This window comes from Sander lucioperca, chromosome 16 (assembly GCF_008315115.2).
Source record: "Sander lucioperca isolate FBNREF2018 chromosome 16, SLUC_FBN_1.2, whole genome shotgun sequence".
Lineage (NCBI taxonomy): Eukaryota > Metazoa > Chordata > Actinopteri > Perciformes > Percidae > Sander > Sander lucioperca.
The window spans coordinates 27,654,737-27,792,264 of NC_050188.1; the positions used below are offsets into that span (position 1 = coordinate 27,654,737).

The window sequence follows — 137,528 nt, forward strand, 5'->3', positions numbered from 1 at the left end:
CAGTGCCAAGGTTATGGTTAAAGCCATGGGATAAGTGTGTAGAGTTTTGAAAACTGTGTTCAAGCAATGAAAACAACCAACTAGAGTTTGGTCTGCATTAACTGTTGCTGTGCAGACTGTAGTTAGAGTTTTGCACATGTGACTCCAGGTGTGCCCACTGTCGTCTAGCAACGGAAAAAAAACTAGAGGACACACCTGTACTCTCAGTGCCGGCCAAACCTCCTGAGACCCCTAGCAGAATTGAATTAGTCATTAAAACATACAAATCAGCGTAACAGGCCTTTTATGGACTTTTATAATTATCCTTGCCATATTTGGAAATGTGTAGAACAACAAGGAACAAGATTAAAACCTCAAGTACAAAGGAAATGATATGAGTGTTCAATATGACATACATAAATAAAAACAACAAAATATGTAATATTATGACATATATATTATATATTGTTTGGTCAGTTCCTTGTTATAACAAGAAACCCATTTTAACGAGATCCTTTTCATGTTATAACAACATAATTTCTAATTATTTTTAATGTGTCTGGTTTTAACATTAACATTTTTATTCTTATTTCACAAACTTGTATCGTATCTTATTAATACTAGAAACTATTCTCTGAAATCTATCATATTTTGACTTATGAACATAACCATACCATGTCATGGGGCGCAACATGCTACCACAGTAATATAACCACAAAATCTAATCTCAATCGTCATGCTCATTTTGATTGACGGACAAAGACTGAAATAATTGGCACTTTGTTTTTTTATCACAAGTGGGAAAAAAATATATTTGGTTGTGAAATGATCTTCATAAACTCTTTCATTTTAAAAAGAAGGATGAAATTAAAATTCCATAATACTGAGCTAGGTTTAAAAATGTAATAAAATGTTTTCACAATTTCATTATTACACATTTTGTCTATGTTCACACGACCATGTATTTCATAGTCTTATTTATTTGTTCACGATTGAACACTTGGGTCTCCATGAAATAAAAAAAGAAGTTTATTGGGCAGTTGACTCGTACAGGGATTGTGTCTCATGTTAATAGACATCAGCTAACACGATAAAGATAAGGAATACACGATCAAGACAAACAAGCATGACATATTGCTACTATTTACAGGCGAGTAGGTATGAAAAGAGAGACGATCCACAACAGCTGGACAAACAAAGACACAGGTTGAATTGTTCAATATATTGGATGCTGATCTTTTGGAACATCCTGTATGTTGTATGGATAATACAATAAGTTAGTCTGTATGCAATCAGGTACATGTGCTGGGTGTTCGCACTTTTGAAGTTACGGCAAAGACAACACACAATTGACTCAAGATATTTGTCCACATGATAAAGCAGGTCTTTAATGTTCCAAAAATGACAATAATTCATTTTCGACCAAAAATTAAGTTACAGTCTTTTCGCTTTGCGCAGCACTATGGTTAAAGGAGAACTCAACAATTTTTACGTTAATCTTGATCGCTATACTTTTTTGAGTACTGTCTATAGCAAAAACCACAAGCCGAATTGGTGCTAGCAACATGGAGCTTCTGTAGCTAATGCCCAGAGCTCCCGTTAGCTAAAACGGCAGTTATGGGGGCATAAGCTAAAGAGTGCCTTTGTGCCTCTTAACAGACTCAAAATGCTATTAAAATGTCTGTGCAACATGAACAGGGCGCTTACATGACAACAAGATGCGTTTAGCAACTTAGCCATTGTTGAAATTCACCTACCCTGTTAGCTGCTAGCTGCCGTCTGGGATGAGTGAGTGTGTTCAGCCAGGCTCCGGTAATAATCATCATGCTGCAGTCCCGTGTGTATTTGTAACATAAATATCCATTTAGTGTGCAATCCATCTGGCGTTGGTGAGTAGGACTCTTGTCCGTGTCGATCGTTGTGGTTTCCTTAGCCGGGCTAGCATGCCCGGCCGGCCTCCCTGCCTCTGCTTTCTCCCCGCTCTCCTGGCTTCTTGCGGCCGACAACAGTATAACAAGTGCCCACTGGTCTGGTGGATGTCTTCCAATAGACCGTTCAAGCCTTCGCCGCGAAAAATTGTATTTTATTTTCTCCTCAAAAATAGGTAATTGAGCACTGTAGTGGTTATGACCATATTAGTGACTGTGCTACATGGAAACGAACCAAATTATGTTTGGGTCCTGTACAGTAAAATTGTGTTTTAGATGGCTAGCTGTAGTCTCGCTAAGTCCCGTCGGGAATTCAGTCGTAGCAGGAAAAAGGTAAATAGCAAATTCCTCTGTACAGGTGTGATGAGATCCCACTCTTTACTGCACAGGCTTTCTTCCTCAGTAGGCATTGGGTCACAACACCCACACAAACACCACCAGTTGCCCGAAATCCGTGTCCTTGAAGCAGATGCTTCATCTGCCAGTTGCCCCTCTGTCTGTCTCCTTCTTTCCAACTCTTGTGAGGCTAGTTCTTCGTCTGTATACTCGGGTTCGACTAAGTAAGGACTCAAACGCCTCTTCCATGTGTTCAGTATCTTCTATATTCTCCAGTTACGTTGCTCCAAACTTCTTCCCTTGTGAACAACTCCGATCTTCACTCTTCACATACTACGCTCCTCCAACCTGCACACTACTATTTACCTTTTTCCTGCTACAACTGAATTCCCACGGGACTTAGTGATACTACAGCTAGCCGTCTAAAACACTATTTTACTGTACAGGACCCAAACATAATTTGGTCCGTTTCCATGTAGCACAGTCACTAATATGGTCATAACCACTACAGTGCTCAATTACCTATTTTTGAGGGGGAAATAAAATACAATTTTTCGGTTTAACGGTCTTCTGGATGACATCCACCAGACCAGCGGGCGCTCGCTGGATTGTTGTCAGCCGCGAGAAGCCAGGAGGGCGGGGAGGAAGCAGAGGCATGCTAGCCCGGCTAAGGAAACCACAACGATCGACACGGACAAGAGTCCTACTCACCAACGCCAGATGGATTGCACACTAAATGAATATTTATGTTACAAATACACACGGGACTGCAGCGTGATGATTATTACCGGAGCCTGGCTGAACACACTCACTCATCCCAGACGGCAGCTAGCAGCTAACAGGGTAGGTGAATTTCAACAATGGCTAAGTTGCTAAACGCATCTTGTTGTCATGTAAGGGCCCTGTTCATGTTGCACAGACATTTTAATAGCATTTTGAGTCTGTTAAGAGGCACAAAGGCACTCTTTAGCTTATGCCCCCATAACTGCCGTTTTAGCTAACGGGAGCTCTGGGCATTAGCTACAGAAGCTCCATGTTGCTAGCACCAATTCGGCTTGTGGTTTTTGCTATAGACAGTACTCAAAAAAGTATAGCGATCAAGATAAACGTAAAAATTGCCCGGAGTTCTCCTTTAACTGCTCCTCAGATCTCTGCAGGGTAAATCCAGACAGCTAGCTAGACTATCTATCCAATCTGAGTTTTCTGTTGCAAAACTAAAACCATTTTGACCAGACCTTCCTCCGCAGCGCTGTGGAGGAAGGTCTGGCAATGCGAGACTACACTTTATTAGACCTGTGCTGCTACCTTCTGCTTCCAGTCATCATCCAACCAGGAAATGAACGTTTTACAATATGTCAACATACACATGAGGAAATGCCCCCAGGAGCCCACAGCAGAGCAGACTCTATGTCTGGGTATACTGTAGCAGTGCCACTTCAGTGGCCACTCACCCATGACAATCAATTTACCTACTGAAAACCCATTTCCTATTGATACTGTCCAATGGATTATTATAAATCATGTGAGTGCTCTCCAGAAACTAGTTGCCAGTGAAACACATACAGTTTATCCATTTAATCCTGTAAATAAAATAATGTAAGATTTACAAGTTAATTCATATACTTGAATTAATTTACTAGAAATGTAGTTACAATGTTTATACAGTTACAGTTTGGATTTGGTGTGTGTGTGTGTGTGTGTGTGTGCCTGTGTGTGTGTGACGGAAAGGTGTGTCAGATGTTTGTTGGGTGACCATACAGATGTTTTTTATGTTTGTGTTTTTTAGCTTATCTTAACAATTTCCATATTTGTTTAAACAATCAGTATTTGCATGTTTAATTATTTACATCAGCAGTTAAGAATCCTCAGAATTCCTCACATTTACCTGAGTTCTGCTAGCGCCTGATTGGTTAGTTCAATTACATGTGATTAAGTCAAACGGGGAAGTGTTGTTGTTGTTGTTGTGGAGCTGATCAAGGGGGTAAGCGAGCATCTGAAAGCGTACCTCCTATGGGGAGGTTCATAGGCTAACAAGCCATCACCTCACGTTAGCATCCCATTGACTGCCATTCATTTTGATGCTACCAAGCCATCACCTCCCGTTAGCATCCCATTGACTGCCATTCATTTTGACGTCACTTTGACAGAGAATAACTTTACATCTGAAGAGTTTAAAGACTCTATTTGTCCATTATTTATTTCTAAAGAAACACGACAATGTATAAAAGGCTCCATTACCTTGTACCTCACGTTATGGCTCCGTAGCAGACGTTTTTGTAAAAATAGGCTAACGATTGTGTCATGACCACACGACTTAGTAGAGAAATTACCGTATAGTATAGGAGAAGCTCGTAGGCAATCGGGGAGGCGTGGAGGCATACAGTCAAGGGAGAAGACCATAGAGAGTCCATGAAAGCATCAGAACAAAATATTTCAGCAACGTTTTGCTCCTGCTCCTACGCTCATGAACAGTTCCTACTCACGCTCTCTGTCTCTGCTAGATTGGGAATGATTGAGATTTCTCTTGGCACAGCTACCAGAAGACTTCCAACTTTCAGACAGGTTGCTCACGTCACATCTACATCTTCAAGCTCAGTTTGAGGCTGCGCAGTAACGCTCAGCCATCACCGGAAAAGTGCTTCTAATATCCTTCACTGGTCTCCGTGGAAGTCTATGGCGTGTCGCGTATCGCTGTGTCCATTATTTTACTGTCTATGGAGCTGATGAAGTGTGTCTCATCCAGCTGTTTCTTCTTATTTAGAGTGCTACAACCACCACATATCCAACATTACAAATTCCATTACAAATGAAATGAATATAATGATGCAGCTAGTTCATTTTACCTTCAGCTATGTAAGATTCAGATTCAGAACACTTTGTCATGACAGAAAATCATCTTAGACAATAGCTTATAAAAATAATTTACACAGGATCCAAATTACAATATTCTGTATGTGCACAAAGTGGCATAGTGTTTGTGTGGGGTCATTACTTTTTATTTAAGATGTTTATGGCAGTGGTAATGAAGGAGTGTTTGTAAGTGTTTTGGCACAGAGTATCAGTCATCAAAATTTTAATAAATGGTAAAACAATGTTTCATGTGAGTTTATTTTCACAAGGTCAGGCGTTTTTTCACATCCCATCTCCATTACAGAGCATAAAAGCCACATTTGGCATGGCTTTAGCAGGCGGAGGCGTGCACACATAGGCCTACAGAAGCATAATGCATTCACTTGAGAAATATATTTTTGCCCTGTTTTTCTGAAATTACTGTAATTAGATAATTATCTCTGAAATAAATTTTCATACCTCAGAATCCAGCGAAAGGCACTTATCTGCGTGGAGTTGCTGCTGCAAAAGTGCAATTTAAAGTTTTAGTGCGTAATGTTTTGACATTAATAAACGTTACATTCAAGCCGTTGCCAAATGAGTTGCTACAAAGCTAATTAAGACTATCAGCTCCACACAACTCTCTCTGGATTTCTCAGTATGACTATGTTCAGAAGATCGTGTCATCCGGTGACTTTCGCGCTCAGAAACTGGAGTAAAGATAATATCCTAGAGGGGATCGATCATTCCAAGCAGTGGCTCCTAGGCTGTGGAACGTCTTGCCTCCCTCTACAGCAAGGGTCATCAACTACATTTTTCCAAGGGCCAGAATGTTTCTAAGCAGACACTCCGGGGGCCTGACTTACAAATAAAGAAAATAAAATGAATTTATACCTAATATACCTATTCTTGTTTGAAATTTTCACTTTCTTACTGAATTAATGCTATATTTAATTTTTTTTACATGTATTAGTGTGAGCAAACTCCTAAAAAACATGGAAACATCATAATGATAACTGGCTCTTTAACTACAAAAAGATCTCAGACTAGGAGGCAGTTCACTGAGGAGTGATGGTTAAAGTCTGTGATTAGGAAACATGGTTGTAGTATGCGGCGTCCTGATTGGTGGAAAATGCTTGCAGAAAGAAATGGCTGTTGTCAGGTAATGGTGAATAATGAACGGACTGATAAGCAGGCTATGCATTCCTCATGTATGCCCCATTTGCAATGAAACCATGCTGTTGCAAAATAATACAACCAGCATCATCATCAACAATGAAGAACGCGAACATGACGATCGCGTCATTCACATGCATATTAAGTAGCCACATGCATCTGTTTTGGTCTTATAATACATCCATAGGTTTACCGCTCCAGCGGAGAGGATGGTTCGCTCAGCCAGCAGTTAAATTTATAAGAATTTGTCCAAATTTCAAGATTCCCAGCAAACTAAGATAAACAGTTAGATTACAAACTGACAGCTTTTGTTTTAGCTTGTTTGTAAAAATTCTCTATTTGCAGAGTAGAGCTGTGTTCGTGTAAAACAGCGCGGTGGACAAGAGTGGACTGAGCAGACAGAACAGATTGAAATATGGCTTTCTACATGTTTATGCCTGTCTATAGAGGTGAGTGCATTGATAAGTATTGACTTTTTACTCACAAAGGTTTTATTGTAGCCTACTTACAGTAACCAGACTAGCGTGAGTTGATCTGCCCCAGCGGCCGTTGGTAATCCTCTTTGTATCGTTCCCAGTCAGGTACTGCATGTTTTAACGCACACACATCTCGGCTCAGCTGTGTGTGTGGAGCGCAGGCATCGCTGTACAGAATCCCGGCATGTGAATAGAGATGCACATACAGGGGCCGGGTTTGTGCTCTACCTGTGTAATGTTACCTGCTGTAAATGCTTGAAATGCTAAATAACAGAACGCATTTTTTCCTCTTCACATTTTCTGAATTCATGATTATTCTGCGGGCCAGACTAAATGCTTTAGCGGGCCGGATTGACATTGGCTGCTCTACAGTGTATGAATTCTGTCGAATCATTTAAAAAGCAATTGAAGACTGCTATTCAAGCAGGCTTTTAGTTAGTCGAGGGGTTTTTATGGTTGTTTGTTATGTTTTCTATTTGTATTTCAATTTTCTTGTATTTTAATTTGTTGTATTACATTTTATTGTAAAGCACTTTCTGAGTTTTATCTGTGAAAGGTGCTATACACATAAACTTTACTTACTTACCTCTTTTGAAGAGTCCATCATGTTTTTTTAATTCTCCGTTTCCTCCTTGGCTACTAGCAAATGTGTGGAGGAAGGTGGGGGTGGTGCGTGGTCACGGAGGGCTTGTATCATGTGGACAGTGTTGTTGTCATTACTTAGAATTCCTCATGGGGGAGACAGAAACTACGCACTATAGCTTTAAAGGCCCAGTGTGTAATGTGTTTAGTTGTTCATTATCAAAATCTGTGTTGCCCGTTCACAAACTTGTCCTTTTTCATGAATATTTACCACCACCATCAATTCCAAGTATTCCTTTTGGCTTGAAACTTTACATTTGCATTTGCATGAACTGGGGTAGACGCGCCATATTCATGCTCCATCTTGAAATACGTTAGCCGGTAAGGGACATACAGGACATACTGCTCCACCTTTCGTGTTTTCGCTGTCACATGATAAACTCACAGGTGCTGCTAATGCTGCTAATGGGTATCGTAGCTTCCCGGCCCCGGCAAGTTTGAAGAAGGAAACATGGAGGACCACACGTATTCAAAATCCAAATTTCAGGAACAGGAGTCTTCTTCTTCACCCAGAAAAAGAAAAAGAATATTGAAAAGAGCAAGAAATCGGCTTTTTGAAGCGTGAAGGCTACCGTAGCTGTAATACGTACTTTGAACTGCGTGGTGCGAGAGAGTTGATTGCGATATATGATCCCAACGCTAGATGGGAGAAATTCCCACACACTGGACCTTTAAGCATGCAAAGCTTCAGAAATACCAACAACGTAAAGCCACTGTTTTAAAAAACCAAAGAATACAGTTATTCATCAGAGCACTCACATAAGAATATAGCACTAGCAGAGTGCAAAATATATTTTAATTATTCAATTCTCTATCAAATCAGCAGAATACATACAGAAGTATGTATTAGGCCCTAGATGATCAAAACTTCTCAAAATCTAATCAAATATCTAATCTAGTCTAAAATCATATTTTAGTTATATACTGGTAGACGCCTTTGGCCTAAATTGATTAAGACGTTCATAGATAGGCTACTTTATATGTGGTTTGATTATAATCGTTACAGTTTCAAATCAGAAATAATAGTGTGATAGACTTAAAAAGATTAAAAAAAGACATAATCAGTACTTACATACTTGTATTTGTGGAATGACCACAGTTCATTACTCAATAAAGCTGCTGTTTGTCCAGGCCTGAGTGCAGGGAACACTGACTTGCAATAAGCTATTTACACCAATAAAATAATAAAATGTGGAGACCAGTTAAACCTAGATCAATATGTTGCTAAGCCTAATACTTACCAAGCATTGTTTTTACAAATCTCATATAATCCTAGGAAATGGAAAGACGGACATTAAGTTTTATTAAGGCATAGGCTGCAGCTGGAGCATCTCGCTTGTGTCAGCACATTAAAAAAGAAGGACAGAAGCAGGAGTAGGGAGGTGAGAAATGGCTCATGTGAGTAATGAGTGGCAATGAGAGAGCGAACTGCACAGGCGCCAATTAGAGCTGACGTGTCCCATCTGGACCATCTTGATTAAAATTCCTCTAAAGTGAGCCTCCAATGCTACTGGAAGGCAGTCACCCCTAAGCAACTTTCAAAAGGTGATTCATTCTGGTATTCCCATTGGGGTTTTAAGGTGTGTGTGTGTGTGTGTGTGTGTGTGTGTGTGTGTGTGTGTGTGTGTGTGTGTGTGTGTGTGTGTGTGTGTGTGTTGTGTGTGGAAGGCCAGGTGCATGAGGCAACTATTGTGGCAAACTGGATTCCTGCAGATGGCACATTGCGTGACTCATTCTTGTACCATCTTAGAAATAGAAAAGCACCCAGACAACCTTCAAACATGAAGTTGTATACTGGGTGATTTATGTCCGTCCACTTGTGAGAGAGTTCTACAAAACTGTTTTTATTTTTCCACCCGAGCAAGACCCACATAATTAAAGTTCCCTCCCCACTGCTGCTTTCATCCTACTGTCCTGTAGATGTGCTTGACATTTCACAGGTAACAATAGCTTACTGAAGTTGGCGGTGTGAAGTACAGATGACAATTGCACAATGATTTGTTCAAACGCCTCTCACACTGGAAGCAAACCCCACTCCTGGTGCTCCTGAGTGCTTGATGGCCAAGCACAGCCACTTCACTTTGCATTGCTTCACTCGAACAAAAGTCATGGCTGGTGGGCGTTTTTGGGGTGTTTGAGGGCAGTGGCAGCTGGTGGAATTTATACCAGAGAGGGCTACGCCAAAAATCAAGCAGACTCTCTGCTGATACAAAAATATGACCTTTAATTATATAAAACATTTATTGTCATTATTGTGCATAATAAAACTTTGTCTCATATTGTCCCTATTTGGTTCCTATCAATAATAATGATAATAATTGACACATTTTTGTTACTGAACTGAACTTAAGATACTTTTTTTTACTTTTCCGATATTTAATTTCCCAAACATGGCCAATTTCATTGCATTTTCGATGTGGTATTTTTTTTAAATTATTATTTCAGAAATGTGTGTTATTTACAGCTGTATTAATCCAGGATTGGTCTGTTCCTTTGATTTGGAAAAGGAGGAAAGGAAAACAGAATAGCGTCTTAGGCAGTTAGCCATGACATTTTTACAAACCACTTGTTACAAAACTCGCTATAAGAGCGAGAAATCTTTACACCAAGCTAAGAAGCCAGAAGTTCCCTGAATCAACCTTAAAGGCCCGGACACACAGAGCCGATAATCGGCCGTTGGACATTTCGGCGAGGTCAGTGACTCGAGTCTGTTCGGTGTGTTGCGTGCCGTCGTCTGTCTGAGGGGCCGTTGTCCTTCATTTTGGCCGATTTGACATGTATAATCGGCGGGGCGGGCACTGCCGGCAGTCGGACTCAAATGACCCATCTGATTGGTGGAGGGCTAACCAGGAAACGGGGAGCGGGATGAGCGTGACTAGAGTCTCTCAAAATCTGAGTAAAATCTTTTAAACTGACCTTTGTTGATCTGAAATGAAGACAGATTCAGCAACTGCACGGCCTATTTCTCTCTTAAAATGTTTTCAGAAACACGTTTCGGTGAACTATTTTAGTACAATATGTATAATATATAGTATTTAAACACAGTTTTGTGTTGGTGTTTTGGTAACATTCCAAAATCTTAATTTTCACTGTAAATGCATATCGGTTCCAAATATCGGTTTCATTAACTACTAATAATCGGTATCGATATCGGCCTTGAAAAACCAGTATTGGTCGATCCCTTGTTCAAAGCACTTGATCTGAAGCATTCCAAGGCCTGGCCCCTCACCTGAGACTAATTTGCCTTGAGATGCAGCTCCTACTGTAGGCAAAGCTCTCAATTTACCCAATGATTTACATTCCAACCCTCATCTACGTTCATGAGCTTTGGGTACTGACTGAAAGAATGAGAATGCTGATTCAAGTGGCAGAAATGAGCTTCCTTCACCCGTAGAGACAGGATAAGGAGTTCAGATATTCAGAAGGAGCTCCTCCTTCGCATTCCCTGATTAGTATGCCCCCTAGCCACCCCCATCTGGAGGTTTGTCGTGCACGTCCAAATGGGAGGAAACTCTGGGTCACGCTCAGAACACACTAGAGGGATTACGTAGCCCATCTAGTCTGGGAACGCCTCGGGATCCCCAGAAACTGGAGGACGTGGCTGGGGACAGGGATGTCTGGGCTACTAGCCTGAAGACACTGTGACGTAATGTTAATTTATGGCTTCAACAGAAAGCATCTCAACTCTCTCTGAACTGACTTTTGCTACACTCACACTATTGTCTGTTTTTTTCCTATAGTCTAAGGTTGATCGCCACAGCAGGGCCATGATCGCTGTCCTCATTTATCATAGACCAAATCTCAATGTTTGTTTACAATAACTTTCAGGTAGAAAACACTTTCACTGACATTAGGTTAGAGAGCTAATTGACCTCTTGGGCCACAGACTAAAGAAAATGACACCACTCAAACTAGCAGTCAGTCCGACTGACGGCGAGATGTTGCTGTTCCTAAACCTAGAATTGGTTTATCAAAGCAACACAGTACAGAAAATAAGCATAGCAGAAACGCTCGGAGCATCGTGTTTAACTATATATCTTTACATGTTACAGTTACGGCTGAAAATGGGGGGAATAAGGAATAAAACGAGTTTTCAGATTTCACATACAGTATCTCCACAATTCAAATCAACTGCAATTTGTCTACCCGGAAGTGATTTGTGTGTTAGTGGGATGTCACAGTGGTCTACATTCTTTTTTTTTAGGGCATTTTAGGCCTTTATTTCCACAGGACAGATAAGGACATGAAAGGGGAGAGAAAGGGGGAATGACATGCCACAAAGGGCCGTGGCCGCTGCGTCGAGGAGTAAACCTCTATATGCTTTTAACTGGTACTGTATGTGCGCCTTCTCTACCGACTGAGCTAACCCGGCCACCGGTCTCTATTCTTTCATCATTTATCTCATCATCTTCTTGTAACCTCCCATCCTATCATAACAGGAAATGGTCATTTGTTTGTAATAGACAGTTAATGGAGGGTAAGAAATTGACTCACACTCTGAAACCTGTCCTGTGCAGCACATGATAATCAGAATCTGTGGTGAGGCTTGTTTCCTCCTTATCTCAGACAGTTCTCAATATTCCTCTCACATCAGTCGTGTCCCCTCCCCCCCCACAAGGGAGTATCCATTATCTAGATGGATCCCAGGGGACCAACTCCATCAGAAGGTCACAGCAGTGTTCATGCAACCCAACTCTCAGCATAGAAAGCAATTCAGCCACAAAGAAAAAAAGAACAAGTTTTACTCCAAAGCGAAACTTGATATTAGGCTATTTTTCAAAATGTACAACCAGAATTGAGATAACTTTTGCTATGAATTGGCACTATATACAACTGACTTGAAACTTCCTTAAATGTTCCAGCATTTCTGAATAAGTGCCATAGCTGGTGAAACCACTGTAAGTAATGTAATCAATGTGACAAGAGTTAATTTAATTTTTTTATTAAAAAAAGTGACACATTTATAGAGTAATGGAAGAACTGTCAGACTGTGACAGCTTTATTTGAGTTTTAATTCATTTGAAGAAGATGCTGTGGATATCTGTGGCTCAAACACAAACTGAAAAATTGTACCATACTGAAATGTGTTTATGTGTGTAACTACTGTATACCTTTTTAATTAAGACAGGCTGATATTCCCAGAGCCATGTTTCAACATACACTGAAATTAGCATTTTAAATTGCCTAGCATAGGACCGATTCGTCGGTTTTGCCGATTAATCGACACCGATAGTTGATTGGTGGAACTATCGTTATCGGCAAAAATCCATACCGATAGTTTTTCCTGGTTGCGTCCGTTGCTGGAGCGGCTGAGAAGCGCGCGCTGTCATTCATTACACAGTACGCGAGAGCTGAGAAGGGTCTGCTGGCATCATGCATTACAATAGCGGCCTCTAGAGGCGAAATAAAAACTATCACTGATGCCTCGTGTTGTTTATTTTCGACACGTGTTACTGCGCGCTGCACAGAGAGCACATGCTGTGCGGAGAAGGCTGACACCAGATTTCTGAGACAAAATCCGGGGACATTTTCAGCTCAGAAGCGTAAATACCTCAAAAACAGGTAATGTTTTTATCTTTGTAAACTTAAAACGGGGACACTGCCCCAGGGACGTCATTAGACCTAGAGCTGCTTGTGCCCCAATAAGCCCCCCTAGGGGATCCATGGGCATGCTCCCCTGTAAGAAAATTGTGTCTATTTTAACGTTTAAATGCATCAATCTGGTGCACTTTGAAAAGAAATTCAGAGGTTAGACTTGATTATTCTTATCTATGGATGGGAATATTTGTGCTGTAGCCTGAACTATTTTGCACTTCAGAATTTTAACCATGCACACACACAGGTGGAATAGTTTTTTCTTCATATTTTTGCATTAACATCACTAGGAAGCATACCAGTAGAAATATATATTCATATTTGTAAGTGGGATATACAGTATATAAGTAAGTGGGATTGTCTGGAATCTGGCAATATAATAACCATTATGGTGGGATACACTGGTTAAGCAATTTACAAAAAATATCTGTGCTGACATAGTTTACATGAGATTAAATTATAAAGTTGGAGACCATGTAGAAATTTTGTTGCAATTTCAAAACCGTATTACTCAGGGACCGCTTGTTGTACTGATGCATGTGTTGAGTGAAGAGTTTGTGAGATATTTCACAGAGAGTAATGGGTGTGCAGAGATTTATGCAGAATGCAAATATGATAACATTTCATGTAAGTTCAATGTTAATTTGATTTCATTTGTCACAGCAAGGGGGTTAACACTTTTGCATCCACTATATCCATGTCACATTCTCATTAGGGGCTGAGCCCCCCTAAAGGTCTGATCCTAGAATCGCCCCTGCTGCTACTTCATACTCCACCTCAGAGGGAAATGTTGTCATGGTTACTGCACTACATTTATCTGACAGCTTTTGCTTTATTGCTTCACACCTGGACTTGTTTCTGCAACAGCTCATTGAGTATCGGATACAATTAAAACTATTAAGAAAATATTTTCCTTTGACATTGGTCCAGTATTAAATGAGATCGCTGCAGTCGGCAGCAGCGAAACAAGACAATTGTCCAGCTTGTTTTTACGTTCATAAAAGTGCTTGTTTTGCCGCTGACAGGCTCAGATTAATATTATAAGTGTCAGACAACATTAAGGAAAGGATTTCTAAGGAGGTGGACCTTTCTGTTAAAGAGTAAGATCTTTTTTTTAAACATAAAAAGTCAGCGAAATTGCGATCGTTAAACCCATCAGACGCCATGTAAATAAACAGCAATTTTAGCATCGTAAAATATGGGCATTCTAAAACATCTCTGAGCTCTGAGCAGTGCTCGCTCTGGCTGTCTTGAGCCTGTGCGCGTAGGGTGCACATTTGTTTGGTCAATGTTTTCTTTCTTTCATTCCAATTTCGGGTCTGTCAGTCACAGTGAAAACCGGGGACATTTCCGGGGACAGCTCCAGCCAGGGACAGGTGACCGAAACCGGGGACTGTCCCGGGAAACCGGGGACGTCTGGTCACCCTAGTTTAAAGCATCGACAGCAAAAAGGTATGTATACAGTACATTTTGTCATATCATTATAAAGTTACTAATTTGTTGAATAGATGCTGCATTAGTAGAGAAAGAACAGCACAACAGTTTGTTTGTTTGTTTGCTTTCGAGGCTGAGATGACGCTAAACATTAGCAGTAGGCTAACTTACCTCAAGCGGTTAAAACACTGACAAAAATAAACGCAAGTCTGACCCAAATGTCAGAATCAGAACCCTAAAGGATCGTCCACGATCCCAAACGGCACCTCTGATTCATATTTAGATAATTTAATAACAGTTAAACGTAGAGACTTACTGATTGCTGCAGCTAAAAGCTAACGAGTTAGCCGTCACGGGAGTGTCTTTGGTGTCTTTGGTGTCTTTCTAGCCTTTACAGGTGATTTTCTATCCAGCCTGGAACTTGTGCCTTTTTTCGGGGTTGTTGAGCATTAAATCCAAACTGTTACATCCAAGATTTATCCACTTGATGTCCATAATTCATCACGTTTTTGGTCATTTCTGTTGCTAACTCCGTGCTACCCATAGACAGTAGGTGCTACCGACAAGGGAATCTCCCATGATGCCTTTGTTTATGTTTTCAACCAATGGGAAGGCAGGTCCGTCACAGATTACGCCTTATATGGGCATCCAAGTGAGAACAAAGAGTATAGTGGGAGAGATAGATCCCTCCAGGGGCCTGTTTCACAAAACCAAGATAAGGGATTAAGCCGGGATTTATCAGTTATCCTGGATGATTTAAGCCTTGACTCGGTTTCACGAAAGTGGAGGCACATAAATCACCATGGAGATTTATTCTGTGCAGCTAGCCTGCTCCCGACCAGGCTAACAGCCAGGATTTATTTAATCCTGGAGCCTTTTCTGATCACCCAGCAGTGGTTTTACCCTATTGTTATCAGCCTGGATTAAAATACAACAGGTGCATATTGCTGTTCATTTAAGTACTGTTATTATTTAAAGTTGTGACCATAATTTTTTTTAATAATTATTCATGTGACAGTCATCGTTACTGTTATATTGCTGTATGCAGACTGCTGTTCATATTGTTGTTAGAAGTTTGATGAATATATTACGGCAGTTGTTGAGATAATTAGAAAAGGCTGATACAATTTCAAATGTGTTTTAAATGAAGTCTGTTACTAAGGGCAACACATACAATGCTGTACATTTCTATAGTTGACCAATGCACCTTGAATTATTTTAGTTGATTCATTTTTTTAAATAACTGATGAATATACTCTGTTCTATTCATGTTTACAGTGTGCATGGAATTTATCACTTAATTATCTTTATAGTTTCTAGATTTTAGAGTCACATTTCTTCAGTGTCTTTATTTTCTATGTCCACATATACAAGGGAGCAAGGAATATAATATGTAGAGAAGGAAACTCGTCCTCTATAAAAAATAAAAAAACACGAGAAAAAGCGTGGCAGATAATAGCGGACAGACTGAATGATACATTCTAAACTAAAAATATACATTTATGAACTACTGCTCTTAACTGAAACCATTCAATGAGTCACTGTCATTTGCAAAAACGAACAGTTGTACACTTTGCATTAAAAGCAAGCAGTGGAAGTTAATATGACTTAGGAAATTTATATTTTAGCCCATGAGAGAGTCGAGGGAGGAACAGAGTGAAAGAGATATTTACGCATCATATTCTAGCGTTGTAGAAAATTGATCTTCATGTTAAATTTATCTATCTATTTATTCATGAGTAACATTATCTTCTGCTTACTTTTAAGGAAAAGAGTACAACTGTTAATTTGTGCAAATGATTAGTAGCCTAATCCTTGAATGGAATGATTATGACGGTTTCAGTTCAGAGCAGTGGTCAGTTAATGTATATTTTTAGGCTGCTTACGCATTCAGTCGCTCCGTGATCGTCTGCTACGCTTTCTCTGTTTCATTACAGCGGCTGTGTTTCTTTTCTTTTATACAAATAATGTGTTTAACGTAATCATACTTCCACAAGAAGCTGCTGCTCACTCTGTATAAAGTATGTACAATGTGTATTCTCCATTTTGGCATCATTAAATCTGTGATCGACCTCGCGGTCTTTTGAGGAAAGCCCTGGACGCACATCTATCTGAATTACTTCAGCCTGGCTCAACCTAGTCTCTCCTCCTCAGCCTGGCTTGGCCTTCGTGAAACGCACCAAGCCAGGATGCACAGATTAGACTAGGTCAAGCCTCGCTTTATCAGTTATCCTGGATTTATATATTCTGCTTTTGTGAAACAGGCCCCAGGTCAGAGATCGTCTGTTACCGTTCTAAACCGTTCTACAGAGAAGAATGGCGTCACTGTTTTGAGATTTGGCATACATTTGGGCCTTTTTTGAAGAAATGTAAATAGTTTGTCCTTTATATGAATTATAATGCTCATTATGTTTATTTTTGCACTGGATGACTCCAAATATGTAGGAGAACTGTTTTAGACAACACACATGCTTGTGTAGCATTGCTGTACAGTTAAACAATTACATGTTGAGTTTAACTGTTTTTATTTGTTATTTATTACTTTTTGTTTCAGTTTGAATGAATGTCTTTTATTGACTTCAATATTTATTTATATTTATATATTTATTTCATTTAGCATGTTTTCATGGTTCAATACAGTTTTTTTTATTTTTATAATAAAGTTCAGCACTGTTTTACTTGGAGTGTCATGTTTGTTTTTATCCAGTATCAATTCTAAATACTATCGGTCGATTAATCGGTTATCAGCAAATACGGCCCAACCTAGCTATCGGTATCGATAGCTATGTGTGTGTACCATAGTCTTTCCAATGGAACCACTCTCAGGGTAAACTTTTATAAGAAGGTACATATATATATATATATATATATATATATATATATATATATATATATATACATACCTTCTTTTTGAGTGGAAGAAATTTGTAAAGTCAACTTTGCTTTTCTTAGATCAGTAGTAGTTTAGTGGGGCAAAATTAAAAGAGTGGTTCCATTGGAAAGACTACTCTGTATGGTGGCAATTTGAAGACATCATGGACTTGGGTTGTCAGGCTCACCTCTACACTGTTAACCTTGGCTCACCTGTCATCAGTACTTTACTGCCGCATTGTGACTGCAGGAACTCCCCCCAGGGAATAGGAACCTTTTAAGGGACTCATGTGTTTTGACCACAGGGACCAGGGGTTTGCAGGGATGACCGTAGCTGATTGGTCGAACACACACAGCTGCTTCAACTCACCGACAGCGTTATTCATAAAGCAAGGAAGTACTCTTGTATTGATTTTGGACCATTCCAATATCAATGCTACTAATAGACCACATATTACATATAGAGCGCAGTAACGTGAACAGTTTATAGTGCCATTGAATGATAAAATCTGAGCAGGAGTTGCTGGTTGTATTTAGCCACGGGTTGGGATTGAAACACTCACAAGGAAAAAACAAGTGTTTTCCTGGGTATTTTGTTTTTGCCGCGAAGTGAACTCTGCTCTCTGGTTGAAAGTGCTGTGTTTTATGATGACACCACATTGTTCTATTTCATTTTGAGATTATTTTTCCATTGAATATTGAAGTTCATAAATAAGTGTACTCTATATTCTATATCCGTGGTATTGAAAGGGGGATTTAATTCTTGCATGTTTTGTTTTGTTATACATGATCATAACCCCCCCCCCCCCCCCCTCTGATTTTATCACACATATGTTGGTACAGACTTTGTGGGGACTGTGAAATTAAATTTCATGGCAGAAAGAGGAAGGAAATAAATACATGCATCCGGCAGATATTCTTGCGGCACCGGAGCAATCCTGAAAACTGGGCAACACCAAAATAAGAGCATACATAGTTTTATGAATGTAAATTAAAGGAGATGAAGTTGGAACAGAGAATGTTTGCTCAGCAAATCCATAAAATATCTGACAATGATGTTTTGGGTTTTATGGAGCCAACTGGGGCTTTAATAGCTGCAGTTAGCTGTAAATCCAACTCAATTTTATCACAAATCGCACCCTGCCTGATGTAGTAGTCATATATAGTAGCTAGCATGTTACTGTATAAAAATACATTTACACATATGTTGGTACAGACTTTGTGGGGAATGTGAAATTAAATTTCATGGCACTTGATTTTTTCAAGTGAACATGTATAATGAATCATCCTTCGTGGACCATTACATTCTATGCCAGTATTTCTCAAGATACAGTATGTGAACAAAAGTGTTGGAAAGTAAGACCGGCAGATCACCAACATTTCCATTCTCAGGCCCTAACAGCAGCAGGGCACAAATTTGATCAGTACAGCAAAGTAAACCGCACACATTCTCACTTTGTGGTCCTGAAACAGGTCATATCTGGAATTGATCTGATATTTGTGTTCCTTGGGATGCAATTCAATCAAGCATCTGGGGAATTAAATAGTGGTGAGATTGAATTTTTTTTGCTGGGAGGCTTATTATTGGCCCCTGGTGATCCCCTGGATGCCAGTATGAGAACCACAGGAGTAAACCACATCACATTAGTAGTCCACATAGCAATCGGGGATGGGAGGAAAATGTGCTCTGGTTTATTGGCATTTCTTTAAACCAATCAGAATCGTAATGGGTGGTGCTAAACTCTTCACAGAGCCGCCGCAAAATAGTCGTGCGAGAAAACTCAGATTGGACAGATAGTCTAGCTAGCTGTCTGGATTTACCCTGCAGAGATCTGAGGAGCAGTTAACCATAGTCCTCACAAATCCAGTTTTGAAGAGTTTCGAATTCCAACACAAAGAAAGAGGAAGGAAATAAATACATGCATCCGGCAGATATTCTTGCGGCACCGGAGCAATCCTGAAAACTGGGCAACACCAAAATAAGAGCATACATAGTTTTATGAATGTAAATTAAATGAGATGAAGTTGGAACAGAGAATGTTTGCTCAGCAAATCCATAAAATATCTGACAATGATGTTTTGGGTTTTATGGAGCCAACTGGGGCTTTAATAGTTGCAGTTAGCTGTAAATCCAACTCAATTCATTAACACGTCCTTGGAAGGATTAACCTCAGCCTTACACATAGCCCTTCTTTCACAAGTGTTAAAGGGATACTTCACCGATTTAGCATTAAGCTTTGTATCAATAGAAACATGGTAGTATTTTCGAATGACCGTGCTTCCCTCCCTCATGTCCCCCTGAGACTAGAGATCTCTGTATTGTGGGTCTGGAAAAAATCTTCCGATGACGGAAAACAACGATTTTTGCGTCATCGGAAGATTTTTTTGCCCAGAGGCAAAGGACTACAGCCAGTAGTAGGAGCTACTTGCGCATGTTTTCAACCTCGCCTGATGCCGCTAGCCGGGGAAAGGGACCTTGACAGCGATGTGCAGGAGTGGAAAGCAGCTAGGTGGAAAGCTAACGCTAGCCGGCCACCTGTTCCATCAATCCTGCTTGCAAGTGTCCGCTCATTAAACAACAAACTGGACTACATCCAACTTCAACGAAACTCCCAACGCGAGTTCAGAGACTGCTGTGTTTTTGTTGTTGTGGAAACATGGCTGAACAACAGTGTACTGGACTATCCAGCTACCAGGCCGGCTGCTCTGTCGCCGTTAAGACTAGTGGAGGTGGGCTGTGTTAACACGGACTGCCTGTTGCAGAAATGGGATGCTTGTATCCAACTAACTGCTAACTGCTGGTGGAGTTTGTGACTGTTAAATGCCGACCATTCTACATTCCACGCAAATTTACAGCAGTTTACAGTTTACAGCCCAGCAAGCGCTAATGCTAGTATGCGTTAGCTGAACTTTACGGAGCATATAATGTGTGTGCACTAAATATAGCCTGTTTCCTATGTCGTTTTTATATAATGTCGTTTTTATATATTTTAAATGTGTAACACCACTTGAGCCACGGTGAAACGTTGTTTCGTGTATATGGTTGAAATGACAATAAAACACACTTAAGTTGAGTTGACTGCCTCACTGTCTGTCTGTAAACGGTAGGCGTGGCATGGGAGTGGACTCTAAAGCAGCGAAGCAAGTGCATTCTGGGATTTGGTGTCTTTCATCCACATTAGCCAAAAACACATTTTATGGCTTTTCTCGGCCTAGAAGCCACCAATTTCTAAAGAAAATTCACATTTCTACTACATAAGTGACCCAATGTAAAGATATATTCATCTTTCCAACGGTGAAATATCCCTTTAATGACATCCTTGTAGGATCTACTGTGAGGTGTTTTGCTGATATTTAAATGGATCTAATGCATTAACCCCATGGTAAGTGCAAACTGTCAGCACACAGGCCTGCATGAATACACATGATATTCTATATAAGAGTAAGGCTACTTTATTTACACATAATTATTATTTAAGGCCCTGTAATTTGAAGATTACAAGTCAAACTGCAAAAATGGTAGAATGTCTCGTTCAAAGAGGGTTGATGGGAACAAACAACATACGTATTTGGGCCTACCATGATCCTCCGATTTAGCAACAAATTTGACAGAGCAAGAAGCGTTGCACTTTTTACATACCCAATTATTTTACAGGCACTGTCCTGTCAAAAAATAAACATTATACAAAAACATATTGATCAGTTAACATTAAAGTGGCACCGATATTACTGTACACATCAGAGATCAGTGTTGTCATCACTAGGAGTAAAACTCAGTACTGAAAAAAGCAGTTGTGTAATGCCTCTTGTGGCTCTGAAGAGAGCTTTCTAAAATAGCCATGAAGGTGTCATCAGCTTGGGCTGGAGATTAATTTGTAGAGGGGTCCCTGACTAACAAATAGCATCGTCAAATCTGATTGGTCATGTTTTGCCTAGGGTCGGCTAATTTTCCTTCCCATTTGCAACATTGGCTTGCATTTTTTTCCACACAGCCAAAAGAGCTAAAACGTGCCCAGTGCCACAAGTTGTCCATTGTGTTTTTGCCCCCTCTGTTTAAGGATATGTAGAAAATAGCAAAAACAACATTATTGGCAGATATAATATGTGACTGCTGCTGTGTGTGTGTGTGTGTGTGTGTGTGTGTGTGTGGTGGTGTGTGGGGCTGTAGAGCTCATTAGACTGACAGAATATTCACTTAGTTAGCCTGCCTGCTTTTCATGGTTGTAAATCGAACTTCACACAGACATATCCTCCCCCTGCTGATTGTGACAGAAAAAAGTTTAGAAATGTAAAAATATTTACCGCTCTGCTCTTGCCAGGTTCTTATGCAAGTGCTCTGATTAATTATTATATAATATTCCAATATAGGTTAAATATATTGATTTATCGGGAGAAAACTATTCAATACCCACAATGTTCCACTTCAGGGATTGCTCTGGTGCCGCCGGAAATTCCGCAGGATGTCCTTCTTTTCTGCCGGATGTCCGTTACCTTCCTCTTTCTCTGTGTTGGCGTTCTAACCTCTGGTGGATTTGTGAGGACTATGGTTAACTGCTCCTCAGATCTCTGCAGGGTAAATCCAGACAGCTAGCTAGACTATCTGTCCAATCTGAGTTTTCTGTTGCACGACTAAAACTACTTTTGAACGTACACATGTTCCACCAAAACATCAACGTTCCTGAGACTATTTAGCAGAGGCACTGTGCTCCGCTTGGTGCTTAGCACCGCCCAGGACGATTGTGATTGGTTTAAAGAAATGCCAACAAACCAGAGCATGTTTTTCTCCCATCCTGGAATGCTGTGTGGACTACTAAACCCTGTTCAGCGCTTAGGAGGAAGGTCTGGCAATGTGAGACTGAGAAAGCAAGCAATTCAATGTAAAATCAGACAGTCAGCACCCGCATATAGCCGGAATGGAATGATCCTCTGTTTCATAACCACATTTTCCACCACTGCGGGAGAGCCACAAAGTCAAATCAGGCTCCTTAGATGGAATCATCAAATAGTCAACAATTTGGTAGCCTTCATACTAATTTGGAGACAAATTTATAACACAAAGCATTATGCTACAAATCGAGGGTGTGGAGCTGGAAAGAAGGAGTTAACCAGGAAAGGAGGGTCTGACAATAGATGCTATTGAGTTTTATTATGGGAAATGTAGGATTCATGTTGGGGACTGAAGCCAGGCTTCTGCTGCTTTAATATTGACCATCATTTTCAATCTGTCTGTTGTGAGTCACTCAACTTTATGGAGGTGCAATACTAAGGAAGTGCCTCTTTAATGGGTCCATCCTTCACTCAATGGCATGATCATCAACCTTTGCGACAGTCCTCCAAAAAACAACAAGCTTTTAGATTAGATTAGGCATTTTTAGGCCTTTATTTGATAGGACAGCTTAGCCATGAAAGGGAAGAGAGAAGGGGAATGATATGCAGCAAAGGGCCACAGGTGGGAAATGAACCCACGACCTCAGACTAAATACTGCAAGCACAATGTAAACAGCATTGAACATCTCTGTGTTGAAATGTTCCAAAAGAAGCATTTAATTTATCATCACTGATGGAAACCATTCCCAAACATTATGATCTTACCTTTACAATGCCAAACAATGGGGTTCTGGCGATAGTGGCACCAGATATAAAAAAGAAACGCTCCTACGGGTCATTTTGGGAGGCAGAGACAAACGTGTTTTGTTAATTGGATGGATGACCCGTTGCAACCTGTATAGAGTGTTGTTATTTTGTACAGCAGGCCTTTTTATATCTACATGAGAAGGAGCTCTGACTTTAGATCGTATCTGTCGCTGCCATCGGGTTCTCATGCTGAAAAAATTAACTGCACGAGCTCCTGCGGTATACCCACAGAGACAATAAATATATGTGGTGGTCCCATTTCAATTATCACCTCATCTTTAATTTGAAAAGAATGGAAACGTCATGGTGTATTTTGTGAGTGTGTTTGTATCAAGTCTCACAGAGTTGGTATTGGCCAAGGGTACCACCTGTATCATTTTAGCGTCAATAAATTATAACCACATGCGTTGCTAGACAGTGTAATTACAGTCAAATGATTTAACTCCCTCCCTCATTTGACAACTATTACAGTCACTGAAATCCATAATTTTCTCTGTACATTTTCATAAAAGATCTGACGATCCTTGTGCTACTTTTGCTCAATTCTGTTCACGACAGTAAATATTTCAACAACTCTATTTGATTTTGCATCCTTTCGGCTGTTTTAATTGAAATATAAATTGAATGTTTGTAGGGCTCTGTTAACTCCAGGGGTTTTCTGATTTACGCCGCTCATGCATTAACTATTGGCACTGTGTTGCTTTGACTCAGTCGTCTCCTCCAACAAATGATCTGCTCTGGATACATTCCATGTACAACTCATGCTCTAATATATTCACGCATCTCAGAGTCCCATTTTACTGCAGGATGGGATGCCTTATCAGAGTGAGAGGAGTGTCCACAGTGGCCGACTACGCAATTTAGCGATAACGACTGCCAACACCTCTGTGCTATTGGTCCACATCACATCATTACATTTCAGTCCAGTGTGGCTCTGTGACTACAGACCCCCCTGTTGGTAGAGATACGTAATGAATATTATTGTAAACCTCGCTTTGCCAGACCTTCCTCCACAGCATTGTGTAGGAGGGTCTGGCGAGTCCACACAGCATTCTGGGATGGGAGAAAAACATGCTCTGGTTTATTGGCATTTCTTTAAACCAATCACAATCGTCATGGGTGGTGCTACGTGCCGTCGGAACCACGGAGCAGCTGCAAAATAGCCTCGGGAAGGAACTTGTTTTGGTGGAGCACGTGTACGTTGAAAAGTAGTTTTGGTCGTGCAACAGAAAACTCAGATTGGACAGATAGTCTAGCTAGCTGTCTGGATTTACCCTGCAGAGATCTGAGGAGCAGTTAACCATAGTCCTCACAAATCCACCAGAGTTTAGAACGCCAACACAAAGAAAGAGGAAGGTGATGGACATCCGGCCGAAGAGTGAAATCTGACGGAATTTCCAGCGGCAACAGAGCAATCCCGGAAGTGGAGCGTCGTTGATATAGACTAGTGTAAACCTATCCACAATCACTTCATGTGCACCAGGAAGTCCAACAGGACATCTTAGCTTTACATGGCCCACAAACAGGCATGACAGCAATTCAGAAAAAGAAATATAATTGTGTACGCGGTTTGACGTAACTCATTCTCAGAAATAACAATCAGGGGTGCCTGGGTAGCTCAACTCCTCCTCGTTTTCTCCTCGACACGTGTTTGATGCGCAGATCTGCAGCTCTTTGCTGCATGTCATTCCCCCTCTCTCTCCCCTTTCACATTTTCAGCTGTCCTATAAAAATAAAGGCCTAAAAATGCCCAAAAAATAATCTAAAAAAGAAATAACAATCAGGAAATGTACAAAATATTAAGGTCAAATAGAGCCAGTCAATTCAAAGCATCCTTTTCAAAAGGCTCCTGTTCAAATCTTTATGTCAATCTCCCGTTAACATTTTAAGGTCATTCTCCTGTTAAAGAGCCCTTTATATTCCTTTTCAGCGTCATATTTGTACTCTTGGGGTTTACTAGAATAGCTTTACATGCTTTAATGTTAAAAAAAAAAAATATATATATATATATATAGGCATCACATGTGAATAACTGGGCTGGAGAGGGGTTGTGTTTTATCTACAGGGGTATTTAACAAAAAGACATAAAGTACCTGACACATAAAATCGGCTAACATTTTTAACTACAATCATTTTCTTGATATTTAAAGTGCTGTGGTCAAATTGACCCCGAGGATAAAGGATTTTCGTAAATAACCATTTGAGGATAACAGGACGGTGATATTTCATCTTGGATTGAACAAATAGATGAATAACACTTGCCACCGAAGACAGACTGAGGTCTATCCCCACGCCAGGGGAAAATATTTGCATTTTCCGCTAGCACATGAGTAAATAAAATGAACTTATTGTTAACGGAATAAAGGCACTTTGCTTTAAATCAAGCACTCGTTGAGGTGCGTGGACACTGAACTTGGTGTTGCAGTGTAGTCCCCTATTCATCCTGAACATACTCTTTAAAAAACAGCTTTTCTAATGGAAATCAGCGGCGCCCTCAGGTCACACGCCTTCTCCTTTCCATGCAGGCTTTGATATGAGAGCTTTGTACACAGTGCTCTTCTTTGAGCTGTAGCAACAGGCTATATCAATATATATGAGGCGATGCAGTGTCAATATAAAAACAATACAATTACAATGTATTATAAGAATAAAATATATTTACAAACCTTAATGCAGTTAAAGGGTAACCACCGTTTTTTTTTACTACCTGGACCCTATTTTCCTGTTTCTGTGTAGGGCTGGGCGATATGGAGAAAATCAAATATGACAATATTTTTGACCAAATACCTCAATATCGGTACCGCAACGATATTGTAGTGTTGACTATTGGTGCTTTCACAAAATATTTACACAATGAGATTTTTGATAAATAATCATCAGTAATGTGGATATAATGTCTAAGTGGGTAAAGGTAAATAATAGAGCAGTTACAACAGTCTGATAAGTTCAGAAAATGACATCACTTTACTGTAATGCAGCCTTTAAAACCAGGAAAAGACAACATCTATGCCATATTACGATATCCAAAATCTAAGACAATATCTAGTCTCATATCACGATATCGATATAATATTGATATATTGCCCAGCCCTATTTCTGTGTCTAAGTGACTGATGGGAACAACAATCTTTGACGTTGGTCCAGTATTAAGCGAGATCGCTGCAGTCGGCAGTCAGAGAAACAAGCTACAATGTAATAATTAATAGGGCAGTTGTCCAGCTTGTATTTACCTTCACAAAAAAATTTTTTTTTGCCACTGACAGGCTCAGATTAATATTCTAAGTGTCTGAGAATGTTATGGAAAGGATCCCTTCAGGGATAAATCTCTCTAAAAGGTCTTTAAGACCTTTTTGTTTAACCAGAAACAGCTCTGAAGTCACTAGCACTAAACCAACCAGACTCCATTTAAAAAAGCAATACTTTTATCCAAAACTGCTTTTCATAGTTTTATTTTGTTTCTGGCGACTTTGAATGAAGTGTATTTTACGATGCTAAAATCACTGTTTATTTACATGGAGTCTGGTGGGTTTAGCGAATGCAATTTTGCGGATGTTTTTATGTTTAAAAAAAGCATCTTACTCTTTAACAGAAAGGTTGACCTCCTTAGAAATCCTTTCCATAATATTGTCAGACACTTATTATATTAATCTGAGTCTGTCAGTGGCAAAACGAGCAGTTTTGTGAAGGTAAATACAAGCTGGACAATTGTCCTATTAACTTACATTGTAGCTTGTTTCGCTTCTGTGGCCGCGTGACTTTCTAGAGCTTCTCGCCTTTGACTAAACGCCAGCCCTTGCCACCAAAAAAACAGACCGGTCCACCGGGAATTGGCCTGCTATAAACTAACTAAAGTAAATCACCAATTCAGTGTTAAGAAAGAATACAAATGTGAAAACAACACTGAAATCCCTCCACTCTCGTGTTTAGGCGTATAAAATCTCTTTCAAGCAAATTCAATTCAATTCAATTCAATTTTATTCATAGTATCAAATCATAACAAGATTCATCTCAAGACACTTTACAGATAGAGTAGGTCTAGACCACACTCTATAATTTACAGAGACCCAACAGTTCCAGTAATTCCCCCAAGAGCAAGCAAAGACTACATTATTACATTATAACATGATAACGGCCATTTAATTTCTAGTTATACCCAGAATTAGATCCAGGTTAGGTGAGGGCGCCTTCAGTTACTATGGTCCTGCTCTCTGATGTATGTGTGTGTGTGTGTGTGTGTGTGTGTGTGTGTGTGTGTGTGTGTGTGTATATGTGTGTGTGTGTGTGTGTGTGTGTTTCTATGTTACTAGTTTCAGGTATATATTTACAATAGGTGACTGCACCAAGGAGACGGACATAGTTTCACTAAGAATTTGTTTATTTTGCAAATGGTAATAAATCATTTTAATTATTCTGGTGTTATTGGAATAAATAATATTTCAAAAAAATCTTTTTTATAAAAAATCTCAACAAACATCTTCACACTAAACTGAAAAAGGCTGTTGCTGCAATTGTGTTAATTTTACAGGAAAAAAAACACTGCACTAATAATGAAGAAAACGCTGTTATTATTAGACGAGGAGCCTACGATCATAATGATGACGTTACTGTTTAATGCAGGACACTTTTTACATGTTGTGGTCAATTTAGAGATTTTGGTCTATTTTGCTTCCATGTGTCCATATGTCTAACTGTTCAGATGCATCAATCAGGGCCAGGGGGGGTGTCTAACTGTTCAGATGCACCAATCAGGGCCGGTGGGGGGTGTCTAACTGCATGTCAATCACTGCTCATGCACACACATTCATTCTCCCTTGTGGGGGGAGGGGCTTAGGAGACTGATATGTTTTAGTTATTTTGTTTATCCTGTTCACCTACAGTGCCTTGTCAAATGAATGCAAATTAGCGCATTTTAACTAGTTAACGCCTAATTTGCATATCGATGATGCCTCAGCTAAACCTTAGCTAACTTATTACACAAGCTAGCTCATGCATGTTAGCAAGACACAAGTTAACTAGCTATTTGTTTTGTCTTTCGGCTAATTAGCTGTAAACTCGAGGCACTGGCTGCTTAGTCTTTTGTTCTGTGTGCAAACAGGAATGTATAGGCTATATTCATTCATAATAAAAAATAAAAAATAAAAAAAACATGCATCCAGAAAAAAGGGCACTTTCTCTCGAGGAGGAAAAAGGGCAGGTGCTCAAGCCCCTTTTGATGTCTATGTGTGCACGTGCATGTGTGTGTGTGTGTGTGTGTGTGTGTGTGTGTGTGGATAGATAGATTGATACTTTATTCATCCCGAAGGAAATTTTAGGATCCAGTAGCTTAGACAACCTTAACACAACAAACACATATACACACATATATCACACATGCATAAGAATAAAAATAAAAGTCACGCACAGAAATGCAATGACCATGATAAGGTGCTATGGTAGACTGTGTGCAATGGCGACAGTGCAACAGTGAACAGTGCAGGGATTGAACAGTGCAGTAGAGTATTATTAAATATTAACTCTGACTATGAAATATTAACATAACATATTAACTGACTGATTGAATAAGAATAATAAAGAACAATATATAACAGGGAATAAGTTATAAGATGTACAGTAGTTGTTATGACCACAGTCCAGATTGGTGTGTGTGTGTGTGTGTGTGTGTGTGTGTGTGTGTGTAAGTAATAAAAGGTGCTCTATATAAAATTGCCATTGCCATCATGTCATTTGTGAAGTTTTAAAATTAGCACCCCTAAATTTAGTCCAGGCACCCCTAGAATACTGATCCAAAGAGACTATAAAAGTACACCACCATTTCATTTGGAATAGCCTACCACCTCCTTGGTAGGTAGTACTGTGGCTCAGCATTAAAGTACGTTTCCTCACATTTGTTGGTGTCTTTCTAGTTACATAGTTCAGTGTTCCCCCTACCATAATGGTCCAAAATGATGTTAAAATGCAAAGTTAGCGCAGTAGTATAACGTTTTTGAAAAATGACGTTAAGAGGTCGGATCCTAGCATTGCACAGGCTGTCACAATGCATTTCTGAACATGAACGATAAAATCAGATCACCTGTAGACTCGGTTTCCGGAGGGGAATGTCCAGTGACGCACATCATCTGCAGGTCGGGATATCAGAGGGCTAAGTGTAACTGAAGTGAAGTATGAGTACAGGAGAGTAATCCCACTACCGGGCTGGCTGCTATAAAGGAGCGCGTGCCGGGCTCTCTGGACAGGAGAACGCACGAGACCGCAGAAGAAGTTGTTGCAGAGGCTGAGCGCGCGCAGAGCATTGAAGACAGTTGGCTGGATCCCGCCACAGCGTTTTGACGCACGCACGCACGCACTATGGACTACTGTTGAGCTCTGTGAAGAAGCAGTGCACGCACAGAACAGCTGCTGCTCCTGGCTCGAACCTTGAAGCTACTCGTTTTGTTTTTTTTTGTTTCGAAGTCGGTTATCAGCGGTTATTTTAACAGAGCAGTGAGTCGAACTTATTCAAACTGCGTCGAAGAACAGCGTCGCCATGATGAAGTTACTGCTGTTACCAGTTTTAATGGCTCTGCTCGTCGTCGCCCAAGTTTTTGGCGAAGAAAACGACATCAAAGAAGATGCTGACTACTGGACGAGCAGTAATCAAATTCAGGTATTTAGATCCTCGACATAATCATTCACCATCATGACACCTATCGCGTATTATTGTCTGGAGGCAAAAAAAGTAGGAATTAATAATTGTTTCTATAATTAAATCACAATCAGTTTTATTGTAAGTATACTCACATACACAAGGAATTTGACTTCGGTAGGTGTTAACTCTATACATTCAACAAATAGACATGTGGTAGTAAACATTCAGTAGACCAATAGTAATATAGACACATACTGTACAATAGAGACAACAACATAGACCTGCATAGAGGCACATATCAACGTAATATACAAAAATACAAATAAGACATAATATCGTGTTAGCCATAACAACTTTATAACGTGGAAATATGTCACTGGAAAAAAAAAAAAAGTTGCATAAACCTGTAACATTACTCGTGTAAGTTTGTACACAGATATGAAAAAGGTAAGACAGCTGATACAACTGGATGTGTAGTTTTTTTTTTACTTAATGATATCAATATAGCTCTGAGGTAATTAATCCCAGCATCAACGTATGCAGTATATATAGTCTACTGCTACACCTAATGACTGCTGTGTGTTTCTGTAGATAGAGTTAAGCAATAATGATGGAATATTATGGGGTCAAGTATTACACGTTATCAGCACCTGATAAAGAAGTTTTTTTAAATGTGGTCTGGTGTATTTTTGCCCTTTTTACTCATTCTGTGCTCTCTCCATTTGCCATCATTTTGAATAGAATATATGATATAATTAGACTTGAGACTAGACTACTAACACGCACAGTGTCACACTTCGCCAGCCCGATGAACTGAAGACAGTTCTGTGTGTGTGTGCTTCAAGGCTGCTTTTCCTAAAAGAAGAATCAACCCCCCCCAGTGTGTAATAGGGCTGCACAATATATTGTTTGTTATCGCCATCGTGATATCAACTGGCACAATAAACGTGTCATGAAAGGCTGCGACATATCGGAGAGACAGTCCAAAAAATTCTGTATTAGTTTAAAGAAAATACCAGTACAAAACTGCACTTTAAAATGTAACTGGTGGTGCCTTTTATATTGAATTCATTCTTCAATTGGATCGATAAAAGAATGTTGGAAATTATTTCCTTTTGTTTGTTTTAAATTCAACAAGCAGTTTGTTGTATTTGAGCAGAAGACTGAAAGCAGCAGAACTGAGTACACTGAAATATCTGTTTATTTATGGCAAGTAATAGTTATCCCGATATTCAACAATGTTATTGAATATTGCATATTTTCCTCATAACGTGCAGCCCTAGTGTGTAATCACTCCATCTGTTCTCCGTGCACATCCATGCATTTGCCCAAACAAGTGTTCATCTAGACCCGTAGTAAACACAGGAAAAACAGCAAATGCCAATTCATTAGTCAGCTATCAATGAAATATATTTTACATTTGATTCTAGAAAATTGTAGGAACAAGTTGTTTTTTTGTTGACATGGAGCCCCATTAGTTGCTACTGTAACACATGGAAGATGATTTGTATCAGGTGAGACAATCTTAATGAACAGAAGATTCTAGGACTGCGTAGCACCCGTCGTGCAGATGGAGACAGACTGTGGCCGTGCTCAAAGCAGCCGGCCAACAGGAAATTAAATCAACCCTTAAGTGCACAGCGTAGAAGGAGCTGAAGCCCAAACTGCCTCCGTTCATATGGAACACACGCCCTGTGTTTGACATTGCGAGTTGGAAACGAGCCAAGCTGCTCCATCAGTTGCAAAAACTGAAGGCGGGGCCGTTCTGCAGATGAATGAGCCTACAATAAATCATTACAACTTCATGTGCGAGACATTATTGGTCTCACTAATGCATACTGTGGAAATATGTATCCTGTGATGGAGACGGAAACACTGAATCAAAGTTCAAAATTCAAACCTTTTATGGATTATTAGTAGGGTTGGGTACCGAAACCCGGTTCCACTATGGAACCGGCAAATGTTATACCCTTATATAACAGACAGAAAATGTCACATTAAGATGCATTCAGGAACAGTTTGGGGACTTCCATTTCATGATTTCTAACTGACCAGTAGAGCTGGGCGATATGGAGAAAATCAGATATCACGATATTTTTTTGACCAAATACCTCAATATCGATATTGCGACAATATTGTAGGGTTGACAATTGGTGGATTTCTAAAAATATTTTTTTACAGTGAGATTTTAGATAAACAATCATCAATAATGTGGTAAACAGTTCCAAGTGAAATTATAGAGAAAAAAATAACTGGTTTGTTCCCAGCTATATACTGACTATGATTACATGCATGCACAAAAACAACAAATCTGCAATTCTTCAACAGACTTTCTGAGAAAATGTAGTTAGTATGTGCATGCTATTATCAATTCAGACAGCGTAATTGTATATATCTCCATATGTGATTTCATCACAATATGATTCCATAGAAAGACGATAAATTATCATATTGAAATTTCACCCAGATAAAAAAATACCTTTTCACTTAGCAGTTATTGCTTCAGCATACACACATTGCGGCTTGGTGTCTCTGTGAACATTCATTGAGATCCCCCCCCCTCCCCCTCAGGATGGCTGGCTTGCCAATGACCCTTTCAGAGAAGCCCTGCTGAGGATGACGAGAAAGCCGCGGCCGCGTCAGTTCATCGGTCTGATGGGGAAACGCTCCATGGGTAAGGGCTCCGTCTCCGCACCATCACACGCTTTTACTTTCTCATCTGCTGTTGACTTTATTCTCTCTCTCTCATCCCACAGCAAATCCACAGATCACCCGCAAAAGTAAGTCAAATATCCCATTCACTTGTTATTCCATTGTTCTTAAAAGTCAGTAAGTAGTGGATACTCCTTAGCCTCTTTCATCAGTGTCCAGTAAAAACCTCCTGTCTCCATATTTGGTCATTAGTAGGTCCCTGTGCTGGACCTTTGCCAGCGTTTTTACAAGAAGTGAGGTCACACCGACCCAACCCCCCAGACACCAAAAATATCATCTCTAAAGTCTTTTATTTAGACTTTTCATATTTTATAAAATGATGTTTTCTGTAAATTGTATTCCTCCAAATGAAATTCTTAGTTCCTATTGGCTTATTTTATTTACCTTTTTACAGGCAAGTCATTAAGAACAGGTTCTTATTTACAGTGGCAGAGCCACTTATACACCAGACGAGCCAGCAGGTGTTTTAAGTTCAGTATGTGAATTTGTCCCCCAGACTAGCGCTGCAAAGGTTATTTCATTAGTGGTCAACTATTAAATTAATCGCCAACTATTTTGATAATCAAATAATCGGTTTGAGTCATTTTTTTTAATAAAAAACAAGACAGGAAACTGAATCTCTTTGACTTGTGGACAAAAACGAGACATTTGAGGACACTGATCCACACTTTTCACACATTTTCTGACATTTTACAGACCAAACAACGAATGGATTCTTTTGAGAAAATCATGACCACATTAATCGACTATGAAAATATTTGTTAGTTTCAGCCCTATCCCAGACATGAAATCTCCCCTCCCCCCACCCAGTAAAAGTGGATTGGACCATTTGGTTTCAGACGCACAGTTCCAAAAAGCCTGAATAGTGGAAGCACGTTAGAAAAAAGCAAAGCCTTTCATATTTTTCCCCACAATATTACGAATTGGCTTGAATATGTACAGTATATTTATGTCAGCGGTTAAGAACAGGTGGGAAAACAAGATTTCACAGGGTTTAATTAGTCGACAACGAGCACAGATTCTTGTTTTTCCTTTTCTTTTTGAATGCTGGAGCGCATTCATTTGTCAGTAAGGAAGGGGTTCTGTGTGACAAAGAGGAAAAAAGATTAAAAAAACGGAGTGCCCAGGAACAAGGAATGAGGAGGAGGGGATTGTCTCTTTCTCTTAATGAGTCACCCACTCAGTGAAGTAACACAGCGCAACATAAGTAAATATACATGTAATTTATTGCTCTTATGCAGGCATGACTACAAGTCAGTCATCATTAGGGAGAGGGAGAGTGCTGCGATCAATGCCCCAAGGACATCTGGGAGTTAAATTGGATTGTTTACGCTTGTGATGGATAGAGGAGAGTACGCATTTTACCCCGATCCAGGCCTCTAACAATTATTGCATAATTCTCTAATTGTCAATTATTTTACATAATCGAGGTTTCTTTGTAGAACCGCAATTAACTGCCAACATTAGCTAAGGTCTTAAGGCGTATGGCTGGTAATTGTTGATTTTTTTTAGATATTTCAAATTGTAATTATATATCTTAAGTGATTATTGGTCGGACTATATCTTTTTATTGTTATTTCAATTGTTAGTTGTTGATCCTATACACATTGATAACAACAAAAATGACAAGGGGGGGGTACAGTTAGAAAAAAATGTTTTATGATAATAAAGAGGCGTTTTTTTTACTTCATAGGCTGTGTACTTGTGTTATTAAATTATCTGGGTCACATGACAGTGATATAGTCAAACAATGTATACTGGAATCCACTGGGTTAATGCTCATCAGTCTAATGCAGAAACTGATGTATGATGTTTGCTATTCCCTCAGGGCTCTTAATAGTTTTATAACACCCCAATCCAATACAACACCACACATACACCCCTTCCTCCTCCTGATCACATTACAGTCCATTACTGTGATTGACAGGGGCCGCAGTCAGCCTGCGATGCAACTGTCCGTCACATTTACACCACTGATAACCGACAGGACCCAGTGTCTACGAGTTCATCTGCAACAAATTCAAGTTCAAAGTCGATTTAAAATGCTCCGAGTGCCCGTGTGTTGCAAACAGCTACCACTGAACACAACCAGGTCGTATCCACGCTACACTAGTTTGAGATAAGACGAGATGAAACTTTATTATCTGTTCACACAGAAAATGTTCTTAAAAAACACAACCATAAAAAAAAAACATCTGTATGGTCACCCAACAAACATCTGACACACACTTCTGTCATGCATGCGCGCACACACACACACCACATCCAAACATGTAATATATGATTGCAGTCCCACAATGATTCACAGATCACATGTTTGTGTGGGGAGGTGGGTTTACATTCAATAATCACACACAAAATACACATGGTATTCCTTTATTAGACAGTGGATAGACAGGAAAGGGGGGAGAGAGATGGGGGATGACACTCAGCAAAGGGCAGCAGGTCAGATTCCAACCCGCGCCGCTGCAACGGACTCAGCTCAGATCGAGACCCCCCAAGGGGACGCAGGATTAGTCTCAAGATGGTTAACAGGGAAGCATAAAAAACACTTATGCAGCAGAAAAATAGGTTATTGTTTCACAGTTGAATCTCCATCTTTTCTCTCGCCAGGCCTCGAGTTAACAGTCTGACAAGGAATGATCTTTTGTTGGTTGGAATGGTCCCACCCTGCAGACATACACCATGCACCCTTTAATGACGGGACGCAACTAAACACATTTTTTTTAATGAGCCACAAGCCAAAGAGCTTCAGAATCTCTGGACTAAATGACTAAATGACTTTTTTATATATTACAATAAATGAAAATGTGTTGTATTTACACCCTGACAGTGTAGAGAGAGAGGTGAAACAACATTTGGACCAATATGTAGGGAGACAGAATTTACAGAAAACATAACTGTTAAATGAATCAATACAAGGAGAAATAATGAAAAGAAACTATAAAATATAATATAGATGATCAGATAAGAATCATTTTTTTTAACAGTAGATTTTTTTCCGAGGGGGCTTGGGTAAAACTGACCTTAATATTTCAAAGAATTCTGGTTACGGCCCTGATTACAGTTAGCTGAAAGAAAAACGTATGCTGTTCAGTTACAAGACAGAATGGTTTAAGAGGACTGTATTAAATCAAATCTCTTATTTTGAAGGGCATAAAGTCAACTCTTTTGTTGGGCTGATGGGAAAAAGAAGCCAAGAGGAGCCAGGTAAGTTCAAGTAAATTCTGCTCGTGTCTCGAGACACATCTCAAAGTTCTTACTTTATTTGTAAAAGTAATAAAAGGACTACAGATAGAGCAACATGTGTTCTAACGCTAACACGCTCTCTCCCTCTGCAGAGTCCTATGACTGGAGCACAATACAGATGTACGACAAGCGCCGCTAAACAGTCACCCCCCCCACCCACCTGCACCTCTTCTAGCCATTCCTGATCCATGGGAGGGGTTCCCGACGCTGGTTTTGTTTTCTCCAAACTGTGTATAGCTGTTAGTCGAATAAAAATGATTCTGTTTCCACATTGTAGTGATGTAGCAGTGCTGTAACTGTGCCAGTTTTTTTTTGTTTTTTTTAGCAGAAGGTAGATCGGGCGAGAGGAGGGGGAAGCGGCTTCATTGTCAATGTTAGTGGTTTCTGTGAGCCTTTTTAAACCATCTGCCATGCTACAAAGACTAAATGTTACTGTGGACCATCGAAGCAAGGCTGTACCTCCAGGGTATGCTGAAAATTGCACTGCCAAAGTCACTGCATAGTGCCTCATAACTGTTTAATTACAACTGATTGTTCTATAAATACTACACACTGGGACAGTTTCTCATTTTGGCTTTCGAATGACTTTAGAAGAGCTGTCATGTTCTCCACCTGGACATGTGGTGGATTTAACTAATGTAATAGTGATTTAACAAATATTAAAATTATTTTCTTTACTGGTTCAACTTCAGCTTGCAAGTTGTGAATTCATTGTGCTACAGTGATAAAATCAACTGGTGAGCATCTTTTTGTTTTAAACCTACATTGTGTAATGTTTTGAGTTGATTCTTAGCAAAAACCCCTTTGTTCTTTCACAAATATGTGCTCATTCATGTGCAATTACTTCCACAAACTAATCAAAAGTATTCTCGTAAGCGTAGAATCATCAATTCAGAATCATTCAGAATAAATACGAGCGAGTCGCTCGTATTTCACCCTCTTATACCTATTGGCACCGTGACGAATGCCAGGAGGAGATTACTCGCCAGGGAAGCAAAAAAGAGAATTAAAACGACAACGCGACAAAGCAACAAGACCAAAGTTAATATTGGAGATACTACGAGCTAATTTTGGGTTCGGCCACTGTAGGAGGAAGGGCTAGAAAGTAATATTCAGTTGGTTGTCATATACAATTTCACCGCTAGATGGGAGAAATTCTTACACAACGTAGCTTTAAGATTATTTTTGGGGCATTTTAGGCCTTTATTTGTAAAGGACAGCTAAAGACATGAAAGGGGAGAGAGAGGGGGGATGATATGCAGCAAAGGGCCGCAAGGCGGAATCAAACCTGCGGCCGCTGCGTTGAGGAGTCAAGGAGTGAATATATATTGGCGCGCGCTCTACCAGGTGACTACCCAGGCACCCACTGGTGAGCATCTTTAAAGGTGAGGGAAGGGTGCACTCTGGTGGTAGACAGAGGCACTACATGAAGCACACTTTTAAGACGACGTTTCTGTGCCCAGAGGTGCATTTATTTTAGCAGCAAATCATGTAAAACCAACAAGTATAGAAGAAAGCAAGTTAGACACAAAATGCCAACAGTAGGAAATGGACAAAATTAGAAATAAATAAAAATACAGTGAATGCAATCAGATACAACAGCAACGCAATAAAACCCCTTTGAGAAAAATGAAGCTTAAAATGTTCAATGTTTCCTCAGTGTCAGAGTTTTATACTAAAGGGTCATGCTTATTGAATTACAGTATATTATCAGGCATTACTTTGTCCATTTCCTGTAGTTCTCTCTCACATCTCAACACTGCCAACTAGGCAATATGGATACAATCTTCTGATAAAATATAACTTTGTCATAAAGTACAGTAAATTCTCTGGCAATTTAAATTGTTTTGATAAATCACTGTACTTCTTCACGTTGATGCTAAAGTCCAAAGATATACAGCCCTATTCACACAGGACTAGTGTTAGTCACTAATGTTAGCAAAGTCTGTATTTTATTTGATTATCTTGACTTTACTGACATTATCCCCCACATATGATGTTAAGGCTCTGTCAAAACTTATAATTGCCAACACAGCCGATTCACACGTGACCTCTGTGTTTGGCAAGATATGGTCGGTAATTTGGCCTGGAATTTTTACTTGAAAAATTACAGACATGGCAGATTCACACGGGATTAAGATCACAGACAACCTCCGCAATTATTACGTACTAAAGGTCCCCAGGTCATACCAGTCCCGTGGGAATAGGGCGACAGTGAGTATTTACTGGTCCTGTCAGACTTTAATGGAGTTGGTCAAATTTAGCTGTAAGAGAACGACTGACTTGCCAGAGTAGGGGGAATGAGAGGGGGAAACACCAGAGCAGGGGGAATGAGATAAATGGTAAAGGTATCCTATACACACACAGAATGTTCTAAGAAGGCAGACATGTTGCTGACTGACAGACACCGGCACACAGCTGTTTCAGTGGCTCACTGCTCCTTATCAGGATTGTAGATGGCCAGGGTGCGGGCCGATGGGTCGGTGGCGTTGGTCCAGCGGGGCATCCAGTAATGGGAGAGCCACTCCGCTCGGCCAGGGTAGTGCTTCTCAAACACCTGTCTGAAGTAGTAGGCCTCTTTGGTGGGTGGGGGGTTGTGAGGGAACGTCTTGTGAGCCTTCTCCATCTGGTCATCGTTCACCTGAGAGAAGACAGAGAAGGTCAGACACTATGGGAGTAGAGAGCTGGTTCTGCTGGACTCTGCTCTGCACGGGTTTTCCTGCATAGAGGAATTTTAGGCGCCCCCCAAAGAGGTTTTAGCCAGCCCCAAAGGAAAATCACCAGCACCAAAATGATAAGAACTGAGAAAAAAACAATTAAAATCCTCTCTAAATGTGAGTAATTTATCTAACAACTGTTGAACAAGCAGAACATGAACTTAAAGCGTAACTCTCACCAAAATGCAACATAGGGTCTTTTTGTGAATGTACCCGAGTCAACCTTTAGTTTAAAAGCATATTTAGGACGGAAGTGCCACTTTTAAGATGTACCGCATTTTTGTTTTTCGGTCAAATGGCTTTTTGAATGGGAGTGCTAGGGGCACTTTGATGCTAGCCTCAAAATAGCTATTTTTAAAACCCTAAGAAGGCTCGACACAACATGAGACTTTGCTCCAAGTATCACCAGGGCCCGGTTTTTCAAAAGTAATCCACTAGGATTTTGGATAACGGATTGGATCAAATCTTGAAAATGGGTTTTTCAAAAGAAAAAACGGATTACATAATCGGATTAGATCACGTAATCCAATCTTGGTTTTGATCTGGATCAAACCTTTAGTTTGGGTTTTTCAGAACTTTTTTGTAGGATTTGGATCACTTTGATCCAAAAAATCTGGATTAAACTGATCCCATCAGAAGGGTGGATTCAGCGTGGATTTCATGCCCAAAATGTAATGAAAACATTAAAAATGTATCAAATAATACTATATTTGGATCATGCAGTATCTTACAAGATATCCTATTTATTCATAAGGTTTTAATTTTATTTGTTCATCCGTCAGGTTACAGTGATTAGGTAGGCTTTAACGTATTCAGCCTTTCAGTATAGGCCTACAGCAAAGTAGAAAGAGTTTGGCCTCATAAAATAATCCCCCAAACAGCTGTCAAAATTGACCAAAAACAATACATTTTATTCTGTCACTAATTGATATATATATTCATCACAATCGAAAATATTTTCGTTTTTAGAATATTTATTAGTGATGCATGCAATGATTACAGAATAACCAAAAAAATGCAAAGAATGGCAATCACCGATTTTTGAAATCCAAAACAAATCCAAATCAGAAATAGTGTCTAACTATTGCGTCCCTTGTTGCACGTCCTGTTTGCTCGTTCTGGCAGAATGCAGGAGGTTGGTTAGGGTCTCCAAGGGGCTCAGGTGCATCATTGTCAGCACAGAGAGGGACATTGCGCTTAGTAGCGATGTTGTGCAGGACAATACAGGCAAGGGTTATGTTGCATGCTTTCTGTGGTTCCGCTCTCAGGTAGTTAAGGCCTCTTAAGAACTCCATTTAAACGCTCAATTGCACATCTTGCTCTGCAATGAGCAGTGTTGAAGCGTGCCTGCGCCGGCGTATTTGCTGTTAGAAAAGGAGTCATCAGCCATGGTAGGAGTGGGTAGGCACTGTCTCCTAATATTATGCCATCCGGTCGGTTGGTTTGGAGGTCTCTATATAGAGCGCTCTCCCTCAGGATGCGTGCATCATGGACAGACCCAGGCCACTTGACAACGCAGTTGGTGATGATGAGGTCAGCATCACACACAAGTTGGACATTGATGCTGTGCCTCCCCTTTCTGTTCATAAACTCCCATTCATTCTCACGAGGTGCTTGTATATGCACGTGTGCAGTCGATTGCTCCAATAGTATTGGGCATATTCCCCAAAAGAAAAAAGCTGCGCTTGGCCTTGGCAATCTGGTTGTCCTTCGGAAAAGAAACGAATTCATTGACCAGGCTGGCCAGTGCGATTGACACATCTCTCACCACATCACACACAGCTGATTTCACCACTCCCATATAGTCACCAACAACTTGATAGAAAGTCCCACATGCATAAAATCGGAGAGCAATGAGGATCTGGTCTTCCACAGACAGACCGTGACTCCTTTGGGTTCTGTGTTGAAGTTTTGGCCTGAGAAGGTTCACAAGGTACTCTATATCAGCCTTCCCAAAGCGAAACCGGACATACAGCTCCTCAGTGGTGTATTGCTCCAGTGGCTTGGTACGTTCAACATACACCCTTTGACGGTATCCTCTCCTGGCAAAATGGTGGTGGCGGTGGACGACACCTGCCATGTCACTGTCTCTCTGTGAATCCTCTGAGGAAGGCTGATTTATATGGCTGTGTAGTTGGTCGTTTCAAACACACCTATAGACCTTTTTCACGGCAGACATGTTGACATGTCATAGTAGGAAAAGCACAGGTGTATTCAAAACCATTAATGATGACTACATTCCACTTAGGAGAGGTCCTGGTATTGTGCATGCTGAGTCACTGAAATAGCTCAAGTATATCTCGCTGCAGTCTGCGGGAAGGCGGGGCTTGACATCAAGCCCCGCCCACATCCAAGTCAGCCATTTTTTTTGCTTACGTCATTCCCCATACGCTCGAACAGACCAAGATAACCTGGTAGAATTTTTTTACTATGAAGAAAATTATTTGGATTGTTTTTTATTTTGAATCTTTTAATTTTATTTGAAAATTTTATATCTATAAATGTAAATGATCTGAAAGAAAACCAAATAGGCTAGTCACCAATTTAAAAATGACATGAAATTATATTTTAAAACTTTAAAAAAGGACCGACAAATAAGAAAGCCATCCGGACTCTGAACATTTACAATGCCTTACAACCTCTTTAATGTAAATTTCATGCGCCCCTTTTTCGTGTATGTATGTATGCATTTAATGTTTTCAATGTGTTTATGGATCTGTACTTGAATAATAAATAATTTGAAGACAAAAAAAAAAAAAAAAAAGACAGCCTGGTAGCGAAGCTGATATAGCCTCTTGATTCACATTAGATAGAAACTGATGATGTAGGCTAAACACAAACGATATTTCATGCAACAGTGAAGTTACTACTGATTTCTGATTTTGAAATGATATCTAAATTTGAAAAATGGGTCATTTTAAACCTTGTTAATATTGATGACAATGTGTTCAAACGGAAAACGAGCCATATTTAATTTAATTTAGCCCTCAAAAGTAGAATGGTGTGTTGTTTCGTTATGGACTTTCATATTAACAGCAAGAATTCAGTCACAACCAAATGTACAAAGGGGCAATTTTGCTTTAACAATTAACAGGTGAACCAGAAGCATACAGGTGAAACTCCAAAAATTAGAATATTGTGTTGTAGGTCTCAGATGAGCGGACTGCTGGAAGAGGATGGGGTGGGGTTTTTCTTGTTTTTAGTTTTTTTTAAATGTGTGTTTTCATTCATGTTTTCATTTCAAATATAAATGAACTTATATTTACCCCACACTGGCTATTCTACTTGTTGCTCTTTACATATCTATAGTTCTACATTGTGATTTCCTATCCTGTTTGAGCACTGGTTATCCAGATTTGGTGATCCTGAAAAGTTCCTATCCGGATCAGATTGATCCAATCCGATGTTGCTTTGAAAAACTGCCTCAAAAGTAAGCTGGATTACATGATCACGGATCGCAAAAAAAAGGATTACTAAATCCGGATCAATTTTATTCGGATTAAACCTTTTGAAAAACTGGGCCCAGGGGCTCTACACCTTAACTCCACCGGTGACCACAGGATATACTAAATCTGTGGCTACTTGTTTTGATATCGACTCGTTGTGACTGCCGAGGTGGTAGCGGCCGGAAACAACAAGAGCTACAGTGAAAATGTTCTCAATGCTGGAGTTCATGTGTGTTCATGTTTTGGTGAGAGTTACGCTTTAAATAGGAGATTCAGGCTGTTTTATTAACTCAAGAATAATATACATTTATTAAATTGTCAGAAATAACAGGAAAATGCATAGATTTCTGTCAAATGAAGTAACCCAGACTCATTGCCTTAACTGTACGCGGACCAGTATTGCTTACTGCCATGAACGTTCCGGCAGAACGAGAGCAATCCCGGAAGTGGAACGTCGTGAATATAGACTACATCAACAGAATTACAAAATCACCTACTAGCACCTCTAAAACATAGCTAGACTTAAAGGACTCATGTCTCAACAGGACTTAGACAAACGTGTTCATGCCTTTGTTTTTAGAAGACTTGATCACTGTAACAGTGCCTTTACAGGTCTCTGTAAAAAAATATATATATAAACAAAAAATCAATCAGGCAACTGCAGCGTATTCAGAACGCTGCTGCCCAAGTCCTCACTAAAACCAGGACATCCCCCCTGTTCTCAGAGCTTTGCACTGGCTTCCTATGAACCAAAGAATTAATTCCAAATATTACAAAGCCCTGAATGGTTTGGGACCAAAATACATGTGTGACATGCTGCTCTGTTACGAGCCATCCAGAGCTCTAAGATCATCTGGAACAGGCCTGCTTAGCATCCCCAGGGTCAGAACCAAACATGTAGAAGCAGCTTTTAGTTTCTATGTACCGCAGATCTGGAATAAACTTCCACAACACTTGAGATCTGCCTCAACCCTGTGCTCTTTTAAAGTGCTCATATTATGCTTTTTGGATTTTTCCCTTTCCTTTATTGTGTTATATACTGTATCTTTTTAGTGCACATTATAGGTTTACAAAGGTAAAAAGCCCAAAGTCCACCCCAAAGGGACTTACCATCTCCAACAGAAAACACTGTTCACAAACTGCTCCAAACAGCTCTATTGTAGTCCAGCCTTTACTTCAGAGACAAACGTGGTCACTTTGGAACACATGTTATAATGCTCGCCTAGCTGCTAGCGCCCTCATACTCTGCTTCTGACTGGCTAGTAGTCCTTACCTAGGTACTGTCAGGACACGCCCTCATACTCTGCTTCTGACTGGCTAGTAGTCCTTACCTAGGTACTGTCAGGGCACGCCCTCATACTCTGCTTCTGACTGGCTAGTAGTCCTTACCTAGGTACTGTCAGGGCACGCCCTCATACTCTGCTTCTGACTGGCTAGTAGTCCTTACCTAGGTACTGAGCATGTGCGACTCCCAACAAAGATGGAACAGAAGTGAGATGTCTCACTCTGTAGCTAAAACAGAGAGCTCAACACACAGGGTGAAAAGAGGAGCTGCAGCAATGAGCAGTACAACAAAAAGATGGTGTTTTTTTAAATTTAAACCATGTAAACCTATTCTGATACAACATCTAAATACAATTATGAATCTGAAAATTAGCATAATATGAGGTCTTTAAATCAAGACTTTAAACGTTTCTGTTTGACTTTGCTTTCCCTGAGGTCATTTAGAGATGGTCATTTCTATACTTCTATGCCTCTACAGTCTTTTAACTCCACTCTACTGTTCTGTTGTTTTCTCGTTTTTGTTTTATGATTGTGGAAGTTTATGTTTTATTTTCCTTGTATGTTTACGCTTATGTAAAGCAGGGGGTCCCAACCTTTTTGGTCTGAGGTCTCCCCACAGCCGTCACATATGAACTCACGTTCCCAATGTAACTTCCAAATGTATAACACTATTCATTGTATAAAAGTGGATATTGTTTATCGTTTATACATTACTTTTAGCTAACTAGTCTTCAATTGTGCTCTATAAATAAATGATCTTACCTTACCAAGAGGAATAATGGATACTGACAATAATCCAAAATGTTCCTACAGTTTCCTACTATGAACAAATGCAATTTCAAAGAGGACGTATCATTGAAATGTGTGTTTCTGTATAAATGTTTAACCACTGGATCAGTGAGCTACAGTGACATACCATAGACTCGAGGTGCTCCTGCAGGCTGATGTACCAGGACTTCTTCACAGATGTCATACCGTCACTGAAGGCCTCTTTGCGCCTCCACAGGATCTCATCGGGGATCAGGTTGAGGTCTTTGAAGGAGTCCCGCAGAAGATGCTTCTCCACTCCGTGCTGCTTAGACAGGACAACGCCGTTATTACAAAGCAATGCTGGAACACTAAGCATGCATTCACACTAGGGATCGACAGAGAGTCAGATAGTGTTGTGGGGGAGGGGGGGGGGACATGAAGTCAGACTCAGTGGGGAGTGAAACTGAAGCAGAGGGACAGACACAGAGCTGTAGCCGAGCCAAAGTACAACACTTTTAATTAATTAACTTTATCAGTTATCAGGCAAATACAACGCCAACACAGATAATCTGCAAACTGCCAAAAAAACGTCCTGATAATCAGCCAGGGCTGATAATCGGTCTATCCCTATTTCACACTGCCAGCGGCAGCCATCAGATGATGCGGCAAAAACGCAGGTCTTTCCATTCATTTTAATTGTTGGTAGTGCGTTTAGGCCGCGGCAGTGGGGGAAGCATGTGGTGAGGCGAGAAAAACTTTTTCACATCTCTGGAAAAAAAACGACGTTCTGAACGTGCTCTTAACACCAAAGATGGCTTCATGTTTTGGGCGGTGAAATCAACACTGGTTTGTGTGCTCGGAGAGCACACCGGCTGGAAGATGAACTGACCTTAGGGGTCCTCATGTCCTCAGGCAGAGACAGGTAGTAAGCTGTGAACCTGTGGTCCAGGAAAGGCACTCTGAGTTCCAGACTGAAAAATAAAAAGGAACATCAGATGAGTTGAGACAAAAAACAAAATGACAGTCCAAGTTTAACAACTGTTGGGCATCCTGGGTTGAATCGATATCCACACTTAGATCAGACTTTACTTCATTTATGATGATCTAATGGATACGTCTCCTCCCCCTAGTTTTTTGTTTAAGCTACTCAAATGTTCACTGTTCATTCACATATATTCAGCTTGTCTTTCATTCATACTCATTTTATTAATATCTTTCACTCATTTATTTATTTTGTCTACTTTGTATAGCAAATTTCTTTATTCAGAATTTTGTTTTTCTTTCCAAATATGTTTACCTATTTCATTTTAATCTTTTCTACGTGGGATATATATTTTTTATTTTCTTTAAATCATAAAAAGATACATATTTCTGCTGTATTATGTACACCAACTGTGTTCCCAATAGAAATTAAAATGTTTGGGGTGGCAGTAGCTCAGTCTGTAGGGAGTTGGGTTGGGACCCAGAGGGTCGCTGGTTTAAGTCCCAATACGGACCAAAATACGGTGGTGGACTGGTAACTGGAGAGGTGCCAGTTCACCTCCTGGACACTGCCAAGGTGCTCTTGAGCAAGCCACCGAACCCCCAACTGCGCTGGGGCGCTCTGACATCTCTCCTTTAGTGCATGTAGAGGTACTGAGCATGTGTGTGTAATCCAGGCCAGTGTTTAATGTGTATAATAACATATAATGTGTGAAAACATTGTAATTTCTATCCTAGTGGGATAAACAAAGTATTAATTATTTATTATTATTACTTTCAAGTCAAGTTTATTTCATCCATAAAAACAAAAATACCTACCTTAATGCCCATAAAAAGATAGATAATAAATACAATACAATAAATACAAATACAATACATAAATACTGTACAGAAATTATAAAAATGTAGGTTTAAAGTGCTTGTTGTGCTGTCTGATAGCCTACCACTACATTCCATAACCCTACCAGTCATATTACCATGAAGAGGATGACCTGGTCCCTCGATATTTTCGGTGTCATTTTTGCCAGGCGGTCATCATATACTTTATCCACTGTATTTAACTCTCCCACCATTTTTCCAGCATTTTAGTCACTCTATCAATCCTGGCCTTCTCAGTTGCCCCCTAATACTGTATCTGAAGTCTCTTTTATATAGACCTTAGTGGTCCCCTAATACTGTATCTGAAGTCTCTTTTATATAGACCTTAGTGGTCCCCTAATACTGTATCTGAAGTCTCTTTTATATAGACCTTAGTGGTCCCCTAATACTGTATCTGAAGTCTCTTTTATATAGACCTTAGTGGTCCCCTAATACTGTATCTGAAGTATCTTTTATATAGACCTTAGTGGTCCCCTAATACTGTATCTGAAGTCTCTTTTATATAGGCCTTAGTGGTCCTCTAATACTGTATCTGAAGTCTCTTTTATATAGACCTTAGTGGTCCCCTAATACTGTATCTGAAGTCTCTTTATATAGACCTTAGTGGTCCTCTAATACTGTATCTGAAGTCTCTTTATATAGACCTTAGTGGTCCCCTAATACTGTATCTGAAGTCTCTTTTATATAGGCCTTAGTGGTCCTCTAATACTGTATCTGAAGTCTCTTTATATAGACCTTAGTGGTCCCCTAATACTGTATCTGAAGTCTCTTTTATATAGGCCTTAGTGGTCCTCTAATACTGTATCTGAAGTCTCTTTATATAGACCTTAGTGGTCCCCTAATACTGTATCTGAAGTCTCTTTTATATAGGCCTTAGTGGTCCCCTAATACTGTATCTGAAGTATCTTTTATATAGACCTTAGTGGTCCCCTAATACTGTATCTGAAGTCTCTTTTATATAGACCTTAGTGGTCCCCTAATACTGTATCTGAAGTCTCTTTTATATAGACCTTAGTGGTCCCCTAATACTGTATCTGAAGTCTCTTTCCCAAAATTCAGCCTTGGTGCAGAATTACTTAATAATTTAATATATTTTGATGTTCCTCTGTTCTGTTGAGACAATAAAACAAACTATTATTTTTAAACTGCATTATCAAATTATTTTAGTCAGGACTCATAAATAACTACAAATAAATAATGTTGGATAATGGATTTTTTTTTAAAATATATATCGGCCGATATATCGGAATATCGGATCGGTATCGGCCTTAAAAATCCTTCATTGTGATTTCCACTGCTTCAGCTGTCATCTTATTTCTCCTGTAATCAATGACTAATTCTTTAGTTTTCTTAACGTTGAGTTCTAGGAAACGAGTGTCGCAATAATCGACAAAAGTTTTTATCTCATTTTGATAGTGACTATAGTCATCATTTTCAATTAACCCAATGAGCACTGCGTCGTCAGCAAATGTAAAAACTTGACAGCTTGCCTGCTGTGGACGGTAGTCTGCAGTATAAATGGTAAGAAGAAAGGGTGATAAATCAGGTCCCTGAGGTGAACCTGTGTTTGTCATGATCTTGTCTGACTTAACTTTTGAGTTTAGCTTAACAAATTGAGACCTGTTCTCTAAGAAATGAGAATGATAAAAAAAAAAATAGAATGAAATAGATAAATACACCTGGCACCTTCATCATCAAAAGCGTATTTACAATGATGTGTGGTTGTATCGTGTTGAACGCTGAGCTAAAATCATAGTACAGAATTCTCACACACCGTCCCCCTGCATCCAGGTGAGCATAGACACGGTCCAGTTTACAGACAATAGCATCCTCTGCCCCTCTCCCTTTCTGATAAGCACATTGTAGGGTGACCACCCGTCCCGCGTAGCGCGTGCGCGCACAGCGTTTGAAGCCCAATTCATGCGTCCCGCAAATTGAGACCGTGTCACGCATAATCAATGCTTGCTCAAAAAAAAAGTTGGTCGCTCTATATCCTCGAGCCCCAGGCAGCCAAACGAACATTACTTGACAGTTCAGCACGCTACTGTTGCCACACCCACCTCTCAGTTGAACTGCTGACTAGGTTGTTGTCAACTTTTTCGTTGTTGTCATGACAGCGCACGCAGCGATGCACGTGCATACCAGACACACTGGGAAGGAACTTTTAGATCCGCGCTTTCCAATTCGAAAAATGGAGAAAAAGACTGAGTCTGACTCTGAGGCACCGCCATCATCAATTAAAAAGAGAAGGTGTGGGTACAAGAAAGACTGGGAAAATGAATATTTGTGGCTGACAGGTGTTGAGGGGGATACCGAGAGGGCTTTTTGTGACCTTTGCAAAACGTCCTTCTCAAGTTCACCATCCTTCCTCCCCCTTCTCGTTCCGTGAACCTCTGGATTTGAGACTTTTTTTTTTTTTTTTTTTTTAACTGTTCCTGTGGTGTTGAGCAACTACAATTCCTGTTAATCCTATAATTTTATATTATAATTTATTTAAAGTGAATAAATTGTAATGAAAAATAAATAAAATTAAATAGCTAAAGTAAATCGTAAGTGGAAGTGCATCTGTCAATTCATTGAATGTTCAAAATATTATGAATCTTTATTTATAAAAAAATACACATTGGTTGGCCTATTCATGAGCATACATCAGCAATTACACATGTTTAGGGGAATAGGGCATTATTAATATACCATGTAAGGTGCTATGTGCTAGAAATAGATAAACCACTATCAGTGAGTTTGCCCGTGTGGTGGGGGCACCGCCGCGCCAGGCAGTGTCCCACATTGTCCCTCAGAAACATACCCCTTGTCCCCCCTTGGGCTTATTAGCAGGTGGTCACCCTAGCACATTGGCAGGGGTCAAGACAATGCTCTACATGAGGCTTCAGACTATTTAACACGATTTTCTCACATACCTTCATAGCTATGGAGGTTAGAGCCACTGGTCTTAGATCATTCATACAGTTTTCTTTTTAGGTACTGCTATTACGCAAGATTGTTTCCATAAATCAGGTAACAATAATTAAAAATGCTTGCTAACTGAAAAGCACAGCTATTTAATACTTTTGGAGACAGTCCATCTGGACCTGCTGCTTTGGTAGCTTTCAGCCTCATAAACATACCATAATATCTCCTGATTGTTTGTTTGCAGGACATAGTCATCATCCTCTGTGCTCCCAATCATTTCCTCAAGTCTTAGTCTTTCATCAGAGAAGTCTACTTGATCAAATCTATTATAGGAATGATTTAGGTTATTAGCATATTCCCTTGTGCCATTTAACTGGGATCTGTTCACCTTCCCTTTCCCTGCATATCCACTCATTAACCGCATTCCTTCCCAGACTTTCTTCATATCATTCTCTTTAAAATAATTTTCTATTTCGCATTTATACCAATATTTCTCTTTATTTATTTCCATTTTAAGTTCTTTATGGATCTTCTTCAGTGTATCCTTGTCTCCCCTAGCAAAGGATTTCCTTTTGACATTAATTAACCTTTTCATTTCAGCATTCATCCAGGGTTTACAACTTGCATATACATTAACCCTCTTTTCCTGTACAACCGCATCCTTGCAAAACTGTATATACCCACAGACGGACTCAGTAAGTTCATTAATGTCCTTGGCACTATTTTCAAAAACCGGCCAGTCCGTTTTTTCAAACTAATCTTTCAGTCTCTCAATCTCGTCTTTTGCCATCTTTTTCACCGTGATCGTTTCCTTTTTGTGCCTCTTTACGAGTGGGATATATTTGGGACAGAGCAGGATCAGATTATGGTCCGCCTTGCCCAAACCTGGCAGCCTTCTGGACATATACGCATCCTTGACCTTGGTGTAACAGTGGTCGAGGACCGTTTCCCCCCTTGTGTTGTACTTGACATGTTGGTAGTGGTGTGACCCACTTGTCTTTACGATGCAATGGTTAAAATCCCCAGTTATTACAACAAACACGTCAGGCGACGCAGACTCAATCCTGTGCACGGCCGCTTGTATCTCCTCGGCTGCCTCCTTAGACACATTTCTATGGGCACAAACTGCCATCACAACCACATGTGAAAATTCACGAGGGATATAATATGGGCGAACACTGACAGTATCTCAGAGTTTGGGGTACAAGTATGTGTCTTAATGGACATATTATTTGGGTGACAATATTCGTTATTCACATACACCATAAGTCCACCGCCTCCTTTCTTCCCCAAATCCGCTGTTCTATCCCCTCGAAAAGCTTTGAATCCATCCACCGCCACTAGTTAATCAGTGTGATTTCTGTTTAGCCAAGTTTCGGTAAAGACCATCAAACTTATTGATCTATATTCATGAAGTAACAGGGCATTGGCTTTCAGTTCGTCCATTTTATTCCCAATCGACTGCACATTGCCCATGATCATAGACTGAATGTAGGGCCGACATCTCCGTGATTTAAGTCTCTTTAAAACTCGGCCAGATTTACCTCTCCTGCATCTTATCCTCTCTTTCGGAAACTCTTGGAAATCTGCCAAGGTAGCCAATGACCCACTCCGCCATTGTTCCAGGCTAGCTCCAATTCCTTTCAATTCAGCAAACGAGTAACAAACTCTTAAGGCAAAACACCCTTGATTGTCCAAAGACTGCAAGAGGTATGTGCAAAACAGCAACAGACCGCACTTTTTGATGTCCATCACAGATAGGTCATCACCAAGACCTCATTTGTAAGGGCCGAGCCCTTTCCGTGAGTCTGCATCGATGCAGACTTTGTGACGTTTACCGCGGAGACCATTGGGAAATCCGGAAATTACAAAGGTAAACAACAGCACGACACACAACCACGGAACAGACCAGCCTGTTGTCCAGCTTGTAAAACAAGAGTTTGAAAAAATTTGGAATCAGGCAGCCGTCTCCTGTGCCTTGGCCGTGTGGAAAGCTACAACAATTCCCAAACCCGGCAAGTGTCAGCAACACATTTGTTATTAAACGTCGCCAAGGTAACATGCAATCTCGTGAAGTGCTGTCCCAATCCCATTTATACCTATCTGAGCCCATGTGGCCTCACACACTCACTCACTTAGCACCTGAGATCAATAAAACATATTGTATTCTGTGTTCTTGTACTGTATTGAATGTGAAACTATTTGTTGTCTTGCACGCCTACGCTTTTCTTGGTCCAGGATGCCGTTGCAAATGAGAACCTGTTAGTGTCCAAGCCTACCTGGTTAAATAAAAAATAAATAAAAAGTCTAAAAATATAAAGTCTAAAAATAGACAGGGGTAGCGTGGTCTGCCACAGGAGCAGCGACCGGAAGCCTTTAATTATTAAGCTTTTAATTATGGACTGTACTTTTTTTTTTAAAAGTACAGTCCATAATTAATCAAATGAAGAGGCGGAATGATTGTAGGACATGTTGGTACCAAACTGCATTGTGGTACTGCATTAAATGGTCAATATCACCATTACTCTCAACTATCACTGTTCATCATTGGGGTACCTTCATTTTTAATTCAGTATCATCTTACTGGCTTTGATGGCTTTCATTACTGCAGACACGTAGGGCCATTATTAAGGTGTAATTAATCCCATTTTGCTCTTAATTAGAATGCATTATTCATTTTGCCTCTCATGAAGGATTTACCTTTATGTGGTTACATTAAAAATGAGATCTTAAAACCGTTCAGGCGTTTCATCAAGGCTACTGAAAATTAACACTCTTATGAGAACGATATTAATTAGCAGTGTTGGAGTACTCGAGACCTTTCTTAAGACCTTTTTTTGAAGGTCTCGGTCTTGGGGCCCTATCTTGCACCCGGCGCAGCACAGCGCAGCACAAAGCCCGACGCAAGTGTCTTTGCTAGTTTAAGACCAACGCAGTTGTCAGTTTCCCGTCCAGCGCTCACGTCATTTAAATAGCAAATGCACCTGCGCCCATCTGTGGCTCATGGGCGTGCTTGTCTTACAGGGAGGTGTGTTCAGGTGCATTCTGGGCATATTGCTATCTTGAGGCAGCAGGAACAAAAACCTGGTCTAAAGTAGGGCTGCACAATTAATCGCAATTTTATCAAAATTGCAATATGAACACGGGGCAATATCCAAATCGCAGGGGGGCGCAATATTTGTTTAAGACAAAATATGTCAAACCATTCTAAAATAAAGTATTGTGGTGCTGCAGAGACGTCCCGGCCTACAAATCCTATCCTACAGACTAAAATCTTTGTTTGGTACAGATCCTCGCAAAAAAAAAAAAAAAAAAAAAGAATCACACTTCAATCAGTTTTTTTAAAATATATTTTTCAATGAAAATGAGAATAATGATACAAAAACGATCATTCCCTCTAATATCGTGAATCATATCGCAATCGCAATATCAGTCAAACTAATCGCAATTCGATATTTTCCTAATTTCGTGCTGCCCTAGTCTAAAGTCAGTAACGCAGCATTTCATTGTTATTTTAATGCCTGCTTCACCTTGTGGAGTTTTGGTGGCATATTGCTCGTGCCGTTCAACTAGCAAAAGTGGATTCCGACACGCCCTAAATGCACCTGCGCCAGGCGCTTCACGCCGTGCGCTTAGATCGTTAAAATAGGGCCCTTGGTCTTGTCTCAGTCTCAATACACTCTGTTCTTGGTAATGACTTGGTCGCAGTTTAGGTAGTCTCGACTACAACACCGTTAATTAGTGATATTTCTAATATCAGTCCATTAAGTCTGTGTTTTTCAGCCCCATTGATGAAGTGACTTATGAAGCAGACTCTATTTTTGAGTACAGGGGTTCAGTGGGACAGATGATATTTTCACTGAACCAACCAAAAATTTTATGTTTGAAGTGAGATATTGCCAGATCGATCGTACAATGTAATAGAGCTCAACCAATTCATGGATCAATTAGTTAATCAATGAAAAAATAAATGGGCAACATAGTATAATCAGGCAAAAGTGCTGAATAATTGCCAGTTCCAGCTTTTAAAATTTGCCCAGAAGGGAGAACAAGAGACTACACAACTTTGCTGGTTTGTGATTCATGGACACATTGCAGTGAATGAGAATCCTTTAGTAATGGCGGTGGTGGTTGGTGGAGTGAAAGGTGTTACCCGTGTGCAGCAGTGGTGCGATCAGCACGGAGGACATCAAACAGGTAGAGTTCCTTCATCAGACGAACGCTGTCCTCTGAAGCTGCTTTGGGAGTTGGAGCCTGGAAGATGAACACAACACTGTCAACACTACAATAAAGCCCCTTTCAAACATCACAGCATACAGTAATCTCTGCCACTTTACTATGTTGGTCTCATGTCTGAATAAGGATCAGAGTCACGTTAACTATATTCCCTTCGCAGTGGGACCGGAGCAGAAGAGGTTTAAAAGGGAATATCTTTTTATTTGTACTAATTATTTATATATACACTACCGGTCAAAAGTTTGGGGTTACTTAGAAATTTCCATTCCACTCCATTCCAGACAGAATACCAGCTGAGATCAGTTGCATTGTTTTTTTAATCAGGGCAGCAGTTTTCAGATTACATTATGTACTTACATAATTGCAAAAGGGTTCTCCGATGTTTTCTGTTAGCCTTTTAAAATGATATCAGATTAGTAAACACAATGTACCTTTGGAACATTGGATGAATGGTTGCTGATAATGGGCAATGTAGATATTGCATTAAAGGTCAGCCACTTCTTTCTACATCAGTCGAGAACCCTTTTGCAATTATGTAAGCACATGATGTAATCTGAAAACTGCTGCCCTGATTAAAAAAATGTAACTGATCTCAGCTGGTATTCTGTCTATAGCCGCTTTCCGACCGGAGGGATTTTTGCAGTTTTTAGAACATAAAATTCCTAGAACCCTTTTTTTCTCGTGTTCCGACTGGACCAATTTGGGGATTTTTAAGTCCCTCGGGCCGCAGTTCCTGGAACTCTTTCAGCTCCTACTTCAGGGCAGGGTCTTTTCTCTTTTCCCTTTTCAGCATAGGAACCTAGGTCAATGAGGGTCGGGTTTCCGGGACAGACAGACCAACAACGGGACAATTTTAACAATTTTCGCCATCTTATTAATCACTAATTTCACTTCTGACAACGTTTTAGGTGAGAAATTAACTGTTTAGATTTTGAATATGGGCAGTATTTAATTTGTAAATAAGAGGTTTTTATTTCACCGTTGACGGTTCGTTTGTTTAAATATCACAATACGTGTCCATCAGAAGATTAACGGGAACCTGTGGTTAACTGTCTTTTCAGAGTTAAACTCCACAAGCGTGTCCTGCAGCTGGCCGACCATCTCACACACACACACACACACACACACACACACACACACACACACACAGTCCACAGCCGCAGCAGGCAGAGGCGGGGGAGAGAGAGATACTCGTTTCTCTTCGGGAGGCTTGTTTAAATGACAAATATGCTATATACATTAGATTTAGTATTTAGTTCATACTTTTTTTGGTGTATTTGTTTTCTGATTTTAACACTATAAAGACCGTTGCCGTGCTTGCATCACTCCCTTACCCCTCCTACCAGTCCCTATGGCCACTTGGCCAGTGTGAATGCAATTGGAAAAAACGGTTTTGGGGGAGAGTAGTTAGTAGATCTGTTTAGAAGTGGACTTTTCCTAGAACTACGTTCCTGTAACTACTTGGTCGGAAAGCGGCTTATAATGGAGTGGAAATTTCTAAACCCCAAACTTCTGACCGGTAGTGTACTACTATATGTTGTCATCTACTAAATATTAACAAAGTATTCCCATGCAAAATGCTTCCCTTGCAACAAAAAAAAAATCTCAATTTTTTCATTCAGATTCAGAAGTAGTGAGTGGTTTGTGGAGGACTCGCCTTGTGGAAGTAAATGTATCCCTGAGTCAGCTCATCAGAACCCTCTCCAGAGAAGATCACCACGCTGTCCGACTTCTCCCTGATGTACTTTGAAACCAAGTACATCCCTACAGTGGAAGAAAAAGAAAAGAAGTGTTTAACTCCCCAGAGTCCTTATATTAACTCGCCTCGCAGATTTCCTTGGATTGTGGTGGCACCTGGATGGTGGTTGCAACTGCTGCCGTGTTCCCTGCTCAACACCCTGCTACACCCTGCACCGTTACTACTATTATCAATAGTTCTATTATCTTTATTGGTACTTTAATTGCCACTGTTCATCATGGCAACTGCTATAATTATTATGAATCATATTTCCGTATATCTGTATGTCTGTTTCAGTGTCTCTGTGTCCCAACCAGCAGAAGGCCACCCACCAAGAGCCAAGGTCTGTCTGAGGTTTCTGCCCGTTAAAAGGAAGTTTTTCCTCACCACTGTCGCACCAAATGCTTGCTCTTGGGGGGAATTGTTGGGTCTTAAATCATAGAGTGTGGTCTAGACCTACTCTATCTGTAAAGTGTCCTGAGATAACTCTTGTTGTTATTTGACACACTAAATAACATTTTATTGAACTTAATTTAATTTAATTACAAAGAGATGTCAAACAAAGTTGTCACATCAGAATATACATTTTCATAATTGAATAATGGTGTCCCAATTACAAACACGTCACAATGAAAGTTCCTAAAATGATAATAGTAATAATAATATAGAATCCTTTGAAAGATGGCTGCAATTATAAAGGATGATTTGAACAGCCGTGATAATTGATTATCATCGAAGCATGCATTTACCACACTCATATGGAGCGTTTTATAATATTATATAGTATAAAACATAACACATAATAAATAATGGCATGCGGTACCAACCTAAAATGTTCAAATAACAAATGACCACATTAGGAAACATATGGTCACATCATCAAATCAAATTAAATAATGACAGCAAGATATTCACTGCAATATAAATATGAATCACATAATCACATTTAATACATTATATACATGCTGCTTTAATACTTCATCTTTATTTGCTTAGGACATATACATATGTATGATAGGATCAAAACTCCTTTTGCTCAGATTTATCATAGATAAGTTTAGGGCTGCCACCTCTTAGTCGATTAGTCGACTAATCGGTCATTTTGGTCTTAGTCGACTAAGATTTCTTTAGTTGATGAGTCATTTTTTATGCTTATTCATGTTTAATTACTCATTTCCAAGAAACTTATGAGCACATTTCTGGTAAACACAAGATTTAAAGTGGTGCTTTTGCAGGATTAATTGTGGAGAAACTCAGTTTTACAGATGGTTAATTAACTACATTTATATTGTGCTTTTCTAGTCTTAATCACCTCTCAAAGAGCACAGCTCTGTCGATTACATCAACTAATCGATTAATCGACAAAATCATATAAGTGTTAGTCGACTAAGAATTTCTTTAGTCGAGGACAGCTCTAGATAAGTTACATGAATGTAGACATTCATATTATTATGATTTTATCATTGCGGACTGTGCATTCTACATTTTTATCATTAATATGATGATGTAGTGCTGGGTTAGGGGCACAGTAAAATGTCCCATATGTTGCCTCCGTTGACCTCTTTCACCATTTGACTAATCTCACTGGATTCCACTGGGATTCAAACAAGCCAATCAGAAAGAAAAGGAATGCAGCATTCACAGTTTTTACACAGCGATCAGCAGAAATGTGGGGCGACCTTTCAGAGATGTGAAAATGCCCATGCCTGTGAACTCCTGACTACTGAATTGTCATCGCGGATTTAAACCCACTGTGAATAATGTTGATTTTGTTCTTAAACATAAGTGACAAAAAAGGTGCCTTATACAGAATTAATGCAATTAATGCATTAACGGCACCGATATGAGAGAACAAATTGGACCTTCGACCAATGGTATTTTGTTTTATTTTGACATAAAAATGTAAGAAAAATACCACTCAATTAGTCAGATTATGCCACTTGGTAAGTGACGCAGCCCAAGTGGGAATTCACACCAAGAAAAGTGATCCCGCGATTTGCCGCAGTGTTAATGAAACGGCCCATTTGTGTGACATCCTGTTGTGTTCTTTAACCCCCCCAACAAAGCACAAGTAGACTTTATATTTCACAATAACTCCAACCGCTCTTGAAGGCAGCTTCCTTTCACGGAGAAAGAGAAAGAAAAGAGAGGAGCGAGGCATAGCGAGTGCTTTGTTGTTGCAGGAAACATTCAGCTATTACACATTCCTGGGCAGTTCAGTGCTTGTGTTTTGTGTTTTTTTGTTTTAGAACTTCCTTGTGGCAGCGATAGAGGCAGTGATGTTTCCTGTTTCCTGTACGGGACTCTCTCAGCCTCAAAAAACACCGACAAGTCTGATCTCCAGTTATATGACGTGGCGTGACGTTGGGTTGCGTTTCTCCAGAAGTTGAGTCGGTCTCAACTTTTCGCTTCAGGCCAGCTGCGTTTTTTTGAGTGTCCCCCCTGCGCCAACCCCCCGCTGCAGCCTAAACGCACTACCCCCATTCAAAATGAATAGAAAGACCTGCGTTTTTGCCGGACCCACAGACGGAGCCCACCTGTGCCCTGCAATAACTTTTTTTTTTTTTCCTTTCTTTTGTGGCATTTTTAGGCCTTCATTTGACAGGACAGCTGCAGACATGAAAAGGGGAGAGAGGGGAGAATGACATGCAGCAAAGGACCGCAGGTCGGAGTCGAACCTGGGCCCGCTGCGTCGAGGAGTAAACCTCTATATACGGGCGCCCGCTCTACTAACTGAGCTATCCAGGCGCCCTGCAATAACAATTTTTGTAGAGTTGTTGAGTGAGCTGTGAGGTTATTTTCAGGCCGTAGTTACATGTGATGGTGTACTGCAATGCTCTTAAGTGTTGAGAAAGACGTGTTTTTTCAGGTTGCATCGCAGGACTTCTGCCGTTACCACTACATTTTCAAAACAACGTGCTGCATTCTGGGTTGGATGCTGCTAGGCTACGGCGGAGTGTTGCATTCACAATGTGTATGGGAATTTCTGTAAGAACATGTTTTTCTCCTTTTTTTCCTGCCTTTCTGGTTGGGACTGTTGAGAGTTGGCGCTGGGCCACTCGAGGGTTGCTTCTGGGCCGCGAGCCGCCATTTAAATAGGCCTGTCCTACCGCATCATGCTTTTCTAGCTATTCTGACCCGCAATCCTTTGCGCAGGCACAATGTTATAAAGTAGTAGAATGTACCAATTGTATGCATACTGCATGCAACAGCATGTACTTTGTGAGGGCAGCTGCTGTACATACTCAGGGTTTTCCCTGCCATTATAAGTTTGCAGCACCCAATCCGTTTTGGGCAGCAACTAAACCGGATGAATGGAACTAAAAGCCTTTTCGCAGATCTAATGATTGTAGTCAGACTTCTTTAACTTTAAGTTTTGTCTTTAAACTTTTTGAGTGTTTTTTATTTATGATCTGCTCTAGCTTTTCAAATGTTTTAAGACACAGATATGGTAATAATAATGGTCCAAAATTATGTGAAAAAGAGACACAAAACTACCACAAAGAGACACAAACGGGACTACAAAGGGACGCCAAATGACCACAGAGACCCAAACCAACCCCAAAGAAAACAAAAATGACCAAAAAGAGACCCAACACGACTACAAAGAGACACAAAAACCCACAAAGAAACACAAAATGTATGGGAACATTGATTGTTGTTTTTTTTTTTAACATTGAAAATATATCATTTTCTCGAGCCTAAACCATCCACCAAATAAGCGCACCACAAACTGAGGGAAGAACCTTGCATACTTTACTAAAAGTATAAAGAAACGTTTGTGATTTCAAACTCCGCCTAGGTTTACCGGCTTGCTACACCCCACACTCACCCACAGAGGCCCGTATGGTGGTGATGTCATAGGTCTCCAGGTGAAAGATGACGTCCTCTACAGCTTGGATGCCTTCTTCTGCACTGAAGTTCACCTCGTGGTGTTCGCTGCCAATGTGAGCTGACACCTGACAAACACAAACAGCAAACTGACTAAGCAAACACAAATGTCATAAAATATATATATATATATATATATATATAGCTCTTAATGGCTTCGCTGGAACTCGAGAGCAGGGGAGGCTGCTATGGAACACCCTGCCAGTGGAACTGAGAGAGGCCTCCACACTCAACACTTAAAAAAGACTGAAAACCCTGCTTTTTACAAAAGTCTATGAATAACTGTCGCTGTTCAATGTTAATCTTTAGTTTTTTGTGTGTGTGTGTGTGTGTGTGTTCTATACATGTTTTGTATATATATATATATTTTACTCTGTTTAATAGAACAAAGTTTTATTTTATGTCGCTTTTGTACAAAGCACATTGTGCTACATTAATATGAAATGTGCTATAGAAATAAAGTTTGATTGATTGATTGATTGATATAAACGGCTTGCCAGATTGGATGTCTATACTAGAAAATGGGGAAAGTACCTGAGCTTTCTGGAAGGCTCCTAGGAAACTCTGTACCAGGGGAGGGACGTGTATGATGGGCTTATGGTGTGGTCATTTATATATTTGTTTATTTGGTTTATTTTCTATTGTGTTACCATTTTGTTGAATGATCTGGAATATTGTAGTTACTGTGTCCTCTTTTAAGTGAGAGGGAAGGGGAACATGTTTTTAGTGGTGGGGGAAACCGGAGCAACCGGAGAGAACCCCATGCAGACACGGGGAGAACATGCAAACTCCAGACAGAAAGGCCCGGGACGACCGGGGTTTCGAACCCTGTACCTTCTTGCTGTGAGCCCAACATGCTGCCTATTGGGCCACCGTGCTGCTGTCAAGTTATGGCCAATTATGTGAAGTATTAAAGATGCAGACAGGGAACACTGTTACGTGAAAGCCTTCTAACGAAAAGGGACTGACCTTACGAGCTGCTATGATGTCTGGACTGTCCTCTGACCCGATGGAAAATGTCTGGATGGGATACTGCAGCTTTTCCTCCTTGGCCAGCTTCAACAGTGTAGCAGCAACCAAACTCGAATCCAGACCACCTGAAGCATAGACAACATGACTGAGGATCGTCAACACAAACCACATCAATAACTAAATATCTAAATTCAGGCTAAGCTGATGTAAACATGACAAATACTGATGATATAACTGTGCTCCATGAGGAAAAACTGTGTGGTAAACTCCTAAATAAGAGCAATTGTTTGGACAGTGTGTCGCGTATTAAAAATACGCCCTGTATTTTATATATCCTTACCATTACTGTTCATGTGTTTTCTTAACATTAGCATTAAAGGAGAAATCCGGCGCAAAATGAGCCTAGGGGTTAATAACACGTGTGTACCGAGTCGACCGTTCTCTGGGATATGTTTTCATGCTAATCGAATGGGATCAGTTTTAGGGCAAACTGCTAATTAGTAGTTACACCCAACACTGGTCATGACTGACTGTTGCGGTGGATTTGTGCGGACTATGGTTAACTGCTCCTCAGATCTCTGCAGGGTAAATCCAGACAGCTAGCTAGACTATCTGTCCAATCTGAGTTTTCTGTTGCACGACTAAAACTACTTTTGAACGTACACATGTTCCACCAAAACAAGTTCCTTCCTGAGACTATTTAGCAGAGGCACCGTGGCTCCATCCGGAGCTTAGCACCACCCAAGACGATTGTGATTGGTTAAAAGAAATGCCAATAAACCAGAGCATGTTTGCGAGACTACTGTTTATGTAACAATCAGCTACCGGAGCTGTTTGAGTACAAAGATGGCAGAAATTTTAATTACCTGACAGAAGACAGCCAATTCTCCTGCTGGCCATGAGACGTTTCCGTACAGCACTCTCAAACAGGGTTCTGATGTTGCTTTTTACCGTTTCCTCGTCAAAACCTGTGGAGACATCAGTTTTATAAAAATGAATTCTAAACAAAATGTTTGACCAAATTAACACCTGTTAACAATAGGGCATGCGATAAATAAACAGATATTAAAGTGTTCTCAGTTCTGCTGCTCTCAGTATTCTGCTAAAATCCAACAAACTGCTTGTTGAATTTAAACAAATGAAAGGGAAATATTTCTAACATTCTTTTATTGAACAAATTGAACATTGCATTGAATATAAAGGCACCCCTTAAAAAAGGATGACAGTTGCATTTTAAAGTGTAGTTTTCTACTGATATTTTCTTTCAACTAACACAACACATCTCTGAGCGTCTTGGCGATATGTAAGGTTGGGTAACGTTTGGATTTTTACGATTCTGATGCCGAACCGGTACTTTTAAAACGATTCAGATTCCTAAACCGATTCTTGAAAAACTGAAAAATGATGTGAAAGATGTAATATGTTTACTAGCGATCACGTGCAGTGAATGGTTAATATGCTTCTACGTCCATTTTGGTGAGCCCAGAGGGAAAATATGGCATTTTAAAAGTAGCCTACATTTACGGTAGCTAGCCAACGGTAGACTACAGAGAAAGTGTGATATTTTTACGTCCGTTTCGGAGCGACAGAGGGAAAATATTTCAGTAGACATGAGGAACTGAAATTTGGGCCTAATCCGGTCCGATTCCTACCAGTTGCGCAGGAACCAGTTCCATAGTGGAACCGGGTTTCGGTACCCAACCCTAGCGATATGTTGCAGCGTTTCGAGAAATGGTTATCGCGCCAGTTGATCTTGCGATGACGATTAAAAAAAATTAGAAAAAAACAATATATTGTGCAGTCCTAGTTAGCAATGGACAGTTTCATACTTGTAGGCAGTCTCTCCACAAGGTCGTAGATGGCATGAGCAGGCTCTTTGGTGCAGCAGTGAAAACGCTCCATTTGAATGGACCGAACTTTGCCGTTCAGCTTCAAATCAAAGACCTCAAAGTGCCCAGGGAGAAAGGGAACGATCTTGACAGAGGTATCCATGGCATGGGTAATGTCTATAAGTCCTGTGGTCAGAATAACAACAAAGTTAAGCAATGCTAAAAAGCTCTAAAACACTTTTCACAGGAGTATAAAAGACCCAGATTCAAGGAGGGGTATTAAAGGAGAAATCCGCAAAATGAACCTAGGAGTTAATAACACATGATTACCGAGTCAACCGTTCTCTGGGATATGTTTTCATGCTAATTGAATGTGACCAGTTTTAGCGCAAACTACTAATTAGCTTATAACGCTAGTCGTCGGGGCACTCAAAGTAAAAAGAAATCTCTATTTCTATAGCACTAACAAGGCTCAAAATAGCACCACACTTCAACAGTAGCATAATGAGGGTCCCTACATGTAAACAGAAGCATTGAGAACTTAGTAAGTGTACAGACAGTTTATTAAAAAGATAGATTATAAAGACTGTAGCGTAAACAGGCAGGCGCCATCTTGGGAAAACAGTCACGACCAGTCAAACGCCTGTATACGTGAACGGTATTGTCTTTCTAAAATATCTTTTTAATAAATTGTCTGTACACTTACTAAGTTCTCAATGCTTCTGTTTACATGTAGGGACCCTCATTATGCTACTGTTGAAGTGTGGTGCTATTTTGAGCCTTGTTAGTGGTGTAGAAATAGAGATTTCTTTTTACTTTACCCTCTGCCCCGACGACTAGCGTTATAAGCTAATTAGCGGTTTGCGCTAAAACTGGTCACATTCGATTAGCATGAAAACATATCCCAGAGAACGGTCAACTTGGTACACATGTGTTATTAACCCTTAGGTTCATTTTGCACCGGATTTCTCCTCCTTTCCTACCTTTGGCTTCTGAGCAGACGGCAAGAAATCCATCGTCTGTGAGGAATCGGAATAAAGGCCGGACACCGTACGTATCTCTTCCCAGAAAGACTTTGTTGGTGGCAGTGTCCAGCAGAATAAAAGCAAAGACACCATCCAGGAGAGAAGCCATCTTCTGGATGCCAAAGCGGTCATACAGATGGAGCAAAATCTCACCGTCCACTTTGGTCTGATGATCAAAGGCAAACTGCTTCTGCAGCTGAAGGACAATTGGAGAAATACCACAGACAAGGTTATTCAAGGTGTCCCGGTTTCTTCACATAAACGTTCATACCTCTCTTATGACTAACAAAACACTGGATCAAACTAAATTCACATTATTATTACATATTAAATAATATTACATATTATTTTGGCATGGGCAGAGTTTGGTTCTCTCCATACCGAAGCATCAGAGATAACTAGAGCTGATTTGATCATTCTTTCTGTCACTTTGCTTGTTCAGGAAGAAGTAAGTAGGTAAGAGCAAAAACTGAGATGATTCACTGAAACAATCCCACCAATTGAAACGTTAATGTATTTATACTAAAGAATAATGTCAATCAATTACAGCTGAATGAAGGAAGGAACAGAAGGAATGGGGAAAAAAAGAACAACAACGTGCTGATGTTATTACTAAAATATACTGTAGTTTTTGTTAAATAATACCCTCCACTTACAGTATCAACTTTAACTCATCAATGGTACTGCCCATGATGTGTATGTATACTCTCAGTAAAGATCAAATATAACAATTTACCTGAGTCTGGGACAATATTTGATAAGCACTAATAAAAAAAACTGACTGACTGAGTTACCGGAAATTTAACGCAAAATTTCCGCCCCTTTGCAACCCTACCTAAGACTTGCAGTTTGTTTATATATATATATATATTGAGAGGTGATCATAACACTTGTAAAAGAGAAAAACTAGGCTTGGCATACTGGAATTTCCAGTGTGTTTAGCCCTCAGCGACAGTCACGTGACTGGAAACTATAAATAGTCATAGTTCTATTACCTGTATTGTTACTATAAGTGCCACAGCGCATAATGCCAACTGCTATAATTATTATGAATCATATTTCTGTATATCTGTATCAGTGTCTCTGTGTCCCAACCGGCACCGGCAGGTACCCGACCACCAAGAGTCAGGGTCTGTCCGAGGTTTCTCCCTAAAAGCAGGTTTTTCCTCGCCGCTGTCGCACCAACTGCTTGCTCTTGGTGGAATTGAAATTGTTGTTGTTGTAAATTATAGTGTGGTCCCTCCCCCTCACACAGTTGCGAGTAGCTCAAGGAGGAAACGGTGGATTTAAAAAACATGATGGATTTTCTTGTAATTGTTATTTGTTATGTCCTCTTTGTCTCCAAAGCTGAGCGCTGCTGTTTTCCTTTCTCAGCGGTGACGGTGAATGTCACCAGAGGGCACCATTTTGTAAACACAGCCATACTGAGAAATACAGAGAGTTGTGTGGAGCTGATGAGCTTAATTTGCTTTCTATCATCTCATTTGGCAATGGCTTGAAGGTAACAGATGTTAAATAATATAAAAAAGTTGCGCACTAAAACTTTAAGATGTTCAAAATAGAGTTTCTCCAACCACCACTAACACCGATAGTTTTCAGAGAAGCAGCAAGCACGTCTTACCGTGTGATGGTTGTAGATCTCTCCATTGTAGCATAACCACAAGAAAGGAAACTTCTTGATGCGTAAGGGTTGCATACCATACAGCTGGTCCACAATGGCCAACCGGTGGAAGCCAAAACAGCAGTTGGTGAAGCCGTTGACGTTCTCAAAGCGGAAGGCATCAGGGCCCCTGTGAGCGATCTTCATGGCATTGGTGCACTGAACTGACAGGCACTCATCACTGCCAAACAAGGCCCAGATACCACACATTTCACAGCTGTGGGAGAAGGGGTAGAAAAAAGCCAAACAGACAGTGTTGATTAGTGTGCCGTTTAGAACTATACAATTAAATACTAACGACCGGAAATGTAAAATAACTGTGACATAGAAACCAGAACTAAGAAAAACTAAAAAAAACTAATACAATGTTTTCTAATTTGTTTGAAAGTTTTAGATTTCTGAGAAATGCTTGTATAAAAGTGAAGGATGTCTGATGGTAAGGATTTCCTAAAAGTGCTGTAAACGTCATTAGAATATTAGGATGTATACACAGTAAAGACACTAGCACCAAAGAGCCACACAAAACAAGAGCCACATAAGCAGGGCCACGTGGAATCTGAGGACAAAGAATTCCCACGGATTTTTAACTAATTCAAATCATATCTTCATAGTCAGGCTTCATAGACTAGAAGCTTCCTCTCAGTGAACCTTCCCTGAATAAATAAAGGTTTAAAAAAAAAAAAAAAAAAAAAAAAAAAACGACGGTCCCTAACTAGCTAGCTACACCTATAGTGACAGGCGCGTTGAACAGATGTCTACTTCGCTCTCAACTGCATCGTCATTTTAGGGGATTTGGAGTTGACCAAAACGGTGAAACGTCTCCCTAAATTTGCTCTCCAACATACTAAGGAAATCGAGGCTTTGACACGGATCTCAAACCGACGAAGGTCAACTATTAAACTAACTTAGCAATGATATTGTAAGGTAACACCCTACACCTTACTTCGGAATTGGTCAATTGTCATGCTCTAACGTTATATGTAACGTTAAGTATACTTTGTAATTGATAAGCTATTCAAGGCAATGTAAAAGTTAGTGAGTTGTTAAGCCGAATTCTTTTAAAAACGCAATTTAATGTGAAAATCAGTATTTCTGTCTAACGTTACTACCCCCACCACGAGAATGTAAACAGATCAGATGAACAACACAAACACTGCTAGCTAAGCCACTAACCTGGTTCTTTAAATGATTTTCGTAGAGATGAAGGATGTACTAGTTAGCTACTGAACGTCTGCACCATGCGTGTACCCATAGACTTCCGAGCATCGGCTTCGGCAAGACTCATAGACTATTACGTTATAACCGGAATTATAATCGTGTCTTCAAAATAAGAGCGTACTACGTTGTTCTATACTCATGAGGGGAAAGCAACACCAGTGTAGCTTAAAATTACATTCATTATGTTATAAAATCGAAATATATAATAAACTGCAGCTGGTAAACATATATTCGCAGTAGTAGTAGTAGTGCTCAAACATATTTTAATTGTATTCCAAAAGCTTGAAGTTATTCGGTGAAATGTTTTATTTTGAAGGTTCTATCAACAGATTAAGGGAATGTTATTTTGATGTTGCCAATTTGACAGTGCCGCCACTGTCTGTAACTGATGCAACAGTATTCACTGTTGCAAGCGTACATGACCATGAGGCTGGCAATGTTTTATATACTGTCTATGGCAATGTCATGTCCGCTTCCCACAGTTAATACTGTTGCATCACTAACACACAGTGGCGGATTGCACTATATTTATATTGAAATCTAAAATCTCAGACTATACTGATATTGCACTATTCCTTCCCTCTCTTCAGTTGTTATTGTATATATTTTTGTAAATTTGTATTGTATAAATTTGTAAATTATTCTTTCTATGTTAAGTGAGTGTTGTACTTTGAGAGCAAAGATTAAAGCTGATTCTGATTCTGATTTAGCATTTTGGGGGCCCAAGGTGAACAGAGGCTTGGGGCCCTCCCCATCTGTTCTCCACCTTTTTCTATCTTTATTTAACACTTTTCAAAACCAACATGAAAAAGGTAGTAATGTTCCCTCAGCTTTTTGTCTTGTTTCTAAACTGTATGTTAAATGAGCGGTGATGTTAAATCTGCTGTTTCACATAACATTGTTCTAAGGAACCGTCTATGTGCTGGAGCGGTGTTTTACGGTGGCCGACAGGGGCAGACGCCCTGCAACTTAAGAAAACACACGCAAATAGACAAAACCCAAGCAAATTAAGAAAACAACTTCATTAATTTGACAACACATGCGCAGCATTCAGCAAACGCGCTGCAAATACCACAACACAACCAAATACATAAACGCACTGCAAATATGAAACGATGCAAAAAGAAAAGCACACAAACCCCGAAAACAAATGCAACAAAAAAAACGCTGCATCCAGATTACACAACGGAAGTTCTCCAGACCTCTAGAGGGAGCAGCTGGATTTTCGACCGTTATTAACCGATATTAAATTCATATTATTATTATTAATAACATAATATATTATTAATATACAGTCTGCTCCCATCTCATGCCCTCCTGGCTGGTGCTGTCCCCGAGCTTCGGCTTTTCAAAATAAAAGCTTGCGTTTGGTCTGCTATGTGTTTGTACTTTGGTGTGTTGGATGTTTTTGAACTAAACAGCACGGCAATCATGCTGATGAATACAATAACTTTTTCAGCAGATGTCTTACTTACAACACGATGGAGTTAGCAAAGCAGTTTTGTGTTTATATGTGCGGGCGGGATTTATTCAGTTTGATAAATCCCACGGTAAATTGGCTGGTTTACTAAACAGGGAGGGATGCTTGTATAAAAGTGAAGGATGTCTGATGGTAAGGATTTCCTAAAAGTGCTGTAAACGTCATTAGAATATTAGGATGTATACACAGTAAAGACACTAGCACCAAAGAGCCACACAAAACAAGAGCCACATAAGCAGGGCCACGTGGAATCTGAGGACAAAGAATTCCCACGGATTTTTAACTAATTCAAATAAAACTTAAGGCTTCATAGACTAGAAGCTTCCTCTCAGTGAACCTTCCCTGAATAAATAAAGGTTTAAAAAAAAAAAAAAAAAAAAAAAAAAAACGACGGTCCCTAACTAGCTAGCTACACCTATAGTGACAGGCGCGTTGAACAGATGTCTACTTCGCTCTCAACTGCATCGTCATTTTAGGGGATTTGGAGTTGACCAAAACGGTGAAACGTCTCCCTAAATTTGCTCTCCAACATACTAAGGAAATCGAGGCTTTGACACGGATCTCAAACCGACGAAGGTCAACTATTAAACTAACTTAGCAATGATATTGTAAGGTAACACCCTACACCTTACTTCGGAATTGGTCAATTGTCATGCTCTAACGTTATATGTAACGTTAAGTATACTTTGTAATTGATAAGCTATTCAAGGCAATGTAAAAGTTAGTGAGTTGTTAAGCCGAATTCTTTTAAAAACGCAATTTAATGTGAAAGTCAGTATTTCTGTCTAACGTTACTACCCCCACCACGAGAATGTAAACAGATCAGATGAACAACACAAACACTGCTAGCTAAGCCACTAACCTGGTTCTTTAAATGATTTTCGTAGAGATGAAGGATGTACTAGTTAGCTACTGAACGTCTGCACCATGCGTGTACCCATAGACTTCCGAGCATCGGCTTCGGCAAGACTCATAGACTATTACGTTATAACCGGAATTATAATCGTGTCTTCAAAATAAGAGCGTCCTACGTTGTTCTATACTCATGAGGGGAAAGCAACACCAGTGTAGCTTAAAATTACCTTCATTATGTTATAAAATCGAAATATATAATAAACTGCAGCTGGTAAACATATATTCGCAGTAGTAGTAGTAGTGCTCAAACATATTTTAATTGTATTCCAAAAGCTTGAAGTTATTCGGTGAAATGTTTTATTTTGAAGGTTCTATCAACAGATTAAGGGAATGTTATTTTGATGTTGCCAATTTGACAGTGCCGCCACTGTCTGTAACTGATGCAACAGTATTCACTGTTGCAAGCGTACATGACCATGAGGCTGGCAATGTTTTATATACTGTCTATGGCAATGTCATGTCCGCTTCCCACAGTTAATACTGTTGCATCACTAACACACAGTGGCGGATTGCACTATATTTATATTGAAATCTAAAATCTCAGACTATACTGATATTGCACTATTCCTTCCCTCTCTTCAGTTGTTATTGTATATATTTTTGTAAATTTGTATTGTATAAATTTGTAAATTATTCTTTCTATGTTAAGTGAGTGTTGTACTTTGAGAGCAAAGATTAAAGCTGATTCTGATTCTGATTTAGCATTTTGGGGGCCCAAGGTGAACAGAGGCTTGGGGCCCTCCCCATCTGTTGTTCTCCACCTTTTTCTATCTTTATTTAACACTTTTCAAAACCAACATGAAAAAGGTAGTAATGTTCCCTCAGCTTTTTGTCTTGTTTCTAAACTGTATGTTAAATGAGCGGTGATGTTAAATCTGCTGTTTCACATAACATTGTTCTAAGGAACCGTCTATGTGCTGGAGCGGTGTTTTACGGTGGCCGACAGGGGCAGACGCCCTGCAACTTAAGAAAACACACGCAAATAGACAAAACCCAAGCAAATTAAGAAAACAACTTCATTAATTTGACAACACATGCGCAGCATTCAGCAAACGCGCTGCAAATACCACAACACAACCAAATAGATAAACACACTGCAAATATGAAATTATGCAAAAAGAAAAGCACACAAACCCCGAAAACAAATGCAACAAAAAAAACGCTGCATCCAGATTACACAACGGAAGTTCTCCAGACCTCTAGAGGGAGCAGCTGGATTTTCGACCGTTATTAACCGATATTAAATTCATATTATTATTATTAATAACATAATATATTATTAATATACAGTCTGCTCCCGTCTCGTGCCCTCCTGGCTGGTGCTGTCCCCGAGCTTCGACTTTTCAAAATAAAAGCTGGTCTGGTCCCTATGTCTTCATACTTTGGTGTTTTGGATGTTTTTGAACTAAACAGCACGGCAATCATGCTAATAAATACAATAACTTTTTCAGCAGATGTCTTACTTACAACACGATGGAGTTAGCAAAGCAGTTTTGTGTTTATGTGCGGGTGAGATTTATTCAGTTTGATAAATCCCACGGTAAATTGGCTGGTTTACTAAACAGGGAGGGACTAGAAATCCTGTCTGTTTTTTGTATTTCAAGAGCGAATTGCTCCACAATATGAATACAGATTGATCACTTATTTTGTTGTATTATCACAATATTACACTTGAGGAGGCCTATACTTCAGTAATTTCGGACCTCGAAATTAAACCCTCTCATGTAATAGGCTTAAACAAACGTCAACGTTAAACGCTGATGCAGTTTTAAATGTTTTATCACCACGAGTTTACAGACGTCTCTGCTGATTGAGTATCAGCTGACCTGAGCCGAGACACACCCACCAAACGAGAGAAAACAGATCTCAAACATAGACTTCATATTTACAGTCTATGATCTCACCGTTGCACACCGTTTCACAACGGTGCGCACCGTTCTGAGATTGAACGTGTCCCGGCTCTCTCTCTCTCTCTCTCTCTCTCTCTCTCTCTCTCTCTCTCTCTCTCTCTCTCTCTCTCTCTCTCTCTCGAAAATCCAGCTGTTCCCCTAGCTGCTCCCTCTAGAGGTCTGGAGAACTTCCGTTGTGTAATCTGGATGCAGCATTTTTTTGTTGCATTTGTTTTCAGGGTTTGTGTGCTTTTCTTTTTGCATTGTTTTTTATTTGCAGCGCGTTTATGTATTTGGTTGTGTTGTGGTATTTGCAGCGCGTTTTGCTGAGTGCGTTTATGTATTTGGTTGTGTTGTTTGTATTTGCAGTGCGTTTATGTATTTGGTTGTGATGTGTGCATTTGCAGCGCGTTTGCTGAATGCTGCACGTGTTGTCAAATTAATGAAGATGTTTTCTTAATTTGCTTGTGTTTTGTCTATTTGCATGTGTTTTCTTAAGTTGCAGGGCGTTTGCCCCTGTCGGCCACCGTAGGTCTGAGCTGCACATTTCAAAATGTGTTATGTATCTGGACTTGTTCATTAGCTCTGTGTGATATCTGTAATGTAAAAGCTGAACAGACTCACAGTAGTAAAACTGATTTTATTCTGATCCAAAGACTTTAAATTCTAGACTTTGCAGGTGCTAAGAGAGAAAGAGAATGGTAGTATTTTCCATAAGACCTAATGAAATAAACATGCTTGAGTATTGTAGATTGTGTTGTATTATTTTTCACATGCAGTTACACACTAAATAAAAAGGAATGTGGCTGGTAAAAAAAAGTTGAGTGGCTGGTAGATTTTGGAATCCACCAGCTATAGTGCCAGGTGGACAAAAAAGTTAATTTCCATCTCTGCATAGAACCGTACATTACAATGAAGTGAAATTCAATCTCTGCATTTAACCCATCGTAAGCATTAGGAGCAGTGGACATCTACATACAGCATCAGGGCAGCAACTTATGGTTCAGTGTCTCCCTCGAGGACCTCTTGATTTTTAGGAAAAGTTCTGTGCTGTCCTTTACCTGAACTGGTCCTCTCTGCACTATTGCGCAGCTTTCTTTGTCTGGCAGTTCTTTGGGCCAGAGTGCTGGGTCATCTTCATGTACAAGACACTGCTTAGTAGGGGGACTGCTAGACACTAACGTTAGTTGTTCATCCCGATCTTCATCACTTTGTTGTATCCCATCTGTATCAGCGTTGCTGCTGCTTGAGCAGCCAACAACAGGTAGCTCACCTTCGCTAATAGTATTAGCAATGCTAACACTAGTAGGCCTAACGTCTTGCTGCTTTTCCTCTTCAACAACATTATTGCTGTTGTCACCGTTAGTAACGTTACTGACCGGCACTGTGAAAATCTAGTTGCTTTTGGCAATGTAGCTTGCTATGAACTTTTTACGTTCCTCCCATTTCTTCGTTCGCTTCATTTTTCGCTTCACTTTACACTACTCTCCACCTCTCCAGCAGCAGTGGCAGCAAAAACTGTCCTGTCCTGTTAGTGTCCCGGGACAGTCAGACACTGTCCTGTGACTCCCAGACACTGTCCTGTGACTCCCATGACTGTCCCGGGACAGTCAGACACTGTCCTGTACACTGTCCTGTGACTCCCATGACCGTCCCGGGACAGTCAGACACTGTCCTGTACACTGTGCTGTGACTCCCATGACTGTCCCGGGACAGTCAGATACTGTCCTGTGACACCCAGACCCTGTCCTGTGACTCCCATGACTGTCCCAGGACAGACAGACACTGTCCTGTACACTGTCCTGTGACTCCCATGACTGTCCCGGGACAGTCTGATACTGTCCTGTGACACCCAGACGCTGTCCTGTGACTCCCATGACTGTCCCAGGACAGACAGACACTGTCCTGTACACTGTCCTGTGACACCCAGACACTGTCCTGTGACTTCCATGACTGTCCCGGGACAGTCAGACACTGTCCCGTGACACCGAGACACTGTCTGTGTGCATGTGGTTAATAGAGAGAGAATATTTCTCAATGTTTAACTATGTTTATTTAGAATAATTTATGTCTTTGAATCATTGTACATCTTTGAAATGTTTATTTGTTTTGTTTTAGATAAAAGATGTAGATTGTTTTACATAAAATTGTACGTGTAAAAAAACTGATTTTTTTAATTTGCAAAGTTGTTTGTTAGAATTGTTAATAAAGAGAACTTTTGCTTTTAATTAGTAGTTCTGGATTTGTGTTTTGTTTTCAAGTACAGCTGACATTCAGCCAACCCTCAGTCAGATCAGTTCAGTGCTCGAATTACGTGGGAGCCAGAGGGAGCCGAGCTCCCATAGAGTGAGGACTGGCTCCCATGAAAGCAACAAAGTCAAAAATCTGAGGGGGTCTCTCATATCTGAAGGTGTCTGCCATATGTGGCATTGTAATTTAATCTTAAACAACGCTCATTATTCATCCCTGTGCGGTCTCTTACCATTAAAGTAATTAAAGTCATGGCCCTCCCCACATTTGAATTTATTTGCTGGTGGCGTGATGTCAAAACCACTGGAGTAGTAACATCCCGTTACAAGACCATCATTGAGGTGTTATGCCAATAAACGTATTATTTATCTGGTTTTTGAAGATTTGAAACATTGTGTTACAGTCTTACCCACTTTGGCAAACAACTCACCACTGCGTCACAAGACAAATACATGTGTTATACATATGACTTTAATACTTTTCTTTAAATTTGCTAATTAAATTGTATCTGCAGGACCTTCAGCAAGACATGGTTGTTTTGTTCCCCAGAGTTGTCCCTGAGAGGGGAAACCATTTCATTCTTTGGGTAAATGTGAAACATCTAGGCTATACAGATATGTTTATACCACAAGGACTATGTTAATACTGCAGTAAAAGGCTGTAAATATTGGCACTACTATGCTTTGCTTACATTGTTGTTCCACCAAAATCTCAGGTTTTAGATGGAGACAAGAGACAAATCAGGGTGTGTGACTCTCTGCACCTCTACCCTTGCCCCAAGAACTGGGAGATTGGCATATTGAGGTAACTGAAACATACAGGTTTCATTAGGGGTGCAAGCAGCGCAGCTGAAGCCAGCGGTTCATGTCCCAAACATAGCAGGATTTACCCAAGTGTAGCATCTGAATTCTCAAAACTTGTTGGCTCACAGACACAGACAGATGGACACTCAGACAGACAGAAATATAGACACTCAGACAAACAGACAGACACTGTTACAGACAGACAGACAGACACTGAGACAGACACTCTGATATACAGACAGATAGACAGGCATCTGCGTTCCCCCCTTATTGCTGCTTGCAGCTATATTTAAGAATTAGTTTTGCTCTATGTCAAAAAGAACAGGAAAACATACATCTGTTTTCATATACGGCCAGGCCTTTCAGGGGACATGGGACCTTTCAAAGTGGGAGATACAAAGGGACTCACAGAACTGTGGCATCTTTGTCTGTACAGTATATTAAGTATTATTATTAATCTGTTTGTTGTTATTATTATTATTTGAATATCATTTAATTTCCTGTTAGTAAAATTTTGATTTACATACTTTTTCTCTTGTTATTATTAAACTGAGAGAAGGTGATGGGATCATCTTTTTGAACAGCGGACAGAACCACTGAAGAGCCCTAGGTGAGATCAATTTTATTTCTTATCCGGAAAGGCTGCTTGGTTAAGACAAAACGGTGATGATGTCTTGTGGTCTAGGATTTTCTCTTTCTTTAGTGACACTTCAGGTGGTGATAGTTTGCGTTTTCCTAGTGAATAACGCAATCAGAGAAACAAAGCAATAACAAGTCGATAGGAAAAGGACAAATATATGTCCCTTGTCTTGTGGGAAGACTACTGAAATAAAAATATCAATAGGCCTAAAAGTATCAGTGGTCTTGTGACACTAGTTTGTGGTCCTATGACACTAGTTTGTGGTCCTATGACACTGTGGTCTTATGACACTAGTTTGTGGTCTTATGAATAAATAGACTGCAACACTCAGTGCTTAGGTTTGTTCTACAAATACTAGCCTAAAACCTTTAATTCATGACAAAGCTTATACCAGACAGCAATTAGTATTACTTTGTAACCCAAAGATAAAAAATAAAATGAACAACATATTTTTGTTTAATTCATCTGAGTTTATTGGTTGAGACAATATTGAAACCAACTGAGGTTGATATGATTTCATCCTATGAGCAGTTAATTTAGACTCTAGTGAGTTTTTCAGTAAAGCTGCAGTATAGACTTTGTTTGTTATATGACACATTGTTTAAACTATTAATTAGGGCCCGAGTGCCGACAGCGGCGAAGGCCCTATTGGAACTGAAGGAATTCTTCTTTCTTCCTGCAAATGAATCGCCTTTTTGAGGGGCTTAACATACTCAAAAACTCACCAAAATTGGCGGTCGCATCAATTCTGCTGAAAATGTACGTATTTTAAGGGTTTTGTACGGTGGCCCTGAAGTGCAAATCACAACAGCAAATATGAAAACACTTCAACAAATCATAAAACACGACGGCAAATAGGAAAACACTTCACCAAATCATAAAACACAACGGCAGTAAATGCCGGAGTGTGCCGGGGGAAAGCTAACGCTAGCCGGCCACCTGTTCCATCAATCCTGCTTGCAAGTGTCCGCTCATTAGACAACAAAATGGATGTGGAAACATGGCTGAACAACAGTGTACTGGACTATCCAGCTACCAGGCCGGCTGCTCTGTCGCCGTTAAGACTAGTGGAGGTGGGCTGTGTTAACACGGACTGCCTGTTGCAGAAATGGGATGCTTGTATCCATCTAACTGCTAAACGCTGGTGGAGTTTGTGACTGTTAAATGCCGACCATTCTACATTCCACGCAAATTTACGGCTGTGTTTATACTCGGTGTTTACAGCCCACCAAGCGCTAATGCTCGTATGCGTTAACTGAACTTTATGGAGCATATGTGTGTGCACTAAATGTAGCCTGTTTCATATTCGTTTTTATATAATGTCGTTTTTATTTATTTTTAATTGTGTAACCACTTGAGCCACGGTGAAACGTTGTTTCGTATATATGGTTGAAATGACAATAAAACACACTTGAGTTGAATGCTGCCTCTCTGTCTGTCTGTCTGTAAATGGTAGACGTGGCTTGGGAGTAGATGCTAAAGCAGCGAAGCAAGTGCATTCTGGGATTTGGTGTCTTTCATTCACATGAGCCAAAAACACATTTTCTGGCTTTTCTCAGCCTAGAAGCCACCAATTTCTAAAATGTTTTCACATTTCTACTACATAAGTGACCCAATTTAAAAATATATTCATCTTTCCAACGGTGAAATATCCCTTTAACGGTGGTAGCAAACCAATGACAAATCACATTATACCAAATCGCAGATGTTCCTTCATATACAATATTGTATTATTTCATAGGTACTGGAAGCCACCATCTCTTAGCATTTATTTTCAGTCTTAATGCCCAGATGAGTTGCGAGATTTGCAGTGAATGTTTTTTTTTGTCCAGCAATGGTGTTATAGTGGTGAGCATAGCTGCCTTCCAAGCAGTTGACCTGGGTTTGAGTCCCAGCTATCGCAGTCAATTTCTTCCTGTGATTTTATAGTGTTGCGTGCTTTATTTGTCAAGAAGTAAGCAGAAAGGCAACAAATGTGCTACTTTTCCACTATGATTGACGGCATAGCAGTGCAAGCATTTTGCCCAGGTGTGATTTCCAGCAACTGCAGTTGCATTTACAGGTTTTAAAGCCATATACAACATTGACATTACATGTTTTACCCAGGTTTCTTCTTTTATTCAGAGATCTCAGTAGTCCCAAAATATTACTCCAATAGTAAACCCTGGATGTGAAGAGCAGTTAAATCTAGCCTAGAGAGGATGAAGATTGCCTTAAGACAAGGTGGGCCTTCTGAAAATGAGGCAGCTAAACGCAACCCGTTCTCAAGACCTAAAATCTGTTAAGGAGGTAGGTTGGAGTTGTGGAGGGGTAAAACATCACAGGACTTTCACCCAAGAGAGTGGTGTTCATGTTCTGTTCTGTTCTTGTTAGGGCCCGAGCGCCAACAGCGGCGAAGGCCCTATTGGAACTGAAGGAATTATTAGGGCCTGAGTGCCGACAGCGGCGAAGGCCCTATTGGAACTGAAGGAATTCTTCTTCCTTCCTTCAAATGAATTGCCTTTTTGAGTGGCTTAATATACTCCAAACTCACTAAAATTGGCAGTCGCATCAATTCTGGTGAAAATTTACGTATTTTAAGGGTTTTGGGAATAGGTGCACAAAAATCGCTCGCTAGCGCCCCCTACAAAATTAAAGAAATTGAGCCCCTGCAGTACGTTTAACGTAGACTCACGAAACTTGGTACACATATGAAGCATGTCAAGACGTACAAAAAAGCTCATTGGACCCATACCCTAAACCTAACAGAAATTCCGCAAATTTGAATTGAATGTTCGAAATTAGTGCGATTTGAGGCTTTAATTAGGGCCCGAGCGCCAACAGCGGCGAAGGCCCTATTGAAACTGAAGGAATTATTATTATTCTGTATTCGGCAAATGAATCGCCTTTTTGAGGGGCTTAACATACTCAAAAACTCACCAAAATTGGCGGTCGCATCAAGTCTGGTGAAAATGTACGTATTTTTAGGGTTTTGGCAATAGGCGCAAAAAAATGGCTCGCTAGCGCCCCCCCTACAAAATTTAAAAAATTGAGCCTCTGCAGTACGTTTAACGTAGACTAACGAAACTTGGTACACATATGTAGCATGTCAAGACGTACAAAGTTTTTCCAAGTGACAATATTGATAAAAGAGCAGATAATGCTTCTTGGAGTTCTGTTTTGTGCCACATAGTGCCTCAGTGTGTCAGAGTCAAGTCCATCTCACTCCCCCTACAAACTACAGGCACCAAACAAAAAGACACTCAATCGTAACTGGAGGTATGGACCAACGGCCAGCAGACGGACTGAAAGAGAGAAGGAGGGGGGGGAGACCGTCCTGATCTGACACATCTGACGCATTGTGAAGGGAAGTAGTGCATCAACAGACTCACATTCTGAAAATACACATACACTATTAGGAAAAACTAATATATTAGAATTACTTAAAAAAAAATAGGGTTACGCCCATGTGAACACACCTATATGAAGGGTTAAGACATGCCTTGAATATCAAGCAACTTGGTATGGATACATTACATTTTATAAATTCTGTAAAATTTGCATTGAATTTCCTTTGACAGCTTCCACCAAGATTAGTGGCAACTATGTTAATTCAGTTGGTGTGTCAGGAAATGTTTAAAGTACATTTCACTGTACTATTTTAGTGCACCAACAACATAGGCTACTTTTGAACGTGCTTTTATGATTCAGTGCTGCCCAGATGCAAAAATCTGAATTGGATTGATGAAAAGTTGATACAAACAGCAGATTGAGAGTGTTGTTCTCAGAATTTCGTTGAACATAACTTAGAAATTGTGTGTTAATCAGTGGAAATAGCCTGACATAAACATCAATAAACTATTTTTGGATGAAGCCTGTAAAATGCACCCTTTACCTTTAACATAAAGAAAGGACACTGTGTGTGATAATGTAGAAGCAAACAGCTCGCAATCACAGATATATTTTGATAAAATAAAACGTTTTTTTGTATTGGTTAAAGGGATATTTCACCATTGGAAAGATGAATATGTCCTTGGGTCACTTATGTAGTAGAAATGTGAAATTTTTTTAGAAATTGGTGGCTTCTAGGCTGAGAAAAGCCCGAAAATGTGTTTTTGGCTCATGTGGATGAAAGACACCAAATCCCAGAATGCACTTGCTTCGCTGCTTTAGCGTCTACTCCCATGCCACGCCTACCCTTTACAGACAGTGAGACGATCAACTCAACAAGTGTGTTTTATTGTCATTTCAACCATATACACGAAACAACGTTTCACCGTGGCTCAAGTGGTGTTACACATTTAAAATATATAAAAATGACATTATATAAAAACGACATACGAAACAGGCTACATTTAGTGCACACACATTATAGACTCCGTAAAGTTCAGCTAACACATAGCTACTAGCATTAGCGCTTGGTGGGCTGTGGTATAAACACTGAGTATAAACACAGCCGTAAATTTGCGTGGGATGTAGAATGGTCGACATTTTACAGTCACAAACTGCACCAGCAGTTAGCAGTTCGTTGGATATTAACACAGCACACCTCGACTAGTCTTACCCGGTGACAGAGCAGCAGACTGGATAGTCCGGTACAGCAATATTTCCACAACAACAAAAACACAGCAGTCTCTGAACTCGCGTTGGGAGTTTCGTTGAAGTTGGATGTAGTCCAGTTTGTTGTCTAATGAGCAGACACTTTGCAGGATTGATGGAACAGATGGCCGGCTAGCGTTTTCCAACGACACATTCATTCAACGTCCCCGCTGATGATGTCCCTTTACCAGCCAGATGCATCGAGCAAAACCGCTGGTCTCGATAGCCGGCGGGCGAAGCTCACGTAGTGTGTTGAGTATTCCGTCTGTAATAAAGTGTCCTGCATATTCTCCGATCTGTACCAATGTATCCCGGTGGTACACGTGTGCGGTAGTTTGAATGCACATAATTGTTGTTCTGTTGTTTCCTTAAATTTCAATTCAGTTCAATTTTATTTATAGTGTCAAATCATAACAGGAATTATCTCAGGACACTTTACAGATAGAGTAGGTCTAGACCACACTCTATAATTTACAAGGACCCAACAATTCCAGTGATTCCCCCAAGAGCATGCATGAATGCGTAAGTGCGACAGTGGCAAGGAAAAACTCGGAAGAAACCTCGGACAGACCCAGGCTCTTGGTAGGCGGTGTCTGACAATCCAACCCCCTAACGGTTGCATGTTTTCAGAAACACATTTTGGTGAACTATTTTAGTACAATATGAGATTGTATTCTGAACAAGCTGCCATGACAGTCTGGCTGTGAATTTCCGGAGAAAAAAGACCCACGTGACGCATTCGTCCTATCAGCTGCCGGTTTTCATTTTCTAGGAAACAATAGGCAAGGCAAGGCAAGGCAGCTTTATTTGTATAGCACATTTCAGCAACAGGGCAATTCAAAGTGCTTTACATGAAAACAGATTAAAAAATTTAAAACAGATAAAATACAAGAATAAAAGTTACAGTGCAGTATAAGAAATGAAACATTGAAGAGCAATTAAAACAGTTAAATATATAAAAGCAGATAAAATAGGAATTTCTCTTTATATGCTTATATAGATTGTCATACAGTGTCAACAATGCAACTTCAGTATAAGAAATGAAGTTATTTAAAGAAAGGCAACATCAAATAGATAGGTCTTCAGCCTTGATTTAAAAGAACTGAGAGTTGCAGCAGACCTGCAGTTTTCTGGGAGTTTGTTCCAGATATGTGGAGCATAAAAACTAAATGCTGCTTCCCCCTGTTTAGTTCTGACTCTGGGGACAACAAGCAGACCTGTCCCAGACGACCTGAGAGGTCTGGGTGGTTCATAGTGTACTAGCAGATCAGAAATGTATTTTGGCCCTAAACCGTTTAGTGATTTATAAACCAGCAAAAGTATTTTGAAATCAATTCTTTGATGCACTGGAAGCCAGTGTAGAGACTTCAGTACTGGAGTGATGTGATCCACTTTCTTGGTCTTAGTGAGGACTCGAGCAGCAGCGTTCTGAATCAGCTGCAGCTGTCTGATTGATTTTTTAGGGAGACCTGTAAAGACACCATTACAGTAGTCTAGTCTACTGAAGATAAAAGCATGGACAAGTTTTTCTAAGTCTTGCTGAGACATAAGTCCTTTAACCCTTGATATATTTTTAAGGTGATAATAGGCTGACTTTGTAATTGTCTTAATGTGGCTGATAAAATTCAGGTCTGAGTCCATGACTACACCAAGATTTCTGGCTTTGTCTGTTGTTAACATTATCGTTTGAAGCTGAGTGCTGACTTTTAATCGTTCCTCTTTTGCTCCAAAAACAACCACCTCAGTTTTTTCTTCATTTAATTTAAGAAAGTTCTGGCACATCCAGTCGTCAATTTGTTCAATGCACTTAGTCAGTTGTTGTATTGGACTATAGTCCCCTGGCGATAAGGTTATATAAATTTGTGTGTCATCCGCATAACTATGGTAACTTATTTTGTTGTTTTCCATAATTTGAGCCAGTGGAAGCATGTAGATGTTAAACAGGAGAGGCCCCAGTACTGAGCCTTGGGGAACTCCGCACGTCATATTTGTATGCTCAGATGTATAATTCCCTATAGACACAAAGTAGTCCCTATTCTTTAAATAAGACTCAAACCACTTTAGTACTGAGCCAGAAATGCCAACCCAGTTTTCCAATCGGTCTAGTAATATGTCATGGTCGACCGTATCAAATGCAGCACTGAGATCAAGTAATACCAAGACTGAAATTTTGCCACTATCTGTGTTTAAGTGGATGTCATTAAAGACTTTAACAAGAGCTGTCTCAGTGCTGTGGTGTGGTCGAAAACCCGACTAGAATGCATCAAAACTGTTGTTTAGTGACAAGAAAAGGTTCAGTTGTTGAGAAACCGTTTTTTCAATGATTTTACTTAAAAATGGAAGGTTTGATATCGGCCTATAGTTGCTCATTAGTGACGTGTCTAGATTGTTCTTTTTTAAGAGTGGCTTAATGACTGCAGTTTTCAGGGCCTGTGGGAAGATACCTGAGAGAAGAGACGTGTTTACAATCTGTAGAAGATCTGTAGCCAAACAATTTGCAACATTTTTGAAAAGGCCCGTTGGTAGAATATCAAGGCAGCAGGAGGAGGTTTTCAGATGTTGTATAATGTCCTCCAGGTTTTTATGGTTAATCATATGAAATTGGGTCATATTGGAATCTGTTTTGCCTGGACACTGTGACAACACATACCCTGTACTCGATATGGAAGCACTGACTGTTTGTTTAATTTTCTGAATTTTGTCATTGAAGAAGGTGGCAAAATCATTGCAGGCCTTTGTGGATAAAAGTTCAGATGCTACTGGTACTGGAGGGTTTGTTAACCTATCAACAGTTGCAAACAAAGCACGTGAATTATTATTGTTTTTGGCAATAATGTCCGAGAAGAAGGACCGCCTTGCATTCCTCAGTTCCAAATTATAAGTGCGAAGTCTCTCTTTATAGGTGTTGTAGTGGACCTGGAGATTAGTTTTTCGCCACCTGCGTTCTGCTTTTCGACACTTTCTTTTTTTCTGTTCTTACCAGTATGGCATTTCTCCATGGAGATCTTTTCTTATCAGAGACAGTTTTTACCTTAATGGGAGCAATGGCATCAATAACATTTGTAATTTTACAATTGAAATTGTCTACAAGCTCAGTGACTGAGACCCCTGAGAGGGTGGGTGTGGACGAGAAAAGCTGAATGAATGTTTCACTGGTGTTGTCAGTGATATATCGTTTTCTTATTAACTTTGTTTGGACACTTTTGTGCACAGAGATAGTGCCATTAAAGAAAACACAGGAATGATCAGAGAGAGCAGCATCAGTCACCACAACCTTGGAAATGTTCAAACCCTTCGATATAATCAAGTCCAGAGTGTGCCCCTTGTTGTGTGTGGGCTCCGTCACATGCTGAGTCAGTCCATAGTTCTCAAAAATACAACACAGTTCTTTTGTCCCTCTATCCTGGGGGTTGTCAACATGAATGTTGAAATCACCAGCAATAACTACACAGTCAAAGTTAATACAGATTAAAGACAGCAGTCCACTAAAGTCGTCAAAGAAGGATGTACAGTATTTAGGTGGCCTGTAGATATTAGAAATATAGGTCGAGAGGGGGACCTTAGCTGAAGAGCCACATATTCAAAAGAAGCAAAGTTTCCATAAGCTATTTGAGTATATTGGAACGAGTCGTTAAACAAAATGGCGACTCCACCTCCTTTCTTATTCGCTCTATTCTCACTCATAAAACTGAAGTTAGGGGGAGCTGACTCAATGAGAACAGCATCACTGTTATTATGGTCTAACCAGGTTTCAGTTAAAAACATAAAATCAAGATTGTGTTTAATAATAAAATCATTGATTAAAAATGATTTACCCGCCAAAGACCTGACGTTTAGTAAGGCTAATGTTAGTGTGTTAAAATAATTATCTGTCTCGTTTTTTGGGACAGGCTGTGGCTGATGAGGAATGGATGCTAAATTTGCTAAGTTGGCAGTTAAGTGCTTCTTTTTCTTACTTAGCGGATTCACCATTCTTTTTCTATTACCTATCACAACATAGATTGACGAAGAATTGAATACACAGGGCCCAGGCTTGTCCTGGAAAGAGTCATGAGTGCCACTAGGCACTAGCACATATCAGTTAAAGCTTGTTTCATTCTGTACACAAGCATACTTATCAGTCTGTTGAGAAGGAGTTAGCTGCCGTCCTTGAGGGGGCAGAGGTGCCTGGCGTTTTACTTTCAGTGGTTGAGTCCAAACAGGGTCAGTTTGATGCTGGGGGCGAGTGATGGGAGAAGGTAGTGGGGTAAACTTGGTTCCAGCATCTACCAGCTGCTCCATCCGGTCAGTGAACCCCAACATGTGGTAGGGGGAAACAGGGGAAAGGGTGAGTGGGGAGAGCGATGGATCATCAAAGGCGTCGGTGTTGGTAAGGTTGAAGGGGGTTGAGATTTCTCGTCTCCGCTCTGAGGTCCTCCATGGTCAAATCTTTGCTCAGGTGGGGGCTGTGGTGGATCACTGCCGCACTTTGTTGTGTCTTCCTCTTGTTTTGTTTGTGTTGATTTATCTTGTCCTGTGTCCTTGGCTGATGGAGCAGATGTGTGGTGCAGAAAGTAAAGTAGGCTAGAGGTGAACAGCTTTACTCCTGGTTTGTTAAGGAAAAGTCCATCTGCTTTAAAAAGATGTCTGCTGTCCCAAAATTTTTTTTAAATTGTCAATGAACCGCAGAGAGTGGACGGTACATGCAGTTGAAAGCCATTTGTTCAGTGCCAACAGTCTGCTGAATCTCTCAGCTCCTATTCTGACTGGCGGTATAGGGCCACTGATAAACACCTTCGCGTTTAGGGAGCTGACTGTGTTCAGCAGAATCATGAAGTCACAATTCAGCACTTCAGACTGTTGCTTTACAACATCATGTGACCCTATATGCAGTATAATGTTTTTCACAGTTGGGTGTGCTGCCATGATATCCGGGATTCTTTGGGCTAAGTCAGACACCATGTCTTTGGGAAAACAGAGAATTTTGGTGTTTTTACTGCTTTTTATGTTTTTTACAGCAGAGTCACCCACAATCAGAGTTTGGTGCCCAGTCGTTAGCTTTCCCTGTAGATTTTTACTTTTTGAATTGCTCTCAGTCCTTACCCTGCTGTGTGACGATGAGACACAATCCAGGTCATGTCCAGGGTCCTGCAGCAGAGGAGCAAATCTGTTATCCAGTTGCACACTCAGTTGTTGGGGAGGCATTTTGTTGCTAATTCTCCCTTTTGCAGCTGTCCACGGCTGTGTCCTACTGAGTACAGGGGTAGAAGAGGCGCTCTGCCTGGATGGTAATGCAGGCCAGCCGTTCATATCACAAATCTCAGGGCGCTGTGCCCTGCCCGTTAGTCGTCCTTTCCAGGAAAAGGATTTACTCTTAGGCTTTGCACCAAAAGAGTTCCAGGGAGGACTATCACTTGTTGATTTGTTACTTATTCCACAGCCCTCCTGTTTGTCCGTAGTCTTGCTGGTGCTAGTTAGCCGTGTGTTGGCATGCTTCTGTCCATTGTTTTGGGTCAATGGTAAAGTGGTGTCATTCCCACATGATCCGTTCACTTCCAGGTTTACTTCTAACCGTTGAATTTTGGTTTCCAGAATAACAATCTTCTGAAGGAGTTTGTAGTAGTCCTCCATGGAGAAGGGAGGCATCTTGCTGCTAATTAGCTTTAGCTACAATCACTTTAGGACAGGCTTGAGCTATTGGTAGGCCACACTCACGCAGAAAAATGTTGAAATATGGCAATAGCCTACTATGTCTACAAAAAATGTATAGTCCAGTGATTTATAAGTATCCAAGAGCCGCTGCTCATAGTTTCTCTCAGAGGAAAAGTAAGATTATCAGCAGAAATATGCAAGCAGAGACAGGAGCAAGCAGCAAAGCGTCTGCACTGTAAGAAGCAGCCAGCAGTATCTTCCCTGGTGACCCTCTGATACAGAGAAGCGCCACTGCTATGGAGACGTATTACGTTTCGCGCACGCGCAGAGTGTACGCTCAAGTCGGTGTCGCCTCAGTGTGTTTTGAGGCATTTTTTTGGACCTCGGGGACCCAACTGATCAGTCCGACTACCTTTTGTGCTAGTCAGGAGGCCAAAACTGATATTAAAACTTTGTCGGACACTTTTTGGTACAAGCATACAACCTAACCAGTATTAATATTTAACCCCTCAACATGTGTTCTAGCCAGGTTGTCAGCTTAGAAAATGTTTTTTTGTCCATTTTAACACTATATTCTTAAAAGTGGTAAAAGCGTATTTTTTTTCCAAAGTGCTTCCATTTTCTTCCATGTTACCTACTGTAATTTTGGGCAAATGTGCAATGTAATCCAACTTATGGGCAAGCATGATCATTAAAAAATAATCAATAAATACCACAAGAGTATCACACCACAAGGGGCACTGTTGAGTCAGCACAGCTGTGATTTGGCATGAGGCAGCAGATCCAGAGAAGACGATCACAGCAGGTGTCAACAGTCTGAACAAAACTTTATAAAGGAGTGAATCACACAATCACACAACAGATTAACTTGGTCTATTTGTCTACACAAACATTTACCTCAATATTCTACCATTCTGCAATGAAATGTTGCCAGAAACAGGTAGGCTAAACTGTTTTCCAACTAGCTATACTTCCCAGACAGATAGCTAGGCTAATTTACTTTCATAATTACTAGCTTACTTACTAATAGGTAAATTAAGTTTTGTGCAGATGTGTAATAGAAATATTATGTTTATAATTTATTTGCTGCACAGCAGCCTATTTTACAGTCTGCTAGCTAAAAGTGTTTAGCTAGCAAAAGTGTTAGCTAAAAGTGTTTAGCTAGCAGATAGCCAGTTTGTTAGATAGCCAAGCCCTCAGTTTATGTCAGAGGACATTGCAGTGATCCACTGAAGGAATTTAATCTAAAATGTGACCAATTTGACCGGTCTTGCTCTAAAAAGGCCAGACTTAACCTGACTCCAATTCTTTGGTCACTATTTTCTGTTCGTTTACTGGTAGATCAAAGAAATAAAACTCAGGAATCAAATCAAGACCAAGATTCGTCCAGTTAAAGTTAATAACAAGTTTAGTGAATGATATTGCAGAAATACAAGTACATGTACATGGATCTGATACAAGGCAAAGTCTATCTCCTAACGGACCGACAGCGTTTCCCCCAGCATCAGGTGCTGCTAAGTTAAAATGCTGTCTATTTATCCATTTCTGTCCCATCCCTGGTGGTGCCCTCATCAGTTTGGATCTGGTCCAGATCTTCTGGCTCCAGCCGGCTCCTGACTAATTTGTAACACTGTATAAAAAACATGACCTTGACTTCCAATTCTCAGCTCAGAAGAAGCATGCTGCTATTGTTGGATTTCTAACACCTGTGTTTTAATCTCCAGCAAACTTTAAGGAGTTTTCATGAGAGCCAGGTCATTTCCATACAGTGTCACAAATCCCGCGCTTGCATAGTGCTGACCATTGTTTTGCCTCGTTCCCTCCCCTGAACAGAGAGTTTCTTTCTCACCCTTCCTTTAACCCAGGGAAACAGCAGCATTGAGGTCAGCCCCATGAACTCTAAAACCTTTTCTCAACACTTTCACAAAATATATTCTAACAATCCCTCTTTATGCACTGCTCACGCGGTGCATACTGTAATAAGTGTGAAACTAAAAATTTTAGAAAAATTTCATATCCCTCTTTTTACATAGCAAACACTATGTAACATAAAAAACTAGCTAATCTCTAACTACCTAACTGTTAACCTAGACACAATATAAGATGATTAACAACATAAAAAAGAGAAAAAAAATGGACTACGATACTGGTAATAAAAATGGCAGTGCGCTGTGGTGCGTGTAACCTATATGTAGAATTGAGCTGCTAGTGTAAGCTGCAGAATACATTGCTGTCTATGACTATACTTGGTGGTTACATTTATTTTTGTGGAAATCTCTAAACATAATGGAACAGCAAAAATTTCAACATGAACATCTACTTCTATTAAAATTGTAAAACCACACTTCAAATCTATGTCTTGCTTAAGGCTATACTGACAACAAAACTACTAAAATTAGACTTATGTTTTAGCTTTTCAGTTTCATTAATTCAAATCAAAAGGCCTATTGAGGCCACGCGCAAAACTGTGAAACAAAGTAGGATCAGGAAAAGAGGATAGAAAAACAGTTGGAGATAGGACGGATGGGAATTGGATAGAGAGGGGGCACTGGGTGGTGACAGGGGATTAATTTAGACCCAGCGAACTAGACTTCTTCTTCCTCTGAGGAAGTATCAATCTCATAAAAATTGTTAATTAAGATAACTTGGAAGTGGAGCTTCTTGGGTGGCTACCATTTGGGGGAGCACCCTCTTTTGATAGGGCCGTAGTTATCAATCTATTGATTAGAGTTCTGAGACAGGGTATTGCACAACACCTGCAGCAGATGAGGATACCAATAAACACAGCTATGGAAATCAATATTGACATTATCATGTCTTTTCATCCTTTAAACATTCCATGCATCCAATTGGCTACAGACTCACATTGTACGTAACTTAAGCATTAATATCAACGTTAAATATTGAATTTTTCTACTAATTTTTTCAAGCCATCAGAGAGAGAGTTGTTCTCAGCTGGTTTAGCAATGCCCTTCTCCGCATCCCATGTGTATTTAGCAAAACGCTGTAATACAATTCAAATTTTGTTTACTGCTTCCCACCAGAAAAGAATGACTCAAACGCCCGTGCCAAATTTGATTGCGTGCAATAAACTTGTCTTTATCACACATGCACAATCTGTCATCAAAAGTGCTACCAGGAGTGCCCCTCCTTGCTCGGTACGGGACAGGTTCAGGTGCAGCTTGTGGAGCATGGAAGATACATCGTTGAACTGCCTCCACACAGCCCTACACCTCAGCTCTACTGGCGCTTTGATTAACAAACCATGAGGCCAAGTGGTTACCTATGTCGGTAGTGATGTTAACACCAAGACGAGCTTAGTAGATGCACACTTTCCCCTTCTGTTCTCGAGGAGCAGGTGTCATTACCTGGAAAAGGTTTAAGTAACAGGTGAGACAATATTTACTGAAGGAAACAGTAAACTCAATGACTTGTATTTTCCTTTTTAGATGTGAGGTTTAAAGAGTGCATAGCTAAACAGACTAAAGATACATTGCAAACCTGTGACATCATTTTTGTTGTTTAATTTTGAATAGGGTCTTACTGTGGAGCATGCTTATGCAATTGTTCCATAGCTGTTTTATCTTTGCGGGTCAAGTCGGTTGGATAGGTGACAATTTGATCTTGCAAAATAAAGGTTGTCTCGGGTTCAGTGACTGGAGGTTCTTGTACGCGGATAGCAATTCTCTCACATGGGTCTTTTCCAGCTACATCTAAACACACCCAATAGATACCCTGGTCTGCCTTGTTTACATTCCTCACTGTCACTATACTATCCCAATTAGGTGACTGGCCATTCGACGGTTTTCTAACTAAGGTCCATCTGGACGTCTGCTCGGTTTCGGCTTTGTAACCCTCGGAATCTGTGTGAGAGTGTTGGAACACATGGTCCCAACTGGTACAGTACTCTGTGCAGAGATAGGCTTGATCGGTAGCCCTTCCTCTCACTTTGCACACAAATTGTTGGCCTGAACATGGGTCTACAGTAAATGACTGCGTTCTGCCCCTGGTTAATGTAATCGAGTGGGTTGCATGGTGACTTTGTTTTATTCGTCGATGGTCATGGGTAGGCATGGTTGGTATGCTCGGTTGTGTATCAGTGGTCAGATTCAGAGTCAGATTCGTAGCATTGATTTTGGTTATTTTCCTGTTTTTTAGCAGCTGCAGGTCGTGCCATATTATTGGTGGCAGTATTATTAGTGCAGCTAAGAAGAGGAAACACATCGTTCCCCTGAGTCCGCACAGTCCCGGAAGTCTAAAAGGATGCCACGGGCGTCTGTGGTCCATTTTTGGTTGGGCTTCTGGTTAGAGACTCTTTACTGATGAGTCTAGTTCACTTTCTCCTCTAATATGGTTGAGGGATGCAATCTATATATATATAGATATACGTATATATGTATACATATATATTTTCTTCACTGGGTTTGAGACGATCCACTAATAACACTTTTCTAGTCTAAAAGACTCCCTTTGTAGCCCAGACTCCCCTCTCCCACTTCGGATCAGTGAGACTAGACTCCTCAGCCCGCTCTGTCTCCCCCAGACAACCCAAATACCTTATTACAGTGTGATGAAGGTGAATCCAGGTGGTCCTTTCAGTGATTTCAAAGTGGTAGCAGTAGAGAGTAGGGCTTGATTTGATTCCACCTAGGGCTGGACCATATGTTTCGCTTTATCACTTCAAGGAGCACCTAGCCACCGGGTTCCTGATGTTAAGTCAAACAGAACAAAACAGAATTTTTAGCCATAAAACAAACAAGCAAACCGAATTTTCGGCGATATCGATGAAAACAAACAAAAAGAATTGGTATAAACAAATTTAAACTTTCTCTTTAAATCCAGAAAACAAAATACCCAAAATAACACGTTATTTATTAAAACACTTTATTTAAATTTATTAAAACACTTTACTTAAATTTGGTATGCTATGCTATCCCTCTTTTGAGGCATGCAAACTCATGACTCATTAACAAATCAAAATTATTATCTTTTTTTTTTTTTTTAAACACCCTCCTTTGTCACAATAGCAAAAGCTGTATAAAATAACAGAAGTTGAAAGATAAATGTTCACCAAAATGCACTACATAGTGTAAAAAGATGTGTCATATAGCAAGTCCAAATAATACAGAGTCTGTATGTAGCGTTACTAACAAACCCAGCAGAGTCTAATAGAACAGGTTATTTAAAACGAAATCTCATAGCTACCTGAAATGGCTTCAATTATAATCTCAACCAATGAACTGAGATCAATCAAACAAAACATGTTGTCTATTTCCGGGATCTTCAATATGGGGTAAGTTTTTTTTTTTTTTTTTTTTTTTAAATTAAAGTGTTAACATGAGTCCAGTATATCATTAGCAAATATAAATCCCCACTGCTCACTGACCTCCAGGGAAGGAAGTCTGTAAAGTAGCCATCCACAGATACAGTAAATCTTAAGGATTCACCACGGCCCATGCATGTTTAGCATTAAAACATGATTTGTAGAACCACAATTCCATGCACTAGGTAGGTAATATCAAGGTGTTAGTACGCCCTACACGTAGGTCCAGTGTAATGTGCAAATGCATTCATAATATATATAGCAGGGGGCAGTGATCCCTTAAATCACAGGTGTATTTCATATATGATTTGGGTCGCAACAGAAAGTAAGCGCTGTCCAGTGTTTATAAAAACCATCACGAGTTAAAATGTACCCTAGAGCTAGTTGTATTAGAAAGAAAGTAACAAATATAGAAAGCAAGTTAAAAATGTACCACAGTACAGTGGTGCTAAGTGTAAGCAACAATAGCACGATTTATGTTTGACTGTCAAATGTGAGTGTGCGCGTGTGTCTGCGCATCTGGGAAGCCCCACCCTGACTGTTCCCAGAGGGCCCACTAAGAAACCACACCCCATTTGTAGTCAACCTTGAAATTTGAGCCACTGCACTGGGAAGACACAGAGCAGCACACAACATACAAGTTCACCAAGGGCCACACTGGAAAATGAGAACCACATCAAGGGCCAGACATGTAGATTGTCGACATGCTTTTATTTAATCAAAAATTAAATGCCTCGCATAATCTTCTCATACATAGTTAGATAGAAATACAAAACGTAAAAAAGGTAAGCAAAAATGCTGTTAGCCATTATAGAAGAAAGTGGCCAAAAGTTTGAAAAAAGCAACAAACTACAAAGAAAAAGCAACTAAACTTTAGGTGGGCCAAAATTATTGTAAACCAAATGTGATATGCGGGTCGGATAAAAATCTATTTGGCCAGCTGGCCTTGAGTTTGACACACGTGCCCCAACCTAAAAATAGAAAATAAATAAAAGCAAGCTAAACCCTCAGCTAGGTCCTGATAATATCCATGTACGAGACAGCCGTTGTGTCTCGGAACTTAAAACCCTCTTTTCAGACCTAAGCACAACTCAGAGCAATAAGCAACAAGGAAAGAGTACAAAATGAAATAGACATTGTGAAGTGTAGCCTATGAGATATCAGTTTCCAAAACTAAGCAAGTGTCAATGCAGGTGAGACAGATGGAGGTACGATGGATATGAGTGAAGCTGTCAGAACTGTGAGACTGCACAACACACAGCAACAGTTTTAGTCACTGTCATGCATTAGATCACTTATCAACTTGGAAATGTCATTCCAATCAGTCTGCGACTCATTTTCCTGTATTAGCCTGTCCCACCCAGTTTTGACAGCTCCACAATAATAGGTTTGTGGGGGAAACGCTTTGTGTCTGTGTTGTGTGAGCAATAGCGTCTTCAAAGCGTTTGGTAAAGAAAGGAGGAGTTCTTCCATGCTATGTAAACGCACAGCCAATCTACGTCTGGTCTGACAACAGTGAAACATTTCACTGTAGTCGACCTTAAGCAACAGAGTAAGAAAATGCAGATAGGCATAGCAGTAGAAGAAGTCAAATCATTTGTGCAAAGAAGTACTAAAGTAAAATTGCAAACAATGGGCTGACGCCAGTAATAATTCAAATCAAATAAAACCTACGTAAAAAATGTATGTAATAAAAATAACATGCCCCAAAGGTGAGGAAAAATAAACAAAAATAGTAATGCAGAAAAGTGCTCATATTTTCGAAAAAGAAAGATCAAAACGGTCAAATCAAACAAATAAGTGTTCCATTCAGCAGGTCTTATAGGTATGACTGTTAGGCAGTTCAAACAATAAAACACCATAGTTCATATGTTTTGTTTATACAGGGGAACTCCTAATTTGTCTTTTTTGGTAGAATATATCAGATTACAAGAATATCTGAACGCATTTACAAAATCCCGATACTGACTTTTTGGCTTTGAAATCTTAAATTAGTGATGTATACAAAAGTAACATTAGTTGTCTTAAAGTTTCTAGGTTATGGTGCTTGTGATATAGCATTTTTTAATTTAATTTAAGTGGTTACCCTCCTGAGGTAGAATGTAGTCCCAACACATCAACAAGTTAGTTGTTACTGACCTCATGTCTTTGCGCAGACAAGAATATTAGGAGTGTCAGTCCTGTTCTGGTAACGAGGCCAGCCAGACGTCATTTGACACAAAGCAAAAATGGACTGCCTGCTGGAGGTTCAAATTTGGAAAGGTTAGCAAACATTATTTTTTGAAGAAAAATGGTTGGAGACTTATAATCAATAATGAGGACAATACATAACATTTCCGAAGAGCAATTTTTAAGGGGACACAAATAATACAGCCACAACTATACTGGTAAAGGACATGTATGCACAGAGGAAAATCTTAATACTATAATTAGTGTAGCATAGACTGTACCATTATCCTTCTTTTCAGTGTTTCTCTCAATTCAATGGAAAAGCTGACGAAATTTACCAAAATATTCTTCTTTAAAGCCATGTATTTATTTTGAAGTTTACAATCAAGTGACAAAAATACCTTAACACATAATGATTTAGTTTGAAAGAGTGTCCCCAAAAAGAAATACAATGGTTTTATACAATTGTTAAGTTAGCTGATCATAATGTAAATTAGTGAGCCGCTGGTAAAGATCATCTGCTCACCCTGACAGCCACACACCTCCTAAAATATGAACTAACGTGACATTATATTATACTAACATAACAAACTTTTATTTGACTTTTTATGACTAATTTATTAATTACTATTTGAGAAAAGAGTCATCCTCATCTAATGTCTAATATGAATAAAATAGCCTTGAACCACCTACTTAATACATTCCTGTCACTATCTGATGTGGCTGTGAGTCGAGGGCAGATCCTAATGTGCAGCAGGCAGTGGACCAAACCACTGAGAGGTCAGGGAGGGGGAACTCAAAATGTTTTGTTAATGTTTCTAAACTTAAAATCTACCCCTCCCTTTTTCATCTGGCCCAACAGACAGAGAAAAAGCATACCGAAAGTAAACACGGATAAATACTGTTTTAAGGTAGGAAATTGATTGTGGAAGTTAACCTTTATAACTTTTAATCAAATGTGCGTTTCACGAGTTATTGCAATTTAATTTCACAATTTCCATCAGCTAATGGCACTATGGGAAGGCATATTTTCCGTCATTAATAGGAAAACTGTCATCTATATATAGTTCAGAGGAAAGGCAAAGAGTAGGTCAATGGTCAATTTGACTTCTGAGTGAAGAGTAACTGTTATGTAATTCTATACAATTCACCGACACGTCATACACAATATATATATATATATATATATATATATATATATATATATATATATATATATGCTGGTGAAATAGAACAAGGGCTCAGAGATATGATCGCTACTAACAATATCAATAGGAACTCCATTACCCTAATTTAAACTATTTCTGTCTCAGATTTTGTGAAACGGTAGGAATGGGAAAACTACACAGGCCCCAGTTCAGTATGCTGAGGATGAGTGAATAGCAAGCTTGACCAGAGACCCATGCCACTGAGGTGCTATTTTGAAGATAATTTAGTGGGGCAGCAGGGTTCTCTGGACAGCCTCACCAGGGTTGTGGCTATTGTGGAGCCCGTTGGTTTCGGCACCGGGGGCCCTGTTGGCTGGGAAAAAAATACACGCCCTGCTGCACTGAGTCCTGCGCAGCCTGCCTGTTGTTTGGACAGTGTCTGCGGAAGTGCCCTAGGTTACCACACGCATAACACAACCCTGGCCGGTTGTGCTGGTCCTGTGGCTGTCCGTGGTTTTGTGGCCACTTCTGATAGCCGCCCTGCAATCCACCTCTCCCTCTACCACGCCCACGGAACTGACCCTGAGGAGGCTGATAAGCGTTTTAAGCTGGAGACCCATAAGGAGGGGGCTGATACTGGGGTGCCTGCTGTTGAAAGGAGGGTGGCATCTGAGGCTCCACTAGTGGGGCCTGAATATGTATTTTTAGCGCTTTAAGTTTTTGTAGTAACTCATCCTGTTGCTCAGGAGTTTCAGCATTTAAAATGAGTACGGTTAACATGTCCCAACCTCAAGTGTCTTGAGATAATTATTGTTATGATTTGATACTATAAATAAAACTGAATTGAATTTTATTTTATTTTATTTTATTTATTTATTTTTTTTGCCAATTCAAGTTATTAAAAAAATGATCGTGTGTGTTACAGTTCAAGCTGTTATGTTCGTGTGCTGAGAGACAAAAGGCCTGCAGCAGGCTCCTCCTCGCTGCTGCAGCCGCTCACTAACAGACAGCTCCTCCCCGTCGGAAAACGCCCACCTGTAACCTGATCCAGTCACGCTCTGACTGCTGTCTAACAGTTCTTTCCCTCTCAAAGCTAGTCCACTTTGTTTTTCTCCCTCTTCAATATACCAAACAGGTATATTATATTAAGAACCGTAGCACTTTGAGATTAGTTCTAACTGCAAAATGTATTACAGATAAAGTCTATTCCAATTATCATCGTTATTATTATTATTATTATTATTATTATTATTAGATTATAGGTATATCAGTAAGTATATGACAATATAGTTCAGAGTGTTAGAACGCTTACTGAGGAATTCATACCAACAAAACACCCAAAAATCAGCGAACCATGTCACTGAAAACTCTTGATCAGTGATATCGGTTTATTCGTCAATTGAGGCTATAGAAAACACCTTATGGAAGATATTACATTTAACTAAGGTGTCTTATGGCCGTAAAGGACACCTTTATAGCAGTGTTAAACAACGTCTACGGTGTGTTATAGTTGTGGGGGACACCTTATATCATGATGAACTATCACTATGGTGTTTCATAGGATTTTAACCTTATACAATGTTACCCGTATCACAATGATCATAATGAGAGTCAGGTGTAACAGTTTATAGAAATGACACTCAGCAGCAGTCTAAAGTAGATTATTGTATTCTATTAACAGTCATATAGGTAATATTGTATTATACATAAAAATTAGATGATTCGATCAATAGTGTACCGATCTTAAGACGGGGAGTTATCAACCTCTCCCCGGAGTATGTCCTATGTTATTATCTAGTTAATATGCGCAGTTAACCCCAAACTACAAAACCTCACACATACACAGAGAAACAGACAAAGACAACCAAAACAGCTCAACCACAATGAGCACATGTAGAACAATCAGATATCACACAAGCAAAACAGACTATAAAAATGACACACTAGAACAAGTAAAACCGACAAACAGCGCCAGATATTACACAAAACACAGTAAACAACCATAAACCAATACACTGCCACCAGAAAAGGCGTGAGCCCCTGGGTTTAGAGACTGGAGGGCCCAGAGCTCAGTTTCTAAATAATCTTACAGTCGCACAAGTCAATCTGAGTCCTTACTGCGTGTTCAGTTCTTTGTGCATTTCTGATTTATCTGAAAAAGGCCAGGTAGCGTGTATAGACTTCACTCGAGCCGCGTACCCTTGTCTGATGATTGTTATCACACCAGAGACACCTTTGTCAGACTTCTGTTTGTTCTCATAAAAAGCCAAGCGGTATGTATGGATTTCACCCGAGCTACACGCTCCTGTCAGTGATTTTACACACTGAGACACTTTTCAGAGAACAAAACAGGGAAACTTTCACTAGAGGTAATGCCCTTAATTCCTCAAAAGATCTCGCTGTGACCTCATGGCTCAAAGGCCAAGTGTTCAGGGGAAAACACTCAATAGCCAGCCATGGAATCCCATATGCAACGTTGAATTAAGAATTCTAACATGCATGAAACGTTCATTCAACATAAGATTTTGCACGAGCACTGTAAATCTGGTAGTCGACCACCTAAAAATCACTCCCTTCACAGACGAAGGGGCATCATCTCCCTTCAAACTCACAGTTGAAGGGGCATCACCTCCCTTCAAACTCACAGTTGAAGGGGCATCACCTCCCTTCAAACTCAGTCACAGTTGAAGGGGCATCACCTCCCTTCAAACTCACAGTTGAAGGGGCATCATCATGGCAATAACATCCACAGCGCGTTTTAAGACCAATGTGAAATGCTCAAATCACTAGACCACATTCCTCAGTCAAGGAGCCTAGGCATGCGATATCATTCACCAAATTACAGCCAAATTGAAATGCTCAGATGTCACACACTCACCTAGGTCCAAGATAAATTTAGTAATGAAGTCCAAATTGTGAGAAATTCGGTCTGAAGAGACAACAGGCATCTCTTACCTTTTAAGTTGTGTCGGCCGATTGGACCCAGAGAGCAGAGAGTCTGAGATGTGAAGACAGCCAAAAAAATCTGGACAGCTTCAAGTGGAAGAGTGAATTGATCTGTCACCAGCACGTCGGGGTCACCATGAAGGAATTTAATCTAAAATGTGACCAATTTGACCGGTCTGGCTCTAAAAAGGCCAGACTTAACCTGACTCCAATTCTTTGGTCACTATTTTGTGTTCGTTTACTGGTAGATCAAAGAAATAAAACTCAGGAATCAAATCAAGACCAAGATTCGTCCAGTTAAAGTTAATAACAAGTTTAGTGAATGATATTGCAGAAATACAAGTACATGTACATGGATCTGATACAAGGCAAAGTCTATCTCCTAACGGACCGACAGCGTTTCCCCCAGCATCAGGTGCTGCTAAGTTAAAATGCTGTCTATTTATCCATTTCTGTCCCATCCCTGGTGGTGCCCTCATCAGTTTGGATCTGGTCCAGATCTTCTGGCTCCAGCCGGCTCCTGACTAATTTGTAACACTGTATAAAAAACATGACCTTGACTTCCAATTCTCAGCTCAGAAGAAGCATGCTGCTATTGTTGGATTTCTAACACCTGTGTTTTAATCTCCAGCAAACTTTAAGGAGTTTTCATGAGAGCCAGGTCATTTCCATACAGTGTCACAAATCCCGCGCTTGCATAGTGCTGACCATTGTTTTGCCTCGTTCCCTCCCCTGAACAGAGAGTTTCTTTCTCACCCTTCCTTTAACCCAGGGAAACAGAGACATTGAGGTCAGCCCCATGAACTCTAAAACCTTTTCTCAACACTTTCACAAAATATATTCTAACACCACTCAACAAGAAACCAATCAGACTAGTGTAGTGAAACATTTCTTTGCCTTTCAGATGAGATAACATGGATCCAGAGGGAGCTGTAAGCCTAGCGTCCAAAGAAAAACAAATAGGAAGAGATATTGATTGGGAAAAATTTTTCATTTGTCAAGACAAATATGGAAAATAGAGCCAAGATAAAGCCCTAAGAAATCCTTCTAAGAATGGGCTAAAGTGTATTAGATTGAGAGCAAATGAACGGGCGAAATACCAAGACGTGGAGTATGCTGATACCCTGGAGAGAATTGAGGAGTTTCTGGACACAGAAACTGAAAAGATAAAATGGCACAAAACATGCTATGCAGCTTTTACAAATGTGACTTGTATTTCCCGCCTGAAGAAACACTTTGAAAGTGAAAAGAAATCACTAAATCTTGCAAGCAACTGCCAGTTGATCACCACTAGGAGTTTGATGCCTTCAGTGTCTTGGGAAAAATGTATTTTCTGTCAGAAAGACAAGCCTGAGGACAAACTTCAAAACATCCAAGTCATGACTACATCTAAAAAGATTCTTGATCTAGCTCAACAAGACACAGAATTGCAACTGAGGCTTGCAGGAGTCAATGACTTGATTGCCGCAGAAGGCAAGTATCATCTTATCTGCTACAGGGAGTTCCTCAGGAAGTATCAGAGCACTTCGTCAAGAGCAGGTGATCCATATTCTATTTGCTTACACAATGTGGCAGATGAGCTTAGAGCAGGACTTGCCAGAGGTGAAATATACTCGTTGAAAACAGTTTGGGAAAGATACTGTAAATTTCTGGGAGACTTTGATTTGGAACCAGGAATATACAAAGGTCAGCGTTTCAAGACAAAGCTTGAAAAGTTGCTTCAGGGAAAAGCACTATTTGTTCAATCAATAAAACCACCAAGCTACACGCTCAAAGGACTTAGTGCAGTTACTTCATGCTATTGGGCACAGCATAAGCTATGAATCAGTGTTGAGAGCAGATACTACCATGGCAAATGAGGCTATGAAGCGATACTTTGAGAATGGTGAAGTATACATTCCACTGAACTTTGTCAATGCTAGTCTCCCTGGGTACATAATGTATGCAAATGACAACATAGACATAAATGAGGAGACCCTTGATGGGAAAGGAACCTTTCATGCTTCCCAGACTGCTGCTTTCAGACGAAGTAATCCTGAAGAAGAAATCCCAAAAATAATGCTGAAATCTGGGAGATCAAAGTCAGTCTCAGTTCCACCAGGAGTGTTTGAACTCAAGGATGCTAACATGAAATCGCAGAAGCCCCCTCCAAAATTTCATGGATCAGTTACACCCGAGATGTATTATTCAGACACACAACTAACTAAACAATCAAAGAACCAAGATCTTGCATGGATTATATGCAAAGTACAGAACACAGATGTTCCATCTTGGAGTGGCTTCAACCACCTTGTGTCAAAATCAGATCACCAAAAATGGAATGATGCCCATCATAAATTCTCCAGCACATGACTATGACACAATCTGGACAGTGTTACAGAACTGCCACAAAATGACTACAAAACTGGGCCAAAGGTACACAATCATAACCTTTGATGAGCAGCTCTACTGCAAAGCAACGATGCTTCAGTGGCACCACCAAAAAGAGTGTGAGGATATTATTATTCTATTGGGTGGTTTTCATGTTCAGATGAACTTTTCAAAGGTCATTGGACAGCAGCTTGCGGATTCTGGACTGAGGGACATTTTTGAGGAAAGTGGTGTGTTCGGAAAGAACACAGCTGAAAACATCATGAAGGGAAAGGGATGGAATCGTGTAGCCCGTGCACACAAACTTGCCTTTGAAGCACTTTGGAGAATACTGTGGCCAACCTTTCTGCAATGGGTGGATGACAGTGATAGCGCAATAGACAACAGTTGCTTTGAGTTGGCAGACGCACTCTCCGAACACATACGATGTGAAGAAATTGAGGCAGCTGCAGCATGCTATGAAGATCTTGTTCTGAAAATTGGAGAGGTTCAAGATCTCCTTGCTGAGTTTGACAAGGCTAATGAAGACAAACCAACATTTACTTTCTGGCGACAATACATGGACCTTGTGTCTATTCTCCTGGCATTCACACGGGCACTGAGATGTGGTGACTGGAAGCTTTACATGTCGGCCTTCAAGAGCATGATGCCCTGTGTGATGGCCACAGCCGTGGCCACACAGCCATCTTAAAGGCGGTAACTTCATACACTAACATTTATCTTAGTTCATGCTGTTTTCCTTAAGATTGGTTTCTATATATTTTCAGACACATTATATAATTTGTTGTAAACAGTTATTTAGTTTAAATAATGTACAAGACACTGGATTTGGTTTACATATATACTTTATTAGTTTTGGATTGTCTTTTTGCTATAACGGTTTTCTTTTGAGCTTACCAGTGTTGCGGATTCCACACCCTGGAGTGAGGCATGCAGGCTGCTGGGACAAAGGGGTGGCGTCTGGAACAACAGCAGCTTTAAAGGGGTGGTGGCCAAATTGGACTCTACCACTACTTATGTCTGGGGGGGGTGTAGCTTTATTTTTTCCCAAGATATTTGAGTTTTGATTTGTGTTGTATCTAGTACATTTATTCGGTTAATGTTAATTAAGATTACATTTCTTTTGGAATAAGTGTTTAGTTGTTTTTTTTGTTATTTGTAGTTTATGTATTAGTGTTATTGTTAGTCTTCCCCTGGGTGTCAAACCTGGTTTGATCAGCCAGTATATAAGTCCCTTTTGTTTCTCTTATAGGAGGTCAGTTGTATTTTTGAGTTTGTTATGTTCAGAGCTTAAGTTCGGTTTGTTTGACCTCTTTTAAGGGCCCAAACTTTATCTTTATTTTGTTGTAATGATTTTGTGGGTAAAATAAAAAAAACCTTTTTTGAAATCCTCTTGTGACTCCTCTTGCCTAACTGCTGGGTCCCTGACATATGGTGGCAGTGGTGGGATCAGCCAGTTGAGGAGTGCAAGGTTTTTTGTTTTGTTTTTTTTTTGTTCCACCATTTTGGTTTTCCTCCATTTTGTGAAGCATGCGAGGAGTGAGAGGGACAAGAGGCGGTCAGACAGAGAATAAGAAGACTGAGTCAACTCATACAGAGAGAGGACATCGGGTGGACGGTGAAGACGCAATGGAGGAGGAAGCACTAAAAGGAGCATCATGTGTTGAGGATGACAATGGCAGAGAGCCAACGCTGAGTGACCTGGCAGGGATTATCCGGTCATTTGCGGGTCAACAGGAGGCCCGGGAAGAAGAATGGAGAGCGCAAGCCAAACGCCAGGAGCACCAGTTCAAGGCACTACAGCATCAGTTTCGCCTTCTGCAGCAAGAGGTCGAGGATCGTACATCTCCAGTCCCCGAGCCTACTTCCACAGTACCGGATCCCTTTGAGGACCACAATTTGAATGAGAATCATCCAAGAGCTCAAGCCTCACCCTCTACAGAGTCGGTCCACCCTACTATGTCTTCAGTAGGTCAGTCTCGATCTCTTTATGAGCCTAGACTTGAAAAATTAACAGAAAATGATGATGTTGAACATTTCCTAATTACGTTTGAGAGAATTGCAGTAACATGTCGGTGGCCAAAAGTGGACTGGGTTTTTCGCCTCCTTCCACTGCTGACTGGTAAGGCCAGAGGAGCCTATGTGCATATGGATATGGATGATGCTCATGAATATGATAAAGTGAAATCAGCGATTCTAAAAAAGTATGATATTAACCCTGAGACCTACAGGCAGAGGTTCAGATCCCTCCATGTGGAACCTGAGGAGAGCCCCCAGGAGCTGTATGGGAGGCTGAAAGAGCTGTATGTCAAATGGATACAACCGCAAGGTAAAACACTTCATGAAATTAGTGAAGTTCTGATCATGGAACAATACTTGAGAATGCTGTCCCCTGAGCTTCAGGTTTGGGTAAAGGAGCATGGGCCGAAATCTGCTGCTGAAGCTGCCACTCTTGCGGATGTGTTTGTGGCTGCCCGGGAAAAAGGCCAGCCATGGAGTAGTATGGGTGGCAAGGACTGCCACAGGCCCATACCCCCTCAGCACCAACAGAGGTCGGCATCAGGAGCGGGTAAGCCTTCCATGAGGGAGAACCAATATGCACCACCCAGAGCTCCTAACCGAACACCAATTTGTTACTTTTGTGGACAGGAAGGTCATATTAAACCGATGTGCCCAAAGAATCCAGTCAAGCTGACCCAGATGTGTTTTGTTCCACGCCAGAGTGTTAACCCTGAACCCAAAGGTAACTATATCAGGAAAATGGTTGGTGTTAAAATCAATGGGGTAAACCTCAGAGCCCTGATTGACACTGGCAGCACTCAGACCCTTGTACAGAGAAAGTATGTACCAGCTAATGCTATCTGCACCTTGGAGACGGTTCCTATTTGCTGTGTACATGGTGATGAGAAGTCTTACCCCACCGCTGATATTTATCTGGAGATAGAAGGACAGGCTTATCTGTTAAATGTGGGAGTTGCGGATCACTTACCTTTCCCTGTAGTTTTGGGTGAAGACCTGCCTGTGCTCTATGACTTGATAAAGCCAGTTCAAAGTTGTAATGTTGTCACTAGAGCTCAAGCTAAGCAGGTGGATGCAGATTCCATAGCTCTCAGTGCCTTGCCCTTCTATGATGCGGAGTTTGAGTCATGTCCCGGGAAGGCTCATAAGACCCGCAGTCAGAGAGGGCAAGACAAATTTCGGGGCACGGCCATACAACCACCAGCCGAGACTACGCCAGATATGCCCCTGGGTTTTCAAATACCTACTGATATAATGCAAATGCAGGAAAATGATCCAACTTTGTCTACCCTTTTGCAGAGAGCACGAGAAAGGAAGCAGATTAACTCTAATGACAGGGGAAAGGAGTATGTCCTACAAAACGGGGTTCTTTATCATCAGAATGGCCAGGTGAAGCAGCTAGTGGTCCCACAGGCGGCCCGAGAAATAGTACTTACCTTGGGCCACTCAATTCCCTGGGCTGGCCACTTAGGGAAACACAAGACCACAGCTCGTATCAAGCGCCATTTCTATTGGCCAGGTTTGCAATCTGACATTGCCCATTTCTGTAGAAGCTGCTCTCAGTGCCAAAAGACATCAATGAAAAGTCCCTCCAAAGCTCCACTTCAACCTCTCCCAGTTATAAGTATCCCCTTTGAACGCCTTGGGATGGACATTGTTGGTCCGGTGGAGAAAAGCAAAACAGGAAACCGTTTCATGTTGGTAGTAACAGACTATGCAACCAAATATCCAGAAGTCTTCCCATTGAAATCAGTTAAAGCAAAAACTGTGGCTTTTTCCTTGGTGCAATTTTTCTCAAGAGTTGGTTTCCCTTGTGAAATCTTAACAGACCAAGGTACTAATTTCATGTCTAAGCTTTTGAAACAGGTTTACCAACTTCTTGGCATAAAGAGGGTATGCACCACTCCCTACCACCCGCAAACAGATGGGCTGACGGAGCGGTTCAATCAGACCCTCAAGCAAATGCTCCGTAAGTTTGTGAATGAGACTGGATCTGACTGGGATCAATGGCTTCCCTACCTCCTCTTTGCATACAGGGAGGTACCCCAGGCTTCCACAGGTTTTTCCCCTTTTGAACTACTGTATGGTCATGAGGTGAGGGGTCCCCTGCCTTATTGAGGGACACCTGGGGAGGAGATCAGGGGAGAGAAGGGACCATTAATGTAATCTCCTACGTTGTACAGATGAGAGAGAAACTGCAGCGAATGGGAGAATTGGCCCAAATACACATGATGCAGGCCCAAAAGCACCAAAAGACTTGGTATGACAAGTCAGCTCGACAGAGAGGCTTTCAACCAGGCCAGAAAGTTTTGGTTATGCTGCCTACCAGTGACAGTAAGCTCCTTGCAAAATGGCAGGGGCCTTTTAAGGTGCAGAAGAAGTTGGGGCCCACCACCTATCAAGTCTCCACTCCAGGACATCAGCGTTCTAGCTGGGTGCTTCATGTGAACCTCCTCAAGGAGTGGGTCTCGAGAGCTGAGGTGTTCCTGATTCAGGCTGTAAAGGAAGAGGAGGAGGCGGATGACCAGTATCTGCCATTGCCAGTGTCAGCAGAGCTGGATGTAAGCCATCTGTCCAAGGATCAACAATCTCAGGTACAAGCTCTACTTCACCCAGAAATATTTCAAGAATATCCAGGGCGCACAAACCTGATTGAACATGACATTGTATTAAAACCAGATGCAACTGTGAGACGTATGAGTTACAGGATACCAGAGCGCCTCCTTGTGTCTCTGAAGAAGGAAGTTGACCTCATGCTTTCTTTGGGGATAATCCAGCCGTCTAGGAGTGAGTGGTGTAATCCTGTGGTGCTGGTTCCGAAGAAAGATGGGACAATAAGGTTTTGTATCGACTTCAGGTATCTAAACTCAATTTCAAAGTTTGACTCTTATCCCACCCCACGAATTGATGATCTCATTGACCGCCTTGGAAAAGCAGAGTTTCTAACCACCATTGACCTCTGTAAGGGTTACTGGCAAGTCCCCCTAACCCAGCAGTCTCAGGAACTGACTGCCTTCCGAACTCCCTGGGGGCTTTTTCAGTTTACGGTGTTACCATTTGGGTTGCATGGGGCTCCGGCAACGTTTCAAAGATTAATGGACCAAGTACTCTATGGATTGTTTGAGTTTGCTTGTGCATACCTTGATGATATTGTCATCTACAGTACAACATGGGAGAAGCATCTCAAAGCGGTCATGGACCGCCTACATTCTGCCGGTTTAACAATCAACCCAGCCAAATGTGTTCTGGCTAAGAAGGAAACAGAGTACCTGGGTTTCACCATTGGAGGCGGGTTAATTAAACCTCAGGTTCAAAAGGTCCATGCAATTGAGTCATGTCCTCTCCCACAGACCAGGAAGCAGCTAAGATCTTTCCTGGGGATGGCTGGCTTCTACCATCGGTTCATCCCCAACTTTTCAGCCAGGGCTGCTCTACTAACAGATAGGACGGGCTCAAGATGTCCTAACCAGGTCCAGTGGACGGAGGAGGCAGGGGCAGCCTTCAAGGACATTCAAAAAGCTCTGAGTAAGAACCCTGTTTTACATAATCCCAACTTTGAGGAACAGTTCATGTTACAGACTGATGCCTCTGAGAGGGGTGTGGGAGCTGTGCTTCTCCAGGGACCCAAGGAGGAACGACATCCTGTGGCATATATCAGTCGGAAACTGCTCCCCAGAGAGGTCCGTTATTCAACGGTGGAAAAGGAGGCCATGGCAGTCAAATGGGCCCTTGACTCCTTCAAGTATTACCTGATGGGCCGAGAGTTTATCTTGGAGTCTGACCATAAGGCACTGCAGTGGTTGGAGAGGATGAAATATACCAAAGGGCGGATCACCAGGTGGTACCTTGCCATGCAGCCGTTCCGGTTTACAGTCCAGTACATCCCTGGCAAGTTCAACACCACTGCAGACTATCTCTCTCGCTGGCCCAGCGGCAGCTCTGAAGGAGGGGGGTGTGTGATGGCCACAGCCGTGGCCACACAGCCATCTTAAAGGCGGTAACTTCATACACTAACATTTATCTTAGTTCATGCTGTTTTCCTTAAGATTGGTTTCTATATATTTTCAGACACATTATATATTTTGTTGTAAACAGTTATTTAGTTTAAACAATGTACAAGACACTGGATTTGGTTTACATATATACTTTATTAGTTTTGGATTGTCTTTTTGCTATAACGGTTTTCTTTTGAGCTTACCAGTGTTGCGGATTCCACACCCTGGAGTGAGGCATGCAGGCTGCTGGGACAAAGGGGTGGCGTCTGGAACAACAGCAGCTTTAAAGGGGTGGTGGCCAAATTGGACTCTACCACTACTTATGTCTGGGGGGGGGTGTAGCTTTATTTTTTCCCAAGATATTTGAGTTTTGATTTGTGTTGTATCTAGTACATTTATTCGGTTAATGTTAATTAAGATTACATTTCTTTTGGAATAAGTGTTTAGTTGTTTTTTTTTGTTATTTGTAGTTTATGTATTAGTGTTATTGTTAGTCTTCCCCTGGGTGTCAAACCTGGTTTGATCAGCCAGTATATAAGTCCCTTTTGTTTCTCTTATAGGAGGTCAGTTGTATTTTTGAGTTTGTTATGTTCAGAGCTTAAGTTCGGTTTGTTTGTTTGACCTCTTTTAAGGGCCCAAACTTTATCTTTATTTTGTTGTAATGATTTTGTGGGTAAAATAAAAAACCCCTTTTTTGAAATCCTCTTGTGACTCCTCTTGCCTAACTGCTGGGTCCCTGACACCCTGGTTTGCTGCATATGATCACACCCACTACACAAGATGGGGTGCTGTATTCATAGCAGACATGGAACATCTGGCACAGACGGCACCACGGGTCTACCAGGGCTTCCTAGATGGTGATTTTGTAGCCAAAGAGGCCAAACACAGCTTCAACAAGGTGCCATTTGATCTTTGCCTTGAGCACATCAACAAAACTGGAAAGGTTGCTGGAGGATTGGTAGGCATCACTCGAAATGAGACAGTTAGAAACTGTTGGTCCATCACCTACAATGAACGTGCATCTTTAGCACAGGACACTAGATCCCTGTTTGGACTGACACATGATGGAGAAGATGATGAAGACAACCACAAAGACTGCCTTCCATCAAGACTCAGAAGGGATAATGATGATATCATTCAACATGTCTTCCAACTGGAGAATATGTATGAGTTGGTGTCTTTGACAACCGGTGATGTTGCTTCAGAAGATATACTGAATGACCTAACACATGCTGCAGAGTCTGGGAAACAAATGGTAACTGAGCTGGTGAAAAAAAGAATGAGCACAATGAACACAAACTTCCATAACAGCCTCACTAAGAGAAAACTCAAAACATTCTCAAATCTTTACTGAACAGACAGCAAACTTGAAAAACTCAAATCCAAGTGTGTGAAGCCTGACAGGGATATTTTCCGTCGCATCATTGTATCCATGGACAGTGGCAGAGAGGTTAACATAGATGGGCTTCTCCAAGAAGAACTGTGCACAGTCCCCCTTTCACTTGCCACAACAGAGTCAGTGCTCAGACCTACTAGCAAAGCTGACTTAGCCACCATACTACAAGCTGGTGCAAAAGAGACGGGGCTAAGTCCATCTCTTGTGAGAACATGCACTATCATTGATGGGATGGCTTTAGTAAGAGCAATAGGAAAACCTCAAAATGCATCAACCTTTGGGGATTATGCTGACATTTTCATACAGAAAGTGACTGGCAATCTACATGGGAACATTACTAGAGTGGATCTAGTCTTTGATCAGTACCTACAGAACTCCATAAAGGGTGGAACAAGAGCAAAACGCAGCACCATGCAGCGAAAGATTCGCACCATTGTAAGTAATGATGTAAAGATGCCAGCTAACTGGAATAGTTTCATTGAAATGGACGAAAACAAGGCCAACCTGACACAATTCATTTCAATTGAACTTGAAAGGCATGTCATTCTGTATGGTCTTGAAATTGTAATAAGTGTGGGATTTGATGATGCTGAAAAAGTGGCAACGGCAGCTGGGATCGATGTTCCCACCTACTGCACATGAAGAAGCAGATACCCGCATATTGCTACATGCTGTTGATGCCACAACCAAAGGGTATGAGAGGCTCATCATTCAGTGCAGAGACACAGATGTACTGTTGTTGCTTCTTGTGTTTGCACACCTGCTGAGCCCAGAAATTTGGATGAAAGCAGGAACTGCCAAGAAACCACGCTACATTAAAGTGCATGATATTAAAATGTCAAATGAGATTCTGGATGGTCTGTTGGCATTTCATGCCATCACTGGATGTGACACTACCAGTCAGTTCACTGGAATAGAAAAAAGGACGGCGTGGAAAGTGTTCCAGCAGTGCCCTCATCTTCTCCACAACTTTGGTGAGGATGAAGTACCAAGTCCAGCTATTCTATCCTCAGCAGAACAGTTTGTCTGCAAACTGTATGATCCAAAAACGACCAGCACTTCAATCCATGATGTTCGCTGTGCCCTGTTTCGGAAAGTGAAAGCCAATGTGGATACTTTACCACCAACTCAGGATGCCTTGTCTCTGCACCTCATGAAGACCCACTATCAAACAAAGGTTTGGAAACAGTCACTAGTGACCCATCCACAGTTGCCCTCACCAACCAGTTGTGGTTGGCACATGAAGGATGGAATGCTTATGCCCCAGCTTTTAACCAAAGAACCTGTACAGGCCAGGTGCTTGGAGCTGACGATATGTGGATGCAAGGAAAGTGGAAGTCAGTGCAGTACCAGGCAGTGTCGATGTCCATGTAAAAGTGGAATATTTTGCAGTGGGGCATGTGGGTGTCCCTGTGCAGCTTGGTGCAAGAATACTCAGGTAGTCGCATCATTATTGAGTTTTGCCACATTATATGCAACTATATTGTTTCAGATTATTTGGCATGATATTGTTTTTTCCTGTTTTGTAGATTCTATTTATATTATGCCCTTGGATGCATGCATGCATGTTTTGTATTGGGAAGGTATTCATTATCAAAACAGTAAATTCTTCTTTTGTGTCCCTGACCAGGACTCAGACTGAGCACATGGACATGGTCCCTGGGTGCCTTCTGTTGGCTGTCTACCTGAGTGCCACTGCTTTGATGGGGAAAAGCATACCTTTGCCATACCACTATTACATAGTTATTACTACTAACTAGTTACTAACCCCTAACCCTAAAGAAGTGAGAGAGCAGTTATGTTAGGATGGAATTAATAACTATAGTGATATGTCAATTAAATATAATTTGTGTTACAACCTGGTACATTAATGAAGTCAAATAGCACCATAGACCACCATCTACAGTTCTACATTTCTGCCTTGACATTAAAGTATTATAACTTGTGCAGCATTGCAACATCTCTCCCTACAAGCTTTAAACTTGGCTTGACTCATTCCCATAGATAGGGGTACTGATTGATAGAGGTTTTGGGATACTATGTTATGTTTCCAAGCTGATACTCACTTTGAAAACTGGTTCTCTTTAGGCGGAGATTGTTTTTTTCATGTTCTAGTTCTGTTTTCTCTTACACTGTACAATACAAGTTCATTCTGACACTTCAGCAGACATCCCATGAGTGTTGGCTTTCATTTGATACCATTTGCATGTATATGGTCCTTGTGGTTGTGGAGATATTAAACATTTATTGTTGGCATGTTGTGTTAAGCAGGAAACCAAAAAATTGGCCTGAAATTGCTTGTACAAGTCACAAAAAAAAATTCAGCTTGACAACCATCCTAATATCTTACCTATGGGTGTCTTCTAACTAAAAAAATAGGGTGACAGCTTGTACTAAAACATGTCCGCAAAAGTCTTAACGGAAGCCCTTTTCAGAATTGGCCCCCTGACTATAAGACCTATGCCACTGTTTTGAGGTAGTTAACGTTGTTAAACTGTATCACCATTAAAAGACAAACTAAAGTTGTGAATTGAATAACCCTTGCCTGCTGATAAAATAGTTTGGGGCATTCATCTTTAATTAAACTGCACACGCATTACACAATTATAACTGCAGGATATATTCTGTTTTATATTGTAGTCCTTTTTGTGAGGCTGGATTTTATCTCTTTTTGTATTTTCTGGGCCAATAGTGCCATCTTGTGAATGTCAGAGGATGCTACAAACATTGACAGTTACAGGATGTGGATATGCAGCAAAAGTGGAAGTAAGACAGACCAGGAAGACATTGTGCTGTAAGGTTAGATTAAAAAAAAACAAAAAAACACTGACTTCCTAACACAGAGAGAACCCCACTAAACCTCACTGAGGGATAATAAGCTCTCATTGTGCAATACAGGTAAGTGTAAAGAAGAAGATCAGAACAGTATTTTAAGGTAGATTGAGAACAATTATACCATATTGTACAGGCATGCCTCTTTGTTTTCACTTATCAATGTACAAAGACTAATTTTAAGAAAATACCTGTGGATGATGATTATGTTAATGCCTCCAGTGTTGTTGCATAACTTTAGTAGCTCACCTAATCCACTCTATTCAAGATTTAGGACTGCCTGAGTAACATCCCAGCCGTCTCACTGGTCTAGCTATATGAAATAAGTATTGATCTCTGTGTAAACAGCATGGCAGAGTACTAGTTCCCGATCAAAACTGTAAAATGACCCACATTTATTGTTTGATTTGACAACGATGTGTGCAAACCTGGTGCAACCTAGTTGTATTCATGGATATTTTATTAGACCTGTTGTATTTGTTATAATTGTGTTACTTCCTGTACGGGCGGCTGCGTTTTATTTTGAAAGGAACAGTCGAATGTGATTAACTGACTGTAACGGAAGAAAGTAAGAAACAAATTGACGGAGCTTTACGGGTCTTTAAGTAAAATTAAAACGGTATGAGAGATGAATGGGGTTGTTTCTTCTTCTGTCTAGGATAAAACAAAGTACGTTTAGCTAGCTAGCTAAGTAACTCGTATATTTGTAAGTCTTTTAAGCTACTTGTTAAAGTGATAAGTTAGCAAACTTTGTGTTAACGTTAGCTAGCTATTGTTAGCAAAGTTAATGTTAACATACCGTTAGCATAAAACTAAAGGTTGGAGTTGAATTTTTTCTTTTGTACTTATATTTTATTTTCTATCCAGCTCTAATCATATACTTGATTAACTATATTAATATGTGGGGCAACAAGCGAGTTGGCACACCAACGGTTGCTTGCCTGTTGATTTATAAGGCACTGATATGCTGTGTATTTATTTTGTTCCTATAACCTATATAGCTAGCTAATATTTTTATTGTGTACATGTATTGGGAGTAAGGGCTAATTAAAGTACTAGTTCCGCTAGGGTAAATATTGTACCATTCACGGGTTTGCGGCTGCGGGTATGGTAAACATTTCCATGGTGCTGGTGGTCAGTCTACCTCGGATGGTTTAGACATGGTTAATAATCAAAATCCTTATGGAGAAAATGAACCGGATTTTTACCTCCACGAACCACACTGTTGAGCTCTACTAGAGGTTCTTCTACCAAATAAATAAATACATACATACACACACACATAACATTTCATTTATTATTGTCTTCCATGAATATGGTTGTATACAAATACAAATGTTATGTTAAATATATATAGTATGATGCCCTAATTACACCTAAAATCATTTATTTTTTCAATTTCCCCAGTGTGGGATTAATAAAGTCTATCTTATCTCATCATGTTTAGTTACGTTGACAGAGACCCATGTAATAAATAATGTTGTATATTTATATTCTATACTTAAAAAGAACATTGGCATGTACTGTCTTATGTTTGGTTGATGTTAAATTGTAGTGTTTTTCTTTTTTGTTAGAGAATATTAACTTTGAATGACATATTTATAAAGATATATATATATCTCTCTCTCTATCTTTTTCAGCCTTGAGTAGTGCCTGTAGGTCTCATTCTCAGGCTGTAATAACTTCTTGCCTTTAACTTATTGTCAGGAGTTTCAGGGGATGTAGGACCCAAATGCAAGATGGCAGAAAACAAGAGTAATCTGAAGGATTTATTAAAATGAAATCCAATGAACAAAAGGTGTCCTGGAACAGCAGGCAAAATTCCAACAAAAAACAGAAACAGGCAGAATCCAAAACAGGAACAGGCAAAACATCAGGAACACCGAGACCAACAGGGTAGATGACACACAGACACTCCAAACAACATACAATGATCTGACAACAGACAAGGGAAAGACAGAGACTAAATACAAGAGGTAACAAGGACTAACAAGGGACAGGTGATACAACAGGTGGAACACATCAGGGCGGGGCAGAACAATCAGACAGGCGGGAAAACAGAAAACAGGAAGTAAACTGGACAAGACAAGTGAGAACAAACGGATTACAAAATAAAACAGGAAACACAAAGTCACAAGCGTGACAGAACCCCCCTCTTAAGGGACGGCTCCCAGACGGTCCAAAAACCAAAACATTTTTATCAATGTCCACAAAGGATCAAAGAGCCCAGAAAGGACGAACAAAAACGGGAGCGGGACTTGGGGCCCGGGGAACAGAGAGTCACAGGGGCACAGGGAACAGAGAGTCACTGGGGCACAACGCCCTGGGTCACAGGGAACAGAGAGGCCGTCAACAGGGGCAGAGAGGCCTCGGCAACAGGGGGCAGAGAGGCCTCGGCAACAGGGGGCAGAGAGGCCTCGGCAACAGGGAACTGAGAGCAGAAACGAAGGTAGAATCCCTCTGGTGGCCTGCGATGGAGGCAGAAACCTTCTGGCCACCGGCGACGAAGGCAGAATCTCTCAGGTGGCCGTACAGGTTGGCGAAGGTAGAACCCCTCAGGCGGCCAAGCAGGATGGCGAGGACTCCGAGGCGGCCGTCGACGAAGGTAAAACCCCTCTGGAGGGCAGCGGTGAAGGCCAATCCCCTCAGGCGGCCGTCCGCGAAGGCGAAACCCCTCTGGGGGCCGTCCGCGAAGGCGAAACCCATCAGAAGGCCGGCGGCGAAGGCGAATCCCTTCTGAAGACTGGCGGCGAAGGCGAATCCCGTCTGGTAGCAGGAGTCGGCCTGACCGCTGACAGGACACGGGGGGCAGGAGTCGGCCTGACCACCGACAGGACACGGGGGGCAGGAGTTGGCCTGACCGGCGACAGGACACGAGGAGCAGGAGTCGGCCTGACCGCCACAGGCAAAGTTTCATGGGGGCAGAACAAAGGCAAAGTCTCTAGGGAGGTCTCTGGGACTCCGGAGACCAACAAAGCCTCAGGGACAGTCTCTGGGACGCCGGAGACCGGCAAGGCCTCTGGCTTGCCCGTAGACGTGGACTCTGGGCGGTCTGTCGACGTAGACTCTGGGAGGTCTGTCGACGTAGACTCTGGGAGGTCTGTCGACGTAGACTCTGGGAGAGTGGTCATCGAAGACTCTGGACGACTGGAAGACTCCAGCAGAGCAGTCAACGGAGACTCTGGAAGGCTGCACGTCAGCAGCGGTTCTGGGAGGCTGCACGTCAGCGGAGATTCTGGGAGGCTGCACGTCAGCGGAGATTCTGGGAGGCTGCACGTCAGCGGAGATTCTGGGAGGCTGCACGTCAGCGGAGATTCTGGGAAGCTGCTAGCCAGCCAGGGATCTGTGAGGCTGCTAGCCAGCCGGGAATCAGGGATGCTGCGAACCAGCTGGGGATCTAAGAGGCTGCTAGCCCGCCGGGGTTCAGAGAAGCTGCTAGCCAGCTGAAGCTCAGGGCGGCTGCTAGCCAGCCGGGATTCTGGGATCAAGGACAACCTGGGGACACGAGGGAACTCAGGAACACTAGGAAGCTTGGGGAAGCTAGGAAGCTCGGGGAAGCTGGGCAGTGCTGGGAAACTGGGCAGCTTGGGGACACTAGGAAGGCTGCTAGCAAGCCTGGGGTCTGGGAGAGTGCTAACTAGCCTGGACTCAGGAGGGCTGCTAGCTAGCTTGGGCTCAAGAAGGCTGCTAGCTAGCCTGGATTCAGAAGAGCTGCTAACTAGCCTGGACTCAGGGAGGTTGCTAGCTAGCTTGAATTCAGGAGGGCTGCTAGCTAGTTTGGGCTCCAGGGGGCTGCTAGCTAGCCTGGATTCAGAAGAGCTGCTAACTAGCCTGGGCTCAGGAAGGCTACTAGCTAGCTGGGACTCAAGAAAGTTGCTAGCTAGCCTGGATTCAGGGGGTTTGCTAGCTAGCCTGGATTTAGGAAGGTTACTAGCTAGCCAGGGCTCAGGGAGGTTGCTAGCTAGCTTGAATTCAGGAGAGCTGCACGTCAGCCCGGAGTCAGGAGAGCTGCACGTCAGCCCGGAGTCAGGAGAGCTGCACGTCAACCCAGGGTCAGGAGAGCTGCACGCCAGCCCAGGAACAGAAGGGTTGCACGTCAGCGGGAACAGAAGGGTTGCACGTCAGCTCAGGCTCAGAAACACAGGTTAGCTCAGGCTCGGGTACACAGGTTAGCTCAGGCTCAGGAACACAGGTCAGCTCAGGCTCAGGAACACAGGTCAGCTCAGGCTCAGGAACACAGGTCAGCTCAGGCTCAGGAACACAGGTCAGCTCAGGCTCAGGAACACAGGTCAGCTCAGGCTCAGGTACACAGGTCAGCTCAGACTCTGGCTCGCTGGACAGCACAGGCTCGAGGCCGCTGGACAGCGAGGACTCTGAAGAGAGGATGAAGCAGGGCATGGCGTCGGGAGCCATGTTGTCTTCTACCCCATCTCCGGCCTCCACGGTTCCCAGGGAATATGGCTAGGCGAGTTCCCTCAAAGGATTGCTTGCAGTTGAGGGTATCTGCTGAACGGGTAGCTGATGAGCTGACAGATAGGAGGTCAGGGGAGCTGCTAGTAGCTGTACTAGACTTTTCCCTTCCAGCTGAAAGGCTGACTGCTTTGGCCTCCTCAGTCTTTTTAACCGACATGGCCAAATATTGAAACAAAGTCATATGAGTCTCTGGCTCTCCTCCAGGTAGAGAGACAGGACTGGGCGAAGCGGGCAAAGGAACAGACGGGGTCAAAAACAGAGAACCAGTAGCCACACTGCTAGCAGGCCAAAAAGCAGGCAGGCTAGTGGGTGCTAGCTGGCACTGGAGTAGACCGAAAACTTGAGAAGCCTTGGTGGAGCTAACAGGCGTAGACAAACACAACTCATTTGCAGGTGGAGGAGTTGGAGTGGAAAGAAAACGTTTAGCCCATGCAGGAATAGAGTCATTAAGCCAGGGTTTCTTTGACACCTTCTCACAAGCTTCCAACAAAATTGACTCCTTAAGGTACTCACTGGTAGCCTCCTTCCACAAGGTCTTCAGCTCAACTAGGTCAAAAAGTAAGTCACATAGTTCTTCTGACATAGCGTGTGCAGGCTCCATGTCCAGATCGGTTTGGAGCGGCAAAACAGTAGGACAGAAAAAACAAAAACTGGGAACCCACCGGAAAATAAGCCTCTTTGCTGGGTCCAATGTGGTCAGATCATTCTGTCAGGAGTTTCAGAGGATGTAGGACCCAAATGCAAGATGGCAGAAAACAAGAGTAATCTGAAGGATTTATTAAAATGAAATCCAATGAACAAAAGGTGTCCTGGAACAGCAGGCAAAATTCCAACAAAAAACAGAAACAGGCAGAATCCAAAACAGGAACAGGCAAAACATCAGGAATACCGAGACCAACAGGGTAGATGACACACAGACACTCCAAACAACATACAATGATCTGACAACAGACAAGGGAAAGACAGAGACTAAATACAAGAGGTAACAAGGACTAACAAGGGACAGGTGATACAACAGGTGGAACACATCAGGGCGGGGCAGAACAATCAGACAGGCGGGAAAACAGAAAACAGGAAACACAAAGTCACAAGCGTGACACTTATTTGATTACTTGATATAAATATATATTGTTCTTGTCATCAGGAAAGTCCGTTCCCGAAGGCACTGAACAGCTGATGGAGTCTATCATCAGAGACTTTGAGGCCTCTGTGTAAGTGTCTCTCTCTCTGATATCCAGTCTGCACGTGTCTGTGTACAATGTAGTAAATAATTACTGCTTTTTTTCTGTCTCTCTTCTTTGTTTTGCATTGTTTTTTGGATTGATTGATAAAATTATGCAATTTAATGTGCCTCACTAAACTAACCTGTGTCTTTAGTTAAAGGACAATTCCGGCGCAAAACGAACCTAGGGGTTATTAACTGTTGTGTACCTACTCTGTCGCTCTCTGGGACATGTTTTCATGCTAATCGAATGAGTTTGGAGCTTTAACGGGGCTACCGCGGACCGCTGGTTAGCTTACAGTGCTAGCATGTAGGGCATGGGGACACTCAAATTAAATCGCTATTTAATACCACTAAAAAGGCTCGAAACATCACCACACTTTAACGTTAGCATAATTAGGGTCCCTAAATGTGAACCGAAGCATTGACAACATTGTAAGTGTACAGATAGTTTATTAAAAAGATAGATTGTAAAGACAGTCGCGTTCATGTTTACTTGCGGTAGACATCTTGAAAACCAGTCATGACTAGTCGAACGCCGTGCAACGTGGAATCTCCACAGACAGTATGGGAATTCCACGTTGCACGCCAGAATTGTCCTTTAAGATGCTATATTGAATAGTTAGTAGTCACCCACTGACAGACTTCATTGTGGGTACAGACAGGCTCTTTTTTCTTGTTCTGCAGACAATATAAATATAGTTTTATAGTTTTAATAGCTAGTACATCACAAGCAGAATAATTGTTGTGATTCACATGTTATTGAGCCTTGTATTTTGTTCTCCAGATCATTGAAGGTGGGTCTGTGTGCAGAATATACAGAAGTAAGAGCACATGGCTTCTACAACACAGTCTGCCTCAGATTATGTCAAGAATCACAGATCCCGCCTTGTGGGAAAATTAAAGAATCTTTCAGTGATTCTGGAGAACTTGAGTCAGGAGAACTCGGATAAGAAAAAAGTTTTAAGTGATGAGGAGGTCTGTGAAATAGAGCAAGCAGAGAAAACTGACTACAATAAGACCAGAAAAATACTGGACTCGGTCATGAAAAAGGGGGAAGCAGCCTGCTATGAGTTCCTCAGAATTATTTACATGACAAGGAAGAGGACATTAGATCCTGACCTGCACTACTGGATTAGCTGCTTTCCTTTCAAGGAAGACCCACAAATGGATACAAACTACCTACAAGGTATTTTAAAGCAGAATTCAGATTGATCCTTATTATTTATTTTATCTATCTAATGCACTTTAATGTGGCTGTGTGTCTATTATTAATGTAAGGGCACATCAGTTAATTGATGGCTTATTTATTTATGTTTTAGGTTCAAGGCCGTGCCACAGATATCAGGAAAAGTTGAAGTCGAAAGCACAAAAAATATCAGATAAGTTTTGGATGGCAAACAAAAATCAGTTTAAAGGAAACAACAAGCCTGATCTGTCGTATATGTCACTTGTATTAGACACACAAGGAAGTGTTTCTCCATCTAAAATAAAGAAGTCAAAGAACAAGAAAAGCAAGATGAGTCGCAAGAAAAAGCTACGGACATACATCCCTGAGGTCAAAGCAGACATTTCCCCCAGTGACCTGCTGAAAACACGTCAAAACATACTCCTGGTTGGTAAACCTGGAATTGGAAAGACAGCACTCGCTCATGAAATGTTAAAACTCTGGGCACAAAGAGACAACGATGTGCTCGATTACATGTTTTACTTTGACATGAGAGAAACATCCGACATCAGGAAGGACACGAGCTTGGAGGATCTTCTCTTCAGTGTGTTCAGTGAACCAGATGAAGGCAAAGAAGAGGTCTTACAAGACATTAAGCAGAACTCTGACAATGTTACACTCATCTTTGATGGAGTTCCAGATCCGTCTTCATCAGTGGTAAAGAGACTTGTAGAGAAGGACCTACTACCTGATGCTAAAGTCATCGTGACTTGCAGACAGGATGATGAGGAAGAGTTTGCTTTTGAGGACCACCTCAGAGTGGAAGTGAAAGGCTTTAGTGAGCTGACTATAAAAACATACTTATCTGCAATGCTCGGTGAAGAACAGAAGGTTATGAGCAACGTGGAGTTGTTAACTCTGTGCCATGTCCCAATGTATGCACTGATGGTGGCTGTCTGCTTTTCATCTGAGACACCAGAAGACTCTCCACAGCCATGCACCATTACTGAAATCTACATCAATATCGTTCGTTTTTGCCTTCAAATGAACAGCAACAACATTTCAAAAAGAAATCTCAATTGCTTCATCAACAACAAGAGTAAGGAAATACTGTCTTTGGCTGAGGCTGCTTTTCATGCAACTGAAGGAAAAACTGTGAACTTGACAGAACGTCCCTGTGAAGACGGCTGTGTCCTTTGCTTTCTGAAAGCACTTTTTATTGAAGTCGCCCACACTGAGACAAAAGCCACATATGCATTTCTCCATTACACAATGCAGGAGTTTTTTGCAGCTCTGTGGCTCTTGAAGAATCCAGAAAAAATCAAGGAAGTTTTTCAGCAATGCCTCACTGAGGAGAAGAAACACATGAAACATCTGATCCCTTTCATGTGTAGATTGTTGAACGAGAAGAGCCCCAGTTTGATGAATTGTCTGATTCCAGCTCAGGAGCTCAAGAATACATCTAACTGGTTCTTCAAGGAAATGATAACCACATTTTTCAACAGTGGGCTTGATGGGGACATACTCTTCTTCTGCCAATGTTTGTATGAGTCCCAGTGTCCTGAAGCATGCTCCCACCTTCTGGACAAACTGGGCTACCATCTTGATCTCAGTGGAGAGAGTCTTGATCCTTACCCTTGCTGTGCTGTGGCTTATGTGCTCACTCAGTCAAAGGAGAGGAAAATATCCCTGAACCTTGAGGACGTCACGGTGTCAGAACAAGGAATGACACGACTATTTGGATGCCTTGAAAATGTCCAATGGTATGACTAAGCATGCTTAGGTTACAACATATCTAATTAAGTAGAAATAATTTGGTCTTTTTAATGTGTAACCACACTCAAAAAAATAACTCATTGGATGAACTCAATTAAGTTGTGGGCAGGATTTCCATCCAATAAATATATGTAGCCCCAACTCAAACTAAGTATATCCATTCAACAAAATGTAAATCAGTTAGCCTAACTCATTTATATCAAATAGATACTACATAACATAAATGAGTGAGCCTTAATTATTGTTATCAAATAGATACAACAGTATGTCATTGAGTTAGCCTAATACATTTTTATCAAATTCAGCTGAAATGAAATGATTACATTAGCTAAATGAAATTGATTTACATTTGTCCAACTCAAACGTACATAATTATTGGAAAGGAAATATATAAATTAATTTTTAATTTGATCCCCCATTAACATACACATGAAACAAACCTGGTTGACACTTTTTTATTGAAATACATTAAGATTTGAACATCTTTTACTTAGAGCCCCTCCACTCAAAAATATGTTTTTCTTCTTGTTCCTTCTGTTGGATATTTGAGCTTCACTGTGCTGAATGATATAAAATAGAATGAACTTTATTGATCCCCACAGGGGACATTCACATATTACTACAGCTCACGAAACATAGCTGCGATATGTGAACTTCCACGATGGGGATCACTGAAGTGCCATCTAATCTACATTATTCTACACAGTGAATCTCAAACATGTACGTGCAGAGTTTGAGACGTAAAAGGCCGTTTTCACACTCTGCTGAAAGTGGCAATTTTCTCCAAGCTCAGTGAAAATCCAGTTTTATGGGGCAGGCCTACTGGCATGATTTGTGATATCACAACTAATTTGGAATTCAAGTCTGATCTTCTTCTTCAATATTCAATTAATATTAATGTGATGTAGAAACTTGAAGCTGTAAAGTGCACAGACACTGAACATGGGTGTTCAGTACTGCATGCATGTAACATGCACGCAATAACATGTGCATGTTACTGCACCACTGGACATGGAAAACTTAAATGTGCAAATTCATAGATTCTGGAAATTCTAATGAGGTAGGAGTAAATTCCCCCTTCAAGGATTTACATGCGAAAAGTATACTTTTTCTGCATTAAAAAAAAAAAAAAAAGAGAAATTATTGTTCCAAGCAGAATTGTATGCATCTTAATACTAAATGTCTGGAGGGCATCTTTAAACAATAAACATTAACTTTTTTACTAGATAAAACGAGTATATGAACTTGAATTAACAGTATACTGGTACAAAATGAATGCCCAGCTATCCCAAATCTCAAAGACACTATAGCTTACACGTGTCAAACTCAAGGCCGTTGGGCCAAATCCTGGACCACGCAAGTTTTGGTCCGGCCCTGCATATCAATTTAGGTTTACAATCAATTTTGGCCCACCTAGATGTGCACCAAACCAAAAAGACAGAACTGTTTTCAAACTGTAATTACGGGACACTCAAAGCAGAATTTGGCAGATTTGCCGACTTTGACACACTCAAAAATTCCCAGATGCAGAGTTCTCATATTCAGGCTGTGAAACAGGTTGCTGTAAAAAATGTAATCATTCTTTTGCTGAACTCTATGATGGCTAAGGAACTTTGTTGCTGACTTTTTAGGGCTTAATGTCGACCAAACTGTAATTAAGAAAGCTATATGCAGCAATAGTCAAAAATATTTGACTTTCGATTTAATAAAAGCATGTCAATAAACTATACATGTTGGCCCTTAATGCAATTCTCATTTTCCAGTGTGGCCCTTAGTGAAGTTGAGTTTGACACTCCTGCTATAGCTGGATAGAATGCACTGCAAAAACTCTGTATTGGATAAGTATATTGTAGTTGCTTGCCTTGAACTACCATTACATAAAAGGAAAAGAAAAAAATCTGCAATTGGCATCTACAACCAATAGGCTATGACAAATACAAAATTCCCCACTACCGTTCATTTAAATTGTAAAGAGCCTTGGTGGTTGGTGTGTTATTATAGCTGGTAACAGAAACCAGTATTGTGGCCCACAAGACTAGCAAAAGAGAAAAAAAACAGCAAGGAAGTCATTTAAAAAATAACTTCACAGAAATGTCACTTGCAACATTTGAAAAAAAAAAAAAAGTTCTGACCACTTACAATCAAAGTAAAATACAGTGTGTTGAGCTGTTTTTAGATCAATTTCAATCCATCTCGAGTAATGAAATCAAATAAGTAGAGATGAATGGCACTGAGGAGGTAGAGTCAAGAAATTATGATGGAGGTGAAATGGGCAAGATTTCTGGGTGTAAACACTTGTCCAAGCCCAAGTAATCTCAGTCTTAAACCCTCCATCAAGGTAGATTGTCACATGGTTTTGTTCTCTTATGTAAACAACTTGATTTTCAGCTGTTGTATCTTTGCATTCAGCTTGTGCCCATCCAAATTCATTATGATCTTCTGGAAAAACTCGAAGGTGTATTTGAGGTGGTCTGGAAAACTCAAATCAAGGGCATAAATGAGCCCAAAAAGCATGACAAAGCCCATGATAACAGTGCCCAAGTTGCTCAGGACTTTGATGCCTTCAATCACAACTCCAACGTCCTCAGGCTCCTGATCCCCATCTCTTCGGATCACGTAAATCCCCATGACTGTGGTTGCTAGGTCCCTTTCTGCATCCTCAGTCGCCAGTGCCTGAACACCACAAACACAGAAAACACCGCAAGTGTTTAATAAAGATGGACAGAGAAATAAAGGGACAGACAGTGATGCAGGGCTCCACAGGTGATGGAGACAGACAAAAAAAATACAAATATACATCTAGAAACACACACAATTGGGGGAAGTGACAATAATTTAGAAATGAAACTTAAGTGGACTTGATGCACAGTTCTCAAAGAAAAAAAAAACCCCACTAACTGCTTGTATATCAAATTTCAGTGCATTTCCCATCACCTAAGATATTGTGGGTTGGAATGGTGCACCATAGGGCTTTGTCATTATAAATAAAGTGCACGGTGGGAGAAGTACGAGGGACTAACTGTTCAACACTACATGACAAACACATTGTGATGAATTTACCAGATATTCTTTGAAGAAGGTGTCTGGATCTTCATTGAGGTAGATGACGAGGCCTCTCAGGATACACTCCCTCCTGGTGTTGATGTTGTCACACTGAAGCAGGGGTGAAAAAATTACACAATTTAGCCAAATGTGGTTGTTCTGATGGCACAGGGAAGGAGCAGGTTGTCTAAAAATCTGAGGTCTGAGTCATTTCAGTCTAAACAGGACGCCTAACCCCTAAATGCCCCCAACAAGCAAGTTTGTAGTTGTCTTGCATGTTTTACGTAGCCATTGGTGTGAGTGGGTGAACCAAATGAAAAAACATAGTATTTGGATAAAAGCACTATACAAGTAGGCACTTTATAAAAATGTGTTTAAATAAGCAGCTATGGAGAAGAAAACCTTACAATAAACACCCCAAACAAAAAAAAAGGTACGTTATATGCATTTCAACTAACCACATTTATGATAGACAGGACTTCCTTAATCTTCTGCCCCTTCACTCCTCCTTTGCTCTTGAAGATCTGCATCAGCTTGTCTGAGAAATGGTCCAGCTGTGACATGAACTTTGACTGCAGTGGCTTGGTGGTGATCCGCATAAACTCTGCATTTACCTGAAAAATAAACAAAATGCAGCCATTTTTTAAAATTGGTTATAATTACCACCATTTGGCTCTATGGGGGAGCTTAATGTCTGATTTTACATAGTACAGTCTGCATGTGTGGGCGTAGCCTGCATGTGTATGTGTGTGGTAGAAGAGAAAAAAAAAAAGACAGCACACCAGCAGCACCGGTGTTGTGCTGAGTTGTGCATGGCTGCATGCATCTTGCGTGATGTTTCAATCATTTATCACCATTGATAAACAAAGATTATTAAATCCTAGTCTATTTAGAATAGACCCGCGAGGAACCGCGACGTGAATGCAATTGTCAGCTGACATTCACAACTCAGCACAAGACTGGTGAATGGCAGGTGAGCAGAGAGAAAATGGTTAACAATAAGCCTCAGTTCAGCTGTAAATGTACAGTGACTAGTGAATAGAGACTGCAGCTTCTCAATATTATACACACACACGATTCAACGATCAGTCGAGTAAAGGCCAGATTTGACAATTCTGATTTGACTATGTAAATCTTTAGCCCTAGTAATGTCAAAATACAATTGTGCAGAAAGTTAAAATGGACAATAAAAAATATCAACTCATACAAACATGTACACATTTACTTACTTCACTCTCCTGGAATAAGGCAGGCCACCTGTTTATGAAATCTTCTATCAGGGGCCTCTGCTCCACAATCTCTAGTCGTCTGTGGGAGAAAGTTTTTCCCATTTTTTCTTTTATCACCACTTCATTGTCACGCTTTTTCAGTTCTGACAATAAAGCAATTCTCTCGTTCTCCAAGCTTTCTGTGGTCTCGCCTTTTGGGTGCAGAGGAATATAGTTAACTTCAGCCTTTCTAGGCTTCTTGATGTTGGCTGCAGCTTTGCCTTGGCCTTCTCGTTTGTGTTTCAAAGAGTTCACACGGATTTCAGGATGTCCAAGGCGGCCAAGTTTCGTACGATAGTTTTGCATTTTATACTTAAGCGACTGTTTCCATCCCCAAAATCCTGTCTTGGATCCCAGCTGCCCCAGACAAGGATGGGCCCTTATCAAAGCTGCTGCAACCTCTTCACACTGATAGTCTTTTGGATACTTTGTGTATTTCATCATTTCTTGCGCAAGGCCATCAAGGATGACCCCCTTCAGTTTTGGGCCAGGGTTGAAGTATGCTCCATTGGTCTCAAACTCTGTGTTTTTCTGTTGTAGTTCAAATTCAGCCTCATAGGTGAATTTTGGGACTACAAAAATCTTTGGCCAGGAGGCCAATTGTGAGGGCTGAGTTTCTGGGGATGAATGCGGTGTTGATGTGTACAGTGTATCGTCACTGCAGGATGAGGCTATTGACGAAACAGGGGTTTCAGGCTCTGAGCAAGTGGTAGCCGAGGTCTCACAAAAGAGTCTACTGTGTACAAAGTGATGCAGGGCTCCACAGGTGACAAGATAGGATTACAGATTATTTTCAGTGTGCTTTTGTTTTGAATGTCAAAAACTGAAGTTAGGTTCATGAACTCATTAAAATCAGAATCCATGTATTGCATCCGGAACTCCTCTTTCAATTGAAAAAATGTCTTTATTAGCACATGTAGCTCTTCCACTGATGCCGGAATTCCAGAAGGAAGGTGCAGTTTTCTAGAGTCAGACGCGTCACCAAAAATGATCCGCAGGACAGCCGGACTTGCCATTTTGCAACACCTTTAATCTAGAGGAGGAAAAAGGGAGGACAAGAAACAATAACAGCATGGTGTAACAATAATAAAATAAAAAATTATGTAAGTCTGAGCTCATACTATTTGGGTTTAACAATGACACTAACCTTTAACGATGATGAATCTTTTCAACATTACCATACGCAAACCCCGAACCATGTATTCCACAAGGGGATAAGGGTCCACCAAGTCCTCAAGTTCAATTAGGGCAACCTCTCTAGTGGGTGATGCAGACAGCTCAAAACCCCCATAATGCTCCCTATACCAAGCACATACATCTTTCACTAGAAAACACAACTTCTCCTTCAGAACACACAATTGAATGATCTTATTAAATTTAGGCAGTCCAGCTACAGATCCGTTTACAATAAGCATCCCCTCGCTGTAATGTATACCACTGCAAGACACATTTTTTGCTATATGAACTTCAGTCACATCTGGGTATCTCTGGTTCAGAGCAGACACTACTCCTTCACTAAGGACATCAACAGGCATGATTGAGACATCTGTGACCTCTAATGGTGACTTCTTGAGACTGGAAGAATGTGTGTGGTAAGCAAGCATGAACTGGTGTTTAATAGCTAGTGAACGAGTTATATTCTTAAAGCAATTCGTATGACGTGCGACCTGCTTGAAGAAGCTATGTTTAGCCTCAAATCTCATAGTCCACAGAGCAATTAGAGGTCCAAAGCAACGAATCATTTGTGGATAGTGCTCCAAATAGTGATGTTTTGGTAGGAGCTTAATGTGTGGAAAGAGTTCAATATAGCGCTGTCTGTGATCATAGATTCTGGCCTCAAGATATGCAACAGTCTCCTCTGTATGAACAGGAGCCACAATCAACTCAACTATGTCCTTAAGATCTATAATTACCTGCCATGCTGGCTCACCTTCTGGCAAAATGTGTCCAATCAGCAAGGGAAGAAATCTGAGCAAGGCCCAATTTTCATGTGCGTTGCCACCTATAGTGTTGCTAGTTTTGAAAAAGCGTGATACTGGATGGGGGCGATTGGTTTTGTCCCCCCATTTGTATGGAAATGTCTGGATCAATTTGTTAAGGCCCTCAAGAGTGAAGTATTTTTTGGAAATCAATAAACTGATACAGCGTGCTAGTTCGACTGGAACAACACCCTCAAAGAGGTCGTGCACAATATCGGGAGGATAGCCAGTGCTTACATGAAAATGGGAAAGGTGGTCTGTTAAAACACACTGTTTTTTGACACCACAGCAAATAGTTGCATTTTTCTGAGCAGACTGGACATGAACATCATGGAGGTCTCGGGTTCTGAGTTTGAAAGCACCTGATTTGACATCTTTAGTCTGAAACTCCGATTTGTCTCCAGTACAAAACCTGCATATGGACCCACCAGAAAAACTCTCAACAAATCCACCTATTCCATGGGCTCCAAGATTGTCAGCGCTTACACACTGAACAGTACCTTTGACAAACTGACCAAGCTGAGAAATAAAGACACCATGCTGTTCTAATGTACCCAAATCTTGCAAGAGAGGCTCTAAAACTTTTTCATAGCCATAGGCCTTGACATCATCTGATTTGCATAGAACAGCCAAATAGATTGAGGTTAGTGTTGAATGGGAACCTGGTGGCAAATTACCTAAAACCCAGTAGACACCACAGAGTTTGTGTTTCTTTCGAGATGTCCCGAGAGGGTTACAAATCTCAAAATCATCCACATAAAGATTGACTGCTATTCTCAAACCTTCAGCCGACAGAAAATGATTTTGTTTATAGTACTCACCATCTCTTATGGTTCTGTACTCTTGGTGAACAGATAATAGCTGGTTTTGTTGAGTTTTAAGGTGTTCAAGGACAGCTTTATGAGCGAGCAAATGCTGCAAAGATTGTAATATAGGGATGTATTGAAATGTCCTATTCCTCTGGGCATCTAATATGTGCTCAATTGGCTCTAAAACACCAAAATGAGAGGTATAGTACTGTGCACGTTTATACGCAGTAGCAAGAGGGCCATCCTTTGCAATAGCTATGCCCAATGGATTGGATTTGCATAGAACAGTGGAAACCTCATCCACTACTGACTCTTCAACTTGTAATTTATGACTCTGGAATACATCAGAAACAATAGATTTTGTGACAGGCAAAGATGCTGTACTTAAAATGTAGTGAAGTTCAGAAAGAACCTCATCAATAACCGCCTTTGGAATGTGTACAATATTTTCCAACTTCAATAAAATGCAACCAATTTTCTCATCAATACAATTTGGCCTGTACAATTCTGCAGCATCACCACAACTTAATGTTTCATTTTCATTATCTGCATCCACAGACTCTGTAGGCCCATCTGCACAATTGATTGATTGACGCAACTGACTTGTACTGATGACATTGGCTTTAAAATCTTTCAATGAATGTTGGTTATGTTTCCTGTTTTTGTGTGTGTTGAATGTACTATAAACATTAGTTTTAAATGTGCATCCTACAAACATACAAGGAACCGTTTCATCATGCCTGAGATGTCCATTTATGTGCTGGAAAAAAGCTCTTTCAGTTGCTAGTTCTCTGCATGAACACACATGACACTGGAATGTAGACCCTTCTACTGGGTTTGGAAATTGATGTTTTCCATGACTTTTGTATGTGTGATTTAATAGCTTACTCCATGTATTAAAGGTACAGGGGCAATCTGTGTATGGACATGGATAGCGATAACTGCCCCTAAAGTGCCAATGAGCCTGCCTAAAATGTTGCAACAACAAATACCTGCTAGCTAATTCCAAACTGCATTCTTTGCACTGCCACATTCATAATCCTAAAAAGGAGAATAAAGAGAATTAGCACATACCACATTGAACAAATTACAATGATGCAAATCAGCTTGTGCTAGCATTGAGAAAGTAGTCTTTTACTTACCATCCCTAGGAGGTTGCCACAAGCTGCTTTACAACGTAAACTGCAAAAGATAAGATACATACATTAGAGGTGTGAGCAATGGAGAAAATACTCAGGCAATGTATCCAAATAAAAGTAATTATTAATTATAGTCAAACACAGTTCATAGGTGCTATACTTCAACCTACAATATGGTCCTATGATTTCTGTGATGCAGAAAACTCAGATGGAATCTGAGAATTTAATAATAAAAATAGAATCAACTGTTAAGACTCAATATTGTGGAATGCCAAAATGTAGCAGAAATTGTTAAATAATACAACTGTAAATGTAAGCCGACTGACAGACTGACAATTTCACAGCTACACTTTTCTTCTGCTCCAACCGCCTGCCCATCAGCACAGAGGCAAAGTGCAGAGCAAGCTTATCATTGCGCCTTTAAAAAAGGTCAGCACCAACAAGGTCAAAGTTGAAATAATTTGAATTTTAAGCGCAGCGCTTGGCGGCAGTTCTAAACGGTGTGCGACACAAAGGGTAGCGCTTCCTCACCGCTCTCCCCATAGGAAACTTAACCCTTGTGTTGTCTTCCCGTCAACCTTGAAAAAAAAATACGTTTTTCACAGTTTGTTTCTGCTTTTTCCAACGTTTCAAATTGTTAAATTTTTCTTCTACACATTTTCAGCGCTTATTTCTACGTCCCATATGTTCTGATATAAAACAAACATTGAAAACTTGTCAGTGTGACCCGAAGTCAACACTAGAGTTAAGACACAGACACCGGATCAACTGTAGGCGAGCCACTTAACTGCACCTGCCGAGCCACAAACCCCTATGACGCACACTTTCGTTGCCGCCGTAAATGACACGCCAGAAAATACGCAGCTGCCCAGTGTGCAGCCCGGGCTCGGCAGGCTACCATAACTAGTATACCTACAGCCTAAATGCATAATCACACGTAGGAGCCATAGACATTAAACTAACGTTACGTGGCATTGACCGCTTCAGTCCGTGGCTGCTTGACGCCGCCATATTGGACACACACACACACACACACACACACACACACACACACACACACACACACACACACACACACACACACACACACACACACACACACACTCCCTTTTACTTTTGTCTACAGGCCAGTTTTGCCCGGTCCAATATTGCGGCGACGAAGAGCAACAAATAGCTTAACCAAAGCAGTCAATGTGTGGCCTCTAACGCTATATGTCAATAAACAGTAACATTAAAAGTCTAAAATTAGCACTACCTAGCTAGCCACCAACTCCCTTCAACTTTGAAGAGTGAAATTCGGCTCGCTTAACTGTTCCACACATTTCGGTCAGTAATACGAAATTAACGTTATTTGACAGTTAGATACTTTCTAATCTACTACAGAAAACGAACACTTACCAAGTAGTGGATTTTCTCCTTTTATTTTGCAGCGTCCTCCAAACGTTACCTTCGCGTTGCAGCCGGAGGATGAAGAGATGGGCGGAAATTGAAAGAGCGCGCTGTTTTGCACATGCGCAAAGGGCTCGCTGTCTCGCACATGCGCAAAGGGCGGTCCCGTATGACACTTTTTTTTGGCGATCTAACGTAAATCAATCTCTTAGGTGGAGCTATTAATACATTTTTAGTTAAACCACTTAAATGTGTATACATATGATCTTAAATAGATATATTTAAATAAAGCAAATTATATTTAAATGTGTCACCTCTAAGAAGGGCTTGAATCATTTTTTTGAGTGCAGCACTGATTTTATTAATAACATTTAATGAAGAGGACAAAGTAAAATCAACCCTGAAGGATACGTAGGTGTAAAAAATGGATGGGAAATATTCAGAAAAAAAATAAAGTATGGTACTTCTGCTGTAGCTTTCCTCTGAAGCCATGTTATGATACTTTACTGTTTCCCTAGTCTGCTACTTATAATGAAGAAATTATTTCTGATTATTCTTTAAATTATAGGTGTGACCCTCTGCCAGAGCAGCTTTGGAGGATTTTTCTTCTCAGTGAAGGGCAGATGGACCCTATCAGCTTACTTGGTCTTGATGGAAATCGGCTGCACCTCCCAGTTGAGGGTAAAAGACAGCTGTATGAAAGAGCAGTCAAAGTCGTGCAGAAGATTACTATGAAGGTTAATGTCTGCCTCCACTGGGAAAGGAAAACTCCTGTCTGCCAGAGTCTGTGTGAGTCTCTCTTTGAGGCTTTGCCTTACATCAGCTCATTCAGGTATGTAGCTTTGTTTTTGTGTGATGCTGATTCCACATCCCCTAAGTTTGATCCTTTTTTAAAACCTTCAATGTTGAATGAAAATCCTTCTTTTTTGGTGGTGAAGTCTTCATTGATGCTAACCTGTAGCATCAGCATTAAGGTGGATAATCAACCTTGAAACACAGCAGAAATAAGAGAGAAAAGTGAACTTTTATCTATTTCTTGTATCATTCATATTTTTTCGAGACCCCCAAAACTCAAATTTGGGTTGCTTCTGGGGGGAATGGGGTCTGTTTTGGGGGGGATAAAGTTGGAAACTAGCAGAGTTTGCATGGCTTTGCAGTAATCAGGTGTAGGAGGTGTAGTACAGTGAGTCAGGAATTATAAACTACTAATAAAGTTAATAATTGAACTTTTCAGAATCAGACAGGCCATATTGTGTCTTATGAATCTGAACTTTGATCTCTTGTATTTCTACCCAGATGGTTTCACTTTCTATTGTACACTCTTTCTCAAATTCTGCTGGAGATGAAGAATAATATATATTGCAATTGTACGTCATATCTGACATCAGCACAATGTCAACAATGTATTTGTTTGCAACTGTATAGGTTTAAATCTAACGTGTACAGTACATTCACTGTTTGATGCATCTGTTTGTTATCATGCAGCTTCAGGAAGACCTACAGAGGTCCAGGATCTCAGAACCAGGAGCAAAGCCACGGGACACTGGAGAGAGAAGAAAAGCAGCTGTTACTGGATTTATGCCTGAAAGCTGCAATTCACGAAGGAGAACACTTTCACAATGTAGTGAATATGCTCATCTCATTGTTTTCTGTTAGCACGGACCTACATAACATCCTTCTTGATTTTTATCAACATGTCAAGAGTGAAGGGTTTTCGGTTGTCATTCCAAAACTCAGGCCACTTTTCCAGTCAGCTCCTGCAGTCTGGACCATAAACCTCTCAGAGAGAAAGAGCTCCATCCTCCTGGAAGTGCTGAAACTCCAATCAGAGAAGAAACAAGTGGAGCTGAGAGGCTGCTCAGATGAAGAGAGTGAAGTGAGGAGTTTCCTACAGTGTCTGCCTTATATCTCACAGCTCAGGTAAGTCAGACAAATACTGTCTATTTAATAATAATATGTTGCTTCTTTAAGAAGAGGTTTGTTAAAATCTATCTTAATAATCACCTGGGTTTTAAATGGTAATTGACGGCCATTTACAAATGAACATAATGTAGAAACAGATGAATTCAATTTCTCAGTTCAGTAATTATTTAGTATCACAGTCTTCTGTCTTTATGAGAATAATGAGATGATATGAATAATAATAAGAACAATGTAGCTCTGAGACAACAACACAGTCCTGCTAATACTTTCTTATACAGGAAATAAAAACACATCATACAGAAATGAAAATATATCTCACAGCTCAGGTACTGTGTATTTAATTCTTCCTGTAGGAATTCATGGTCCATAACATGGTTTGTTATGTATTCTTTTTTGTTTTGTCTTTGCTGTGTTCTCACTTCCTCCATGTTGTTGTGTTTCAGCTGTGATCCCGAGTTCTTCCAGAGAGTGTGTTCATTGATCTCTGTCAGATCCAGAGAGGAGGCCGAGCAGTTGGCCTCTGTGCTGCAGCTGCTGGGCTTCAGCCTGCTGTTAACAGGAGAGTTACGCAGGAAAACCTGCCGGTCTGTGGGGACAGTTGTCAGACTTTGTGGCTCTGACGTAAATCTCATCCTCACACCAAGAAAGATGTCTGCCAGAGGAGCCTCCCTCCTCTTTAGACGTACAACACAACTTCACAGTCTGAAGTATGCATTTATATTATTACGTTTTTTTTCTTCTAACCATCTTCTCCAGTTTTAATGTTCAGTTAGTGGTGACCATTTTTTTTTTTAAACTTCCTCTCTTTTGTTTTCAGGCTTTCCATTGACATGGCCTTGTTAATGTGTCGATGGGTCAGAAGAGGGACAGTGGCCTGTCAGCTGACTATCGACGAGCTTTCTCTCTCCTCTCAGACAGCCCAACCATCAGAGAGAGTGTTGTGGAAGGTTGTCAGTAGTTTGGCTTCCCTGCTGAGATACTGGACAGTCAGACGGTTAGACCTGACGGAGTTCTGTGTTCTTGCTCAGGGTCTCATTCCTCTGCTGCTTCATGATGGTCCTCTAACAATCAAGTACAAGTCTTTCCTGAGCCTCATAAACACACACTGATAATTAAAAAGGATAAATGTATTAATAATCTACTTTTCTAACATTTTAATCTGCAGACTGAGTGAGAAGATTTTGCAGCCGCTACTCTCCCTCCTCCATGAAATCCAGGATGAGGCCTTCACCGGTTCCTTCTTGAGGAAGGTTGGTGGAGAGCTGACGTCCTGCTGTCTGAGCTGGGAGCTCCTTCACTATCTGCTGCTGCAGTCGTCAGCTCACACCATCACTGTGAACATGAGGAAGAACCGCTTCTTACAGGAGAGCGTCACACGTCTGCTTCCCTTTCTGGACAGGATTGTGTTCAAAAGGTCAGCAAGTTTTTTAGGTTTTATCATATTTAATCATTTCCATGTGTTGTTGTGGCTTGTTTTCACTAAACAAAGTGTCCTGGTGAATACACTTTATGCTTTCAGACCCAGTCCCAGCTTTGTGTTGACCGCCATCAGAGAGATCTATAAAGCTCGAGCCAGTCCCGTTATACCCAGTTTACTGAGGTCATTGGATGATGTCATCAACCTGACCTGCAGAGAGATGGACTCGGAGGACTTTGCTGCTCTGCTCTTCACCCTCAGACACAGTGACCGAGTTAAACTGAACCTGACGTGGACCTTTATACCAGCAAGGGAAATAAAGTCCATCCTCTTTATGCTGGACAAAGTCTCTCATCTCAGGTCAGACATTAGTGCTCGTCTATTTACCACTCACAGACAAACAAAAACATAACATTCCTTTGCCGCACGTTCAAAAAAACTGTTGCTTCTCCCCATCATCAACACCTGAGTCCAGTTATTTCTTGAGAACTCCTGCTCCAAGCGGTCGGAGGTTCCAAACAAACAAACAATGTAAACCAAAATGGCTCTTACACCAATAGAAAATATATTCAAGTAGGGCTGAAATGATTCTTCGAGTAACTTGAATAATTTCATTACTAAAAATCCTCGACACAAAATTCTTTGCCTCGAAGCTTCGTTTAATCAATGTAACTAACGTACGGCTCACTGTGTTTCCACACGGATGATTATTACTAGCGCACAGCAGGCTGACGCTGACACAAGACTGACGGCGCAGATTACAAAATGAAGGAAGACAGCGAAAATAGTGAGGGGTTAAAGTGCCCAGATTATGAAAAAATCACTTTTTCTGGGATTTGGGGTGTTATGTTGTGTCTCTGGTGCTTCCACACACATACAAACTTTGAAAAAAATCCACCCATGCTGTTTAGAGTGAGATACAGTTTCTAAATGTGTCCTGCCTTCAGTCTCTGGGTGAGCTGGTCAAAATCTGCACGGCTTTCTACGTCACAAGCCGAAACGAGCAGGCTAACCGCAACCATTAGCTGATTGAACTTTTCGACCTTTTGCCACATTTCAGGCTTCAAACATAAAGATATAAAAATGTAATTTTTTGTGAAGAATCAACAACAAGTGGGACACAATCATGAAGTGGAACGAAATTTATTGGATATTTCAAACTTTTTTAACAAATAAAAAACTGAAAAATTGGGCGTGCAAAATTATTCAGCCCCCTTAAGTTAATACTTTGTAGCGCCACCTTTTGCTGCGATTACAGCTGTAAGTCGTTTGGGGTATGTCTCTATCAGTTTTGCACATCGAGAGACTGAAATTTTTGCCCATTCCTCCTTGCAAAACAGCTGGAGCTCAGTGAGGTTGGATGGAGAGTGTTTGTGAACAGCAGTTTTCAGTTCTTTCCACAGATTCTCGATTGGATTCAGGTCTGGACTTTGACTTGGCCATTCTAACACCTGGATATGTTTATTTGTGAACCATTCCATTGTAGATTTTGCTTTATGTTTTGGATCATTGTCTTGTTGGAAGACAAATCTCCGTCCCAGTCTCAGGTCTTTTGCAGACTCCATCAGGTTTTCTTCCAGAATGGTCCTGTATTTGGCTCCATCCATCTTCCCATCAATTTGAACCATCTTCCCTGCTGAAGAAAAGCAGGCCCAAACCATGATGCTGCCACCACCATGTTTGACAGTGGGGATGGTGTGTTCAGGGTGATGAGCTGTGTTGCTTTTACGCCAAACATAACGTTTTGCATTGTTGCCAAAAAGTTTGATTTTGGTTTCATCTGACCAGAGCACCTTCTTCCACATAGCTAGCTGACATGATCTACATCTGAGCTACTGCGCATGTGCAGTGCAATCAAAGATAGTACAGAAGAAGAAGAAGAAAAGAGGTCTCACTCTGTAGCTAAAACAGAGACCAGCTGAAAAGAGGATCTGCAGCAGTGAGAGAGAGCGGTGCAGTACAACAAAAATATGGTGTTTTTTGAAAATTAAACCATGTAAACCTATTCTGGTACAACCTTAAAATACAATTATGAACCTGAAAATGAGCATAAGAGAAGAGACAGGCAAGAGAAAACGACAGAAAGTTTGGGATCATTTTAAGCTGTAAACATGCTGCTAACTGTTTATTAGTTTGCTACTAATCTTGAAATTTTGACAAATTTCTGTAAACTTACAAACCAGCCCCTCCCCCCTGGATTAACCTCATGATTACTACTTAACATGCTTGAATGACGTCACCGGACCATGCCAGTCACCTCACGCAGTATTAGCCTTCTTAAAATGTGTTCCCCTGAACAGTGTGGTTGAATAGCCCTGCTGTAAGCTTTGTACCGTCACATTTCCCTTGACTTAGCGAACAGCTCTTTTGCATATCTAGTACAAAGAGCCAGAGGCAAGAAGGGGGCGAAATGTTTTTACATTTGGGCCACCAAAAATGTACTTTTGCCAAGGGGCTTGGTGGCCCATGCAGCCTGTGCTTAAAAATATTAGCATCTATCCCTGTTATTGTATGCAATTTAGACAATAAAAAAGGTTGCTTTTTCGAAAAAAGGAAACCTCTTTTGTATATTTGCTATTGCTGTTTACTGTAAAGCAAAAGTATTTCTTATCCGATTACTTGATTAATCGATGAAATAATCGGTAGAATACTCGATTACTAAAATAATCGATAGCTGCAGCACTATATACAAGACATTACAAGGTAATTAATTATAAGATAATATGGGTTTATTATTGTCTTTAGTAGTAGTTTTTTCCCATCATTCTATCAGTAATATTCACATTTTACTCACCAAGTTAACAGCTGAGATCTGTGAGCTCGGGGCTGAAAAGAAGTCTGACGGGTCAAGAAACACGAGCAATCACACAGGTTGGAAACAAGCCAACAGATAATTTAAAGCACACACTGAATGTGAGCCTTGAAATGTCTGATAATCTCTCCCTGCACAGGAAAACTGTGCATGCACAACTCCACTCAGAACAGTGGGACAGAGTTGAAGCAGGAAGTGTTTCTTAAAACTGTGAAGGATGTTTCCACCTGACAGTTTGGGTCATTGTCACTACCCGAGGTGAGTCGAGTGCAGATGTGAGTTGCGATGGCGTCACTTTGCGACAGGTGTTGGAGCTTCGCAAAGCACGACTTGTGAGGCTTGTTCAAGTTATACAGATAGAACGTTTGCCAGGTTATTCTTGGTGAGAAAACTACTACTGTGTTTGTTTGGGATCCTCGCTAGAGGCTGAAGTAGCCTACAAGAACCTGCTAACGAGAGACTTCTGTAATGTCAATACAATAAAAATGGACCTACATAACGAAGTTCACTGCTGGCTACAAGTTAGCAATCAAACACAACAAAGGCTGTCACTTGAATGGCGTTTTGAGCTAACGTTAGCAATCAAACAATCATAGATAGCTACAAAGTTTGCCGGATCCGGATCCCTTGGTGTTATGCCGTAAACCATTTAAATCTGAGCATGCGCAACTCACATCTGCACTCGACTCACATCAGGTAGTGACATCATTTTACTGTTTACTTTTGTTTTCTCTTGAATTAGTTTGTCTAACCTGGAGGTTTGTTTCCAACCGATCTGATCTGTTTCTTGGTCAATGGGAGCACTTTTCAGTCCCGATCTTTTCTATTAACATTATAGGCTTTATGTTATTAATACTGACGGAAATAAAGGACAAAACTACGATAATAAGTTGTAAAGAAACATAATTATCCTTTAATTTGTCTTTTGTTTTCTAATGCATGTGAAGCAGCAGATCATTCTAGTATCTGATCAATGAAGCTAATTTATATGGTTCTGTGATTTGTTTAATTTCCTCTCAGTGTTGACAGGAATCAGCTGCTGAGGTTGGTCCACTGCTGCGCTGCCTCTGAGGCCCAGCAGGGGGCAGCAGCCGGCCTGCTCAGGACTGTGCAGCACAGGCTGGATCTGTCCTGCTGCTCCAGTGTGGAGATGGATCATCAGAGTGACTCTTTCAGTCTGACTGCTGAGGACTGCAGGGCCGTCTCCACCATCCTGACACACAGCAGCAGAGACACACAGCTCATCCTGCAGGACTGTGAGCTGGAGGACAGCGGCCTGGACCTGCTGTTTCCTGTCCTGCACAGAGTCCGTCTCAGGTGGGAAAGATCCCAGAAAGTCTGAAAGCAGAGGAGAATGTTTTGTTCATGTTTCTGCATCCTAACACTCTGCTCTGTTTCTACTGCTCAGAGCCAGTAAAGCTGTCCTCCTCCGGCTGGTCTCCCTGGTTCCTGTGAACAGTGAGAGGGAGTCAGTGAGACGGGCAGTGTCCCTCCGTACTGCCCTGGATGGACAGCTTGACCTCAGTCACAGCACACTGGATCAGAGGGCCTGTGGAGCTCTGGCCCTGATGCTGGACTTCAGTGAAGAGCTGACAGAGCTGGACCTGAGTCACTGTGGACTCACTGACCAGCTGCTGCTCACACTCAGCGCACAAGTCTTGGAGTGAGTCAACTACAAATGTGTTCATGTGTGCAACAGTGTTTATAATGCAGTCAGCTCTAACTGAGGTGGAGGTGTTAATTTATAAAATATATATTACAGCAACAGGTAAAGTCTGTGAGAGGTTCAAAAAGAGCAGCTGCTCAGTTTAATGAGCCGAGAGGACAGCAAGATGGCTTTCTGGAGAAAATAATCCTACAGACAAAACTGAATTAACCTGTATATATCTTAGAGCACCATACATTTATTATAGATTCCCCCTAATGTGCTTTCAAGGGCAGATGATGTTGCATTTACATTTCAGGAGGGACTGAAGTTCCCGTCACTGTGTAAATGATGTGGACAAACTTATTTTAGAAGACAACATATATCTGTATAGAGATATAGAGCTGTCTACAGAAAGCTGCAGTACAAACATAAAAAACAAACATACTGTACTTATTTTCTCCTGTCTGTATCTAAAGTGAGTAGATTTCATTTATTTTACTGTAAATTCCTTCAGAAAGCATCAGTCTGGCTGAAGATGAGCTATAAAAACAGAGAACTCATAATAATTCTGTTGGCACGACACAATCTATCCTGATTATCAATAGATATGGGCTTTGGTGATTTGTTTAAAGTGGAAAATGTCCGTCAGCAGCATAATATACAGTAATAAATGTAGCTCTGTGTCACCGTTTGTGTTTGTGTGCATGTTACAGTCTGAGTCACAATAACATCACTGATGCTTCAACTGACATGTTACTCCGACTGTCCATCAACCCCTCCACTGACACTGTGCGGTGAGCATTTTTGAATTAGTGTCCCATTCATTAAATTAAGACAAAATGAATAACTTCAGATCAGTTAAATGAACCGCTCCACATATTATTCTGTGTGAATAACGTCTGCTCTCTCTGTTTGGTGTTTTTCTAGACTCTTCGGGAACAACATTGTGGACAGAACATCCTTTAAGGAAGACAAGCGGTTTGAGATGTGGTGAAGCAGTCGTCAGTGTGGTGGTGGTCTGTGGAAGATCTCCTTCTATCAGGAACATTGCCAAACTCCGTCTCACACTCTGTTTGTCAGATGCAGAAAAACACTTTTGCCTCCTCAAGGCGGGACTACTGTAAGGTTCTCCTCCCCAGGACTTCTAGCTAGAGCCTTCAAGAACTTCAATATCCAGAACAGCGCCGCTAGGATCCTAATGAAGGTACGAAAATAGGACCACATCACACCCATCCTTCACTCTCTCCACTGGCTTCCTGTCTCGTTCAGGATCAAGTACAAAATCTCACTGCTCACCCATCCATGGAAACGCCCCTCCCTACCTCAGAGAACTACTCACACCACACACCTCCTGACCTAACCTCCGCTCCAGAAACAAAGCCCTTCTTCTGCTCGGCCGCTCCTCTTCTGTGGAGTTCCTCCCAGACCACCAAACACCGACTCCTTCAGGGAGGGCATGAACACATTTCTTTTTCAGAAAGCCTTCTCCTAAACTTTGTATTTTTATGCTCCTGTTTTTTAAACCTGTTTTTAATATTGTTTATTCATTACAGTAAATGAAAATATGACTGCATTGCCCGTACTAATACTGTGTTTGACGTCCGTTTCTGTGAAGGCCGAGAGCAGCCGGCAGTGTTTGATAATAATCTGGACATCATGATTTATCTCTGGTTCTGGAGGAACGATACTTTTATTTATGATTGACATCCTAAGATTTTTCTGTTGGGATCATGATTCAAAACTAATTTTTGTACTTTATAATGATGTTTTTGTCATTTGTGATAACACGTTAAGATCTCAGGAGAATTATCTTAAAATGTGAATATGAGTCTAATAAGGGGAGAACTTCCACTCTCTGGAAACTTCCTGGCTTCTGAACTGGCTGCAGTTCCACTCTGGTTCCATATGAGGGCGCTCACGGGCGAGTGCAGAATGAATGGAGGTCTATGGAGCTATACCCCTCAAAATCCACTTTTCTCAGGATATAATTTTTTGTCAAGTAATTTGAATGTTGCATTTGAAAGGGGAGGATAAGAAAATACACACTGCTGGGTGTTAGATTTTTTTAAAGTGGCCTTTTTGTTCTAAAAAGCCTTTCAAAATGTCAATGACGTCATACACATCGTACGGCCAGAGATACTGCTTTACGGTAAGCCAGAGACTCTGACATTCTGGTTCCTCTTCGGATGCCATCAAGCGGGATCTCTGGTCGTAATCAGCCCTTCACTGACCAATCAGCATTCATTAGCCGAATGCTAGCGTGTTATGGGCAACAACGACTCAACCTGTAAGAAATCAAAAGGACATAAGTACTCCTTCATTCAACTTTCGACCTATAATCCATGTTGAACTTGTAAAAACTACAATCAAATCTGAGATTTCTCAACAACAATCAGGCGAAAGAGACAAATTTAGCCGTCTAGCTCCATAGACTCCCATTTATTTTGCACTCGCCTGCGATCGCCCCCAGTGGAACTCTGGTGGAACTGCAACCAAATTTGGTACAATGGGGCTTAATAGGGAGTGAACAGGCTCTCCGTAGACCGGCTCTGCTATAACTGTAACTTTGTCCAGTTGTATTTTTCCAAGGCGAATAGAATGGGCAGCTATGGGCGGGGTCCGACCATCATGACGTATTTGTTGCTAGCAACCGTCTCTAAGTGAGGAAAGTTGTGAAAGGTGTAATTTTCAGAGGAATCAAAGCCAAATCAGTCTAATGCATTGATGCCATTAACACAAAGTTTAGGAGCGTAATACTAATGATTTAGTGTGAAGTTCCTGTGACATGACCTTTCCAGTCTATGGTTCAGACTCAGACACAGAGCTCTGAAGCAGACCTGTGTGTCGCTTAGTGTCCTCTCTCTCTGTAAAAATAGAGATGAGCAGCACAGCTTCCGTGGTCTGTGCAGCTTCAGGTTTATATTGGACGCGCTCTGTTGTCGACATACTGCGGCAGATGTGACGCGTTTGAGCTCCGTGTATTTCTGCCGTAGTTTTGGTTTTCCACCTCCGATGTAGAGCAGCGTACAGCCACTTCCCTAAATGTTGTCTCATTCAGAGACGAAGGGCTTGAGTCTATCAGGAGGTCTGAGATCTACCAGCAGAGCAATCACGTAATGCACAGCAGACTATGGTGCAGGTGGATTATTTTCTGAAATATAGTGACTGTATTCTTGTAATAGACTATCATAACTTTATTTTTCACCAAATATCATGACTCCTCCAAATCACAGAGAACAGATGGGATAGGCTATATTTTGAATTTGCACGTTTTGAACATGAGCAAAAATGTTGCTCTAACACATCTGAAATATTACAGTCCATGGATTTATTAACCCTTATGTTGTCCATCGGGTCACAATGACCCGTTCAGTTTAGTTGACTTTTTGTATTGGCCTGGCGTTGCGCTTCGGGTCTCTGTGACCCATACGTTACTCGATGGTATATCTCCGCTACCGCAGCGCTGGCCTTCGGGTCACTATGACCCATACGTTATTCTATGGTATTTCTCCACTGCCGCGGCTCTGGCCTTCGGGTCTCTGTGACCCATACGTTACTCGATGGTATTTCTCCACTGCCGCAGCACTGGCCTTCGGGTCACTGTGACCCATACGTTGTTCCATGGTATTTCTCCACGGCCGCGGCTCTGGCCTTCGGGTCTCTGTGACCCTGGCCAGTATTCAATGGTATTGCTCCACGGCCGCGGCTCTGGCCTTCGGGTCTCTGTGACCCTGGCCAGTATTCCATGGTATTGCTCCACTACCGCTGCCCTGGCCTTCGGGTCACTGTGACCCATACGTTACTCCGTGGTATTTCTCCACGGCCGCGGCCGCGGCTCTGGCCTTCGGGTCTCTCTGACCCATACGTTATTCCGTGGTATTTCTCCACTGCCGCGGCTCTGGCCTTCGGGTCTCTCTGACCCATACGTTACTCGATGGTATTTCTCCACGGCCGCGGCTCTGGCCTTCGGGTCACCGTGACCCTGGCCAGTATTCAATGGTATTGCTCCACTTCAGCAGCTCTGGCCTTGGGGTCACTGTGACCCACACGTTATTCC

The 137,528-nt window shown here is 40.9% G+C and overlaps 5 protein-coding genes and 1 long non-coding RNA gene across 7 annotated transcripts; 4 read left to right on the forward strand and 2 right to left on the reverse strand.

Annotated features, from left to right (window-relative positions):
- Positions 1–29,005: 29,005 nt before the first annotated feature.
- tac1 (tachykinin precursor 1) lies at positions 29,006–36,270 on the forward strand. Its single transcript, XM_031279327.2, has 5 exons — positions 29,006–29,543; positions 32,097–32,199; positions 32,282–32,305; positions 35,391–35,447; positions 35,579–36,270. The coding sequence occupies exons 1-5, from the start codon at positions 29,424–29,426 to the stop codon at positions 35,623–35,625; spliced, it is 351 nt and encodes a 116-aa protein (XP_031135187.1). The 5' UTR covers positions 29,006–29,423; the 3' UTR covers positions 35,626–36,270.
- A 663-nt stretch (positions 36,271–36,933) lies between these two features.
- On the reverse strand, positions 36,934–67,444 carry asns (asparagine synthetase). Of its 2 annotated transcripts, none has more exons than XM_031279310.2 (12): positions 67,365–67,444; positions 63,766–64,021; positions 62,103–62,340; positions 61,120–61,305; positions 60,157–60,258; positions 59,288–59,415; positions 58,260–58,386; positions 54,347–54,453; positions 52,607–52,707; positions 44,573–44,654; positions 43,850–44,005; positions 36,934–38,127 (listed from the first exon to the last, which is right to left on the reverse strand). In XM_031279310.2, the coding sequence occupies exons 2-12, from the start codon at positions 64,012–64,014 to the stop codon at positions 37,918–37,920; spliced, it is 1,686 nt and encodes a 561-aa protein (XP_031135170.1). In that variant the 5' UTR covers positions 64,015–64,021; positions 67,365–67,444; the 3' UTR covers positions 36,934–37,917. The 2 variants fall into 2 exon arrangements, with proteins under 2 accessions (XP_031135170.1, XP_031135169.1); XM_031279309.1 differs by lacking the exon at positions 67,365–67,444 and adding an exon at positions 64,978–65,101.
- Positions 67,445–80,785: 13,341 nt separating this feature from the next.
- Positions 80,786–98,613, forward strand: LOC118493312. Its single transcript, XR_004895304.1, has 3 exons — positions 80,786–80,795; positions 92,774–92,786; positions 97,805–98,613. It is a non-coding gene; the product is annotated as an uncharacterized LOC118493312 (long non-coding RNA).
- An 81-nt stretch (positions 98,614–98,694) lies between these two features.
- Positions 98,695–101,301, forward strand: LOC118493397. The gene has a single exon (XM_035993044.1). The coding sequence runs from the start codon at positions 98,695–98,697 to the stop codon at positions 101,299–101,301; it is 2,607 nt and encodes an 868-aa protein (XP_035848937.1).
- Positions 101,302–113,013: 11,712 nt separating this feature from the next.
- Positions 113,014–135,229, forward strand: LOC116035797. The gene is made up of 13 exons (XM_035992868.1): positions 113,014–113,090; positions 113,889–114,290; positions 114,424–116,032; positions 126,240–126,503; positions 127,157–127,591; positions 128,038–128,301; positions 128,412–128,666; positions 128,760–129,008; positions 129,114–129,371; positions 132,844–133,140; positions 133,232–133,486; positions 134,185–134,265; positions 134,399–135,229. Exons 2-13 carry the CDS (start codon positions 113,936–113,938, stop codon positions 134,463–134,465), a joined length of 4,389 nt encoding a protein of 1,462 aa, XP_035848761.1. The 5' UTR covers positions 113,014–113,090; positions 113,889–113,935; the 3' UTR covers positions 134,466–135,229.
- Positions 121,096–123,882, reverse strand: LOC118493311. Its single transcript, XM_035992872.1, has 2 exons — positions 121,503–123,882; positions 121,096–121,388 (listed from the first exon to the last, which is right to left on the reverse strand). Exons 1-2 carry the CDS (start codon positions 123,859–123,861, stop codon positions 121,384–121,386), a joined length of 2,364 nt encoding a protein of 787 aa, XP_035848765.1. The 5' UTR covers positions 123,862–123,882; the 3' UTR covers positions 121,096–121,383.
- Positions 135,230–137,528: the final 2,299 nt, after the last annotated feature.

Coding starts and splice junctions, on each gene's coding strand:
- tac1 (XM_031279327.2), top strand. CDS start 29,424: ATGATGAAGTTACTGCTGTTACCAGTTTTAATGGCTCTGCTCGTCGTC. Junction 32,306..35,390: donor TCCACAGATCACCCGCAAAA/GTAAGTCAAATA, acceptor CTTATTTTGAAG/GGCATAAAGTCAACTCTTTT. Junction 35,448..35,578: donor AAGAAGCCAAGAGGAGCCAG/GTAAGTTCAAGT, acceptor CTCCCTCTGCAG/AGTCCTATGACTGGAGCACA.
- asns (XM_031279310.2), bottom strand. CDS start 64,014: ATGTGTGGTATCTGGGCCTTGTTTGGCAGTGATGAGTGCCTGTCAGTT. Junction 59,416..60,156: donor AATTGGCTGTCTTCTGTCAG/GTAATTAAAATT, acceptor TCTATGCTTCAG/GTGGTCTGGATTCGAGTTTG. Junction 58,387..59,287: donor ACATCATAGCAGCTCGTAAG/GTCAGTCCCTTT, acceptor TGTGTTTGTCAG/GTGTCAGCTCACATTGGCAG.
- LOC118493397 (XM_035993044.1), top strand. CDS start 98,695: ATGCGAGGAGTGAGAGGGACAAGAGGCGGTCAGACAGAGAATAAGAAG.
- LOC116035797 (XM_035992868.1), top strand. CDS start 113,936: ATGGCTTCTACAACACAGTCTGCCTCAGATTATGTCAAGAATCACAGA. Junction 129,372..132,843: donor GACAAAGTCTCTCATCTCAG/GTCAGACATTAG, acceptor ATTTCCTCTCAG/TGTTGACAGGAATCAGCTGC. Junction 134,266..134,398: donor CCCTCCACTGACACTGTGCG/GTGAGCATTTTT, acceptor GTGTTTTTCTAG/ACTCTTCGGGAACAACATTG.
- LOC118493311 (XM_035992872.1), bottom strand. CDS start 123,861: ATGTTTGTAGGATGCACATTTAAAACTAATGTTTATAGTACATTCAAC.